Genomic DNA, 144,179 nt, shown 5'->3' with positions numbered 1-144,179 from the left:
TGACAGTTTGGCATTCTTAAAAAAAGAGTGTCTTACATTACCCCACATCATAAATAGGGTGTGAACTGTTAAACTAGAAGCACGAGGTGGTAACATCTTAAATTATAACTCTTTGGAAGAAGTAGTCAAGGAGGTTTAGAAATATGCTAGGTTCAGGGTACACAGACTGAACTGTTTAGGTGTTTAGGCTTGTGGCTGAATCCTGTTTTCCCTGCAGCATCTCCATAGTTCTTAAGAACATCACCCCGGGAAGAAGAAAAGTGATATACAGATGACCTGTGACTGAAAACAGCCTTGTTTTTTTCTGTTTCCAGCTGTTCCTATAGAAGTGACTATTTCTGCAGGACACTGAATTTTTGGGAAATACTTACTGTTAATAGAAGAGGTCAGCATTTTGCCAGATTAAGTCTTTCTTGGTGGAGAATGGAGAAAGAGACCAGACAAATTCTATCAATATCTTTGCTACAGATTACAGAACTCAACTGAAGGAATAATTCCTTTTAGGCAGCAACAGAAACTTCCATGTGCTATTTTCCTAAATTATTGCAGCTCAAATTTCAGTGAGTAAATGCATACCCCTTTAACTTTGTGTGTGAAAGGCCACTTCGCGTCTACTCTTTTGGCCAACAGCATCAAACAGTTCAAAAATGTATTTGTTCTTGGGGCTGTTCACAGGAAGTTGTACTGTTTATAAAACAGTATTACCAATCATAACCGTCTCCAGCTGAATAGCTTTAAAATAGGTAGCATGGATACCAGTAACACACCTGCTAAAGCAGCACAAAACATGCAAACACCTCAGCAGGGTAAGTTACCTTTACCTTATGCTACTGCAATTAAACTGCTTCTTTTAACTTTGTTTTTCATGAGCTTGGGTGTCTAGCAGAATTCAGGGGGTGACTATCAAACTGGCCTCCCCAATTTTCACTCCAAAGAAAGGAGTCAGAAGATATATTTGAAAGTGTATATATACACACATACATACACCTACCTGTAAAAGAGGGATGTCAGGAGAAGCCACAAACTAATAAACATGGAGCAGAGGTAATAGACAAGGCAGATTTTCAGGCTGGAGAAAGTGGATACATAAAAATAAAAAGACCACCATAAGTGGGTAAGGAACTACACAAACAGCTTATTTCCCACCAGGCCTACAATGCTTAATACTCCCAGAATGGAAATACTAAAGCTGGTTGAAGTCATCTGTGGATGATTTTCTTGCAAAAGAGTCAGCCTTACAAGCATCAACTACAGCACACCACTTTTGTTTTTCCTACAGGGAAATTTATAAGAACTTTCAAATGTTATTTCAGAGCAGAATTTTGAATGGTTTCCAGTAAAAGCTACCAGTAGGCTCAGATGCCTATTTCAAAGAAGCCTGTGTATCATTCTAATGCTCTCCACATTGAAGTTCTTGTTTGTCTCATAAGTTGTACAGGGCAATGTGTGCTATCTCCTACATGGACAGATGTACAGTGACTTAGCATCCCAGGCTAATGCCGTGCAAATTCAATTATACATGCTGCTTTTCTGAGAAATGGGGACATATGCTAAACAAATGCAAAACTGGGTTTTAGAGAAGTAGTCACTTGAAGTTTGTTGACAGGAACAGCAAGCAGCATCTCGTGAAGTTTCAGGAGTCCAACTCATACCTCATGGACAACACGTTGACATGGAATCTTCCACAGCTGCTAGCAACCACAGGACACCAACAAACGGCTCCAAGAAGAATGCACACAGATGCTTTCATCCCCAGTCTTTGTAGAAATAGTCTATCAAACCCACAGGCAAGATCACCACAGCATACAATCATCCCAGCATAGCACAGGTCATCCTCTGGTATGTGCTAGTAATAAAGCTAAGCAAGGATCATTATTTTTTTCCTTATCTCACAGTGGTACTGCTTCTTTCTCTGTTGAACTGGTTCTAAGAATTACAGGCATCAGTTCAAAGTACAAACAGAAGAGGTTAACATCTAGTTACAATCTGCATAGGAAGATGAGCAGCCAACAATCTAGAGCAACGAGAACACTGCACACTAACCCTGCAGTGAGTGCGTGCTACCCTCAATATGACACCACCATTGTGAAGGAGGGGTTGCAGTGTTTTCTTCAGCTCCTGCTTCAAAGTGTTATTTGTGGGTCAGCAAAAACACAAGAACAAAGCAGTGTCTCTGATACGGGTGGGGAAATTTTTTCTTACTGATCATTCTCTGAAAAGGCTCAAATAAGGGAAGAAATAAAAAAGAAATCAGGATAAAGCAAGGACCGAAGAACCACCAAAGTTTTAGAAGAGTTCCAAGCAAAAAAAAAATAGAACCCTTTATTAGGAAATGGTGGCCAGCACTACCAGTACTGTACACAAGACACATTTATTACTGTTTTCAAGTAGGAATCTAACCCTGCCTGCAGGCCTGAAAGGAACTCTTGCATCTTGAGTCCTCACAAGCACTCTGTTGTCAAAAAGTCCTTTGATATTTTTGTTTTCTAACATGATACTTATCTAACTTAAAAGACTGTGAGGTAAGTTTATTCCTTGGATACTTGTAGATTACAGACTACTTGAATTTGAAAGGGAGATAGGAATGATAGGAATGCATAATATTTGCAGCATAGAACAAACATTTCTTGCTCATAAAGCATTAACATTACAAAATTCAGCCACTCAGGTCTTCAGTTTGAAGACTAGAACCCTAAAACCAGTAACTGAGATCAGTGACCTACAAAAACCCTACATGCATAAATTGGTAACCACACAAATACAGTTTAATTGTGTACAAAAAGAAACATATCCAATCACCCTAAAAAACTCTGACCAGAACTGCCTGCAAATAATTAGTTCTTGATTTAAATAAGTTACATAAAAATATGGGACTTTACTAGTAGGCTTCGTTACATAGGTACAGACATGAGTGACTAAGCAAGCACTGAAGAAACATTCACAGTGAACCTGTCTCATTTAAGTGCCACTTCGATACTCAAATGCTCATTTGTGGCACACTTATGCCATCTCTTGGCCATTTTGATAACTCAGATACAAACTTCCGTATCTATTACTGAATTTTTTTTTTAAGGGAGAGAGCAGTTCATCTGAGTGCAACAATACTTAGTGCCATTAAATTTTCTCTATTACCAGCTAAAAAAGAATATGCAGCATTGTATGGGAACAAACTCATGCCTGATTAGTATATGACTGTCAAGCTTTTGCATGATTCCCTGAGCTGCCCAAAAAGGTATGCTCAATCCCATCTCCACAAGCTGGCCACATGCTTCAGAGCTTCTTCATTTCCTCCCAGCCTGCTTCATAGCCTCAGGTCAACATCGCAAAGCCCTGAGGGAATAATTCATTATTTGTTCTCAACTACTAGATACTACTGTAAGACCTGAACATGTATTTTATAACCAAAACAGATACATGCTACTCATCCCATGCAGATGTTCGAGCCAATAATTCAGCAGAAGGCTGAAGGCATCCATTTATTCTGAGCCTAGTCTTTGCTGAAGCACCCTTTTCAGAGTTATCACACCCTTCCAGCTTGACACATGGCTCAGAAAACCCTAGAAAACCACAAGTCAGAGTAACTTGAGGTGGAAACCCAAAAATCTGAGTGGTCAGAACACTTGAGTTGAACTGAATTGGCTCAGCAACAGTGTCCCAACAGAACTGTATTCCCTGAGAAGCGGCCCATAATCCCTATATGGATGAGCAGAGACAGGGCCCTGGGGGAAGCCAGTGGGGCCTAGAACTTCAGGGACAGGAAAGAGATAAGAATGAGTGGGCTGATACAAACTTCTAGGGGTTCAACATGGCTCACTAGTGAGTAATAACCCAAACTTATCAGTGTGGCCTAACCAAAGGGGCAAGTATCACACTGCCAGTTTTGAGGAAGGCTAGACAACTAGGACTCTGCATAGAGTCTGCTTCCATGCCACATTACCTCATGCTCACCTACATGAGTGGAGAGGGTACCTGATGACCAGAGGTGTATGAGAATTGCTGGAATAATCAAGCTGACCTTCGCCTTCCTTTCTTCCTGCAGTAGGCCCATGACTCACTACCAAAGAGCATGATGTGGGAACTCTGGAGGGAAACTAAATGCCTCCTGATGATACTGGTCTTCCCACCACCTTCCCAGAGTCTCCTGCTCCAGAGCTTTACTAAGTCTGACACACAGGCTGTCCAAGAACTGCTATCAGGCCTGCTACAAGTTCTAGGTAACCGACCATGGCTGTCTCCGAGGTCTTCCTCCTCTATTCCCTTCTCACTTTTGCCTTAGACCACAGTTGTGAGGAGCACGCCTTCCAGCATGGCCTCCTCTCAGTAACCAACAACCTGAAATTCTTGTGACACAGAAACTTGTCTACCTCATACTAGACTGATGTATATTTGGAATAAAAACATGCCAGCAAGCAGGACAACACATCCTTTTTCTCCTGCCACCCTGGGGGCACTTGGCCCACAACCAATCCATGACCACACACTGCCTACTGAAATAGCAGCTCTGTACCTGACATCCAAGCCTCTGGTCCTGAAATGACCACGCAGTGGTATGAAGCATCCCCTCCAAGGCAAACTTTATGCTGCTCCTCCCAGGGCCTGACTAAGGAAGGGCAGCCATGAAACCTTTCAGGCTTGCTGGAATGTGGAAGGGAAAACACATTACTGCAATGTCAGCAGGTAACTGCCTTTCATTCCAAGTAAACTGACACCTCAACCAATATTTGTCATGGCTACTGTTCACAGGCTTGTGTGTAGTGTCATTAGCTCATACCTTACATCATTTATGGAGGGAGAGAGGCTGTATTGCCTCTTGGAAGTTGAGAAAGGCTACACAAGCATATTATCCTTGCGTGCTTAGCTTGCTTAGTTCCTTGGACAGACCTCACATGCAGGAAATCAGTACTTTTGAGATAGAATTATGGCAGATTTCTCCTGCAGCTCACAGCCATATGGAATTGCTTTTAAAAGGCCTAAAACAGTCCTCCCATACACACTAGCAACTCACTGCCTCTCCACACACTTGGACCCATGTCCTAGTTCCACCTGAAGCCTTTCATGCCTGTCCTCTTTCATGCTAACAACATGTACAGGAAAGCAGTACGTTCACCTGGGTTGACTCTCAGTTGCTAGAAGTGCAGAAGGCTGTATGCTTCCATAGAAATCTCTTCAGTATCATTGTAGTAAGGACACATACTATGACACCTCAAAAATCTGGTTGTTGCCCTGGTCTTCAAAACGACTTCTTCCATCTTCTTGAACCATACACATACCCCAATTGCTGGTCTTCTGGTAGTCAGTGACTATTGAGGTAAACGGCCTCCTCCTGCTGCTGCTAGGCTATCCAGCCAAAGATTTCAGCCTTCTCAATACAGACTGAAAATGAGTATTTCCTTGCAGCCTAAGGTGCCACCATATGGGTAAGCCAAAGAGACCTTGCTACCACTGGATAGAAGAGCAGTCAGAAGAGAGACAAAAAAAATTGGAGCAACAGAAAGAATGGAAACGATACTGAAGAAAATTGTGGGTAGACTGTGGAACAGTAGAGGAACAGACTTCAATGTGACTTTTGACAGACAACATCCAAAGTGCAGATGTCAGTTTTACTTTACACAGCATGGGAAGCACTGCAGTGCCACATGAGCTCTTCACATTTTGATTCCATTCTATCTATCAGTGCAGCCATGTGTCACCCACCATTGCTGGGGAACTTCACAGTGGTGTGGCCCCCTCAGTAGTTTTTGTTTTGTTGACACTATGGGCATACACTAGGAACAAATTTCTTTTGCATGAAACTAAAGCAAAAGATCTAATTTGCATACAATAGCATGAGCTCTGCAATCTAAACCAGTACAGGAGGACAATCTGGGATCCACTTCAAAAAACACAAATTGCTCTGAACTAACACACTAGTGTAGATAAAGCTTTTAAAGAGCTACTCATTGTAGACAACTAGTAGAACCTGGCTAAATAAAGTGATTACCTCAAATCAGGTCTGAACTCTACAAACCTCTTTTCAACAGTATATGCCTGTGATACCAAGCCCACAGGTGGAAGAGAAAAACGGCTTAATTAAAAGCAACCCAAATTAAGTAATATTTGGGTAGATAAGGTACTCAATACCAGCCTTATTCTGACAGCATCCCAAATAGTTTTCCACACCTAAAACAGAAAAAATTATTTTTTTGTGTATATCAGTATATTAAATATACTTTTTTCTCTACATATTTTCCACCAGTCCTCCTCCAGTCACTGGAAATTTATACAAAGAATCCCACCGTACTTGGTTAGACTTGGGAACAGAAGATTCCAGACTGGGGAAGAAACCTGGAAACCTTTGCCTAAGACAAAGCCTAACTTTTCTACGTTTCTAATGGCAGCTCCTTTTTTTTTTTTTTCTTCAGAATCCTCAGGTAACTTTAAGAGGCCTCACAAAGCCTGCCAAATTTAAGGGAAATAAATTTCTCTGTCTAACTGAGGTAAGCCTAGTTTCAATGCTGGAAGTTTGAGTTATTATGAAGCCATGCACAATGGATATGTTTCAGTACTGATCAAGTGATAAGGTGCCCACATCAGACAAGTACAGGATAAACACACATGCAATAAAAATGCCGGTTCTGCAGTAATAGGTTTTCATCCACTGGCCTTCGGCCACTAGATGGCACCTGCACGCTAGACCAATCCCAACGTGAAGAAAACTCTTCCATCAACTGATTGGGTGTTTTTCATCAAGTAATTGTGTTAAATCCTTGTACAGCACTAGTAGAAACAAGACAGACCAAGGAAAAGAGTATGTCTTCCTACTCTACATGGTTAAGGCAAGGCAAAAGCCTTTAAGACTAGCGCGTCAGTTGTTTGTTGTCAGACCTTTATGCAAGACCCTGAAGCAGGAAAGAATTAAGGTGTTTGTTCTCTATCATTGTTTCAACAGAATGGGGCCTTAAGTCTTACAGCTCATCCTCTCAACACAGCCTCCTGGAAACTAGATGCAATTATGGTGCAGTTAAGATGTCCATTAAAATGGAATTCTCATAATATGTTCCCTCTCCCAGCATTTCACAGAAATGATACATGTTCTATGTTTGTGGAAGGTGCACAAAGCCCCTCAGGAATAGCAACCTGAAATATAAAATATTCTGGGTAAAGTAGTGGAAAATTACTGAAATTACTAATTTATACATGCCCTGAAATTCAACAAGGCAATGAGGGGCTCACGCAAGGAACTGCAGAAATGCCGCCAGGAAGTAGCCAGAGGAAACAATGTGAAATACTTGTAACTACTTTCACATTATGACACAATTGTTGGGACTTCCAAAGCAAAGTGACAGAGAAAAACATTACATTGGAATATATTTACTTGCCAATGTTGTCCTCTGCATTCAACAACATTGTGTGCTCCTCTGCTTCACATCATGAGCTGTACCGGTTTGTCTACAATATACCTTTTTTTTCCGGCTAAGCCTTCTCCATAGTTAATTGGATGCATCTACAGCGTTCTCTTGCACAATGAAGATTCAAATCTTTAAAAGCAACATGAATGGGCAGAACCCTACCAAGGGGAAAGAAATCAGTAACTTATTTTACTCTCAGTGTATATAATTTACTATTTTTAATACCAGCTATCTGTAAGAGAGTAGGAAAACTAATTCTGCCTATTTGCTTTACTTCCTCCGTGTAGCAGTAACTGAAGTTAAAACACTGAAACTTAACAACTGGGCACATCTCTAACATTTCAAGAGGATTTCAAGTGGTGATTGTTTCCAGAGCTCTGCCTGGGCACTTTCCTCATCTTTAACATAAAGCTTACATCTCCACCTCAAGATACAGAATAGCTTTTGCTGATCTTGATTAGCAGCTGGATCTAGTTAGCACCTGCATTCTGATATGGATGCTTCTAAGACTGAGTCTGCAGTAGGCTAAACAGGAAACTTGGGCTGCAGATTCTGTTAACTAAGGCAGCAGAACCCAGGAAAGGGGCTGTGCTAGGCCACATGCAGTGCATATACTGTTTAAAGCTCTATCTGGTCAGACTGTTTAGGCAACAATAAGGTTTTCTTGGAAAAGATTACTATAGCCATGTATTGGCAAGGGCTTGCAGCAAAGTTTTGAATTATGTTTTTAAATACTCATTTCTTGGGACATACAGGCGCAGAGATTAATATGAGTTCAAACAGGACACTGGGAAACAGAATGAAATTTTGTCCTTATTAACACATATTAACACATAATTATTTATTTTAACAAGGCACACTAAGATACAGAACAAGTAACCAGACAGCTTTGCTAGTTTCCCAACAACTTGAGGGATCTGTGAGGAAGATGCTCAGGCACAACTAGTTCGAGAAATCCATGGAAGACAAGAACTTGGCGGACACATAACACACAGTACCCAGACTTGTGTCTTGTCTTGGTAATTTATTTATTGTCCCAACACTGACTTACTGTCACATGGTTTTCCAGTGTTCAGTCCAACATGGCCTGAGGTTCCTTCAGCTTTGACCATCTGATACATGCAGTGAGAAGAATGCTTGGTTATAAGCCCATGGGTTGCATGCAGCCACCTGGTTAGATGCTGTCATCAAAACCTTGATCAACCTTTGGAACAAAGCAAGCAAAATCAATGTATGATCCAGGAGAAAAAAGTACACAGCTGTGCTGACAGTGAGCTGGAAAACTGCTACTGCTAATTAGCAAAAGCAAACAGATGACAGAAGAGAAAAAGTATCCAGGGCTATGCCTAAATATCCCAAGCCTGGCATTGAGTTCCTTTTCATTGACAAGAATGACTATACACTTAGCGTGGAATTCTTGTGACAGCCCAGGGCTCTTCACATACACACAAAGAACTGGAATTCCAATATACACCAGAACATGAACTTCATCCAAACTGTTTCATATTAAAACACACACTGCTCTCTACAGTATATTAGCCCATGTGGACTCAGACATTTGACTGTGCTGTAGTCATCTTTACTCCAGCGTAAGACGACATTCTCCCACCCTTGCTTTTTCACCAGTTCATCTGAAGCCACATATCCACATTTATCCCCATGTACATTACAAAGCAGACGGATGCCAATCATGAGTCAAGTTACAACTCAAGCAAGTTCAAAAGCAATACAATATTGACTGTATCACTTTGCCTCTGCTCTTTGCTAAGCTGTAACATTACCTGTCGGGTTTGTATAAAGTGTCTTCATCTCCAACAAACCTGACAGCAAGCTAAGTCCCAGAAACACCAGCTATGGATACAACATTGACAGTTTGCCAGGAAGAAATTCAACACCCAAAGGCTAGGTTTTTACAACTATTATCTACTTCAGCCTCTACAAAGCAGGTAACCTTTTCTTTAAGCCTTGAGCTTTACACCGAAGGCCATGCATGGGATATCTGTGTTTGTCATCTACATATTCTGAAAATTCCAGCTATCCAAAACAGAGTTACTCTCAGGTCACCTTCAGTTCAACCATATTCGATAGCAGCAGTGTCTTTTATATTTCCATTACTACAGAGCCAAAAATATGTTTGCCAACCCCAAACTAACCACATACAGCTCCAGTAATTTAATCTGACAGCTTCCACAGTACAATGGCAATATCCTCTTGGACTTATCAGAAGATAAGCCACAGAGAGAGAACATTTCCTCATATAAAAGATATGTTGCTGCTCATCAACTCCTATCATCTTTTGGCAGAAACACAGCAGAGAGGATCTCTATCTTCAAACCACCTTAAAAACAGGGATGTTGGCTATTAACAATAAAAGCAACTTCCTTCCGCAGATCTGAAGAATTTCCACCAGAGTTTCCCAGGGGAAGTAAGTACACAGCAATCAACTGCACTGGGATACCACAAGCTGTGACATACGTACCTATTAGCTCCTCTTGCAACAGACAGTACAGCGCAAATGCAAACTATCTTCATAACAGGGTCGTGAAGCTTGGTGATACCTAGCAGCAGTACACTTGCTGTTAATCACATTAAGTTAGAAGCAAAAGATCAACTTAGACTTCAGTGGCCACAAGGACTTCTATGTGTCCAGACATAGCAAACTGAATACAATCTACTAGTATAAGACCCATTAGTGTTTGCAGTGAATCTAATTCTACAGGTTTTTTTTTAAATAGATCAGATCAGTACAAGCAAGTCTACCTAAAGAGAAATAGTGTTCAAGGTATTAGAGCAGCACAATAACTGCAACTATATGAAACACTGATTTTCTTCTTCCTTTGAAGCAGCAATTATGAATATTTCACGCACAGAAAACACCGACCACTGTGAGACAAAAAAATTTATGTAAAACAAGAATCTCATATCAATCAACACAAAAGAGACCAAAGAAGCACTCCTTGCAGCAGTATTTTAAATTATATTAAAGCAGGTATTTCTCTAGTGTTGGAGAATCACAAAACGCCTGTCAACCAAAAAGGAACAAGCCAAGGGATTACATGCCATGTTGTACTCTACTATGAAATCAGGACTGGATAGTACTGTCAGATAAAAGGAGGTGGAGGGAGAACATGCAAAAATATCCCTCAAATGGTATAATGTTTTATATGCCTCTTAACAGCTCATTTGAGAATCCTCCTGTTACTTCCCAGCACACTAACACTGTGCTGTTTAGCAGCATTTTAGGCCTGTATGGACAAAATGCTTATGTGGAAAAAATGTATTAGCAATTAGACCACTAGCAATTTTCATGGAAGAAAGAGTTAATTTTACCTGAGTATAATTAGATCCAGGTTCTCTTTGCTACCTCTTCTAGAATGGACAACAGTAAAAAATACTAAATATCTATTAACATTATGAACATAAGCTGAAGTGGTATGGCAAGTTCTGTTATGTATCTGATGCTCCTGGCTTGCTTCCAGTATGGAATATCAATCATATCTGTAGGGGTAGGGTTATTAAATCATGTTTTTTCCCCCCTAATATAGGATGATGAGGGATGTTAGGAGATGTCCTAACTCCTCAGAAGTCAAAACAGCACTCAAATTCTTTGCAAGCAATTGCTGCTATATAGAAATAGCAACTCTTCAGAACACCACCACCAGATCTAGCTTTCTAGTACCATAAAATAAACTAAGAATTTCTTATTTCTTTAGGACATGTAAGAAGGCCTGAAGACTTTATTTTCCTTTTGACATAGCATCTGTAATAGAAGCAAGCATGTTAGGTGCTCACATAACATACAGCTTTACACACCTAGACATTTAATGATACAGAAGACATTGTTCCACAAACTAAGGAAAAAATGGAAAAGTGTAAATCCAGATGTTTGGTAACATGATGCTTCTTATAATAGAGGCTGGCGCTTGGTAAAACCCATCATTTTCAAAAGTTGTAAAACTAAACCTCAACTAAGCAATAACTTCAAGCAGGAAGTTATCCTGTCAAGGCTTACAGAACAGATTTCATCAATTACCTTGTCACAAACTGAAGTTACTCTCACTTACACAGCTCTCATCACTGACTTTCAAGAACAAGTGCTTTTGAGCAATATCAGAATAAATCTATTTCAACATTTGATTCCATGTATTGAAACTCTGGTGCCTGCTTGAAGGTGGGATAAATTAAACCATTGCTCAAAAACAGAGACCAATTCAATATAAAACAATGATATATATGCTTTGAGTTTGGGGGTTTTTTTGTTTCTTTTTTTTTAGAAAAAACCCAAACTCCACACTTCTTGAGTAACAGTAAGGTATGTTAAAATAACCAGTCAGACTTCATCCAAATGAATTAGACAACTTTTACTAAATGAAAAAACCTACATTTAAAATATGCATTTAAAACAAAATGGAATTAGAAAAGAGACTTAAATCCATTTTAAAGAACTTGCTCACTGTGTCAGAAATCAATATAACTCTTGCATTAGATAATGTGCCAGTCATAAAACGCAAGTTACCAGAATCCTCAATTTAACATTTTTCAAAGACAATACTGAAGTCAAGAGTTTTACATCTACTGATGCACATTTAGAATGGTATAAATCTGAAGCCTTCCCCCAAAGAATCTTACAAATTTGACAGTATTCAATAAAAGCTTTTGTATTGATATCCAATAAGTATTGCATCCTAAAGCATCACAAATCTGTGCCTTTCACTTGTCCTACTACGAATTTTGTATCTTCTCTGTATCTTGCCATTTGCCAATGTTAACTCTTAAGAAAGGAGAGAACTGAAAAGAAATACTGCATAACTTTTGATCATGTACAGGAATTATTGCTACTATAGTACACTACAAAGCAGAAGTCTATACAAGAGTATATGACATTTGATCATGAAAATCCAAAGGATATAATCTTTAGTGACATAAGCCTTATAATCATGTTGGACATTCATATAGCAGTGTCAGCTCACCGCTGTCAGGTAGCCTATTGTCCGTTGATGAACATCCATTTAAGCACACCCTCTTATGGAAAAAGAATGTCAGCTTTCAAAGGCTTAGCAATAAGGATCTTCATGTTCTGTGGAACTATGTAACGTGAATTTTGATGCAGGTAGGGAGTTACCTGGAAGCTAAGCATGCCAAAGGTGTTTCATGCTAATAAAACTAAAGCCAAGGTACCACATAATCAAGTTACCAACTAATAGGCAATACCATTTTTGTCCTAAGTTAAATGAAGTGCCATAGCACAGTGTAATGTCAATAATTTAAAAGTGTAGTGCACAAATTCATTGTGTGGCAGTTTAACTTAAAAAGTTGAGACAGGTTTTTCTGTCTCAATTTACGTTGGCTGTCAAGCTGTCCAGTTTGGGCTTTTTGGACTTAGTTTGCCTTTTAATCACTACCTACTATAAACTTTGCATTATAATGGGGAACACATTTGGGCAGCGTTATTATGAACAACAGTGGGCTTGGGGGAGGATAAGAGATCAATGGCTGTCCTAAAAAATCCCCTTCCTTGTTTTGATTTCAAAGAGAGAGCCGGGAAGTAAGACTAGATACCATATTCGCATCATTCTAGCTACAAAAGAACCAAAGTAAAAGCAATCAAGCAACAATAAGACCACATTACACAAATGGAACATCATGCTCTCATCTGGTTTAACTATTACATCAAGTTTTAACTGGGATGTTGGTCAACTTTAAAAACCGTGGTAAATGTGAATATGTAGTTGCAATAGTTTCTTCCTAATACTTTTTTTTACTCTATGCTGGATATTAGAACTCGGAGCTATTCTTGTTACAATACAGTGTCGCACATCTTTCTACTAGAAAAAAATTAATAAAGATCCTTTACCCGTCTCTTAAGTTAAACGTGTGACATCATAAAGGGTGTCAAATGGCTGGATGGTTTTACAGTGCACACTTATTATATACTGTAATATGGAGTTTTGTCCTTGACAGATCTGATGGTGTTTCTACATTATTCCTTTCTTCACCTCTTCTTCGGTGGATTAGCTGTGCGAGGTGGAGTGACTGGACGCCCAGAATTCAGTCCACCATACTGGTACTTGGCTTTCTTTTCAGATGGTTTCAATATCTTAGAGAAAATAAAGAAGTTCTTTTGAGTCAGTGACAGCTAAGAACATTTCAAATACTGTTAAGCCAACCTGAGATCTCATTCAGCAGGAACAAGAGGGGTGTGTTGGTGGGGGGGGATCACATCACAAGCCTACTAATTTATTAATCCTACATACAACAGCAGTACTACTTCAAAATCCTTCTAGTTCTACCACTATGCTGGGGTAGGAAGGGGCAAGAAAAAGTGCTGAAAACATGTCCAAGGAGTAGGGATTAAAATCTGATTAGAGTAACCACACTAAAAGGATCCCAACAGTCAATCTGCATAATTAGGTAATCTGATCCATAGGCATGACTAAAAGGAATTGCCCAATTAAACTTTGAAATGAGCATGTGAATAGAGGGAATAACTTAATATGGAGGAGTTTGGAAACAGCAAATCCCACAGCTCTCCCAGAGAGCAGTGGGTTTGCAGTTCTAATTGTCCACAGACACCAGCCTGCTGTGCAGTCCTTCCTGTAGCTCAGGTATGTTTCCCTAGACTAACCATAAGCATGTCAACAAGCAGACTAACTCAGCACATACAGCCAAACACTTAAAGGAATATTTAATGTACGAATATATCATACCTGAAAGGAACACATCAGAGTTTCATCCACACTCATCATGCCCCCTGCATTGTCAAACTCTCCACAATAATTTGGAGCTGAGAATAGGGTGACCAACTGCCGTTTAGCAAAGAATTCATATCCATCTTCAACCACCTGTCAACATCAGAAAAATCAATACAGCTCATGTGAATTTTCTTTTTTTTTTTTTAAACAAAAAAAGCCAGTCTTGAGGCAAACAGGACTTATATTAAAGAGATTACAAGAACTCATCAAAAAGGTATTTTACGTCTTGGCTTTCAGACAGGACAGGTTCAGTCATTTTGTTTTATTTGGACAGTGAATGCCAAATCAGGTAGTTTAACCTGTCTGACACTTCCAATGTTAAATATGCATCAGATTGACTGTTCAATGTTTTAATAGTTGAAGTCTGATTATGGATTGCCAGTTTAAGGATTCCTGGCATTTTATGATTTATACACAGAATGTGGATGTTTGACCTATCAGTTCAGAGCACACAAGGTCTGGATACCATCTTCATTCAACTATAACTGCTGATTGTACAAACTATAAATGTTGATCATACAAACCTCAAGCGTAGGCCTTTTTATAATTTTGACTGTCTAAAAGCAAAGCAGTTCTGCCATGTTTTCTCTAAGAGCATAATTCACCTTTAAGACAGTGCAAGTAGTATGATGCAACAGCTAAGGATGTTCCCTCTTCCTCAGAACAGAAGCCTCACATTATAACAAAGTGAAATCAGCACACCTACTGCTCATTTTGGTCCAATCACCAATGGTCTTTTAAAAGACATCATGCTTTTATAAAGAACCAAAGTGACTACATGAATACAGGAAATTGGTAGCAGTCCTGATCAGCAGTTAAGGAATCTTAATATCCATTCCACACACTGACTAATATTCTTTCATGTTTTGGCAGTAAAAATGCAAAGGGAATTATTTAAGTGTTCTGATACTATACCTAAGCCTAGCAGCAACAGAATAAAAAGCCTATTTTTGTTTCACAGCAGGACAGAGCTTTTAAAATTGATTAAATAATGAAACTGAAATGTTATACAGGAAATTGAAACCTGATGTCCACTCAGCTAGGACACTTGCTTAAAGTAACTTAATAAAAACTGCAAAAAAGTGTACTTAGAAGATGGATGATGCCAAAAATAACCTTGCTTTCTGCATATTTCAGTAAGTCAATCTATGCTAAAGTACTCTAGATAGCTGAACCAAAATGAAGGCAACGGTGAAAGCTTTTATGTACAGACTTTTTTTGCAGAAACATTCAAAATGCATTCAATACTTCCATGAAGTTAAGCAAATAGTTTAAGCCACAACTACCAGAGACCTGACTACTACTGAAGTGGAATAGCTCTGAAACTTCAGTGTAGATCTCGAATTCAAGTCACTTTGCCACTTTAACCTGGACACTTTACCTCTAGTGTTCATATACAACAGCCTAACAGTAAACAGACAATACAAAAGAAAGAGATCAATGTGGGAATCTAGTGTTAGAAGTTACTTCACTGACATTAGACACCTTTCAATACAATTCAACAGAAGGACACAGCCTTATAGTCCCTTTATTAGAAAGATCTTTTTTCTAAAAGTAACACAATGCAAAGTAAGTTTCAAGTCTATCCTACTGATAAGCAGCACCAAAGAGGCAGAAAATCTAGGAGGGGGGGTTTTAAAGAAGCAACAGCAGCATAATTCATACCTGGTGAGCTCGACAGATCAAATCCAGATCATGACGATTCAGAAATTTACTGACCACATCAGCACCAAAAGTGAAAGAGACCCCACGATCATTTTCACCCCAACCTTGCACATCTTTGTCTGGGTCAGACCACAGCAGGTCACACAGCAAGCCTTTGAAAGATAATACAAGTGAAGATGCTAGTCTTAGGAGGTATCATTCTATAATGTAAAATAGTTTTATTGTAATTACCACAGCAGCTCTCAAACAAGGTAAGCCTTAGCAACAAATACAGCAATACTTAAAACTGCAACTCATACAAAAGATATGGTCTGCAAAAGTCTGAAGATTTTTTTTGCCCTCACCACTGATAGTATGTTAAGATGAAACAAGTCAGAGCCAAACAGTTCTCTGAAATAATCTTTAATTGTAATATTATCACAGAATCACAGGTTGGAAGGGACCTCAGGGATCATCTAGTCCAACCTTTCTGGGAAGAGCACAGTCTAGACAAGATGGCCCAGCACCCTGTTTATTATTCAGCATGTTTACAGTGAGCATTTGAGGAGTTTAAAAATACTGCAGTGGGTGCATTTTAAAAGGCAACTATCATTTCCCAGCTCACCAAGAAAGCTTAGTTTGAAAGCTGCCGTAGATTTAAAAATCCTGTGCAAGGCCAGTCATAAATACAGCAATAAACTTGTACCACAACCTTCTGAATGTGGAACAGCTTTGCTTCTTACCTTTCTTACCAGACGTGAAGAACCTTACATGACTAAATCAAAATTTAACACAGCAAAATTCTGACATACTCTTTCAGGTAGCGCTTTCAGTTTGCTTGGACTACTGTTGACTTTTCAAAAAGCCTCATGCCAACCAGTCTGGAATGTAAATTAGAACCATAAACCTCTCTAGTGTTTTAGTACTGGTCATGATCTTTTTTTTCTGCTGCCAACAAAAGGTCAGCTAAATCTGGAGTTAAAACTGGGTACTAAAAAAATTTCTCTAGATCAACTGCAATGCCTTCATACATAGAACTTTCAAAGCATTTTCACATGAGAAAAAACCAGGCCGATTCAACTACAAACAAAACAAAAAACATTCAAAATATATTTCACAGATCTCCGTGAAATTGTACTTTCTTTACCTGTGATGACTAACCCCATAGCATTTAAATACTTAAGAGCATTGTTTCACAAGCTGAAAGAGATGCCAGCAGGCTCCTTTATCTGGCACTCAGAAGTTTGATTTACAATTACATCTATTTGTTTGCCAAACAAAATACCAAAGACATTGTTTCTTAAATAACAGATCCTTCAAGTTGTAATCAAGCAAAACTAATGTCTGAAGCCTATTGTGCAACTAGATCATTTTGTATGTACATACAGCTAGCATGTGGTCTTTGGTGTCACAGTTCCTCTCTAGCAGAGGCTAAGATTTTATTTGCTTTTAGAAGACAAAGGACAGAGCAAGTACAACTTCATTTTAGATAAAATATCTATCTAGAAATAAATGACTGAATACAGACGGCATATGACAAAAACTTACTTTGGTGAAATTTAGTTCTATATTGAGTAACATGTTTTGAAAAACAGAATAGTTGCGCTGCAATCCCTAATGGATTCTTAGTATGCATTTCCAACAAGTGACAGAAGCTTGCTTGTCTCGGCTGCTTAGGAATTGCTTCCTCTTCTATTCCCTCCCCAAAATCAAATAATCTTTAGGGTTATACACAGCAATAGGCAAAGCTGTCCTATACTTTCTAGCAGTGGTATAACAGAACCCTGCAACAAGTTTGTCTAAACCAAACTATGCTGCCCAAGGAGGTTTATATTTTAACATGCAACGTTTACCACTGCAATAGCTTAGGTTGACCAGGAGTGTACCATAACACAGCTGATACAAGGCAATCAAGATTACACTAAAAAGGGAGTTAGTTTCCTAATAAGCAAATGGTTGGCAATGCTGACCAAAATACATCATTTATACCATGGCCTCACAAAATGCAAACACTTCAATAGTTACCAAAGGCAAGTGATTTAAGCTGGAATACAGAATGAGATTTGAGCAAACAGCTTCCAACCCCATAAAAATGCCACCAAAACAAGAGGTCTTCAAACTGCAGTTAAGGTTGAAAAGGCTTTTTTTTCCCCATCAGGCTAGAAAAAACATAATAATGATCTAATCTCACAGTCCACAAACATCTACCAGGAATTTCTGTATCAACACAGACATTCACCAAGTGACAACCCTCCACAAAATGACAGCTTTTAAGGACTTGTAACTGCCACAGAAATGAGACCACTTCAGTTTATTTTTCCACAAGTTTTATTTCCATTCTGTAATATCGGTTGCCTAAAGTAGGTCCAAAAGGGCAAGACCTTCTATGTCACTGCACCGTATACGCACGTCAATGATGGGACATTTCATTGTACCTCTGCTGGTAAACACCTGGCTATTGCTTCTGAAAGCAAAATTAAGACTGCAAACCACTCCGTAGAGCAAAAGCCTGTTTTAAAAATCTCTATAATTATTTTTAGGAGGTACTAAGAATACATATGATTTCAGCGGAGTGTCCATGGAAACCAGAACTACATTCTGCAAGGGCATTCCTGAAATGGGGGTGGCTCAAGCAGTAGTGTTAGCCTGTTGAATAGGACTACCTTTTCTGAGAGCTCTGATAAATGTAAAAGTTGACTTCTTTGTACTGACATTTATTTGGTTATGCATTGAATGACTTGTAAGTAGCATAAAAGGAAAAACAATATAGTAATTTATACTACAAAACACCCGTTTACCAGTGTAGTAACACTTCTCAGTGTCAAGTGTGTATATACCAGCTTGCAAAGAAATGTTGTTTAAGGAAGAGTAGATATATTAGTCACTGAATTACTCCTATGCATCAGCACTGAAGAACATTACAGGAAGTAAAATTCTTCTATCCCAAGGTTCATCTGTAATTGTAATTTGTGTTTCAGAAAAGGTTTAGATGTGATACCTCCTCTGAAAGTTAATTTCAAACTGCTGTTGGAATTAACACTTCAAAAAATATCCCGTTGTACTGCTTGAGTCTTTTCAATCCACTAGTAACAAAATTTGGAATAAATCGAACACTGGATACTGATTAAACCATTCAAAAGAATGTCATACAGAAAAGCACTGGCAATTTGCATCCAACATCTATATTAAAAAGTATTAGTGTATCAGTAGAAGAAAATTTCAGGACTAGCACGTTGATATAAGCAACTGAAATCCCAACTGTAGCGAGGCCCCAAGTAGAGAGAAGCCCAAATACTTTAAATATGCTCAGCAAGCTTTAAACAGTTATGTTCTTTGATATACTAAAACATTTGGGTGTGCCTAACCAAGGCAAGATAAAAAACAGCTGTTTAGTTTCATTTGATCTTTCATTAGATTTCTAAGACTTGTTTTAAGGCAAACTTGTGGATAATGTATCCTACTCTTATGACAAGCAGTAATAGTGTGGGCAATAGCCTCTAACAGATCAGATAACTGGGCTGTCATGAGGAACAAAGACTCGCACCCAGCAGAGACATCAAAGAATACTGTACTAGAAACAAAGGTTGTGTAAAGTCACTGCATTGCCTGTACAGAAATTGATTAAACCCATTTCCTCATTAAGACCTATTTACAGTAAATTCCGTGTCACTGACCTGTGTCAGGAACATCTGTAGGTCTCATAATTCTCCGGATCTGCTCCATTGACTGGAGATCTGGAGACAGTCCTGTAAGTACAAGAAAACAAGTGACTTGTCTACATATTTTACCTGTAAACAGGGAACACTATCAGAGGCTCAAAGTCATATAGCATCATTTCTGCTGTAATATAGAAAAGACAGTTTGCTGTAAGACAATTAAGTTCCTGAATAGAGGGACATAAGTAAAATTAGCAAGAGGTTTTAATTATTTTCCTACCATCCTTTCAGCCACACAGCACAGAACTCTACCACTAAGTATGTTCTCTTCAACAGCTTACTAGAGGAAACCAGTGAAGGACAGCATTCCCATTACCTAAAACTGGATGGAGATGGCCTTCTTTATAACCACCTTACTTTAAAAAGGCTAAAGAAAAATCCCCTACCCAGGTTTAAAAGACCACAAGCCAAAGGAGCCTGCTGGTATGACTGTAATCATAAGTCACATCATTGTATTTCAGTGTTTTACCACACATCAGCTGAGCAGTAGTCAATGGATGCTGTAAACAAATACTATAATGTGTAACTGCAATAGATAAGGAGCACAGAGGTGGTCATCTACTACAGCTCAGCTGCTTAGTCATTTATAAAGCCATAGTACCTTGACTACTCAAAAAGTAATTAATCAATCACAAAGATACAGCTCTTTTTCTATAGTTTTGCCATATTAACATGTAATTACACCCAAAGCACGGGATTTGAAAGCCACCCTATGAACAATTTACGTACATACTCTAGAGCTTTTCTACTTGAGGCATACAGGCATGAAAGATCCTACCACATGTTCTAGCTTCTTAACATGTTCTTATATTAGGGTCCTAAAGTGACAGATTACTTAGGCCAAGATTACCTAATTAAGAAAGTTGCAAATTTAGCAATAGAGCATGAAGACCTAATTTGTGATTAAACATATTTAATATTAACAAGCCATATCTATTTGACTCAGTCCAGAACTTTAGATATGATAGAAAAAAACCTGTCATTGGCTAGGACTCACTGCATGAAATAATTTCAGCTGATACAAGAGTTCGCACAGTGGCAATATACGTATTACAGGAACAAAGACTCCAATATATTTGGTATAAAGGCTTGAGGAACTTTTCTTCAAGTATTAAGATTTTAAATTATTTTTACTGAAGCAGTCTTATGACAAAAGCCTTCTATCCTCATCAGCTTGTTAAAACTGTCTTCACAGTACTACTACGAGGTTGTCAAGGAGAGCAGAAATCTTACATTAAACAGTGTCAAAGGAGCTTTAGTCAGTTTTACTCATACACCAATACAGGGATGCCAATATAAATTGAAGTAGATAATCAGCTTTAAACTTTGACCAACCTGCCTCTTCCCCTTCCTCAGAACTGACTTGTTTGCATGCAGACTACCTTAGCACAAAGGCATGTGGATTCTACTCTGATTCTACTCAGCACCACACCCAGAGATAGTAATGGACAATCTCAGTAAAATAAACACAACCAGTTTGTGAACTTCTACAAGGTTACAGCTCTCACCATTTCAGGTTGCACTCAAAACGTGAAGTTCTTTAAAAGAAAATAAGTTATTACAAACCACATCTCAACCCTATAGCTGTTAAATTTTGTGCTGATTTACACCACTGTAAAATGGCTAAACCCCTCAAAATTGCCTGCATGTCTGTAGTCCTCTTCGTAACCACCCAAGAGGTCTTCCCAAATCTTCCTAACTCCCTCTGCACAAAAAGAAATAGCTAATGTCTCAAATTCAGATCTACAGACGAAAGTTGTAGATGACCAGCATTAAATAAAAGAAATAAGAGGGCAAACACAGGCTACTAAAGCTCACCATCAAGCTGCTGCCACTACAGTGATCACTGCCAACCTACTGTCTACTGAAAGAAAACTGAAAAGTATACATTTGAATTAAGTTGTCTTGCCACATAATGACAGCTAAGCACAGAAAAAGTATCTTTCAGTATCCTAGTTTCTTGAAGCGTAAGAGCACCCTTCCCTATGGGAAAACAGAAAATGAACTGTCATTACTCCTGGCAGACCCATCAAATCCAGGCTCTAGATTTGAACCACTCCTTGATCAGGTGGAATTGGTAAAATAAGAGTAATGGTTACTTATTTTTATGGTATGATCCAGGAAGCTCCTCAGGTCTCTTTGGATTCTATGTAAGATTATCAAGTAGTCTTCACCTTCAACATACATTTCATTGTCATTAACATCACAAAAACAGAATTCCAGAGCTTGAAAATATCACGCAAGTCCAGTGTTCTACTGAACTAGCATGACTCCCATCTCAGAGCTTAAATCCAATGTGATAAGACCAATGTGTTCCATCAACACAACACTACAACATGGGCTTAATTTGAAGAAACTTGAAAGCAATCATATAAGGTCTCTAAAGATTAGAACTAGAGAGTGATATCGGAGGTAAGAGGACAATACTGTATGGACTACAAAGCAGAGCAAAAGGGAGAAGTCAGGAATGGCTATGGCATAAGCTTTAATGAAGCAAGATAAAGAGCAAAGTCAGAAGTAACTCGAGGACAGCCTTAAGGAAAGGCCAAAATATGACTTGTATGAGCAATGTGGAAAGACAGAGAAGAGAGGGAGGTGATGGGAAGGATACAATGGAAGATCCTTTCAGCAGCATGAACGTTTGGAGACAGGGAAGGTAAGAGAAGTTTGGTATTGTGAGACAGAGAACTCAAACCCGCAGGTGCCCAGAAAAGTCTAGGTAAAAAAAGCTGACTCAGGATTTCAAGCTATTGTAGGCGGGCTACTGGGGTAAGTTAGGTGCCTTTTGTTTTACTATGTTATGCGGTTTTGCAAAGTTTTATTATATATCCCAGAGGACAATATTTTTAAAATAAACTATGCAAAAATGCGCAATATAGTAAAAAAGGCACCTACCTTATATCTACATGCTAGCTTCAACCTCCAGCAGAGTTGAATGGTTTGTGTTGCTGCCTCAGTGTTTATTATAGGAGTAACATCATGAAAAGGCGTTGACAGTCCATGACTTCATGGGATCTGGAATGCAGTTTGGATAGGATTGGAGAACAGCGGAAAAAGGGCAAAACTTATTTATGTGCTGAATGTCCTCTTTCATTTATTAGGAGCACACAGCACATTTAGTAATCTTTTCACTTTATTTCACAGCCGCAGATCAGTTGTGAATGACAGTAATTTCAGCTACAGATGAAGCCTGCACAAGTTTAAGGGACAATTAGCATTCAATAAAGAAGTGGTAAATATTGCTTTTCATAAGAGGGTCCTTAAAGCACACTATGCACAAAATAATTCTTACTTGATTAAACAAGAGGTTAATCTCCACAACACATTTATAATAAAGCTTTAAATTTTTTTTCCTTGAAAAATAGCTTTCTAGGCACAGAACGTAGCATTCTACTCTACCTGCAAAGCTTCCTTGATTACCCTCTACGACCAACCTGAGCTTAACCTTTGCCTGAAACACCACAGCATTTTGTCACCATTCATTCTCTACTGTTTCCCAAAGAAAAGAAAACTCAGAAAAGTATAGTGATAGTAGAAGAATAATTCCTTCGCCAGCTTTTTTGGAAGCAAATTTATTACATGGTCTTAGCCACTAATAATTGGCTACCTCAGTGCAGAAGTGATTTGGTATCTCACATTCTTAAAATTATGAGATCTAGCTCATAAGATAGGTACCAGTTCTTAAAAAAAATAAGCCACCACACAACACAGAATGAGATGAAAAGATGACCTGTGAGAAAACTAGTACTTTCTCTAACATGTCAATACCTCCTGGAGACTGGCCGAGTCAACTGTATCACTGCATTAATTCTGTATTTACAGAGACATGACAATACCTTAGAACATATTCTGTATAAGACACTGATAGCTTATACTAGCAGGCACTAAAGGCAGAAGCTTTCAATACAAGATGCAAGGAGAGCCAGGGTCATTTTTACAGCACACTCCATACAGACAGAGCTCTTGCAGAGATACCTGTAATTAATAAAGGCAGGATGACAGCTACCAATACAACCCCACAAAGTCTGGAAGAGTCTGCTCAGGAATTTTGGGTGCACACTATTTCTAATACCAAATGGAGCTGTTCAAACTAGAGCTTTCTGCAGTGCTCTCACTTCCACTGATCTCTATAATTATTCTCATTGACAATGCAGGTGTGGCACCTACCAGACCATCCCTCCATCACTGAGTGCAAGGCATCAGGTTGCTTATTAATGGAGGTAGTTGCAAAGACAGCTACAAAAAGGCAGGATGGCTCTTACTACATGTAATTTGAAACTGTTATCAATTGTTTAACTCTGCAAGGTCCCAAAAACCTATAAGCATCATTGCTTGTAAAAGCATGGGGAGTCCCCTTCTACCAAAAAGAGTGCCCAAGTAAGTTCCAATATTCAGAGAAGTCACAAACCTCAGATCAAACACTTTTCTCTACCAGAGCAGAGCAGCACTGGGACAGATGCCCCCAGAGCACAGATTTTCCAATAGCAAAGGTTTCATGGAGTCAGAGCAAGCCATGGCTGACCTGCTCTAATGTTATCAAATGTCTTCAAGCAACAGGCTTGACTATGTGACCTCAGAGGTCCCTTCTATCAAGATCTTATGAAACCAGCTAAAGAAGCCAGTACTCCAGAGCTGGGGTTACTTGTGAAAGTTATTCTTTCACTTCGCTGCTAGGGATACCAGTGTTAGCTAAGGCTACACTGATAGACAGTAACAGCAACAAGTCATGTGGCAAATTAGGCAAGCATTCTAGCATTCAGTATTCTTCAGACAGGGACATACTGATGGGAATACTTATAGATGTGCTTGCCTCTCAGGCACAGAGGGCCACACTTATCAGGTAAGAATGACATCTGTCTGCTGCCAGGTGCACAGAAAAGCACAAGGCATAACAGCAGCCTTTATAGACAATATAAGGTTAAATGTCTCCACTAAATATCAGGTATGCACATCCACGCTCCCTTTGGTATAGCATTAATACAAAGATCTGTTAGACACAGCTTTTAAAAGCAGTCATCAGCTTACCTCCATGACAACAGAAGATCTTCTCGTCCACAATGGCTGCAATAGGCAGACAGTTAAAACAGTCTGTGAAGGTCTTCCACAGCTTAATGTTAAACCTCCGCTTGCCTAGAAGAACAGCGAGTGACATTAGGAAGAGAAGGCTGTTTTCTTAAAGCCAACCTGCAATATGTATCACAACCTGACCAAAGAAGTTACAAAACTGTTTTCACAGGGCTTTATTTCTGTTAGCATACTTAGGTTTCAATATGCTGCAACAGCATTTCAAGGACAGCAGAAGAGCAAATAGTTATTCTCTAGAGTGACTTTAACCTTGGTTTGAAATGTACTTCTAGAAATTTTCAAAGCAGGTTCACAGAATATTGAAATCCTTGCAGTACAAGCGTCACTACTAGAACTGCCTCCAAACACAATATTAGTCTGTAACAGTCTTTCAAAAGAAATAGGTTTTGCTTACATTCATCATAGAATCCATAGATCCGATTGATGCTAGCACACTCATGATTTCCTCGTAAGAGAAAGAAGTTTTCCGGGTACTTGATTTTATATGCCAGTAATAGGCAAATTGTTTCCAGAGACTGTTTGCCTCTGTCTACATAATCTCCAAGAAAAAGATAATTGGCTTCCGGTGGGAATCCTCCATATTCAAATAACCGAAGCAAGTCTGTATACTGACCATGAATATCACCTGAATAAGAAAATGTTTACCAAGGATTAGTGCAACAACATAAGGAGTACCCAAATCAAGAACTTAAGTCAGCTAATAATTAATTCCTTAAAAAAAAGCATTAATACTTTCTTTAAAAACAGACTGGCAATAGGCATCAGAAAGGTGAGAACCATGTTAATATTACAAACTGAAATACTCACTAAATGTAAATAACCCACAGTATTTGCAGAACTGCTATGTCAGTTATGAAACCGATCTGAAACCAAAAGCTACAGAAGTCTTTACAATTAAGCTTAAGCTTTTTAAGCAAGCTCTGAATTGTTCAAATTGAAGTCAGAAAGACAAGCTCTAGCTGAACAGTTACATGGCTGGCAAGCCAATATATTAAGAAAAGTTAAGTCACATTATTTACTGCAAAACCAGATCAGTAAAGAATCTAAATAGACTGGAGAGAAACTGAACACTGTGCTGGGAGAGAGAACTTACTTCAAAGGTCAACTGCTTGTCCTCCCATAATATTGTTGTCCTAAGATTCCCATCCCCTAGCATTTAGAGTAACTCCTCCTTTGATGCAATTATTCACATAAAAGCAGTTCATAGACCCACAGACTGATATCCCTTACAAGATATTCAACCCTGCAGGTACATCTTAGGAAAAATAACTGTCACCTAACTCATCCAACTGCCAGGTTTAAAATTAAGCAAGCTTTCCATGAAACAGGTCTGTGTGGCAATTACAACACCACAGCGTAACATATCAGACTCTCCAAAGCTAACTATCTGTAAGCTGCCCATGAAGTCAAAGAAGATACCAAGGCTACTCTACAGTAACTTGTAGAACACGTTATGTATTCCAGCTGACTGTAGAATTCATTACCAAAGTGACTCAATGCAAAAAAGCTACGCAAGAAGCCTTCAGTACAAGCTACACGCTGTTTAAATTTAGTACCTCCTGGTCCCCTTACACTAAGCATTCCACAAGTGCATTTTTACTTTTGCTGCTTGTTCAATGGCAAAATCCTGACTTGGTTAAGCACAGCTATTCTCCAGCAGAGAGCTAGCTACTATGGCCTTAAAAATGCAAAAAACCCCAACACACCTCTCTACAACTTTTTCCATAATCTTAAAAAAGGTTCCCAAACCTACATGCTCTCCAGTTCAATTCTTAAAGCATACAGTGGTAAGAAAAGTACATAGCTATATTGCTCTTTACTCTTCCCATGAGAAATGCAGTACTTCCTCCTCTAGGCAGCATTCTTCCACAACTATTTCTCACTCAGGGAGAAGAATCGCTTCCCAGTTTTCTTCTAATAATGGGGAACATTATCCAATACCCAATTCCAGGCATAATCTGAAATTTCACTAGCTAAAATAATTTTCACAGATGTTTCAACAAGAACTATTCCTGTTCTACTTGATATTTAGAAACCTCCAGGTCACAACTGGAAGAAAACATAGAAGACTCCTCATCAAGTCTATGCTGAGCCTAGTACTCCAGAACTACACTATCAATATACTCCTCAGACTTCACCACCACCAGAATTAACTACCAAGTACACATACTACAGAAAGACTATTAGAATTGTGTTCATTGTCTGGAACTGCTTTCAGTTACTACTTCAGTTACACCCGAGCCAGAGGGATCAAAGCACTTCAGGAACATTTTATAGAAAAAAATTTGTAAGGGGACCAAAGCATTGACTATTCCATTCAAGGCACTTGGCATTTTAAAATACAGCTTCGTATGGGCACAAGTTGAAATCAAGTCTACCAGATACAAAACCTTCCAGTAAAAACTGCACCTATTTTAAAATGAACATTTACATAAGAATATCCTTCATCTTATATTAACAACAGCCCTTCAAGATGTAAAAGCTTGTTTTGAACTGACTTGATTACAAGACAAGACAATCCTATAATGGTTCCCCAGGCATTGCCCAAATACACTAAAATAGTAGTTCAAAGCAGTACAGCTGCATATTTTGCTTTTGGTGAACACCATCATCTTTCTTCCACTTTTATCTAAATGCATCTTTGACAATTGCTCTAATATTAAATTTAGATGCACCTGACACTTCCTGGTGCTATCACTGTGTTTGGAATCCAATTTAAAAATAACAAATGCCTTATTTAACTGTGCCTTTGCTACTCTATTATTGTGCATCTAACAGTCCTTCCAACTGCCTCTATTCAAGGAAATGAAAAACTAACTTTGAAGGAGGCTAATTATACTTTGCAGACCTTGACTTACGCACAATCTTAATATCTGAGTTTTCATTTTTTCTTTATCTAGGAATACGATGAGACTGCTGTAGTCTTTTCAGTGTAGCGTAAGCACAATGTGGTAAAGCTGGATTCTACCTTCAACTTTATGTCATTAGGCAAGCTGGTCCAGTTTTTCCTCCCCACCCTACCAAGCAATTAGTCATTTAAAGATGACTTTGCCATTAGTGCCATTTTTTTTTTCATTGGTAATATCCTCTCTTAATGTAGGAGACATCGCTACATTAGGCCTGCCAGGAAGAAGCTAATCTATCTTTGACCATGTTAGTAGCAACCAGTTCAAAGACTGCTTCAATTTTAATACTATGACACTTCAAGAAGCCTAATTCAAGAAAATTTATGCTAAGACTGGATCTGTTGTTAATAACCTGAAGGATGATTACAAGCCAGTATTTACAATACTTCTGTAGCAGTTTTTAACAAGCTCGCATACCTATTAACAACAGCATACTTTTGAAGTCTAGTATCTTAAAGGCTTAGAGAGGTAAAGAACACACATTTTAGTTTTATCCATATTTGACAGCAATAACCATGCTTGTTAAAACTTTCTGTAAAGCTCAAGGAATTTATTATGAGGTAACTAAGCCTAATTTAACAGTCTGCATCCAGATTTATGTTTTCAACTGAAAGACTAACAATGCTTTCTTCGACACTATTTTTGAAGCATTCCATTTCACAACTTGTAAAGATCTTTGTTTTGCTTATGCTTTAAAAAGAGCAACTACAACATTAAACATTTGCTTTTAAAGCAGCTAACTGCTTTTTGAAATAGTGATTGAAAGAGTAGCAGCTCTGTGCAAGCAGTGCCTACGGAAGTAAAAGGGACAGGTTGCAAAATCTGCACCAGATGATAGTGCAAGCAGCTCTCATTGCCAACGGATCTTGCTTCTACATAGTACAGGGAGCATCAGCAATCTACCAACTGTTAGCTGCCTTTTCTCAACTTAATCCAATCTAAATTTAAAATTACATTTAAGATTATGAAGACCTCACTCTAACCCATATCACCCAAGTCAAGGCCACTTGCCTATCTCAGTACCCTTCCAGCTCACCTAGCGTACAACTAGATCAAAACACCTACATAGAACACATACGTATGAAGTTTACATACCACAAATTTTCAGAGGAGCCTCTAGTTCCAGAAGAATAGGCTGGCTAAGAAATATTTCCCGTGATTTTATGCACAAGCCCCGAACTTCTGCTTCAGTCATCTGAACAATCTTCCCAGGACGACATCCTCGTACTGAAATGAGATGTTTAACAATTGAAGGTAAGTATCACACAGATGCACGGCAATAGGTAAAGGCAGATGAACTGCATTTGAAATCTGTATTTGACAAAAAGCCAGCAGCACACCCCAACATATCTACCAGATGTGTTGGAATTATGTATTCCAACAAATTCTAAAATTGATCTTTGATACTGTGGTAACCCGTGCTAAATCAGGTTAAATCAGGTTCTCAGAAGAGAACAATTTAAGCCTTGCTTTTGTCTGCATTTGGATAAACAGCAACTTCAAAACGTGTTTAACAATCCCATTATGCTAGAATACCCACAATAGGCAAGAAAACCCTTGAGAATGGAAATCCTGAAAACACTTTCACATTAGTATGTAATAGACTTCTGAGTTTGACAGGGCTAGCTAAACAAAGAAAAAAGCCACAGGCACGTTTACACTTTTGGCAGCTGAAACTGCCATATTAGGAACATCACACTAAAAACTATGAAAGTTTGATGACACCTTCCTTCAGACATAATGGCTCCTGAGTTATTGGAACCTTTACATCCAAACAAAAACATTCTAATTAGAACTAAATTGAATTCTTGAACCAGTAAGTCAGGTACTCAGACCTATATTTAGTACTAAGTTTTCAAAAGCATCCACATGTCATTGCGTTCCAACCAACATCCTCTGGCACTTTATCTGCAGCTGCTTCTTTCCACAAATATATATACAATTCCTCTGTCAGAGGCTTTAATGTGTCTTTAATGAGGCAGTAAAATAGAACAAATGCGTCCGCACTTTGGCTGATCCAGTTGTCTTGCATCTCAGCAAAAACCAAACTTCAGAGTCCAAACTATTAAGCCACAATTTATCAGTGTCTACAACAGGCGACAGGCGAACATCCTGTTCTGCCATCTGTTTTAGGTGGAAGCAACATTCAGCATTAAACCACTGCAGTACCTACAAGACAAGGTGGTACGAAACTCCAGCAGTTCAAATCCAAATGCTTTCAAACTCAAACATAAGACATTACTTCATAGAAAATTTTTGCTGCAACTTCAGGAAGTCTAATAAGATTTATTTGCCAAAGTAGCAAAAACTAGTTCTTCACACAAATAAATTCCTGGCTTGCCTGCTTCCCCCTCCAAAAGAGCAGATTAAGCTTGCAACCTTTTCTAAAAAATAATATAACCTTCCTTTTCCTTTTATTTCTACTTAGGTCCTAGAAAACACGCTTTACAGAAGAGATCAGTATCATTACCTATATTGTACAATGGGGGGTGGGGGGGTGGGGGGTGGAAAAGAATGAGGAGCAACAGTTTGTCCTAGGTCACCTAGTACAGTCCAAAGTGTTAAGCTCGAAAAGCTCTGCTCTGGTTATCACTGCATACTCCTCCCAGTGTACCCTCAACATCTGACCATTCCAACACTGTGCTATGAATTTTTATTTTTTTTATTTTTAATAAACACCAGACACACTTGTTAAACTGAGGTTAGGAAGCAGCCACAGTAACATGTGAAATGACAGAAATGAAGAAGGGAAGAGAAGATGTGAAACTAGATCTTAGGACAGCCACTTTGCCAAAATAGCGGGAGGGCTAGTCTATCTGCAGTGAGGATACATTGGAAATACTTTGCTCATTAGAATCCCACAAGAACAAGGCTGTGGCATGCAGGACTCAGTGAAACTCTGAATCAGTACCAGGTGATATTTACTATATGCTAAGTCACATTCCCTTTGCTAATTAAGGTTTCAATGATACTTGAGAAAGCAAACAGCTTTTTAGTAACACTTTATTGTTATTCTTCATGCATTAAGATGTTGGCTTACATGTTAAAAGAATGTAAAGGCAGGCATTAGACACAATCAAGGTGACTCAAAAACAATAAATGCCTACAGGCTTCATTTCACCACATCTCAAACGTCTACTAAATGATGCACTTACAGATACATCTTCAGCCCCATGGAGATTATTAGCAAAAAAAAAAAAATCTCAGGCTTGACAGCTTTGCACAGGACTTGACTATTCAACTTGCTCCAACGATCTCCACCTTTTCAAGTATGGCATTCCAGTAACTTATAATGACCCCTCTTTCGTAGCCCAGAAACTAATTTTGATAGGCACAATAAACTGTCACTATACATTGGAAATCTCCCACCTGAAAAAGCAGGGTCTTAACAAAATGGCTACAATTTTATTGAAGCAATTGTTACATTTTAAACCCATGGTTTATAACGTCAAGGTCATGCCAAAGAAGCATGCAGCACAACTAGCTTTTCAGTCCTATTTTTCCCTCTGCAAACTGTGCAGGTTTTTAACCTGTTTTGATAAGCAAATCTCTCTATTTAACTACTTTCATAATGCTTTGCAACACCAGAATTAAGCCATTTCAGACAGATTAAAACCGCTAATGACTTAACCACACACTTTTTATATCCACTCTAGTTTTGGAAACACTGCACTTTTTACATCTGCTCAAACCCAGGAAAGCCCACCATACACAACATTCATGCTACCGTAAGTAGCACCAGACCAAGCACAGGGTCCAAAATTGAGACAGCAGTTCAAGAAGGGCACTCATAATACTTAAAATAACTTGGATCCAATCATTATTTCTTAGAATGCCAGCCTTTAGCTCCCTTTGAAACTCACACAGAGGTTTAAACTTGGAACAATTGCTTTATAGGATTGAGGCTTTAAGTGCTGCTGGATTTTTGCACTGGGAGACACAGTGAACATGCAGCTTCTCACTTCAAAATTAACTGCCATAGTCAGTGCATCCAGTGACTTGACATTAGGTCTTTACTTTTTAGAGTACAGCCCTGGATGTTGCAAGCCCTTAACAGACAAACCAACAGGCACGGCAGTAACTTATTACCACACTTTGGATTCTCCAGATAAGGGAAGTTTCTACAACTGTAGCAAGTATGTCACTCTCAGAGGAGACAACACACACCTACTGATTGCAGTTACCTCCAGCCCTTGGGAAGGGTACAAATCTGGGCCACTGCACCTTTGCAAAGGCACCCCTGCCTCCATCCTAACAGTCAGCAGCTCCCCATAGCAAACACATAAGCTCAGTTACATTTGAAGAAATACAAAGCCTGGGGTTTCACAAGGAGTAATCATCAATAACAAAGAGAAAAGTTCTCCCACAATCTCCCGATCATCAATAAGGGCGCTACATATTGAAAAATGAGAAGCTACTGTGACCCTGGAAGCCTCAGCCCTTTACTGGATTCACAAAGGTACTGAAAGGTTCACCAAGTAGTCATCCAAAACAGCCGTGCCACAGCTGTAGTACAAGTACACAAGCAAAACTAAGCACATCTTTCGCCAGCTTATACTACAACTAGATCTTTGGTGAAGTTTCCTTGACTCACCTGAACACTGAATGGATTGTAAACAAGAGCATCTCTCACCACATTTAGTTTTTCAAAAGCCAAATTGCCAAGAATAAATTTAAGAGGAGTTTATGAGAATGAGTTCAAGAGTGTGACATTCCTCAGACTCATTTACAAATTACTATAGCTAACCATTCTTAAACCATGCAAGTCATAGCTGCATGCATTGTAAAATTTGTAGCTCACAAAAAGCCTTTAACAGCATTGGAAAAGCCATTATTTTTAATGGCTGTCATTTACCCAGAGCAGAAACAGCATCTCAACATTAATCCTCTTTATTCTAAGATGCAGATGCTGTAAACAAGTTTTGGTTTACATAAAAGCCTTCAGCAGGGACAGCATTTCCTGTTGTAATACACAATCCCACGTGCACAGGTGCTATACCAGGAGAAGCCTTTGCTGCAAGGAGCTTAGTGACACAGCAGGGAATAAAGAGAATTAAAAACAACTATATGCATTGCACTGTCAGGCTATTATTTTAGCACAATAGATATAGTAATCCAAAAGCTTCTCTAATCAATATTATAATGGTCTCTGCATCCACACAACCTTTGATAAGCAATATTAGCAATTCTACTAGCAGCATTTAGTAATCGGAGACATGAGTTGCACTGTAGCAGGAAAGAAAAGCTTCAGCAAAAGTAATTATTATTTTTTTAATCCCTCCAAATTCATGGCAGACAGTAGCAGATTGTGCATGGCAGTACTGGAGAGGAAGAAAATAAATAACACTAAGGAAAGTGGGTCAAGAACCGGCTGTTGGAAGTTCTGCGAGCATCTCTTCTTGCCATACTCTTTTATGACTGGAGAAAATACATTTAACCTATTCTGTCACACTGCTTCTGGTGCACCTCTCACCCCAAGTAACTAAGCTGCTCATTTTGTGGCATCACTAATAGAAGTGTCTTCAATTACTAAATCAGCTGTGGTATGCACAGCTATCCTAAGCATTTACACTGTCTTCTCCAACACGACACATGCCCTGTTTACTGGACAAAACGCTCATGGTTTTAGCATAGCATTAAAACCTAGACAGACTTCTCCTAAGTCTCATTAAAAAAAATCAGGCCAGCATTATCACTAAGAAGCGGCATCCTTTCCCTACACTCTGCTCTTTTGCGGGCGTATGCATTTTTGTGGCCACACAGTGAGCTGCATCAGTGAACTGATCTTTTCTTTCTAGTACAAAGATGGAACAAAAAACAATCTAGGTAGTTCCCCAAGCCAGCGAATACATCCACTGTGAACTTGGGCTAGGACTAGTGAAGGAATAAGCAACTGGTTCTGCTTCTTTTCATAGTAGCTCCAGCCGAACTCATTTCTGAAATTATGGCTTTAGAGATCTATTTTGCCAGAATACATCTTAAAAAAAACCCCAAAACTACAACACAAGACTTCAAGCATGCAATTTTACAAATTGCACACAAGCAATTCCCACAAGCTTACACTACCGCCCTCCCACCCCCACCCAAATTCTGTGGAATGTTTAATGATTGGTGGTTAACAACTATGACATGCAACTATTTATTTCTTGTACTTCAAAGTACTTTGGAGTATTTGATGAATCCTGAACAGCCTCTCAATATTAGGATCAGAATGGATTTGGAAGCCAAAAGTGGCATTACCTATGACTTGGAAAAAACCAAACAGTTCTGACACTGATTTTGGAAACATGTTCTGAAGTTATCTGCTCTCAGCATTTTTTAAATCCAAGTTATACATTTTCATGGTTTTAAGCCAGGAATCCTACATTGGATTTAAAAAGCGCCTTTCATTTTAGAAAGCAAAACTTTCACTCCCTCAAAACATCTTGTTATTTATATTTTTCAGCTGTCATCCAGAAGCAGCCACTCCCTATTTTGCAGCAAAACACTGAGAGTTAAGCCAGCAACACAAGTTTGCAAAGTTTCAGAACTGCTGTAACAGAACTAACCTTAGAATGGCTTTCATTCATGTGTTACACTGGTGGACAACATTAATATAAATGAAGCTCTGTCAGAGCTTTACTCCAGTAAGAAGCATACTGCTGACTATATATCTACTCTGCATGGTGTACACAAAGCCGTGTATCTTTCCTAGGCTACATCATCCAAACTCCCCATTAAAAACAGAAGAATCAGCCCTCTAGGTAGTTTTGTTTTTCCTGAAGAACTGTGCTTTTATATCCAAGCGCTCAAGATTTTAATACATTTGCTCTCACTGGATGCCCTTGTTATTAAGTATTTTGCTGAAGAACAAAGTGATTGCTTCCGAACTCATTTTAGTAGGGCTTATAACATCAAACAAATTCACTGCAGAGTAAGAGACTGCCCAAGCCTTTAATTCCTAACCAGAAAAATAATCAATGAAGTGTTCTTCTACCCAAACTTGAATTTACATTCTTAAAATATACACTGTTCAGCAGAACTAATGCTTATGGAGAAGGAGTTTCGTTAGAAACCAGTACCTAAAGTTGCTTTGGGGATACCCATATAAGCTCATGAAAACACTCAAGTGTCCCTACACCAACCTCCAGTCTTCATATTTGCTTTTCATGGACCACCTGCTTCCTTACACAGAGGTTCCATAAAACTATCTGACAGTCTCAATCATTCTGTATTATGCACAGTTCCAAGAATTACCAAATTCAAGGTTGAAGGACAATCACATTACTTACTCCATTCTGTAAGCAAAATGTATAAACCTATGGTCTGTCTTTACTGTTTGCTTAATTACACTTGAACCTAAAACTCATGCAACCAGCTAAGCATAAAGTAGCAGCCTCTCAGTGTCTCCTGTATCATAAGAAGTAGAGGCAATTCCTGTTCTAGTCCACTTGGAAGGCTAACCTAGCATAAAAATATCATGAAGCAGAATTTCAGCTTGCTTCTTAAAGAGTTTTACTTTCTCTTCCTTTAAAGCAGTGTTAATCAAATTCCTAAAATTTAAAGAAGACAGAGGCAAATTACCAAGTTACTTCACAACTCCTGAGAAGTACCAAGGAGAGAAGTTACTTAAGTTATAACACAAAAAGCTAGGGTTTAACATTACTTCTGCACCTCTTCAATTTCTCAGGTATTTAGCCAATATGGTTATGTGGGATATGCACACAAAAACTTTGTATCAAGCTTGATGTTAAAAAACCAAAAACCATAAAGCACACAACACTGCCGTGAAACTCAGATAACCTAGCCTGTGTACTAAGACAAATCATAAAACAGTAAGAGAATGCAGTGAACAGGTTAATTTCTATGTTCAAATTATGAACCAGATATGTATCACATCAGAAGCACCTCAGGTTGTAGTTAAGAGTAGATCTCCCTATATACATACCCTCTTCACTGAGCACAGTATATGAATTTACAAATAGCCGACTAGAATATGCTTTACTTCAGTGCTGAACCACATTTTGTTTTGTTTCAGGGTTTCTTTTTTAAAAAGGTACATACCTGCATTTGTAGGGGTCACTAATAAGCAGTTAATTGCTAATATCAACTATTAAAAATCCTCTTATCTACATTAAATAAAACCAGTTATTTTTCCCCTCCTTTACTATGATTTAGCTGTACTCTTGAGCAAGACACCAGGTTAAGTAAAAACTGTGCAGCAGAATATCTAAATGAAACAGTTACTGAATCACGTAGGCTTCAAGTGGCAAAACAACCAGCCAGAATAAAGGAATACCAGCACACGTTGCCTGACATTGGGCTCCTGGCCTTCAGTGCAATTTTTCAAGCCAACTATCCCATTCGTCATGCACTCTTAAAGCTAAAGATGAACTGGCTGATATCTGTACTGCCATACAAACCCAGAAACAAACGTCATCCTTCTATCTCTTACCCCTGTTTAATACAATACCGACTCTCCTCAAAACATATGAGAACTTCTTCCTTTCTTTCTCTGAAGACTAAGACTATTTAAAAAAATACATCCTTTGCAAGAAACTCCCGATTAAGTTTTCCTTGTTTATTTCTCCAATAGCAGATTATCCAGTGATTTCACACCAAACCAGGTAATAACCCTTGTTTATTCAAGGTTCACCTCCATGACATTTATATTGTTCTGCAATAGACCTTTAAGGTCTATTTTTCTTCTCCACAACTGCCTCTCTTTTTCAGTAGCAGTTACAGTGCCTGTGGAACTGCAAGCACTACTACTGTATCACACCACACCATCAGGCTGACCAGATACGTTAGTTAAGACACTAACCAAACAAGAGAGACATTATTGACCACAATACATTACCCAACATCTCTACCACATTTAAAACTAATAAGGGAAATCTCAATTATTTCATAAGCATTTAAAATCTAACTTCCATTTAAAAAATTGAACAACATTCAAATTTATCCTGCAAGACCTCTGAAATCAGAAGAAACTGAAGGTTGCAGCTTTCTTAGAAGACATCACATGACAAGGTGAGAACACTGCAACCAGCTTTTATTAAGGCAATCATAAAAGTCACACTAAGCTGAACACTGAAGCAATAACCATTCTCCATGTTTACTGAAGTCTGACAACTCTCTTGGGTATTTCCCAACTTTCTTGGTGGATCATGACTATCAGAACTAGTAGCCCTCCTAGTCTCACCAAAACCAATTTTGTTTTCTAGCAGATCACATTAAGATACATCAAACAAATCCAAGTTGTTAATTTGAAATAGGTTAGCTAGATTTAGGCAAGCAAGGGGTCTCCCCTAAACTAGGTAAATTTGAACAGCTATATAAATAAACCCTCTTCACAGAAATCCAGCTTGTATTTAGGGCTACTCTTACGTCTGGGTTTTCCCACATATATCCTCTCTTCCATACGGTAAACTCCATAGTGCTGACCAAGATAGATACCTACATATTTTGAAGTGCAGAAAGTCCAGTCCAGCTGGGCTACCTCATATCCAGAAATTAAGAGACATTTACAGCACAGAAACAGGAAGCCCATCAAGCAGACAGAAATATGGTAGTCTTACTGAACAACATCCACAGCACCCATCACAGGTAAGGTCACACCTATTCCATCATCCTTGCTTCCATAGTAGATGTAACCTTTCCACACATCAAAGTTTAAATTAGCTTAGAGCCTGGCTTAAATGTAAGTCTGGTGTATCAATTCAGCTCAGCGTTTTTTCCAAATTTCAGGGCATTCCCCACAGAGGGATAGGTGGCGTGCCTAGACAGGATGAGAAGTATATCCCACATCTGCTGTACACATGACAGTCTCGTGTGTGTGCATCCTCTTGTGCTGTCCACAGCTAGAATGGACTGGGAAAAGCTATCCACCAGATGGCATAGCTGGGAAGGTAGGAAGGAAAAAAAAAACAACAAAAAAAGTCAGCACACTGAAGCAAAAACGAGGCTATCATCTTTTTGTGTACCATAGTACAGCTAAGCTTGGCCCATGACTAGAATTCTGAATACCAATGCATGAAGGAAACAGTCTTAAGCTAATTTGGCATATTCACTTTTATGGTCACATATCAGTCCAAAAGCATTTTAGCAAAGCTGTGGAATTTTGTGTTTACATGACCTGTAAATCTTTGCAGATTCACTTACAAGTGATTTCTTGATCAAAAGAAATCTTGTAATAAAGCCTGAAGTATCTCCAAGATCAGTCAGGCACACATGTAAAAGCATTAGCACCTCCCTGTTCTAGTAAAGAAACAGGAGCAGGAGTCTGGAGGTAGAAGTAGTAAGAGAAAGCATTGCTACGTTCAGACTTCATGCATACATTACACACTTTAGTTTTACTTTCCTCCAAAGAGAAGTTATTTATAAGGTATCACTAACTAGTAACCAAGTACTAGACACTCTAGACACAAGTCAATCCAAACCAAGCTCTTACCATTCCTAAATTCACCACTTAACCAATGAGTAAAGAGGATAAAAACTTTGTATATGCAAAAGAACATGCAAATTAAAAGCTACTGTCCTAGACGACTATCACCATGCATAACACTATGGTTCTGTTGAGGCTTTCTGAAAACTACCCCCAATTTAACTCAAGAGTCAATCTGCTTTCAGCACTCAAAAGACCTCTAAAATAATAAACTAAGTACGTATTCAATATAAGCGTGCTTACACACATGTTGAAGGTTGGAAAGATGTTCCTGATGAATTATTCCAAGCAGCATGGGTATAGGCCACCTCATATTGATATCAGAAAAAAAGAAAAACCCAACACGGGGTAAAATTATTTAAGTAGGTAATTCCAATCAAAAGGCAAGTTAATGTGTCATATAACCCAAAAGATGCATACTTAACCAACAATGGTAAGAGCAAGAATTCACGACAGCTAATATCACAGCCTAGAAACAGGCATCACCAAACAGCAACCCAACAGAGAAGTTTTCTGCTGCTGTGGCTTTTGATATGTATTTGCTACCCTTTACAATTTACATGCAGCAGCCACTAAGAGACAAGCGTAGACTGCTATTCAAACCTAAAGCCATCCATTTCACTTTAAGTAACCAAAACGACTAAAAATGTACTGCGTGACAACATTTCATAAAAGAGTCTTTTTATTATTTCAACATGCTTTTCTACAGCTCAGAAGCCATATTTCCTTAGCCTTTCAGTCAAAGTTGAAGTGTGAGTAATGGAGCCAAAAAACTTGCTGTAAACTAATTAATTGCTCCAAAGATAAGAGTCAATAGAAATTTTTCTGTGCAAGCAGCATGGGGAAGGATTCATACTCACTTTACCAGAACAGGTCAGCTAAGCAACAGCATGAGCTCCAGAATGTGAGCTGCCAATTGTACAAAAAAAACTTCATTGTGAAACACTACTATTCAATCCACAGCTTAAAATATTATACGCTAGCAATACAACAAATAAAAGATGTTAAATGGAAGTAAAACTAATTCATACTCAATGCATTCTTTTAATAGTTTGGTTTTGGTTTTTTTTTTTTTTTTGGCCTGCAAGAACCTATTCCCTGCACATGACATTGTACAAGCCACTCCTACCACTGTTAGTAGGTGACAACTAGAGAAAAGCCACCCCATTTCCCTTAAGAATCTTCCTAATCTCTGCTCAGAAGGAGAACGAGACTGGGAAACAAAGATGAAAAATTATAAGCAAAGCTTGGTTCAGAAGTTGCATATTCATATCGCTAAAGTACTATGGAATACAAAGCACAGAGTAGGTTACTCAGACACAAGGCACACAATCATAACCCCAAAAGCTAGAAAGTTGCAATACAAGTATTTATGGTGTATGTACAAGGTATGGAACACATATTTTAAAAGTCTTAGTTATAAAAAAAAAGATAAGCAGGGTACTAGTTAAGAACAATCCAACAAGTTGCATTCCAAAACACTGCAGAATCCCCTCCTCTTAAAGCAATCTATATTTAACTAGCTACACTGCTGAGCAACTAGAAGTACCTTTCAAATATATTTTTGAAGTGTCTCTCAAAAAACCCCACCACCCCACATATAACATGCATTTTGATGTGCCCCCAAAAATCTGCACTTCGAAGTCAATGTTTACTAGGTTAGTATTTGGTTTGTCTTAAAAACCTACCTACTAATCTGGGTTACAACATCCAGAAAAAAAAAGGGAGGTTTATCTGTATTAGTGATCAAAGAAAAACTTCAACTGATGATACCTGAAGGTTTCATCATACTACACTACACACCTTAAATCACAAACATAAGCACAACTGCCCAAAGCCTTTATGTATTTTAACATATCATTTTACTGTTCATAGTTTTCACGTCTAAAAAGAACAGATAACTACTACTAAAAAAATCTTCAAAGCCCTAAAAACTCTTCTTTGTAGTAACTCAGCTGAACAAAACTTTCAGACTTACAAACTTGTTTCATTTCCAGAACTGTACATACTCCAGAAATTCCTTTCTATAAGCCTCCTGTAAAGTGATCCAACTATCCAAGGAGTACAGCAACCAAGTGAAAGCGCATACCCACGCATGTACTCTCATCTCCAACATACCTGGTATTTGTTCAATGTGGAATGAAAGATTAATGGGAGAAGAGGCCTAAGACGACTACACATTCAAGACATAAATAAAGAGAAAATGCTAGGAATAATTCCTCAGCTTCTCCAAAAGCAGGGAGCTAGCCTGTTTCCTCCTTGCTTTAAAGGAAAGACTAACTATTTAATACACAAAAACCTTTCATAGCTTTTATTAGCCATCCGTGAGCATAGCCACTTTTGGAGACTGCCCCATAGGCATGCAGCGGAATGTCAGCGCACTAAATCCCCCTGCTTCCACTGACACTCACGTACGCACCACTCTGCCTCACGCAGCTTATACACATAATTTTACACGCGGAAGACTGCGACTAACCCAACGGGAGGAAGGGATAAGGCCGCCCACAGCTCAGTTAGCAAGGCTTCTCCAGCTCGCCCCTCGGCCAGGCAGCCGCAGCGGGTGGGGGAAAGAAGTAAAGCGATGCTGTTTGCTCCTGTTTTTTTAAATAGGAAGGCAGCTACTTCACCTAGACAGGGAGAACGGACCCCCGCGCACACCAGCGCCAGGAGGACTCTGAAAAGCGCTCCTCTTCCCCCCGCGGGGCTCACCGGGGCTCGGGGCACCGGCGAGGCGCACCAAGACCCCACCCGGCCGCCCCCCGGGCCCGACGCCTCTGGGGAGCCGCTGCCCCGCTCCCCCAGCCGCAGCGCCGGGTAGGTCCGCCCCACCCGCCCCCCTGAGGGAAGGCGGCGGCGCCCTCTCGCCCTCCCGTTCGCGCCCGGGGCGGCTGGGCCGGTGGGGCTGCCCGGCGCCTCACTCACCTTCCAGCAGCCGGGTGATGAGGCTATCCACGTTCAGCTCCCCATCCGCCATTTTGTGGCCACCAGGCTCGGTCCCGGGCGGGGAGAGGGCGGGGTGAAGGGCGCTTCACGGAGAAGGAGGAGGAGCGGGGAGCGGTGGCCGCAGCTACAGTGGCTCCCCCCACCCCCCTCCAACAGTCCCCTGCGACCGCCCGGCTTCTCCCGCCCCGGCAGCCGAAAGCACCGCGGCCGCTCCCTCTCCGCTAAATGGGGGGAAGCGGCCACCCCTCCTCCCTGCACCTCCTCCCCGCCTCAGGAGCCACCAGCGCGCATGCGCCGCCTGCCTCCCGCCTCGCCCGCCGCCGCCGCGGCTCTGCTGCCCCGTGCTGCCAGCACTGCGCAGGCGTGTGGGCTGCTGGCGGGCTCTGGGGCGCATGCGCAGAGTGCCGCCGGCCCTCGGCCCCTGCTGGTTGGTAGGTGGCCGCCCGGGTGTGGGGTGCGGGCGTCGATCGGCGGGACGGTCAGCCAAACAGCGGCCGGCCCCTGCGCCCCGAGCTGGGCTTCCCTGGCCTGCTTTCGGCCCAGCCCGGGCCTCGGGGCTTCCTTGGGGTCAGGCTCTGGGTCAACCCCTGGGTCAGCCCCTTGAGGCGTCCGCAGAGCGCAGGGCGTGGAAGGCTTCCCTGTAGCGGCGCCTGCAGCAGCCGGTCCTGGGGGGTTGGGAAGCTCCACTGGCTGTCTCTGTAACTCGGGGAGCAGCTCTGAGGACTCCTTCATGGATGTGGGAGTACTTGGCGCTTCTCATGGTGCCCCACCTCTTATAACCTGCTACTGCAGCAGAGTGGTGACTTCCTTAAGAAGAGATCAAGTTGGCAGCCATCAGTTATGGACAAAAGGCAAGAAAATGAGTCCCTAGTAGGCTATGTGTAGCCTATGTGTCACCCCTTCTGCTGAAACTGCGCCTGTGAAAGCTCAACAGTTTTTAAAAAAAAAACCTGTCAAAACCAGAATGACAAGTTGTGCTGTCCTCCTGTAAGACGGTTGTCAAAAACCTAACTGATGTGGTTTATGTTTCATTGCAGCTGGACCTGCTCGTAGTACTTTTTTGGTGAGTTCTGAAACTTTTTAAGGTGCACACTAAAGATGTGTTAGTTTACATACCTCTGTCAACAGATGCTTGCCTTGGATGGACAGAGAAGTGCTTTAAAATGTAGGTGTTGAAAATTTATTGTGAACTGGGACAGCAGACAAATACATGTATGTTGAAAAAATAAAGTGCAGATGTTCTAGAAAAAACAGTCCACTTTTTTGTATGACTAAATATAGATGTTGATGTAGAAACTTACCTCTGTGAGCTCGAACTTGAATTTTTCCATCAGGCTGTGCAAGCCAGCAAAATCCTGTGACCTTAAATAATTCCAAAACCTAGTTTTTTATCTCTTGATTAGGAGAAAATGAGTATGAGCAAAACAAAAGCAATTAGGACAAGGTGGGGTGATGATTAGGCGTCAGATGATGCTAGGTGTCCAGATAGTCAGGTAAAAGAGCAGTCTTTTGAAATACCTACACAATGATAATAAAGTTTCACTTGATACACTGAAGGAAGGGGAATATGTTCTGGAAAAGAAAAATTTTTTTGCATCTCCATTTGTAGGCAGCATATATGAAAATGTAATTCCAGCTCACCTGCTGAAAGCTTATACAGCTATCCTTTCCTGTTTTTAAAATTCTGCTAGTAGTGAAAAATTTAAATTTAAAAAAAACCTTAAAATAGTTTTCTTTCATTTTTTGTAAAACTAGGAAAAATAATTATTCAGCTTTTAAAAGGATCTTCCTTATCCCAACTACTTTATTGCTGCCAAAACTAATAGATCTGCAGCCCCTCTTGAGCTTTTAGGAATTGTCCCAGTTTCATTTCACACAACCAAACTGCCCTGAAGGTTATTTTAAGCCATCGCAACATCAGGTTCAGACATAATATTACATTATCACAGAACATTCTGCATTCACAACAAAACGGGGATATGAAATTATCTTTCATAATTTCATGTGGCATAAAGATACAATTAGTCTTCCAAGACTCCAGAAGATATTCGACTTTCAGATAACACTGAGCAAAACATGATTCCATAACAACTGTTTTTACTAGGCACGTCAGGATGTTCCAGAAACAATTCAGCAGCATATCATAATAACAAAATAATGAGTGGAGATGCTATGGAACAGAATGAGCTGCAAAAAATACCTCGCTTCTTTCCTTGTAGATGCTGTGCCAGCGTCTTTATTTTACCGTATCACACCTAAACCTGTATAACTCATGCCTTTACATTATTGAGGATCTCTGGTAAACAGATGAAGCTTGGTTTTTTCTACTCCGTTTTCACTACTTCACTGTTTTCTCAGTTTTCCGGAGGGGCTGATGTATGGCTGGGTGATACGATGAGGAAAGTCTACTGGTGCTGCCCTTGACCTCAGATGTACGACACCTCACAGGACACCTCTCGGTTCCTGTCACGGCTGCAACCCAGCCTGCAGGCCACAGCATGCCTTCCCTCCTTCTCCACCAGCCCATGCAGTGGGAGCGTAGCTGGGGGACAGAGTCACTCCTCAGCTGTACATGCGTTGTCAAATGGGAGGATGGTCACCTCACTGTGCTGCATAACCCTGTAAAGTTTGCACTACCACCACCACCACCTTGCTTCGTAGCTTGAGCAGGAAAATGAGTATGTGAGTTTTTCCCTCGGTAAAACTTGAGAGGTCCCATGGTTTACGTTGATGTAATCCCAGTATGGCAAATAGAATTAAAAGATCAGAGAATGAGGCCTGTTGCCTACTGTGATTCAGAAATAGTTATTGTGGACCAAATAGGTTTTCTTTGCCAGAAATCACTGAACATCTCCCCCTGATCATTCTAGCACACGCAGATAGAGGCCAAGGTGATTTACATAGCAGGTAGAGGAGAACATTGCTGATTGCCTGTGGCAAATTCTCATTAATAATGTTCAACTTTCTAAAGTTCCTTTTAGTTATTTTGAAATTTCCTCTTATGTCCACCAACCTGGCTTTGCTTCTAACTTTCCCCTACCTGGTTTCACTGTATTTTATACTAAATACCCCGTGTGCCAACTTTCTGCTCCTTATCCACATGCCATCTCAAGGTGTCCTTAAATTTGCGCTGCTGTTCTGCTGAATTTAGAAGATTTGAAGGACAGACATTTCCAAAGAAGGTGGCAAAAATTATAGGTTAGTAAGTGTCATTCCCTGAGCTGTGTCTCCCTAGGCATGGGTTCTCACACTGCTGCTGTGAATTTGAGACCGTTGCATCCCCAGCTACAGAGCACTGTCTCAGCATCTCTGATGTTACCTACTCTTTCCTAGTAACCTTAAGTTGGTTGAGCCAATACTTCTGCTTCTCACTGCACTTTAAAGTTATTTACCATACCATTATAACTGCTGCTGCTTTCAAAAACTATGGCCCCAGCTACATTGCCCTCCTAGGTCTGTCATCAGTTACCTGCTAGACAGCACATAGCAGTATTTTACAGCGTTATACTATCACTATAGCTTGTTACTAATGTACTTTATCACCTTTGCCAACTGTAACTCAGGGCTGACTGCAGCTGTTCTGTAGACAGGAGGAGGAAGCCGGGAGGAGCCATGTGGTTAGTTTTCCAGCATGTAATTAGGAGCATATTGTCTCTGGGCAGTGATAGCTGAAGCACTGCTGCCTCCTCAATGGCCGCCTTCAGTTTCAGACTTGAAACAGAAATTAGTGATCCAAGTCAGCAATTTTTTCTTAGGATAGTTTGTTTACAAAATATTCACAGGTCCTGTTTCTTTACTCAGAAATGGCAAGAAACTGTACTGAGATAATCTCAAAATATACAGAGACTGCAGAAAAATTACCACTATTTTGTCCCAAAAGTTTAGATTCAGAGACAGGTGCAGAAAACCAAACAGATCTCACTCCATAGAACTTTATGACCCTTTTTCATTTCTCAGTATTTGCACTGAAGCTGGGTAAACAGTAGGTTTTGTTACATCCTTTTCAGATTTAAAAAACACCCATCAAAATAATGTTTTTCTACACTGAGGTAAAACCAAGGCTTTCTCAACTTGCCTGAGAAATTAGAGAAGGAGGAGGGCAGTACTCAAATAGCCAGTGATTTGGGTTCAGAGGCACATACCTAGGACATGAAAAACTCTTCTCTGAGCTGCAGCACCCAAGGCAGGTCTCTTCGCATCACTGTTTGGAACTGCAACACTTTGTATAAATAATTAAATGTCCCCTGGGGCAGGGGCTTAAGTCTGGACCTGTGTCAGGTGAATGCCCCAATCATTCAGCGATAGAGCTGGTCCATCTCTCTTGATGTAACTATTGTAGTTTGTAGAAACAGTTAAATATAAATCCAACTAAAGAGACAGGCTATTATTAAGTAATACTGTAAATATTCTACATACATTTTACACATATTATTTCCACTTCAAAGAGCTAATAGTAAGTCAGACTCAACCTCCCCAGATTCTTGTCATACATTTGGTCATCATTACCTGGGCAACTTTGGTGAGCTTTCAGTTTTAATTCCCACATTTATAAAGCCAGAATAACAACATCTGTGAACATTTCCAGGGTGTGAAGAGGCATAACTGAAATATTTGAAACATATGATGAGATCTTTGATTGATACACAAATGTGTTTGCTATAATCATCAAAGCTTTAGGAATAGTATTTTCTGAAGAACAAGAATTTTTTTTGTAGATTAATACTGACCGTCAATGCCTGTGAATGTAGTTAATGCCCTCATTGCCTTTTATGCATACTTAAAAGGCAGGGCAGGTCTAGATGTTGCCTTATTTTCTCTGAAATTAAGAAAACAGTTGATGTCAAGGACCAGTGTTGAAACAGTTAAAAAAAAATAGAATAGAAATTTTAATCCAGTACATGTGACTTGAAAGTCTTATTTTGAAAAGAGCAGCCACCCCTGCCCTATCCCGAGAGCTGCCAGCTGGGTCAGAGAGCCTGGGCAAGGTAAGCACTGCCCTGAAGGCAAGAGAGCGAGCCTCTGGGAGCCGCATGCAAAACAAGGACAAGGTGAGGCATACCCAGTGGTACCTATCACAGATTAATTACTCCATCTCTCTGTGTCAGAACTATTTAAAAGTGTAAGGACCTTTATTATTATTATTATTATTATATTTATTAGCATTTGACACAATCTCAGTTCCCCTGGCAGCCTGTCCTACTGGCCACAAGCTATCAGAAACACACAACACCTGCTGTGGCGTTATTCCCCAAACGAGGAAGGGGGAAGGACTTCTGAAGCAAATCAAGGGAAATAATTTGGGCCTGCAGGATCTGCAGTTTGGGGAATGTCAATGAAGCTTACTATTCCTCTGCTTTGGAGCAAAAAATGTTCATCTCTTCCTGTTTCCCAGGAAGGAACAGCTGTGAGAACCGAAAGTGTCTGCATCCATTTTCCTAAGTAAACACGGAAATATTTAGTTTCAGCAAAACCAGATGGTTTATGCCCTGTGAATATGCTGGCATTTGACACTAGCAGCCAGAGTTTCACAAAATGTGTGCAGAGCATTAGAAATAACTCCTTTAAACTTGGGGACACAACACAAGAAATGAAAGCTATGAAGGTAGTAATAATGGACTTAAAAAAACCCAACCAACCTTTATCCAGGGATCGCCAAGTGTTCTCTAAATTTTATTAATCGAACTACATAATATCCCATGAAGTAATTAAATTTTGATACACATTTCTCACAGAGGGTTACACGAAAGATGAGAAAGTGGATGAGTTCCTTCGGGTTATGCAGTGAGTCACGGTCTAGCTCCCTGCGTGCTCTGACCATCCACGTCTCTTTTCTTGCTAATGCCTCTTCAGCGTGCTGTGTCCTCAGCCATATTCCCAGGACACAATTTTAAAATGCGAAACCATTGCTGTTAATAGGACAGGGACAGGATTGCAGTGTATGCAGCATGCATCTCCATAGCTGAGACATCTGAGTGCTCTATGGGGAATTTATAATATGCTAAAGAGATTTGTGAACAGCCCACGAACCTCTTGCTAATGGCGGTTGAAATGGGTGTTAAGTGTCTGAAAAGGCTTAATTATTTGGTGATTTTTATTGATCTGTGTTGTTATTGCTTAACATAATCCTGTAGTAACAAGGCATCTCTTTTCTACCAATCTGAAAGTGGTTTTCAAGCACTCAGTAATTACACTATGCGATTCTCATAGGTACACCATTTTGTTGGACCACTGGGAGGCTGATGCAGTTTGCTCAAGATTCCTCATGGCTTCAAGAGCGAGGCTCAGGCCTCATGGTCACTGATGGCTGCAGCACATGTTCCAGAGCCAAATTCAACCCTGCTGACTCCCTGTCATTTCCTGCTTGTAAAAATAGGCTTGGGAAGGATATCGTTTGACTTGCAATTTCAGAGTGAACCTGCCCACAAAAGCACGACTGTTTCCTGGATCACTTAGTGCAATGCATATTTATTGTGAATCACTAGGTACTGCTTCAAAGTCCTACAGCTGCGAACCATGAAGTGTATCCTGGTTGCAGGACACAGCAGAGGTCTAAAATGTCTCCTTAGGTGTTGGTTTCCTTCAGTTTCTAGGGGAGAAGCTGTGTTGTGCTCTGGTTTATCCCATCATCTGCATGGCAGAGGGTGTGCCGCTGAGCACACCTGCCCTGCAGTTGAGGCAATGCTATAATTTAATATACTTCATGATCAGCATTTTAAGGGTTTGAATTTGCTATTTCTCCATTATGTAATTACATAATAATAATTTATCTAACACAATGTACGTGGAGTTTTGCTGTTGCTTCTTATGTAAATCAGAGATATTTAGCAATATGTTACACCATGGGTACATGTAATTCAGAGTGAGATGTAAGAGGTTACTTTGATTCAGAAAAAATAAAAAGGAGCTGTTGTGAAAACCTACTTTATAAAGAAAGACCTATTTATTTATAAATCTTCATCCTGTGCCTCGTTCACTAACGTGGAAACTGCCGCGCTTCAAGGTGTTCAAACAAAACAAACAAATTAAAACAAACAAAAACAAACCCTACAATATTTTCTTCCTTTTTAGAGAAATTCAGATACTTAATTTAGATTCAAAAACTGAACTGATATACAAGTGAGGAGTTTGAGGCTCAATTTAGATAAAGTAACATGAATCACTAACAAAACATCAAGGAAATAGCTAATCTTTAGGTACAAAAGAACATTTATTTTAGTTGTTAATCTGCTCGTAAGAAGCAGATACTCTCTGTATTTAAAATACACTCCAGAAGCATTAAAAAGAAATTTAAAGTCAAATTTAGATATCAAAACATGTCAGATACCTTAACTTCTACCAAATTGTAACACATGCTGCTCATTCCTATTAACTTATGTGGTGTTTTTATTATCTATCAAGTAATCTAATTTATCCTTGTTGTTCCAAAAATAGTTCACATGCACACAGTATGGCTCAGAAGAGCAGGAGCTGGGAGAGCCTGCATCACTGTGACTAGTAGCAATGGGTTATGCTGACAGATTTAAGCCTGAGGTCAGCAAAACCTACACTTACTCTGAAACCCTGGGTGGGCTTGGCTAAGAGGAGGCCATTAGCTGTCATAAAGGGGGTTTTGGGGGGTGTACACCATGGCCCCCCAAAGGCGTATCCTGGGTCTGTGGAAACACACATGGCCGGGGCTGAGTACACAGCACTTTCTCAGGGGTGGCAATGCTGGCTGAAGGTGGTCTTTCCAAGCTCCCACTGTCCCTCCCCGCTGTGATTTGCCATCCCTGCAGTTGTGCTGGTGTAAGTGTTTGTGGGATTGCACTGCAAGCCAGATGTCCGCAGTGATCCAGATGAAAAACAACTCCCTTCAGCTCTCCAAAAAGCACTAGCTTTAACCCACCTTGCTTTGAGTGATCTGTTGTGCAGCGCATCTCCCAAATGCATTGTCTGAGCCCAGCTGAGAAGACCGAGGATCGTGGTATGAGGGTGAAATGGGCAGTGGCAAACCATGGAGGGGTACTAGCTGAGCATCCTCCCAAAGCGGTGCTGTGGTGTAACTGTACCTGGCAGCTGGCTAGCGGGGAGGCTGCAGCCCTGAGCTGCTGCTCTCACATCCTACTGAGTCATTGCATGACTTAAGATAAGACATGTGCTTCATCGTGCCTCAGCCTGCCACCTGCAAATCAATGATAACAAAATCTAAATAATTCCGAAAAATGTAGCAAGGCTTAATTGAGGTTTGTAATATGTTTTGAACTCCTTACATGCTACAGTAGTGCAGTGTTTAAGGTATCGTTGTTATGGAGCACGTTGCTAGTAGTGCCGTCTTCCTTTAATATTCTTTGCAAACTCGCTGTCTTCCTATTTTCATTATCAGCGCTTGGCTTTGGTGTCATTATGTTGCTTGGACACCTTCTAATTTAAATTTCATATTTTGATTCCTGGGTGATAACTTCAAACACCAATTTTCTTCTGCCATGCTATACAGCCTTTTTCTCATTTTAATGAAACCTAGCAACCATAATGTAAATTGGAAATAACTACAGCCCATTAGACTATTGAAATCCCTGAAGATTTGAATTATTCACTATTAACAGAACTTGTATAATTATAGGTTAAGATATCACTTAGGCATTTAGCATACATCAGCTCCACTGTTAATTTTTAGCTCTTGGTCTGTATTAGTAACCTCAGCTTGCTAAATTAAAGGATATGCCTCCAATTAGCCTAAATTTAACATTCAAGAGCACATCTCTGGTGAGATGGTGCTTATAAGTTTAGAACATCCAGGCAATTTCAGCTGAGCTACTGAGGCTCAATCACAAGTAGAGGAGAAAACATTTTCTCATAAACACTTCCATGAGTTTCACAGGGGCAGAAGTCAAAGGACAAAGCTGCATTTTGCATAAGGCCCAAAGCCAAAAGGATTGCAGGCACTGCGGTGCTCTGCCACTGTAGGGACCCCAAAAAAGACCTGTACCCAGGGCAGAGGCAGTTGGGTCACTGAATGAGACCCCCAGAAACCAAAATACTGAGTCCAGAGCTGTCTGACTCAGGCAACAGGAAAATATTGAGATACATATGGGAGAAAGAGAGAGAGCACTGATATAGTTAACCAAAAATCCCCACCAGAAAGCAACTAAGAAAAAACCAAAAAAGATCTTACTTTCCCTGAAGAACCTTGCCTGTGTTTAACATAGCAGGCCTGGGTAGGACACTTATCTTTGTACGCAGTACGTGTTAGGCACGTACAACAGCGCAGAAAATCAGGGCACCTGTGTGATGCATGGTGCTTTTAGAGTTTGGTGACTTATGAAAAAAGTTCTTCACAAGACAAGTTTGGGACTTGGGCAGTGGAAATCCCTCATTCAAAGCTGAGCTTCTTTTTGGGGCTGTCCCCAGGAATTAAAAAAATTAATTACTTTCTTGAGCATCTTCTTTCTAATTAAATGACCAGATAGTTAAAATTTCATATACTCATCCATTAAAATACGAGCGCTTCCTAATCAGAATGAACTTTAACTGACCAGTTAGTGATCTTGACAACAGGCTTTCAGCAACCACTGGGCAGTCTTAACTCTTTTCTGGGGGTCAGAAATGCTGCTGCAGTACCTTTGAGAAAGACTCAGCATTTGTCTTTTTCTTCTGAAAGCAGCAAGCTGACTTTCTGTCTGCTAAAGTATAAATTAGCTCTTCTGTTTTCTCTCCTGTTCCACTAGGAAGAAAAGATTCCCAGAAATCATCTGGATATTTTTTATACTGTTTGATACCTGCCTTAGATGATTAGCTTACTCTGCATAATACTAAGTAATCCCACTGTCACTTGTGGCAAGCCCTTTTAAAATATGTAGATAGGAAATGGTTTAGGCTTTTGTGCAGGTGATTATAAGTCCATTGCCACATGCTGGTCAGAACTATAAACTTAAAGCTTTTTGGTCTTGGCCAGCACTGAGGAAAGATACAGGTTTTGACAGTGTCCTCTCATATATGCATAAATTCAATGACGTAAATTTCAGAAACATCATTGAGCTTGTTAACGAAGAGAAATGCAGTACATTTGGTAGCCATATAATTGCATCATAAGTATAATTCATAAAACAGTTGCTAATACTGCTGAGTGTCTCCATAGGAAAGCTTTGGGCAGTAAGAAATCCTCTTGCTGGGAAATCTTCTTATAAACTTATAATGGCAACCATTACAGAGAAGGGAGAAAGCACAAAACTGGAAAATGCTATTAAAAAATTGTAGTGGAATCCAAATTATTCAAAGCTTTGTCATGACTCTCATACAGCAAAGTATGTTGTGAAGTATGGATTTTGTTGGAAACAATTGGAATCAAAAGATTACACAACTAATACCTGACTTTGTTGTACCCAGAAAAAATAAAAGAAAAAGGAACATTTTCAGTTCACAGCGCACTGAGGACTTTCCCAGTTTTCTTTCATCGAGGAGCTTGAACTCTATCATATAATACCGTTCGCCATGTAAAGCAGTCACTGTGGCATGTATATCTTTATAGTTAGACCTCCAAAAATATGTAGGTGCCTCAGTCTCAAACAGTTCCTTCTTGTGATGTCAAATTCCAAAACTATGATGCCCATAATTGCCCTATCAGCCTCTGAGTGAAGGCTTTGGTTAGTAAACCTTAGATTTGTTACATCCTCCATGAGCTTGCAGTCCTGTTTCTGAGCATGTCCAGAGATGTTTCAGCACAGGCAGTACTAATACCTCAACATCTCCATTTCATGAGGATCCATGAGCTCATTGTTTCTTTGTCTGTATTGCTTGTCCATGATGCCAGGATTATTTGTGTCCAATATAAAGAAGATACTGTCTAATATAAAATTCTTTAGCAGCTCTGAGAGTAAGGACCAAAGCTTAGGTGCCCTACTGCATGGCAGGTTGCTCTAACCTCTTGTCTAAGCCCCATGACTGCAGCCCAGCTGCCTACAGGTTGGCTTTTCTAGCAGGAGGAAACATTTTCCTTTCTCAGACTGTGCCATAGGTTGGGGATTATAGCATGCCCTGGGCAATGTCATATGCCTTGATTCCAGATCCCGTTTCCTGGCTGCATGCTTTAGCTGATAGGTCATTCTACAATACTGGCCATCACCACCACAGCCTTGTTTCAAAGAGTAAATCCTCCTCCTGCTAAGTATTTAGTGAAGACAAGTAGCCTATAACCAGTGTGCAAAAGGAGCAAGACTCCCAGCCTCCTGAGCAGGACAAGAATTCAGTGAGGTGCCAGGTACCTGATTTAAGCTGGCTCTGTTCTGAGCTGGGGTAGATGAACCCAATGACCCCCAGATCCCATCCAGCCTATGTTGCTCTCTGTATAGCACTACCAACAGACTAATTCAAGGCAGCTCCCTGATTAGCACGTGGGATGTTTTGTCATTCTTTGGAGAATGCTTATTCTACTCCGTAGTTGTAGGGGATGGCTGTATGCCTATCTTAGGTGCTTTGAATCACCCTGCATGGGCAGGGACCTACTTATCAGCCTTTGCAATGCCTCAGTAGAGCTGCATAAGCAAGTGATCTGGCTTCATCCTCTACATTTCCTTGTTTATCTCTGAACCCTTGCAGATTTCTCTTTAAAGCTGTAAAATGTTTGAGTGTGGATTTCTCTCATCTACTCTGGAATTTTACCTTTAATTACTTAGAACAAAGACTTTTCCCACTCTAATTAAACACCTTTTGCCTCAAGTGTTGATTATCTGCGACTTCGCATGATCATTTAAAGATTTTAACAGCATTTTCCCTTGCACACTCCAGATGACTTGCTAGTGACATCAGTCATGCTTTAGCTCTTTTCCCTCATTAAGCCTGTGCATTTCCAAAATATTAATGGAACATGATCTTATTGATTTCTTTTTTTCTTTTTTCCTTGCCTTTTCAACCCAAATACCAGAAAAAGTACAAAATAGGCATTTTCATGTCTGATTTGCATTTTTGTGTGTGTGTGTGTGGAGTAGAAGGGGTAAATGTAGAGCTCATTAAAATAGTGGTGGCAACAGTCAGAAATACAATAGGCAGGTACTGTGCAAGCTCTTATGGCCAGTTACTGTAAACCTTTAAATTTGACCTTCTGCCCACAGTCTTCCTGCGGGCATAAGTTCCTTCCTATGCCTGCACTGTAAATTGGAAGAATGAGCCAAGCTATCAACAACCCAAGCTGGAAATGCATCCTCACACAGCATCACCCAGATACAGTCTAGCTATGCCAGCCTGGCCTCAGATGAGAAAAAAGTTTCCTGTGGCTGGTTACAGCAGCCAGAGCTGGCAGCCGTATTGTGCAAAGGAGAACCTGCTCTGTGCAGGGCACAGCCTGCCTGGTGCCCAGTTAGCATCTCACGCTGTTTTCTTAAATCCCTTTTGTCCCAGCTGCACCCATACACTGATTAATAAGGAGGTTAGAGCTGGCATGAGTTACATGGGGGAGCATGAGAAGTTGTCATATGAATGTGTAAGTACAAGTAGGACAAGGACTAATTTTTTTGCATTTTTTTTGTACTTCCCAGGGCGTTGCTTTTCTTGTTATACCGCCTTCTGCTAGTGGGTGAATCTCATCAGTTCAGTCTTTCTCTAAAGGAACAGGCCTGATTCTCCCTCTCTGATGGGCTGGTGTCCTGCTGCTGACTTCTGAACCAGGTGAGAGTCAGACCCAGTGTGTGGCTGGGGAAGGGGAGGTTTTGGAAAACAAATTACACTTTGTTAAGTGGTTAGAAGACATAGTGACTTAAATAAGCACCTAGCTCCTCTTTACACTTGAAAGTTTTGTCATACTGGTGAAGTTATGGCAGTAAACTCCTACGTAATTAGCGTGCTTTTTGCCTGTAAAATGCATTCTAGTTTGGCAAGCATTGTAAGCCATAACATCAAAACCACTTCCCCCCTGCTCCCCACCCCCGCCACCCCCCCAGTATAACTGTGTGCTAGGGCTTTTGTTGAAGTAGTTATGTCATAAAAATCACCCTACACAACGCAAAGCCCTCAAGTGTAAACCAAAATCTTAAACCTTGTTTACCCAGCCAGATGTTACTGTGCTGCAATACAGTTATGGAAAATCAAGGTAATTTTTTTAGAATGTGCCGGCCACAACTGAATAGTCAGCAAAGTTAAATCCCATTCATCATCATATTAACTAAGTGTGTATCCGTTGTGGTATAATCTAATTTGATTTTTGCATAGCTGTGGTTGAACAGGGACCATTCAATGTGCCTTAAACTATATCACAGATTAGTAGGGCCAGGGTGACATTTTCTTTATTTCAACTTATTTTTCACTAGCTTTACCTACGTATTTCTTCTGACATACATTACTTTGGTTTTCATCTCAATTAAGTGTATTAAGAGTAATTTTTCCTTTTAGGATTTTCATATTCATTTTCCATTTTTTTGATACCATGAGCTGTAAACATATCTAAGATATCAATGAGAAAAAAATGTGTCGCTTTGATGGATACTCCACTTGATCTTTTAATATAGACGCCCTAAGTTTTTTTTAATCTTTTAAACTAAATTATTTGCAATTATTAACATAGATTATCAATACAAATGACATTAATATATCTTCTTAGGTGGGTATCACTTTATAAAGGATGTCATTAGCCACACTTAAATTATTTTTCCCCGGCAGTCTGTAATTCAGTCTTGCGTTTCTAATAGTCTACAGCATTTTAATTATTTTTCGTTCACGAGTGTTGCTAGGTTTCCTCAAAAATGCAAATGCTGCCCTTCAGAAAACAATGACACAAGTTTTTAAAATTGGCAAGGCCGGGACTTAAAGAAGTCACAGAAAGTTACTTATTCACGTAGAAAAACAATGCTATCTTAAATGTACAGTCTGAGTTTCACCTACTGGGAATCCAAAGTCCATCTGCTAGGGAAGGACTGGAACCAGATTTTCCCTGGGATCAGTCACAGTTTGTTACTGAATTCAGAGGCAGTAGCTTTAGGCATATACTAAATCAAGGAGAAACCTCATTTCTCTCTGAGTTGCAACTAATTCTGCAGTGTGATGTGGACCTGTTCAATCAGCTCTGCTTATTTTACAGATTTTGAGAATGTCCATCATCATGCCTTCACTACTAGCTACGAGTGTGATAGCTGGATAGTTTGTTAGCAACAGCCAAAGCAGTAAATGCAGAACACTACATCCTGGTGATACCACTGGCAAATGTGAGTAGACAATATAATTACCCAAACTGAAATTGAATTAGGGCATTATATCTTTATTACAGGAAATATCAGGTATTTTCCTATATGTCCTACTTGTAGAGGTGTGGTTTGTGCCTCATCCCAGGTAGGTACTGTTGCTTGTTATGTGTTTGTACACTGCCTGGCAAAGAGCCTGTCGTGTTACTGTGGCCTCTGTAGAACTTTACATGAAAATAATCCTCTGAGTGATCACCTCCACCTCCATGGAAAACCGCAAAAAGGACAAATATAGGCCAAACCAGGGACCCAATGTGCAGCAGAGCCTTGGAATGTGCTTTCGATCGTGGGATACATGGTAGATGCAGTGTCTGAGGTTTTCAGAGAACCAGGAGGGGTCAGACATTTTGATATATTTCAGTATTGTTTTTGACTGTAAGAACAGTAAAGGACTAGTGGCTACTGTTCCACTTCAGGCCATAGAGCCTCATATGAAAATAATGAAATTCTTGCTTCACTACTGAAGCAAACAGACCCAAAAGCATTTTTCTAAAAGTGAACAAAAGCAATGCAAATGCAATTCTAATGCTGGCACTCAGCCTACATGTGTACTGCACCCATTGCTTTTGCTTTGGTGGCAGGTTGAAATCAGGATATATATAGGCCTCCATAGCTGTTTAAGGTCAATCCTACCAGGCTAACAGTAGGGTTTGCTCTGACCATCTATTTACCATCTATTAGTGTCATCAACATCACCACAGGAGAATATAATCTCCTCTTTGCTCTAAGTGTTTGTTGTTATCCTCTGTAGCACCAATTGATTTCCCGGTAAAGATAATAACACCCACAGCAGTGATATAATGCACCTGCAATTTTCCAAGAGAGGACATAAAGAATGATGCCTGTGAAAAGCAGAAACTTTCTTCTTCAAAGAATAGTGTGTAATTTTGGTAAATAGCCTTAAAAAATATAATTTAGGTGAAGAAGTGGGAACTAGGCAATTCAAAGTATTCATTAGCGGTTACATATCTTTTATCTCCAGGCTACTGCATGAGTCTAGACCAGGTTAGTAGTGACGGAAGGTTGTTCCTACCTAGCAGCCAAGGGGAGAAGAGGTGGTGGTGCTTCCCACTCAGGTTTTTCACAAGCTGCTGACCACAATACAAAGACCCAGGACTGAACAATGTACCCAGGTTAATCAACTCTTTCAACTCTGATCTGGGAATAATCCCTTTTGATTGGAATGGAAGAGCAATGGCCCTGCATGGGAAGCTAGCCTCACTGTTGCCCATTCTGTACCTATCATATGAAACATGAGCTGCAGACCTGCAGCCAGTCCAAATTGTCAGAGTTTGGGTCATTGATTTCAGAGTAATTACCATCACTTATGTTGCAGAGGAGTCAGCCCCAAAGGGTTTATATACATTGATGCCAGCCTGAAGATTTTTATGAGCACTACCTATATTTTTCAAATATGGCTACTGTAGACTAATTGTCCCATCTTTTAAAGTTACAAAATGCACTTCTCAAATGAATTGCATTGGATTTTTTCCACTGTTACTATACCAGATATCAAACTTCCACATTAATTTTACAGCACATAGGTTTAGATTTTTTAGAGCGCTTTATGGCATTTTTTGCTGGAAAAGTACTTCTAAAGGTGGAGGTTTTTTATCTTTTTTTCAGTGCATGCATTCGTTAATCCAGTCTCAAATTCTGATATTTTTGTCCTTCTCAACTTTTGGTAGATATGAGCAGGACGTCCTGCAGTATTCACAGAATTCCCATTTCACTGCAAACTATAATTCACATAACTTGTTCTCTTGCTAGTGTAAGGTGTGTTTCCCCAACAAATGATATACCGAATGCTAATTGTATTAAACTCTAAGACAAAAACCTAAGGAAAAAGTACACCTTTCGTTCCATATCAAAAGACATGGACAAAACACCTTTTTTAGCTGTCTCAAAGGGAGAAGCACGGTTGCAGTCTTCTTGCATAACAACAGCCATTTCACCTGCTCCATGGCACATGAACAGCAACGAACAGACTTCATGATTAACAAAATTAACTAATTAAAACCTTGTCCAACCTGATATGAGTATTTAGTTAGTCAAAGCAGTTGTTTACTTCCCATATGACAAAGCAACAGGGGTTACTACAATTAATTAGAAGTAATAATAAATAATTTGGAGAGTATGGGCTTTACAAATGTTCCTTGAATGTCTGAACAATAGATTAAAAAAACCCAAACTTCTCCAAACATGAATAAAACTCCGTGTTTCCCTGGAGTGGTTATTATGCTCCAGTGGTTCAGGTCTGCTCCAGTGTGGGTGAGAGGAGGGGACGTGAAACCCACGTCACCGGGGCTGCCAGCCAAACTCCCTGCTTGCGGCACACCTCTGAAGCATGCATGCTGGCAGAGGCGCGGGGGTGTTTTCGGTGCTGTAGGGCACCCAAAGACAAGCTGGGGAAAGAGCCTGGGCAAATGGAGGAATTGCATCTCCCCACAGAGAATGTGGAGTGACGACAGAGACCTGATGTGTCCCACAGCTCAAGGCTGGCTCATGGTCCACACTGTGATCGACCTGAACAGCACAAGTCAGCACAGTAAATGGCACCACGTCTGCCTTTTGCTGTCCTTAATCAAGATGATTCAGCATCCCTTTTTCATCTCTGCAAGTGCCATTACTATTTCATATTAATGTGGTGCCACACATCTCTTCACCTGCCTAGACAAAAACGCAAAACATCTCCTCCTAGCCACAGTAGTTAGCAGTTTCTCATCATTTACATGGTATTTTTCCAGCAAAGAAATATTTCTTTGGGTGAGGGGTACAGGGACCTATTGATCTATGTCAAATAATCTGACTGACCACACTTAGCCTCCCAAAAGTTCCTCTATTGCTGACTACCCTACTTTCTCAGTAGCTTAGCAGCCTGGACTCCTGATGGGGGATTTACTCAAGAAACATGCAACTTTTCCAAGTAGCTTTTTCTCTTGCAAACACCCATCTTGACAATGAGAAATTCCATGCTTATTAGCAACTCTGGCTTCACAGTGGACCAAATATATGCTTTGGGTACTTTAAGAAGACATGGTGCTTTTGACTCGAGCTGCGAATAAAGTTGGATGAAACACAAAACTGACTTTTGCTTCAAGGAAAATGACTCAAGGAAAAGTTTGATGATGATAATGCAGGGGAAAGTAAATTTTGCCTGGGCTGAATTTCAGCTTGGAAGAAAGGCAAATCGAAAACATGCATAGGCTTGAAGAATAATTCCATAAACTAAGAAAAGCTACTTTAACAGATAAGCATTTGCATTAATTTTTTATCCAGTCTCATTCAAAAGAAGTTAATTTCTTTGGTGCCAACAGATTGTGTTAAGATTAGTTCTGAGCCCGTGGAGAAAGTTGTTGTGGTTGGCTGTCTCTGTTTCTGAGCCACGACTGAATCCGTAATGAGGAGGACAAAAGAGGGATTTTGAGGCACAACAGCACAGGAGTGAAGAGCCTACAGTTCTCCGAGCGGGCTGAGAGAGGGGCAGGTCCCAGGAGAAGTGAAGGCATCTCCAGTTGCCTGTCAGGTTGTCTGAGGTGGAAGAAGAGCAGCTATTTCTTTCAATGTTTGGTGTGAACAGAAGAGCCTTACAGCCAGCTGGCCAAACGCCTCATCCAGGGAGCTTCTCTTCCAGCAACAGGGTCCTAGCTGTGGCCTTACCATAAAGAATAAGTGAAAAAATAACAGAAGTAGTGGGGAACATAGATGGGGATTAAGGAGGGAGAGCTGTGATACGATTCTGATAAGCCTGTCACTTTATTCTGGTTTTTCCTTTGCTCTTTTCCTGAAAATCTCCACTGTTTTTCCTTCTCCCTCTCTCTCATTCACATTGTGTTTGAGAAAGCATTCCTCACCATGGACTTCCATGGGCTTTGGATCAAACCCTGCAATATATTTGTAGTTCATTAAATTTTGAAACATACTTGCTTCACAATCTTTGTGCCACATTTTACTTGTTCTTATGAAACAATGACAAAATTTGATCATTTGATCTAATTCCAAAAGACTAATACTCTGCCCTTATCAGAACTAGCATGTCAGCTCAGCTTTTTAGTCCTTTAGAAAGCTGCATTCTGCTAAGCACAGGTTTTCGCTGCTGTTATGGGGCCAGATACGCAATATAATAAAGCGCTTGCTCCTAGAGAGAATTGTGATCACAGAAATAGTGAATTCTTTACTTTCTCTGGAAGCTGTCTCTGAAAAAAAAAAAACAATTTATAGAACCTGATGTGACTGAGTTAGTGTTATTTTAGAGGAATATATGGATTCTGCATGATGGCTTACTTCTAAGAATATTTACTTTTTGAATAGTGATCATTATATTACTATCAGTATTAATCTAGGCAAAGGAAGCTTGTGGCTCTCAGTCCTTTGCCCACATGAGTCCTCACCCCCAGTATGTTGAAAGCATTAGCTGCGTTTCAGTTTATGACTCAAAGCACATTTGACTTTCAGTGAGGAAAAGGTTTTTCTCTCCTGATTTAACCTAATAAGTAACCATAAAGAAGCAAAGAAGGAGGAAGAATGGCTCAAAATATGTTTTTCTCCAGCAAACACTCAAAGACTGTTAAGAGACTATGCCAGGATTATTGGTCTGAAAATGAAGTTGGCATAAAGAAACAATATGTATTTCAGTGTGGTGAACAGCGATGTTACAAAAATGCAACAAAGAACCTTACCCATACATTTACAAGGTGGTGGGCTAGTCTAGCCTCAAACCTATGAGTCTGAAAAAGATTTGAGGTTGCAGTGAATAACGAGTCCCTGAGCCGGTGTTTTGGAGAAAAATATTTAATCAACTATTAAGTTAGAAAAATACCCTCCCCCCAATCAGTACTAAAATGCCTTACACACCTTTAGAAACTGAAATTGCCTGAATCTCAGGGAAGGTAACTGCCCACAACTGTAACATCGGCTGTTTCTGTAGCTCTGCCAAGGAAACCTCACCAGCAGGTGTTAGGGAAGGCTCCAGCTCAGTAGTTCTCAAGCTAAGAATATAGTAGATATATGAGGACTTTGATACCCCTTCTTACTTTCCTTCCCAGTTCCTTTTCTTATTGGCCTTGGTATCGAAGACCTCAAGCCCATAAAGCTTATTACCTTGGACTTCAGAATAAAATGCATCCAGCCCCCATGAGCCCCAAGGGAACAGGATTCATTCCCTCCACAGTGACAACACTCTTGAAGTAGGACATTGCCAGAAAAACAAAACCACCCAACAGCAAATATCCTACAAAGGGTGCACTGCCAGTGGGTCAAGTAAGCAGGGGAACACACGTCAGCAATGAACGATTCTCATGCCTGTAACAATTCCTCCTTACTGCATCTGCACATCTGTTGTGCCATCTCTCTCCTTATATTTGCTAGCACCTTTATAAATATCTGGGCTGTTAAGCAGATTTTCCCTTCAAAACATGTGGCCCAAATCCTTAAGAACACATTATGGTCCCTAAAATGACAGAGAGGAGTGTCATGTGTGCATGTGCTTATGTGTTTCTTTAAAAAGCAGAGCTGATCAGCTAAATTATGATGCCTTTGCATAAGAATCAGTGGAAATTTGCCTGAAAAATAGCAAAAGAACCAACAGATTTCTTGTTTTTCTGACCAGTAGCCGTCCTGCATTCAACACACTTCATGTTGGTTAATTCTGGCAAAAGTATGAACAGTACAATTTAGGGGTCATGCCTAGAAGCCAGCAGCTGTCTCCTGCCTCCTGTTACTGAAGCTTTTTAATTATTCAGCCATACAGACGGGAAGAAAATATAGTTAAGTGTCTCTAAGCCCTAGTCTTACACTGGCTGTCAGTTTTCTGAAGAGCATCTTTTCACCTTAGAACATAGTCCAAAATAGTAAGAGACTGCACAGCAGGGTATCATGTACAGGGGCACTTAATGAAACTAACAGCTGATGGTTTTAGAAAGACAAGTTGGGTATTTCACTTTGATCGAGAACATCCTGTGGATGTTCGAGTGGAAGGATTTCTTATGTTGACAGCACAGGCTGCGAGCTCACTCACCCAGTTCTGTTCCCTGACCTTAGCTTGCAATGCCTAGCATCACCCTGAGCAGACTAGTTACCTCCTGGTTACATTTAGGAAAATCAGTTGGATGGCTTTCCAAGTCTTTTTTCTGAGAATGATGTGAAATTATTAAATCAGGATTAATGGTGTTTCTAGAAATACATTCTTCTTCAGTCACAGGTTGTTCAGCCCTACACGGGAATTACCAGTTAAATTATACAAATGCAAGCAGGAGTTCAGTGCAGATAATCACAACAGTCCCTACTGGACTTGATATCCATGAATTAATTCCTGAGAGGGGATAAATGCAGTGGGACAGCTCGTGTGATTACTGATTCCAGCTCCTGCCCGCCTCTTCTCAAAACATCCTGTGAAACAGCTCCCAGTGTGTAGTGGTTTACAGCCGACGTTGCATCCCTAACAGAATACGCCATTGATACATTGCTGCTTGGGTACGGGGCACTGAAAGGCAACAACAGGGTCTAGGTAACTTTACAATTCAAAAATATCTGCCTATTGGACACAAATGAAAGGATAAGCAAATTTTCAAGATGGAAGCTGAAAATCAAGAAGGTGAAAACAGACATTTCCTGTCCCTATACAATAATTATGTGAGTAGCAGACATTTGGGACTTTTTGAGGTTTTTTTTAACCTTTTTTTTTTTGCTTTGAAGTCTCAGACATTCACCATTAGATGAGGTTCAGACAGAAATCTTAAGAGACTAATGGTTCAATCCAGCAAGGCCAACCCTACTTCTTAAAATATGATACATTAGGACAGATGTTTGTCAGCGATGCATAGAGTAGCTGACCTTGTCAAAAGAAATTTTTTTCAGTGTGAGCTTTTAGGGCTCAACTGTCTGTCAAAAATAGATCACCCAGTGCTGACTTAAGGCAGTAGCAAAGCTTCCATGTGACTTCAGTGACCGAACCCATCGACACTGCTCTTATTCCACCCACCTAGCATAATGAGTCAACTGATTGCATTTAGGAATTTGCTGTACGCCTGTAATTTATTATGCTGTCATTTCAGGAAGAAGCATTGTTGAAGAAGAATGACATAGTCCTTCCTTTATAATTTATTGTCGCAATAAAATTAATCACCCAACCCCCAACTCCTATAAAACTCTGCAGGGGAAATCACATTCTAAAGATGATCCACTCTGATCAGTGGCAAATGGAGTAAAAAGTGAATCATTGCACAGACCTTGATGCAAAATACAAATGACCTTGGAGTGGCAATCAAACTTTAAAGATTCATGTTTCACAGAAGACATCAAGATGAGCAGTTGGAAAAGGTTGTATTGATTCAGAAGCACCCCCTTACTTTTAAGTAGTTTTTGTTTTAATGTAGTTTGCAGTTGTTCCAGGATGCCAGGAGGAGTCTACCCAGGGCAGCTGTGATCCAAATAAGGGAGATGCACAGTTGCATGCCAATGACTGCTGTCACATGAGTGACAGTGCAGAAAATCCAATCCACCATTTGCTTTGAGTTCGGCACACATTAAAAAGCCAGCTCCCAAGGAAGAGTATGATACCAAGCCATGATCTTGTATGGAATATGGGGAGAATTCTCCAAAAATCAGAGCATGCAGTTGCCCTGCAAACTCAGGGCATCCCTCCACCACCACAGCTATTGTAAGGAATCAGGTAAAAGCACAAAAGATTATGAAGAGTCTTAGGCTTGTGGGCAGACCCATGAATGAATGCTAGAGTGGTTTGTCCTAAGCCCTCCCATCCAGGAAGCTTGGTGTAGAGGGATAGATTTGCCAGGGCCTGGGAGGCCTGTACTCCCCTTCCCGTGCTTGGTGCGGCACACACACTGTGTGGCTCAACGGGGAAGCAGCGACACCACCAAGCAGCTTCTCCCATCACTCCATCAGCGAATGATGTACTTCACAAACACTGATTGATGTCCAAAGCCCCATAACTCCTTCTCATATGGATTTTACTATTTCAAGAGTGAAGAAAGTGAGACAAGAAAACTCAACAGCCTTAAAATTTTCCAGTGCCTCATGGTTAGTGTCAGAGAGTTTTGAAGAAAAAAAAAGAAAAACAAAATCACTGCCAGAAATTTGAAATCCCACTACTTATTAGATCCAAGTCCACACCAGTGCTATAAGAGAAAGCCAAAGGCTATTCAGCTGAGTGAACAAGGGACACAATTTTCAGGAGTCTTTAGAAGATATGCAGAAATCAATAGCACCATCCTAACTTTGCCACTAATTTGCTATTGTTAGGTCACTTAAACTCTCCATTCTCCCTAATTCCTGCCTGTAAAGTGAAGACAATTCTAATGACTGCTCTTACTACAGAAATACTGGAAGATTTCATGAGCTAATGTATTTCCAACATTGGAAGCGAAGTACTTCACAAGTGCTGAATGTTATCACCAGTGCTGAAGAGCTATAAGTGCTGGCACTCTTGCTAAGGAAGAGATAGGAAAAAGCTGTTTCATCAGAGATGGAACCAAAATTGAAATAGGTTCAATCTTTACAAGGCATTTATGGTATCACAATTGCACATTCCAGCACTTGCTTAAGAACCCAGACATGGTGGAATCGCACAAGCTATTTTCTGCTTTTCACAATGAAGGGAGCAACTCCCTCATCTCCACAAACACATCTCTCTGTTGCTCCTACTGGTTCTTCACATACAACTTGCCATTATGCATTTAAAAATCTCTATGCCAGAGACAATGAATTAGTTCACATGTCTTATGGAGGAGAGATTTACAGACTTAGTAGATAAATGCTATGGTTCAGCCTAGGCTGGTTTTCCTCGGCAGATTAACAGATGAAAGCTACCAAAGTGATTATTAAGTACAGGGTAGGAAACTCAGGTAGTATAAAAGTAACTTCAGTTGGCTTAGGATGACTTTGAGGACCTGGCCATAAATTAAAAGGAAGCTTGCCAACGGAGCTCTTCCTCAGCTACTGTCCATCTTACAGAAGCCAGTGCAATCCCAAGTAATTTCGTCTATTAAATCCCTCTTCCAGCTCAAGAGTTCCTTCCTTTTACAGCAGCACTGGGAAGATGTGCCCAACAGGGTCAGACCCATCTGTAAAATTAATTTAACTATCAAGATCTATGACTGGTATTTCAATTTGTGCACTGTGCTTATCAAGCTTGAGACCCACCTACATTTCATAAGGAACACATTTTTCAAAGCCATCTGAGCTGACACGTTTATCAAAGAACACTATCTGACTCGCTGAAATCAAGATCCTCTTCAGCAATAAAAACCATGGAAAAAATAACCTTTGCATCTCGCCCAGGACATCAGTGGGCTTTGCTCAATGATGAAACACACACTGATCACCAGAAGCCTAAACTTACAGCACAGCAGGTACCAGTAGTTAGTCTTGCCCTTGTAGATATCTTAAATGTGTTCATAATTCTGCTCATTTCATTGATTCTGTTAAGATCAGACTATTCACATCAGTAAACAAATTTGAACGTTTGGTCAAATCAGCTTTTCTGACACTGCACTGAAGTTTGCACTGCTACCACAATGTGCAGCTCTGCAGCCATCAGCTGCTATGTACCTACTCCATTTTACCAGATAACCTTTGCTAATGGTGCTTGCACCTGCGCTCTAGTTTGAATTAGGACTCTGCATCATTAATATCCCTATGGCTGAAATCCCTTATGTGTTTGCAGTGATTTAAAAAACATAAGCATTGGTTGCAGAAAGGTGCAGCTGATCTGTTGGAAGTCTTTCCTTCCCTACGCACACATCTGATGCTTTTTGCCACTGCACCTTGAAGCACACCATTTGCCCGCCCCAACACAAGTCTGCTTTTACCTGTCATATATGCTTATGTTTTTGCATACCCCAGGCCTGGCCTGGCCTCCCCTCCCCGAGCACTTTCCCCACCTGCCTGCCACCTCCTTCACTGGGCCTTCTACCTTCACCCCCAATACATGTGTGCACACAGACATTATCTTTCTTCTTTGTACCCTTATCATAACACACAGGCCCCCAGTAAGGTGGTAAGTGACAGCAACTCTCACAGGAAGGTGCCTGAGACACAGACAGAAATAGATGCTAGTGCTCCTCTGCTGCCAGAATATGGCCCACATTCATGTTTTGGGTCATGGTCACTAAGGAGCCCAGCAGAATAATACTGTTTCTTATTACACACTTCATTGTGGCAATTAATTTAATTAGGTTTATAGCTTTCATAGAAAAACATAGTGCTAAATGTAGATGGAAAAAATGTATAGTACATACAGAAAACATTTCCTACAGGAACAGTTCAGCGTCATTTCCAGGTACCATATTTTCCTGATTATAAAACCCCTCTGTATCCCTGTCTGTGCAGGGTGCCATGACATAAGCCTGACACAGTAACATCAAGGAATTTTTCTGCTTCTATCTTTCCTGCCACCAGCCATATGACAGTAATTTACTTAAAAGCAACTTTGGAATACAAGTATTTTGACCTCAAGTACTTTGAGCCATCTCCAGGCAACCTCCTCACAGGATCAAGCAAGTATAGCCCCATTTCCAGCATGACAAGAGGAATAATGTTATTTGATCTCAGGCTTTTTATCTTTTCTAATGCTTTTGCCTACTCCTTCTGTTACCTGGTGTGCAGTATGCTCCTTAAGAGATCCAGGGTGCATTGTCTCAGGGAAATAGCAATTAATTATTAAACCTGTCTCTATAACAGAATTCCAGGTGTTGAGACAATCTGTAAGCTAAGCACTGATGTTTATCTCTGTAACATGCACTACTGTCTGAAACATGACAGCTAAACTGCTGCACAAGCCTTTTTGTTTTTATTTTTATTTTTTGGAATTGCTTTACAGTGGAAAAGCACTTTATTTTGCAGAAAAAATATAATTGGTCTGTGGTTAAGGCCTCCCTTTTGTCCACTTCTGGGCGGGCATGTGTCACCATGGAAAACCTCACACTGATTTTTAGTACTGCACTTATCACCTTTGCTGTGTAAGCAGTCAGGAGCTGGAAACTTTGAGCCAGGTTTAGATCTGTCTCCTGCCATTTGCAGGCCAGTTGATTTCTTGCAGTTGATTTCTTCCTACATGTTATCTGGCTACTTTAAAGGTTGTCCCTGGAAGGGCAACAGGGTCTGCTGCTGGCAAAACACCCCAAAATGGTGGAGTAAGATTTTGTGGCTGCAGTTGTCAGATGAACCTTTGGTGATTAGATCTCCTGAGATTCACAGACCAGGAGGGTGGGCAGCCTGAGAAGATGGCTTAAACCCAACTGCACTACCTCACTTTGGTAGACCCTGGTAATACAGCACCAGAGTTGCCTTTTGTTCCTAGCAGGAACTATTAAGAAAGCCCAAATGTCCTTCTGAGCCCTACTGTGCCACCATTTGAAATTAAGCAGATGCAAAATTAGCATATAAAGACTGAAAAAGACTTTTACAAGGCTGTAGCAGAGAAAGCTATGGAGAAGTGCCAAAGCCAGCAGGATTACAGAAGGGTGCTGCCCTGAAAATAGCTTCGGGGATGGGAAACATTCATTAATACATTCTGCCTTTATTGCTATTATTTTTTCACAGTCTGTAGTAGCACACTAAAAATCCTTCCCAGGGATGTAGAGCTATTCTCCCAATCACAGTGTAAACAACATAAAAAAAGCAAGTAATTTAACAAGCACTGGAAGAGTCCAGGTTTCTTATGGGTTTATGTCTTGTGGTCATTTGCGGGTACAAACTGACGTGCTTTTTGGCACTTATTAGTGTATCTCCCTTATGAATTGTTTGGTATCTACTAAGATGGAAATTTACCTGCTACCTTTCTCTCTGGCACATGACTTCAGGGTTCCTCTCTGCTCCAGCTAGCTGCTTTCTTGCACAAAACTTGTAGGAATTCAATTAGCTTTGAGCCTGCTCTCCATCAGCCAGGTTAACTGTTGAATACACAGGTTGATTTATCTGAGGACATACAGAGCATGATCACTTAAGCCTCATTTCCTGAGGAAACCAGACTTGCAATCCCTATTTCTAAGAGCTAACCACTTGCAATGGATGCACAAAATAAATGCAAAGATAGGGAGAGAAGAAAATAGCAGAAAGGCTGAAGGTAGGTAATAAGAAACCAAACGTACTATTGTACAAGAAACTGAGTATCAGCCACAATCCAAGGCTGACAGCTGGCACCAGCTTCACAATCTGGCGAGGCATTTAAAGGAAGGGCAGGAAGTCAGGAGGGAGGTAGCAAGGTGGGGTTTTGTCCCAGATCTTCTCATATGTGTAAGGCAGCACGGAGGGAAACTCCACTTGAGGGAAAGCTAACTGGTAGGAGGCGGATGAGCAAAAGTGGTTATGCCAAATAAGCAGGGACCAGCTGCTTACCCACAGATTCAACTGTGCTGATCCAAGGAGACTGACCTGCCTCCAAGCCTTGCACCTGTGGCTTGCAGTTTATCCCTACCCCAGCCTGGGGTCTCATCTTCCAGCTGAGCAGCGCATGCAAACACTCCTGCTTCAGCCAAAGTGGAATAAGGGGAAGCTTTCCATATAAATCCAGCCTGTTCTGACACAAGCAGGTTGAGAGGTGCTCCTGCGGGCAGGTCAAGAGGGGCAGTAACCTTTTTTCACTGCCATAGCTGTTTACAAAGGGGCATCTCTCCATATCCTCCATAGGCCAACTTGTCTTGGGCAGGGTTCAGGTGCCTTCTTTATGAAAGGACAACACTTGGGAGTTTCAGTATGAGGAAGGGGAGGGGAGTCAGCTGTGTGTTGAGAGACAGCATGTTTCTGTCATTGTCTGTGAGATGGGAGACACCTAGGCTCTCACCTTCCCTCTTGGGTGGGTACTGGAGGTTTGGATGGAAAGAAAACCTGAATTTAAAGAAATGTGCTTAGTCTTTTGCATTTTGGCTGATGTGGGTCTAACGAGAAGCAGCAGACTACTGGTGCTGCTGACTGAGTGGTGGGATATGTAGGCTGCAACGACAAAGAAAAGCAGGAGGCAATACACGGGAATACCAGGTTCTGTGGAGGCAGGACTACTCACCAGTTCCATTGTTTCATGCGGCCATAAGGCAATGTCAAGTTTTACATTTGGTCATTTGGAGACAAGTCTGGATAGATAAATGTGAGAATTACTACTGAAGCTGTGATGAATCAGACATATGCTCAGCCTCTGGAAAACCTGCTCTTCTTTCTCTACCTGCATAAAGAGCAGGAGATTGCAGACTTAGCAGCTCTCTCCATTTTCCAGCTTTCTGATGGCAGAGGTACCTTGTTCCAGGAGGTTTTTTTCCACTAGCTAAGCCTGATGCTTTAAGGCCCATGAAGGCTTTAAAGCTACTTATAGATTGCAAAGTGACATTTTTTAGGCTTCAGACTCTGAGACCGACTCATGTGAACTGAGAGACCCTGAATGTAGAGAGCAAATTCTCTTTCATATTTCTCAGCTGTCTCATATTCATTAGTTATAAATAATAAATGTCACATGGCTTGCAAAATATATATCCAACCTATTTAGGAGTACTCAATGCTCGTGATAAGCTTTATATCTTAAAGTATGTTTGGTCTCAACCAATGTTTTCAGCCCTTGAGTGCTGGACTACCTATGGGACAGAAGGAGAAAGGTAAATATTATACTCTTAAACGTGGAGACGAGAGAGGGGGTAAGCCAAAGGAAGACCTTGGACAAGAATGCAGGAGCAATGAGGATAGACTCATGCACACACATTGTGGTTGCAGTGCTTTGCAGGAAGGCTGTGCTTGCTAGCTGCTCCTTGCCAGGCTCTGGGCAGGAATATTCCCTGCAAGCTCCATCCTTACCATCTCGCCAACAGCTCCGCTCCCAGCCCCCAGGAAAGGCAGGGCAGGAGGCAGAGCAGGTCCTTGCTCTTCCCAGCTGAGCCCCACTGCTGTCTGCTGTGCCAGTCTGCAAGGCAGGCACAGGATACGTAGCTTGGCTCCATGTGACTACAACACAATTCCTCTCGCCTCATCAGTTCACTAAACTCGTATTTCCTATGCCTCTGCTAGTGCAGTTCAGGCTGAAAAATCATCTTCGTAATGGCCAAGTTTGTTTGCTTTCTTTGAGGATGTTTATTTAATATCTCTTCACTAATGACTCAGGCTTTTTCTATGATCCACAAGACATCAATATTGCACGTGCTCAGGGACCTGAAGCACGTATACTAAGCACTGTGTTGTTCAAACGGCAAGTGTTTTGTTACCAACAACAATAAACAAGCTAGGGAGCAGCCTGAACTTCTAGAGTCAAAGCGAGATCAAAGCGCATAAAGCTTAATTGGCAAAATGCCACAGGAGCCATTCTGCAGTGGGAATTTATGATTTACAAGCATACCAGTAAAAGACTGCTTTAATTGTTACATTACGCTAAGTATTTGCAAATTTCAATACAGTAAACCACTATTTTCTTCTACTTTAACATCAAAAAAACCTTCCCTTCTTAAATATAGAAACACATATCTGTTTCCTATACAAGACTTTTTCCAATCTCCTCCCCGAAAAAGCATTAATATTATAAATAAGACCACAGATATCTCTGAGAAATAGATGTGGGAGGATTGGGGGGAAGAATTGCCTTTTAATTTTGTTTTCCTCCATCTCCTCATGTTTTGTGCTTCCCATAACTATTTGCTTGGAGCCACTTGCCCCATTTGCCTGTGCTGTCCTCTGGGTTATTTCCTCCTCTTCCTGTGAGGAAACAAGCATTGCCCCATGCTGACCCACAGCTTGGGGACCTGACCACAGAAATCCCCTGATACCCTCCCCAGTGCCCCTGAGACCATCAGTTGCCCAGCATGCTCCTTGAATAACATCTTTGCCAATATGAAAAGGGGTGGTGGTGTTGAGGGAGCCCCCCAACCATGTGTCCCCAGTGCCAAGGATATACCACCCGGAGGGTCCCCCTCACAGCCAGGGGAAGCTGTAGCAGGAGCAAGGCAGCAAGCCTAGCTTGCAGCCTGCTGAAAATGGTATGTTAACTATTCTATTGTGCACTTAAAAGGTATTTATAGACACCATCAATCACACAGGTCCTAGATGCATTAAATCAAGATTCACTTAAAGACTAGTGTTCTTCCAGGCTCCTAAAAAACAGCCCAGAAAAATTAAATCATTATAGCCCTCACCTAAATCTCACGGATTCCCACAGGTCTCTGATGCTCGACAGGGCTTGGTTTACACTCAGTGCCAGCCATTGGTATCTGTCACAGAGATGGACACAGGCAATAGGAAGGAAGCTCAGATTGATCTTTTTGTTACAGTGAGCAGGCCTCATGGTACCCTTACCTTCATAAAATCAAAGTTCAGTGGATGGACATCAGTACAGAGCTAGTGTAGAATAAGCCCCACAACCTGCAGAACTGGTAAAAAAAAAAAATCAGAACACAAGGAAACAAGCCCATCTCCAAGCCAAAGTGAATAATTGACCTCTTGCACCGATTTTAAACACTAACCTCCATGTGTCTCTGACCATGACTGGGCACAGCTGAGCTCCCTTCACTCGCCTCCAGCCAGGAGGAAGTCTGAGGCATGAAACAGAAAACATATGTGAACTACAGACCTTGCTAAATGAGCCACAGGCAGCATTTTTCATTGCTGATGTGGTGGCATTTTAGGCAGCATTAGAGTGTTTGCGGGAGTGCAGTTTCTTGGGCAAATGCTTGCTTTTTTGGTCATCTGAACATCATTTATGCAGCCATAGCAGATGTCCCATAGCCTAGGACATAGGGATAGCAGCAGGCAGTACTGGTATACTAACTGTGTGATAGGCACACTTCCTCAGTAATCAGTGGATATAGGTAGTTATCCAGATTTTGTCTCTTAAGTCTAAAATGAGTTATTTAACCTCTTGAGTCTGGATTTCCCTGGCTACCTATGTTTTTATTTGCATTTACCAATTCATCAGTGATGCTTGCAAAAAAGTAAGGTGGTACTTACAAGCCATTATGAAGAGAAGAAGCATTTTACATTCTGAATTTTACTAAAGCAATGGTGCTAGAAGCAGAAATGAGGCATAAGTTAGTGTGACTTGTTGCAGGAATGCTGGTGCTTATTGCCTGCATAATTAACCTACAAGGGCAGGAGAATATTAAGCGTCATGTAGTGCCCTGATTTGCTTATGCATGTAAAACCTCCACTGCAAATTTTTTAAGCAATGTCTGTACCTATCGTGCAACAGGGTAAGTTGTGATGCCATTTGTTCCTCATCAGTAATTCATTACTGTAATTAGGTTCTATCTTCTTCCCCCACTCCCCCTTTTTTTTGTGTTAACTGTTCTGCAGAAAGTCAAACCACAGGCAGCTTTCTTCTACAAACAAATCCAGTTAGTTAAGATTGTGGACAGATTAAGATCTAAGACTCCATAGAGATGCCTGGACGGAAATCCTTTAGGTTAGTTAGTTCCTATTCAAAAACACACCAACAAGAATGGAGGATATCAGCACATTTAACTTCGGGACTGGTGGGTGGAGACCACCAGATAATTAAAGGTCTCTCCTTTATTATCACCCTCGGAAAAGGGAGGGCCAGATAAGCTAGGATATTACCCACTACTGGCAAGGACAGGTATGTAGGTCACTGTGTCATGTGGAAAGACACAGAGCAGAACCTGAGCAGCAACCTGCATGCAGTGGCCCAGATCAAAGAAACTGGGGCCACCTTTAAAAAGAGCTCTGGCCACAGATCAGGGAACAGTAAGAGGCCCCCAGTCCAAAGGAAAACACTGTTACCAGCTTTCTTCTTCCTCTGGATGGACAGATGGCCATCTTGGCTGCTGTCAGGAGGTAGCTGATAAAAAAACCTTTGATGAATAATTCCTAGGATTTTGTAGGGCCAAAATAGGGAGGGCAAACAGGTGCAGGAGTATGCAGACAGCTGCATGGACAGCATGTGTGACGACTTCTGCTTGGTCTCGCTCTTCCTTGTGTTCTTTCATCCAGAAAAACAGAGTCAACTAAAGGAGAAGGGAACAAAGATTGCTCTCCTAAGGCACAAAACACAAATGAGGCAGACAGCAGGGTGGATGCAAAGGTTTCAGACATTCCTTTCTGGGAACGGGTTAGGAGAGATCTGAATCCAGCTTCAGCGGGGTGAGTCATCAGCTAGTCTGCAGCTCCGGTTGAATAGCTGCTGTAGCTCTTGGAAATAAAAGTTGCCAGCTTATAAATACCAATAAAGTGGGCACAGTAGACTTAGAATGATTGCATGAGATCATCTTGGAGGATCAGCTACCCAGCAGGAGTCAGTAAGGGTCAGAAATGCTGACTGTCCACTTCTCACTGCTCACTTCTGCACTGCTTTCCAGTGATGGCTATTTAGATCCATGTGACTCCAGAAGGCACCATGGTTGTCACCTGTCAGACAGTTTCCTCGATTATATGGTGTCACAGAGCAATAATATACGACTATTTCCCTGGAGCATGAGGTGGGTATTTCAGGACACAGTATTTTAAATAACTGTTTATACAGTAACAGCTTGCTATAATGGAGTCATTAAGTGTTTCTGAGGTTACTTAGTACTGCAGAAAAATAGAACATGAAACCACCTGAGCTCCCTAAACTATGGCCTGGGCACCACAGGGTGCCACAAACCCCATGGAGGTGACAAGGGCTCAGCGTGGCAGTAGGAGCTGCTTTGGGTGCTAGCAGCCCACATTTTGGGAACCTTTGATCTAAACAGCTTGAATATTGGGGGAGAGTCGTAACACTGCAAAAATCTCAATTGTATCAGGTCTTCCACCATCATCCGAGTGGTATTATTGTACCCAGTACTTTTGCCACTACCAGCTCTGAGCAAAATGGTACCGGTTCATCAGGAATATTTGCCACCAACAGGGCTAACTAGAGTCTAAGACCTCTCTTGTGTGAGTGGTGAGTTTGGAGTGTTGTCTCCTTTTCTCACTGGAATAAAATCCAAATGTTGCCAAATCCCCAAAAATAACTTGTTTAGGATTGATCATAATGGAGAAGAATTTTTTCTTAATCTGCCTGTGGAGATTTTATGTTGTTATGAAAACAAACATTTCTCATAGAAAAAGAAAATACTTTATTGCAAAAAGCCTCCAAAGGTGAAAGCAGGACACTTCACCACCATCCAAGATTTGCAAAGCGTGTATTTCTGTGGAACTGTATTTTTTTACTGGCCTTCAGTGACAGTAATTGGTTATTATTTTTCTGTCCAATTCTAATCAGTGTAGCAATATCTGATAAGGGTGTGCTGAAAAATTATAACACATTATATCAGCAAAAATGTATTTGTAGTGACAAAAGAATGAGGTCACTAAATGTAGTTTATTTCACCCAGCAGCTATTGTGGGAGAGTGGCAGAATGTTGGTGGGCACCGTTGGAGCGTGTGTTAGAACAACTGGAGGAAGAGCTATACCACCACATCTCTTGTAGTGGGCAGTGGACCGTAGCAAAACACTAGCTTAGGGGCAGAGTGGTCATTTTGAGCAACTTTGTATTTTAAAATGGCTGGGCAAGCAGGAAGTTGAGAGAGACCAGGAAAACAAAACCAGGGTTCCAATGTTAGCAAGGCAAATTGTGAACTGACGTCAGGAACCCTGTGATGATTATATCATGAATTTCACAATATTTGGTGCTGTTTTCTACAGCCTTTGCTCCTGCAACTCTGTAATTACACGAAAATTGCTATTCTCGTTTTAAAAATGTTTCCAGCCTTGAAAGTTAAAAAACATGAACCAAGCGCTCCAAATGAAAAAGTACATAAAAAGGCACATCAAACTAATTATTAAACCACACCAAACTTGCAGAGTTTTCCAGCAGACAGCTCATAATGCGTGATGGTCTGAATCGAGCTGATAGCTGCTGGCTGCTCAACTAGTGAAAATTTGGTTTTCTTGAGGGAGAGGCAACTAAGAGGGAGTATCTGTTTTTAAAAGATAAGGGAGTAAAATATGGTGGCTCTGGGGTTGGTACGAAGGAATAGCTGTAGTTTTCATGTGTTCTGTTGTGTCTGAGAGATGGAGCTAGGAGAAAGACTAAAAACATATCCTAGCTAAATCTTTAATGACAATCTTTGCACTTGCTCCCTATCTACAGAAGTTTTAAAATATCTGGGACATGCATCACTAACTGGGATATGTAGATACATATACATGTGTCTATATATACACCTATATGTGCGTGTGTGTTTTAAATGCCTGCAAGCCTTTAGCCACCTAAGGCCTTGTAAGAAGCAACAGCCACAACGCACGAGAGTTACAAAGTAAGAATGCAGCTGCCACAAATCCATCTCTAATCCTCCTTTAATTACACGGGCCAGTGAGGCCTTAACGCTGAGACAGCTCCATGCTGCAGTGTGCTCCAGCAAGCACAAAGGAAGCAGCAGCACCTGATCATGCAGGACTGTACAGTACGGAGGGAGAAGTGAAGGCTATAATTAGGAAACCGCTTTATTGTGAAGCAGGCAGTCTAATGAAAGCAGCTGATGGGACCAGCTGACTGTATCTACATTGACAATAGCCTGCTAGCATCGTAGGTATCTTGTAATCTTTTTTTCTCCCCTCTCTGGCACATCTCTGAATGTTTAGAGTCAGGTAATCTCCCTGTACCATAAACACTGAAATCTTTCTTTAAATTGCTCCACTGAGATGTACCCAGACTCATGCATTATGGTGGCCACTATGCCAGGAGGGAGAGTTTCACCTCTGGGCACACCTATGTCAAACAGCCAAGGGAAGGTGGGTGCATCCTACCTTTGCTTCATACACACTCCCCCATGCATGAAGGACGCACAGGAAATACAGAAAATACAACTCGGCAGTAGTAGATGCAGAGGAGTAGACTAGGCTCAATCCCAGCAGAAAGTTAGACAGTAACAAATGCAAGGCATTTACACTGAGCTCTTCTTCACAGAGCTCAAAATGCTCGTACACACTTTAGTGAATTAATCACTCCTGGCTCTTGTGAGAAGGGACGGAAGACCATTTACCTGTTGTCCAGCCGGGAAGACTGGGGTAGAGAAAGAGAGCAAGGTGCTTGTCTGAGGCCTGATACATGAACAGAAAACAAGTCTGCTAATTTTCAGTGCTTAATTCTGAAAAAAATTTTGCTTACATGGCTCAAAAAGGCCTTTGGAGGTCCCTAATCCATCTGCCCCTCATGTCTGGTACCCGATCCTTTTTTCCCCCCAGTATATTTTGTGCAGTTTGGCTTGGAGACGCTAACAACTTCTCTGTGTATGCTGGCTGGGCTAGCCCCTTGCTTTTCAGCTTAGCTGTTAATACAAGTGGAAATACATATAGGAAGAAGCTTGCCCTTTTGCTGCCCTTGACACACCTAGTCTGAGCCTACAGGATTTTGGATCTCCAGGGCTCTCTGTCTAGCATCTTGTAAAAGCATTCCAAATTTACTACTCTTTTAACCAGCAAAGAAAATAAATCTTCCTTGCCATAAATGCTAATGTTGGTGCACTGAGAAATTCAAAGGGAGGCTGCAGAGAGAGAGAAACATTCCCCATGCGATGATTAAAATGCCAGTTCATGAAAGCTGACGTCAGCGCGTGCTTTCAGGGTGGCAGAGCACTTTGCATTTATCCTCTCCTTGTTTGTGCTCCATCTGGATGGGCGCCAGTGGAAAAAAAAAAAAGAGAAAAGGAGAAGCTAATGCCTTTCTAATACATTTCTGAATTCCTTTGGTTTCACACAGGGAGCAGGCTCTGAAGCACCTAACTTTTGCTTGCCCAGTTCAATGAGATAAAAGAAACCAAAGGCAGCTGGTGCTCACGGCCAAACTAAGTTATAATTAGATTGTCATAGCAAACAGTCAGCTGGGGCAGCTCCAAGGAGGACTGAAGGAGAGCACGCTGGTAAATAACATAATCCTGAGATCTGGTAATTTGCAGAAGCAACCCTGTTTCCCATCAAGTGGATTCATTCCAGCTCACAACTGCTTTCATATGAAGTCACAATGGTTCAAAACCCCCAAAAATCTGTGTGAGTAAGCTACAGGTTTCTGCTAAAAATGGTCTGATGGGAAGACAGGATGAAGCCCAGAAGCAGTTCCCTGACTCTGTGGTATTGTTTGCAGGTTAGAGGATAAGCAGGGCCTTTCCTACTAAAGCAGATCTCCCTTCCCTGGGATGGGGCAGCACAGGGAGTGCCGCACTGTCCCCCTTTCCATCACATCTTGTCCCCTTCCGGCAGTGACACTGTGGATTAGGTCAAGGAGAGCAGTTTGCTGAAGGTGTGAGCTGTGAAAATTCTGGAGGAGAAGCTGGCTGCTGGGAGGCAGCCTTCTGTGGAAAAATACCTTTTTTCCTCCTTCTTTATTTTTCCCCCTTTCTTTTTAAGTTCTGGGCTGCTGTTGGCGTCAGTGGGAAAAGCTTATCCAATCAATATGGTCACACACATGCTGCAGCTGCCACAATAATTACATTGCAGGGTTTCTTACTGAAGATGGTTACTGATAATTTGGTTTTAGAGCTACAGACTTCTACTGTCAAGCAGCATGGGTGACGACTGTGCATGACAGTGGTTTTAGTCTGTTGTCACTCTCAGCTGGCATTGGTTACTGGTACAAACAGCTCACGTTGATCAACACAGGAGTTTGCTCTGCAGTGAAGCTGCCTCTCAAGCACTGAACTGGTGATGTGCGTGTCAGTCTCTTCTCCTGGGTAGCAAGTGACAGGAGAGGTTCCAGGGGAGGTTTAGACTGGATATTAAGAATAATTTCTTCACTGCAAGGGTTGTCAAGCACTGGAACAGGCTGCCCAGTGAAATGGTTGAGTCACCATCCCTGGATGTATTTAAAAGACATGTAGATGTGGCACTTAGGGGCGTGGTTTAGTGGTGGACTTGGCAGTGTTAGGTTTTACTGTTGGACTTGATGATCTTATAGGTCTATTCCAACCTAAGTGATTCTATGAAATAACAACTCTGAATTCACTGGAACTATTCAGAAGAAACAACTTTTCTTTCTCCCCAACATGCTGATGGTTTAGACTTAGTTCCCATTTCAAAAATGAGGGTGGCAATATAAAAAAAAGTTAAAAGGTTCCAAATCAGTAATATTTTTCAACTATATGCTTTCAGCTGGAAAATAAGTCAAAATGTAGACATCCTGCATGTCTAAATATTCTGAAACTAAATAGTCTTTGGAATAGCTAAATAGTCTTTGAAATAACATTCTGAAATAAAAGATTTCACTTTAGGTCTACTTTTCCCCCATCATTTCTCTTCCACAAAGTATAAAATGAACAACAAACAGACCAATGATGCAAGAAAAAGGTTTCCATTTCAGCAACACAATTTCTGCTCAATAGGATTTTTTTTTTTAATATTCCAAAAGACATACCTTAACCACATAAACAGATCTGAGATCAGATCCACAAAATACCTGACCCTTCCTACTCTAAGTAATGTGCAAGGATCCTTTCAGAGCTAGGCAAGGAGAGGGTGCAATATCCAGCCTTGCATCTGACGGGCTGGAGGTGGAACCTGGTGAGCTAATTACTGGGTGTGTGTAATGCAAGTGGGAGCACGATGGAAGAGCAGTGAATTTCTCTCTCCTCTCCATTCCCCACCCTGCAATAATCACAGCCTGGGTCTCTGCCAAAGCGCTGCCAGTGCCCCTGTATGGTTATGGAGCATCAGGGCAGACCTGATCCTCAGTGACCTGCACGCCCCAGAGCTTGCTGCTCCCCGCTGCTCTCTCCCCAGTCGCACACTACCAATGTTTTGCTGTATTTGCATTCAAGCTATGGGGCAAAACAGGCGTAAAATTGGCACAGCTACCAATGTAGCTATGTTAGCAATTGAGTGATAAGTTGTATAGTGGTTTCACAACTGGGCTGTGTCTGTAGAACCAGGACTTCTCGGTTTAATTTCCTGCTCAGTCACTGACTCATCACGCAGCCCTGGGCACACCACTTCACCTCTGTGCACATAAATTTCATCATCTTTAGTTGGGAGGTAATAGGGCTATCTCACAGGAATGTTAGGACACACAAATTACCCTCAAAAGTATTTGTAAAATGCTTGAGATGTTGCTTCAACAAAAGCACTGAGTATTTAGTTGGTGAATAAAAAACAGCCAGGGGAACGTCCTAATTGCCAGGCTGGCTTATTTACTTACCTTGCACCAGAGACTTCTGGCAGTAGTACCAAAAAGATGTCTCAGGTAGGGGAAAGGGTGAAGAGGCTGTTTGACTAGTGCAGCAGGAAAAGGTCAGCCCATGCCAGAAAATAAGTACGTGATAGATAAATGTTATGCCAAAGGCTGAGAGGCATTTGCATAATTTTCAGCCCAGATGCACAAAAAGCTTATGTAGATGACACTTACAGTGATGGAATATGGATGTCTAATCCTGTTAAGTATCATCCACAATGTCCCATGCAGTTTCTTCAGAATACATGATCAACTCTGTTTTCAGACTTAAAAAGCATTTAGATACCTGAAGTTCTGCTTCTGCACCTTCCCAGAGGTATTACCTTGCCTACACTGAGCATCTCACTGTCTGTCCTTCACCTGAGGCTGTCTGGGATGCACAGCCTAGGTGTGTCAGCACTTCAGATCCCCCAGGGGTCTGGGAGAAATACTCAGGGATACATGAATCATATAATCATTCCATTTTGCTGTGGGATGTTAAGGAGCTGCCGCACTCCTAGTCCTAGAGGCTGTATTTGCAGACAGATGAGCTTTCTGATGGTCTCAGTGCCTGCACTGAAGTAATACAAGGTGGTTGCTGAGAGAGCTAAGCAGAGAGCAAGTCTTTCAGAAAACGAGATCAAAACTTTCAGAAGATGCACACTTGATTTCTGTTGTCTAATCTACCCCAGCTGTGTCCTCCCCACTTATTCCTAACTCCTGTGTTTTACTTTCATCTGAAAGCTGATTCAGAGGATACCTGTGGGCAGCCTGGCAAGTGCAGGTAAATCCCTGGTGGGTGGACAACTGCTGAACTGACCAGTTCCTGTGACTTTAACAGGAGGTACCGACTGCAAAACTGGCTTGGCGCAAGAACACAGAAAGTACTTTCTGCCTCATCCACCCACTGTGAAGCCGTTACACATATTTTTCTGAAATGCCCAAGGCCCAGCTCCCCTGCTGCTGTTAAACTGAACAGTAGCCCTGGCTGCTGTTTTACTTTGGGGATTATCTCCTATCACAACCTAAGCCCACTGGGGCCCTCGGGCGGTGCTCCAGTCACCTAAGCAACACAAATGGTACCTAAAGGGTTTTCCTTCATGGCTAGTTTTAGTTTTTAACGCTAAAAGGAATTTTTAAAAATCCGTGATGGTTATGATACAGACACTTTAAAGGTATGAGGTCACTTTCCTTCTTCACAGCCATAATCATTTTACCCCGACAAGAAAGCGCTGTTAGATCTTAGGAAGCAGCTGGTTTCTCCAGCTGAAATAACTCACTCCAGGGCCAGGCCGTGGATCAATGGCAGAAATTCCTGACTGCCTCTCACTGAACCATGCCCCTGCAGCACCACTACTCCAAAAGAGCTATTAACTCCTCCTTGTAAGGAAGGAAGAGGCCTGGAGGGTACAAGCACCCTACCACTGAAACATGTTCATGGATCTAATACTCTGTCTGGCAGAGGACATAAGCATGTTTCTATACCTGACTTCTACAAATCCTGCTGAAGGACTGCAATTAGGGAAAATCCACACAATTCAGTGAATGAGGCTTCCTCAGTAAAATCCACATAACTTAATCTAGTTATGACTGTGTTATGAGTGACAATTACATAGGTCACAGAAATGGAAAGACACAAGAGGAGTTCTAGCCAGTGAGTAGTTCCAACCACCCCTTAAATAAGCTCTCCTATGTTTTGTTGGATTTCTTTCTAAAATTGCTCAAGCCATGGGTTCTCTATCTTTTCCCTTGGGCAACTGTTCTCTCTGATGATCAAAACAGAACAATTTTTTCTTTGCACTTTGAGGTTCATCAAAAGCAGCTAAAGTTAATAAGCTTCCCTCCCGCCCATTGGGTGTGTGTTGTTAGTGTTAGGTTTCAAAATGCTTAAGAGAAATCTACTGAACCAAGAAAGGAATTCAATAGGTGAAAGATGGTGTAACATCTGGTGTCCAAAAAAGCTAAGTGGTGGCGAGGACGGTTGCTGACAGTTAAATGGAAGATAATCAGCATATGCTAAATTAACATGTGCCAGCCTCTTTCCCCTCTTTCACCACCCCCTTTTTTGGATACAGACTCTTACAACTAGAAATACTCCTCAGGTCCCTGGATGAGCAAACAGTGAGCTTAGGACAGAAATAGTTTTAACATGATAGTTCTCAGGAGCACCCTTCCCTGTCACACTCAGAGATCTATGATACCCAGAAAACTTGTTTTGTTTAAGTCATTTGTGAGCTGCTTCATGGATAGATTTTGTCTTGCTTTTCCCAAAATCCCAGATACCTTCCTTCTAAAAAAAAGGGTAAAAAAGAGCAAGCATTGCAAAACTGTTGTCCTCCAATAGCAAATTCTTTAAATACCTGAGGGATGTGAATCATGCAAATGCAGAATTGTAAAAATCCCTGGCTTTCTCATACCCCTCTCTTTAGGGTGGCGTTGTTTTGTCTCAACGTTTTAGCTAAATACCCCTCAAAATAACAAATTCTTGCCCAGATATCCCAATCTATAACATACTGACTAGCTGCTAAAAGGGCATCATTTGTAATCAGTACCTGTGTCTCACCATGCAGAAGCTGGTGGGAGGAAACATTTAGCAATCTCCAAAGCCACACAAAATTCTTCTGTGCAGATTTTTTTCTGAATTTTCCCTCTCTTCCCTAAGTTCACTGAGCACCTAAACTGGACTTTGGTGCAAACTGACCCTAGATGAAACTCTTTTGTGCCATTTGACCTTCCAAAGCAAAACACAGAGACTGTACCATGATGAGAGGGGGGTCTATCAGCAGCAACCAAGGAGGCCAGAGCTTGAACTCAACTGCTGCCTAAGCAGCAAATGATTTGCCAACACTAGCCAGGCTCCATCACTTCCCTGTTTGAAGAACAGATTACTTCTCAAGACCAGGCAACAGCGTAACACTTATCCCCAATGCCCTTCACAACAACCTGAGCTGGGCAGCAAGACCAGTACCCACAAAGGTCCTTTGGACAGTGACTGCTCGTGCGGGCTGAGTGGTAGCTCTTCTCAAGAGGAAGAATCCACAAAGCCAGTTTTCTCAGGATGTTAAGAAATCACTTTACACAAAAGTAGTAGTTTTCAGTGGTGGGCAAGATCACCTTTGGCCAAAGAAAAGTCCTGGGCTAAGACAGCATCCATTTCATGCATTTTTCCGTACAAATTTGAAATTCCTCCTAAACCTCTCTTCTTTTGTGCATCAGTAGGCAATCTGGCCTAGTCAGCCGTCCAGTGAGGAAAAATGCTGTGAGGATATTTGAAACCAAGGACACATTATTAAAGAAAAAAGGGAGAATGGACAACTGACAGACAGGATGTACAGATTACTATCTGATTTAATGTGACACTGAATGCAGTCAGACTAAGATCCAGACCTAATAATTTGTCATTCACTCCAGCTTAACATTACCTCCACTTAATGAGCACAGAGGGAATGTGCAGCAGTAATAGCTTCAAGGAAATAATTTTGCTTGTGGAACAGCTGCAAACTCTATGATTCCTGATGGGTTTTTAAATGTCAGTGCAGTTCATCACATACTTCAGTCTAGCCAAGAAAGATGCCAGAAGAAATTTCCATAGACTAAATAAGAAGCTCAGCAGTTCATGCTCCAGCTCTAAGTGCTCCTGCCCTAGTAGTGCAGTAGAGCTACACCACAGCTACAGAAATGAGGGGAAGAGTCTCCTGCTAGAGGAGCAGCCCGGGGCCAATATAATTTAAGCTCAATGGCTTCTCAGTTCCCAAAAGTATAAGTAAAGGTAGTATTGCTTACAAAGCTGAATGCCACAGGTAACTGGGAATATGCAGTCCAAAGTGGAGTCACCCTGGCTCCCACGCAAGAATTATTTACACACTAGCATCCTTCAGGATGCTAAAGGAACTAAGAGCCATCTTTCTCCTCACTTCCCAACTGGCTGCACCTCTTTTCTTTTGACTTTCAGAAGCTCAGAACAAATCTTTTCTAAGTGAGGAAAGGGAAACTCTAGCTATCCTAGCAGGGGGCACCAGCGTGAAACTTAAGATGCACTTGTACCCACCTCCAGGCAGGACAAACCTGATGTGAGAAACTGCAGCATTTTGTATCTCTAACTCATGCTCTAGGACCCCCAGCCCACTTCCTGCATGCACACATAATTTAGAAAGATGAATCAGCACTGAACTACTGTTTTGAGTTTCCTTTGAAATACCTAGTACTGATGAAAGGTTCTGCAGAGAACTACTACTTTTTTTTCCTTCCCAAGCCAAGGGCTGTATGAACAGTGGCTACGCAAACTCCCAGGGGGCAAGAGGACTCTCAGGAACAATAGAATGAAAGAAGATTGTGGCCTTCATGATTTGCTTGGATATTTGCTACAGTTCCTCACTTGTGAAGCTTATATTTTCCAATGTGTCTGAGGTGAAGGGATAGACTACAATACAGTAAATTTTGTCTTCTGCACTGCAGGTTTGAGGCTGTGTTTACTTCCATTTATTGAGCTAAACAAATACCAGCAGTTAACGACCCACAGTGAAGACAGGGACAGGAAGAGCAGCAGAGATGCCTGTGCTGCATTGAAACAAGATGCAGTTGCTTCTGTTTTGCTTTCCAAATATATCCCCACTTGAAGCTGCATGTAGGGCTCCCAGACACACATGTGTGGATAAGATTTAGGCAAATAAAAGTCCTACTAGTAACAGCTCGACCTTTGAGTGCAGATCAAAGGAGAGGTGAATGGAGCTACAGCCCCTGAAACCCAACTATACAACTCATATTTTACCCACCTCTTTTTATCTTAACGAGGACAATGTTAGGACTGAAATGGAAAAAGGAGGAGTCTGAATACCTTCTGTGTGCATAACGAGTAGATTTAGGAAACCCAGAACACTTTCTTCTCTGAAATATTTTAATTTTCTGCTCATTTGCGTTTCTGGAGTAGAAATGTAGTGCACCTCAGAAAAAACTACACCAGTGCAAACCACACTTTTGCTTCAGTAAAATAAAAATATAAAGTATTTTTACTTTACTTTACTTTACTCTCACTTCATGCAAGCAAGTGACATTCTGAGTAATATTCATGAAAACAGAGAACTGCATCCCATGAAAAAAGCTTTAACACTTTGAACTTCATCCTCCACTGACTTATCTGCAGAAGCTAACTCTGTAGCACATTTCTGAGCAAGATTATTTGTCCAAAAAATCTCTGGCTAACCAAGAAGCTTAATTTATATCCACCAGGGTTTTTTTGTTTGGTGGTGTGTGGTGTGTTTTTTTTTGTTTTGTTTTTTTTTTTTTTATTTTTTTATTCTGCTGCTCTCTGCATCACACCAGAGAGCAGCCTCAGCAGACAGAGGTTTGTTCCACTTGCTTTACAGAGATGTCATTTTAATCTTCCTTTCTGTGTTGGTCTCATGTTGGCGCCTCCTGGCTTGTCTTCCTGACAAAAGCCAGATAAGTAAAGAACCCGCCAAGACTCCAGCTACTGCAGCCACAATGACAGCCCAGTAGGGGACTGAAGGTTCAGTTTTCTCCAAGCTGAGATCTGAATTTCTGAATCCACTATTTCTCAGTGTGGCAAGAAAGGGTTTCTCCTACAAAGGGAGAGCAAAGGTTTTACTGACCACAGACCACTCAACAGGCAGCATTCAGACAATATGCCATCACCCCTTCCCAGAGAGGAACTGTCAACCTTTAGGCAGAGGTCAAGCTCTTTCCTGCCCTATTGCCTGAAAGTTCCTATAACATAAAAAGGAGCCATCTCAGAGAGTGATGGCATCATTTTTGAATTTGTTTGCTGCAGACAACCAAATAGAAATATGTAAATTCATTAAAACTGGCTTAAATGAGAGGCTTTCTACTGCAGTGAGGATAATTTTTTTTTTTTTGCATTAAGTTTTAATAGATCTTCCTCTGTGTAACAAAACAGGAGTATAATTTATCTATTTAAAGCCTTCACAAAGATACTCTTTTAAAGAATTTTACCAATAAGAAGAAACGAGAAAAATAAAAGTGGTTAACAGGGAATACAGACATCCTGGCCTTTACTTACTGGGTTTGGACACTTGAGTTTTGATCTGTCATGGGTAAAGTTGTTGTAAGTCTGCTTTTCACCAACTGGCTCCAACTGAAGAAGAGAAAAGCAATAGTAAACATAATGATGATATTTTTTTCCTCCTCAGACTCTCCTGACTTGGGTGGTTACAACATTTTATCCAATCTTTTGGTGCTTGAGCAATGAAGAAATGTGGTAGAAGGTACATCGCAGGAAAGTTTCCAAACATTTTAACACTCATGAACTGAAGACATTGAGAATCTGATGTACTGGCTACAGAACAACTCCTTCAGGAAGCAAGGAACAGGAGAAGCCTTTCCTCCTTTTGCAACTCAGTGGAGGAGAAAATAACTCTGAATAACACATACTTTAAATATTCTGCTAAAACAAAGTGGTTCACTATACACCCAGTTCTCCCACATATACATCTCAAATGACAGTATAAACCACAAAGAAAAAAAAAATCCACACACACACACACAACAGATGCTAGTCATGTTACTTAGCACAGTACTGAAAGAAAGATGCTTAGGTGTTACGGTGATAGAACTGACTTCAGAAATGATGTAGAGTTACAGAGACAGGATGAGACAGTACCATCCTTTGCAGTCTTCACTCAGACAAGATATTCCCTGGGAGTTTTAGCTGAGGCTAAGTTCACAAGATTGCAAGAAGTGAGTTAAATAGAGCTTCTTGCACTATCAGTTGTCACCTAAGATGCAATAGCTGACTATAGGCTCACCCTGAGTCCATTTCCAACTCAAAATATGTCCAGGCTAATGGCATAGCATTCGTGGTTGGCTAGGAGTGCACATACCATTGGTTACCATAGTTAAGCTAACAAGCAGAGGCTTGTTCAGTCATGTTAACTGAAGTGTTTACAACTGTGTATGGACATGCCTGAAGTAATGACTTCAGGATTGGCCTATAGAGAACCACAGAGTTGTCATCCAGCACTTTTGGGAATACAGCAAAAAGGAGTGCTGGTGCTTCTGCTATTGTCTATATACACATTTACTGTCCTCAAATGATTAACGTGTCAGCAGTGTACTGGGAGAAACAATACCACAACAAGCCCAACGCAACAGGGAAAAAACAAATTCTGTTCATAAGATTTCCATATGGAAACACTGGGAATACTTTCTCATATTCAGTTAAAAAAAAAAAAAAAGAGAGAAAAAGAAATAGAGAACTGAAAAATGAAAAAAACAGATGAACCACAGCAAAATGTGACTAGGGAACGGAAGAAAGCTAGTAAGTAGAGAGAAGATGAGAAGCAAAACAGAATGCCAAGTTCTGCTGATTGTTGTGGGATCCTGCTAGACTCATAAGAGTCCTAATCACCTGGCCTGGCCACCAGCTAATGTTGTGAAGACTGAATTTGGTAGTTTTGTTGCATCTTAAAGGGAACAGCTCAAATTCTGATGTGGTTATTTTTAAGATGTGTGCCTCATACCCTGTAGCCTTCTGTCTGAATATGACTGGTTATTTGTAGGTAACTATAATACTCCCCATGCCAGGGCACTTGGTAAGGGGTCTGGCACAGGGCCCAAAGGATGATAAGGTGCAGAATTCTGTAGCCAGTCATGCTTGCTTCACCTCTATGCAGTCTGTTCCTCAGGAGCATTAGCTTCTGAGCTTTGAAGATGACAGTATCCCCATATCCATGGGTGTACAGGGCAACTTCTGGAAGAAACACACAGCTTCTCTAGAGCATGTGGCAAGCATAGAAGCAAAACAAACTAAATACACTGTCTGTGTGCTCTTCTTCTGGTCCAGGGGACTGACGAGGTGGATTTGGGACCAGTGGGGCCCCCTAAAGAGTACAGAGTCCTCTGACTTCAGAGAGCAGGAGCATGCTTTGCTTTGCAGGCAGCAAAAAACCCAAAGAAAGTCATGGTGAGGGAGAGGCTCCTTAAGCCATCTCCATCCCCGCATACCCACGCAGTGGCCAGGCACAGTCTGGCCCTTTATGTGTACTGACAAGAATTCATGTCATTTGGCCATAAGCCTGCAGCCTGCTGAGCTTTTCAGGGAACAGGGAAACAATACGGCCTTACAGGAAGCTTGCACAGCTTTGCCGTACATGGACTGTGAGTGAAAAAGCAGGCATGTGTTACAAGAACTAGATTTAAATAGTAAACAGTAAAATCTTCAGTTGTCATAGATCAACAGATCCCTACAGAAGGGAATAGCTGTGCTTCACTTCAGTAAGAACCTGATCTCCATCACCCTGGTAGAAGGTTTTGTGTTAATATCCTTACATGTGTAGGAAATGAGTGACAGTCTGGACAGAATAAAACTCCAGTGGCATACAGAAAGGACTGATGGCGATTCAGGAACGAGCAATGGCCAATAGGAACACCACATGGCAACAGAAACCGGATTTAAGGCTACCATATGTGCAGGTACTGTCTCTTTTTCTTGTTGAAACCTTCAGCCATACTCAGTTTGAATATTTTCTACATTTGCCTGGGGTTTCTGGGCCACCATCAGCCCCATTCAAGCTACCACACAATGAAGTCTACCAGACTGCTGTCATCTGGAGTCTCAGATAGGAAAGCCTAACAGAAAACAGGCAGATTTGCTGTGCATGCACAAATCAATTACTCTGAGCGTGTGCATGCACTGTACGTCTACTGCTTTCTATAACCCTGAACATACAGCTCATATGCTATCCTGGGCAACTGCACAGATTTCTGCCCTGCATTTCCCAGTCCTTCTACTCAAGTTCATTCTGGAGTACCCTGTAAGTTTCTTATCTTGCTCAAACTTCTACTTAAACTGAAAAGAAATTCCCCTCTGTTTATGCTTGTTTCTTATACATACCAGGATACAGGACTTCTGCTACCACAATGTGTTTGGGTACTGGTGTTTGAGACAAGAGAATGAAATGTCACTGTGGCATAAAAATGCCATATTCTTCCTTCCACCATGGAAAACATCACGGTTCTGAAAACAACTGTGACCTTGGAGTTATCAAGTCCAGCATGTGCCTCTTACACACTCTTCCAGCACTATTCAAAAGCTATAATTTCCCCCAAAATGGCAGAAGGAACGTGACTGCAAGCGGAGGCATCGTAGGTGTGATTTCAGTCCCCCATTAGTTTCAGTGACACTACTAGAACTGCTTCAGATACTGGAGTGCGGTGTACAACATGTCCACACCATTAATGGCGGCAATTCAATTACATGTATGTTCTCCTTATAAATCTAACAGAATTCACTGAAGAAGGGCAAGCTCGTTCAACAGACATTTTCAGGAAACATACAGGACTGAAAGTTTAACTAGGCTGGTTTTTGCTCTAATGCAAGTTATTTACCAAATGAGAAGGGAATTTTTTACTACATAAAAACTCTCAGGATTTCTCATTTCAAACAAGCAAGGACTTAACACTGCTTTATGCAACATGATCACTTTGGATTGTGTTCCTAAGCAATGCAGACTGAGAAAGGTCTCAGAGTTGAGCAGCCCCCCTCTTGCTAGGATATCAATTTTGTTTCTTGCTTACTGTTTTGTTTCAGACAAAACATTGTCTCATTATCTTTTGTAGGAACTGCTACCACAAACACATAGAGATCCAGGTTGTAACCTCTTACCATATTATTCCAGAGAGCCATGGCCATCTCAGCGTAACCTCTTACACTGAAGTGAAAGCAGTCTGCAGCAAAGAAACTCAGATCTGGCTTGCCATTCTATGATAAAAGCAAAAACGTATTTATCAGCACATTTCAACATTTGAGATCTGACATATTATATCTAATAGTGCACTGTACTTGGCATACCCACTTCACAATTCTGGTATCTTCCTAAAGGCAACATGCTTGTGTTTTGGCACTTCAGATAAACTTGGGTACTCCTCAAGATGCAGTAATCAAGCCCACAGTTAGACCTTCTGTGTAATGTAGCCTGCTCGACTTCACACAACAATTTTCATAACAAACCTAAACTTATCAGTAAGCCAACGGTCACAGCTCTTACATGGACACTGCCAGTGACCCATGCCCCACCTTGTACAAAACTGATAGAAAACTGTTTATTCTTGCTTGTTAAACTCCATAACTCAAGGCTTACAACCTTTCAGGTGCTGACATTTGTGCTGAATTTCAGGCAATGTTAAAAATTGTGGGCTTGTCCAGCTGTGGCAAATGTCTGACTGAGGAAGAATTTGCCTCGTCACTACCTGTACGGTGACCATTTTTTGGACTTGAAGGCTGCCAAACAAAACGGGGATGATATATCAAAAGGATTAGTATTGTGCAAAATTGGGTGGTTTTGACCAGGATTCATGCTAAATATTTCTATCCCTAGCTACACAGCATACATGATGCTAAGGATGGAGAAAAGAAGGAGAATCAGTGCTTGGCTTCAAAGGCTGCTTCCTGTTTCCAGGCTGGGAAGAGCCAGGCATGCAAGTGCTGGTTTCTGTCTGAAGGAAACCTGAACATATTCCATAGCCCAGGTCAGAAAAAAATTGTGGTGAATGCCAACAAAGTCCCCAACAAGGGAAGCAACACGCAGTTTAGAGGAAGCCAGAGGATGCTTAGGGTTAATCTGTGCACACTATGAATGTTTTCTAAAGCCATTTTGATTCATCACAGGCAGCAGAGTCTTTCCTGTCTTCTGTCACTCCTATTGCAGGTTCCCCCCTGTACCACTAGACTGTGCAAAGAGAAGGAAGCACAGTCTATGTGGCATGGATCTTACTGACTTAGGGAAAACAAGACAGTCATCCTTGCGTAATGGAGAAGAAAAATAGTACTCACACTGTCTGTGGGCAGCAAGGTGTTTCGGAAAAACGGCTGCACGACAACTGCAAAGTCCTCACGCTCCTCGTACCGACCACTGTTGATCAGCTGTAAGGCTTCAGCCTGTATGGAGTTACATGGTTGGAAATAGAAAAATTACTTACAAGGTTCATCTAGCATTTGTCAGCTATCAAAACATGCATATTACGCTTCTTTCAATGTAGGAAGCCATAGATTATTACTACAAATCCATCTGAATAGTTTAAAGCAGTCCAGAGAACAGCTAAGAAAATAATTTGATTCATGAAGCAATTTTCATGAGGAAAATGCACAGAAGCTAGGATAATGTGAAATGTAAAAGTTGCTTAATTGGTAACACCCCAACCCCCCAAAAAAACCCACAACAACCAAACAAGTAGTTCATACCTTACTTACAGAAATCAGTGCTGCACAATCGCAATGAGATTCAAATTAACAGAGAATTAAAAAAGGCATAAGGCCAAAATTTTTAGAGGTGACAGATGAGTCCAGAAGGCCAACCTGAGACCAAAGTACACTTGATTTTTCAGAAATGTGTGCTTGAAGTAAAATAAAACTTAAGCATTGAAAAAAATCATCTGCCACTTTTGAAAACTATGGCAATAGACATTCATACAGATAATAAAAACATCTCATTGTTACTTGCCATCTTATAAGTCCTAAAGCTCCTGGTCTTATCTCAAAACATTCCCAATCCCACTTCCTTCGTTAGGGAAAACACTCCCTGGAGAGGTTTATACAAGTGTTTTCCAAGATTAATATTTTGAGCATTGTCAGACAACATCCACTGCCAGAGCCAGAATGGAGGACAGGAGAACATAATGTGGACTGATACAGTGATTCCTATATTCATAGGAATAATGATGGAAAAACCTGCTCCAGAAGTTATTTATAGCCTTTGTTAAATTTCATTCAATCTTATGCCTGAGGCTATGAAAAGTTACTCCCAGATAGCAAGCTGACCAGTGGTAATCCATCTGTGTGCATGCTCTCAGCCCATAACAAAAGAAAAGAATATCAGTTCGGTTTAGTTCATTTTCTCTGCTGAGAGTTGCCACAGAACAGCTGATGCAAGGTAATTTGTCACCCTTGCAGCGACATGTTAATTCACTGAGCTATTCGTTGGATTCATAATGGACAAACACATATCAACAAAACAGCCATCACCAGTAACTCCTTTTCAGCTGTTGAAACAACAACTGGAAAAAGAACCAGTTCAATCTGCCTCCAGCTCAGAACTGAGGTCAAATTATAAGGCAGTGTGGAAAGACTTGCACACTGCTGGGTTTAGTTAGGCTGCAGGCAAGCTGTTTCCCAGTCATCCCTCTCTGTCCTGCTGAGGGTATACACGAGAGGAAGAGAAGCGATAAAAAAAGAGACAAGTGAAGATGATCAGTTACAGAATCAAGGCATTACCTGAAAATCTCGGTTAACTCTCTTAATTTCTTGTAGTTCAGGAGAGTTTTCCTCGGGGTTTAAGAAACATGGGCAAACTTTCCTTCAACAAAAGAAATACTAGAATTAAAAGCCAACCTGGAATAACCTACGCAATTCTTCAGCAATGTCTGCCTGCTTCAAGAAGCTCAGGATAGGTGCTCACAGCTCACATGCAGACGGAGGCCCACCTCCTTGTCTTAGAGGTGGACAGATACTTCAGAAAAAAATCGTTATTGACTTAGTTTTCAAAGTGAATACCTGTCACAGCCAGTAAGAGCTGCAGGATCCACAACTCTGAGTCAGACACAGAAGTGTTTAGTATGCCACACATTAGCAGGAAATAACTTGTGTGTTTTCACAGCAATTACGAATTTTAAAAACCCTATATACAGGCTTACAGCAGAGTTTCAGAAATCTGGGGGCTTAAAGACAAATTTGTCATGTAGTCTGACTCCTCAGACCATTGTGTTTTATTCTGTTACCCCCATATCAAGAGATAGTAACTTGTGCTTCACTGAAATGCATCCTCTAAGAATGTGTCTAGAATGAATATGAAGAGATCAAGCAATACAGTCAATTCACTTTTTTCCCTTCTAGTGCATTCCAGTAGTTAATTGCTATTATTAAAAATCTGTGACCAGCTTCATTTGAATTCATTGGGCATCAGCTCCCAACCACTGGTCTTTGTTATACCTTTCTCTACTAGACTAAAGAGCCTTTTCCCATCCATGCTGACTCCTGTAAAGGCACTGTTGCTTTCTAAAACAAGTTCCTCAGTCTTCTTTGAGTTAGGACTTTGGTCTTTTCCCTTAGGTGTGAAAAGCAGTTCCTGGTTGTGCACTCTGCTATATGCAGCCCAGCCTGTACCATAGGTGATGCAGCACTGAATACAAGGAGAGGCGTCAGGGGTGCCAGCCTGTGCTGCTGAGCAGTGAGTGGCTGGGCAAAAAAAGGCTTTGAAGTCCAGTGGTACAGCAATTATATGGTGACTTGTGCTGTGACATGCTGCCTTAGAGCCGAGAAGAGAAGTGACAACTCTGCTATCTACGGGTGCATGCCTTTAGCTCAAGTATTGGAAGAAGCAGTAGAAAGTTGGCAGGAAACTAGTGCATCAAGTAAAGGCAGCAATGAAAGTAGCTTGGAAAGCTCAGCGTGGATATCCTATTGTAGAAGCAATTTAGATTGATCCAAAAAAGTAGCACTTTAAAGGCAAAGACCTGTTTTGCTCACTTACTTTGCTGTCAAAGCGCACCCTGAAGAGCTTGCTGCTATCTGACGCAGTCCAGAAATCTCTAGTATCTCCACCACGTTAACAAAGACTCTTGGGAGCTGCAGGGATTATAATAACCAGACATACCAAATCACAGAACATGATACCACTACAAAGTGAGAAAGAAGTGCCATCCGTGGGTCAGGGAGTCAGCACAAACTGCACTGGCTGCAACCAATGGCATGTGCAGGGATTATGTATAAAGGGAGAGGGAGGGAGACATACAGTGGATGTCAGCCGAAAAATTCCCAGCAGCTAGTACAAGCTAGCTGAAATACTGCTTCACTCCAGGAGGCGTTTCCATTTTCTCCAGGGTAAATGAAACTTTGCCCAGTTGGTTTAGCCATCAAAACTGACAGTAGGATCATGCTACATTTGGTCCACAACAAAAATACTGCGAAACACAGTTTTCCTGAAACTATAGCCCACTTTCCCAGGGCATTATCCGATACAGTTGTTGAAATGCAGCGCTGAGGAGCAGTCTGACTCCAGCTATTTAGAAGATGGCCTTGTATGAAACATAATCACTGACAGTCTATCAGAGGTGAGAAAAACATCAGCGTGCTTGCCAGGAACATAGCTTGCTAGGGTATCTTAAAAGCTTACCTCCTCATAGAAAATATCCAGAGCGTCCTGAAGGTGCGTTACATACTTTTGCACTGAATAGGCTTCCTATGTAATTTAAAATTTAAAAAAAAAAAAGAGAAAATATGAATCGGTCGTCTTTCAGGAACCAAGAAGTTTAACTGTTTTGCCTGAGCAAAGGAGTCCACAGACTCTCTAGTTGCAAGGTGGTCCATGAGCAGATATACTGACTCGATGCTCCCTTTTGCCTTTGTTGGCAGATACATTTTCAGATCAAGAGGTTTATTGCCACATGCACACAGGTTGTATAGTGCTTGTGTTTCTACATCACTAATATATCCTCTTAATCTCTGTAGAAAATCCTGAGGTATATAATAGCCCTTGGCAGAGTCTTTGCCTTATAAATGACTACATAAATCACATCTTTGCATTTCATGTTGTCTTTTATGGGACCCAGAACAGACTAGTTTGCCTTATGAACAGAGCGATACTTTTTTTTTTTTAACTGTCAATCAGGGAACATTGATATGGAGGCAGCCAGGCCCCACAAAACCCGAAGGCAAAATGACTTTGTGACTGAAGTTATAGAGGTGTAGCTGTGGAGGCAAAGGCTCCAGGCAGCAGCAAAACAGAGAACGGTCCTCGGTCATTTCAATCAGCTAGGGTCCACACCCCCAGTGTGTGCCACTAGTACCTTTTCAGAGGGGATGACCACTGATAGCTAGATAAAATGCATCTTTTTCCACTATAAACTGATGTTATTTCTTTTGTCATTCTGAAGCAAGAATCAGGCATCCTCAGTAATTATTGTGTGGAGATGCTTTCCAGAATAAAACCTCACTTGTGTCCCATAACAACATGCCTAAGACACCACACTGTCTTGATTGCTTTGTCTAGTTAAGATAGAAGAGCTCTTCAGTTTATCCTTAGTGTTTTGTTCAGTGTGGGGCAGGTTGCTGGTTCTTAAATAATGCATTACTCCAGAGTCACAATACCCCAATATTAAAAGCTGTGCACTTGTTTCTGATACAATACAGATGAAGGGAACAGGACTTCTAAGTGCTTTTTAAACAAAAAGGTGCTTTGACTCACTGAGAGAGAGAAAGGTTAAGTTTCCAGGCTAGTCGCTTGCCAAGTGCCTGCATGAACATGCCTAATTCAGAGATACAAACCTTGTCCAAACAGTACTGGCATAGGTCGTTGCCTCCAACAAGGACAGTGATCAGCTTCCAATCTTCCTTGAAATTAATTTTCTAGTGGCACATAAAATAAACAGATTGCAGCATCCATTTCTTAGGCATGCAGAGGTAACACTAGCAAATGGGGCTAAATGTAGTACAGATAACATGGCAGAACAGAGAAAGAAGGCATGCTGAGTTAAGGCAGAAGAAGAAGAACATCTGCCCAGGGGGAAAACGCTAGTCTAGCTGCAATTCACCTTGGCTTTCGTAAGGAAATCCCCTTATGAATCCCCTGTCTGCCAAAGCAGACAAGATCTGTCAGGGTAGCTGAGCATAGGAACGTGTCTGTGGCAGCAAGTGTGCCTAAATCAATGTTAGCTTCAGGACAGGGATGGACAGGAGAGATTTGCCAGCTCTGTCTGAACACTGCAGGCAACATGGGGATGAAGAGATGTGGGAGTGGGTGCTGGAGTGACTCATGGAGTTTTGGAACTGGAGCTGCTGGGGATCCCTGCCATCTGGGCATGTATTGCCCCATGGCCAGGAGGGGCGAGGGGTGCCCTAGGGAACAGACAGCTGGATTAAAATAGAAGAGTCCAGGAGGCTGGTGATTTCACTGAGCTCATATAAGGGCAGCTGCAGCATCCACGTCACTGCAAGCTAACAATAGGCCCTGCTAAGAGCTGGATCTCATCAAAACATTTTGTAACGTTCAGTACAAAGAAAGGAATCAAAGGCAACTATTTTTAGTGTGGTGCATTTACATAACAAGCAAAAGGATCCCACAAAGAGATGAAGGGCCTGGGAATCACCCACAGGTCTGAATTCTTCTCCTTACCTAGCACTTTGCTCAGAAGGCCTTTCATGAAGAAGCAAAGTGTGGCAGGGACTTCCCCTGCCCCTCCCCTCCCCCCCGCCCTTTTTAAAGACACATAAAAAGCAGAGCTTTTTATAGAGCTATGTACTATTTTATTGAAGAGCCATGCCAGCTCCCTTCACTCTGCCAAACAATTGGTAATGCAGAGTAACTGACAGTGGGACTAGCATGCAGCATCCTTCAAGAGCACTGGCACAGAAGGACACACGCTTTGACAAATTCTGCTTATTCAGTACCTTCCTCTCACATTCAGCCTGAGCCAAGGAGCACCAGGCACTCCCATTCCCTTACAGTGTGCTCGTCCTGTACCAACAGCTCACACCCAGACAGTCATCCACTCAAATTCAGTCAACACTTGAAGCAGGGCAGCCTTGGTTTTCTCCCAGATTTCATCCCCCACTGCAAACTGCAGCAGCATCCACTGAATTAAATGCCAGTCACCCTTTTGGTGCCCTTTGTAGCCCTCAGTGGAGCTGGTCCACAACACTAGATCCCCTACTAATTCTCTAAAAGTTTGTGGCATGACAGGGATTCACTCAACCCTGAGGTTTTTGACCACTGATCAATCACTTACCTGTTCAGAACCAGAGTTTCAGAGGGCCTAATCTCCTGGGAAGACTTCAGTTGTCCCCCCTCCCAGTACTGCCATTTCCCAGACCTAAGAGTCAACTTTGTGATTCATGTTGGTCACCAGGTGCCTGCTCAAGTGATTTTTACACTCAGGCTTTATAACCTTCACTTTGAATGCTGCTGTTCAACTAAGCAGTCTCGTGATCTCCCCAGAGCCTTCAAATCTCTCCTCTTCCTCACTACTATCATTACAACTCATGGCCACACTGCACCCTACATTAGTCTGTGCCTTGTGCGTTTGCACCTTACCTGCATGGATTTGTATAGGTAAATTATCTCCTAAAGACTAATGCTTGGCACATTAATCTTGGAAAGCACGCCAGAGACAAGGACGCTGACTTTTCTTCCATCAGTAAAGGACTCTTCACTATTCAAACATCCCATTAAAGTCATCTCCCAGAGACCACAGGAGCACTGAGGGGTGGCCCACGTTCCACTTACCGAGCTGCTTCTCATTAGCTCCACCAATTCACGTGCTTGGGCTGACATATTACTGTAGAGAGAACAGAAGCATTTTAGATGCATGCTCTTAAAGCACATAATCTTCTTGACCTCCCACTCCTCGTTTCAGGGCATCTTCAGATCACAGCAGAAATCAGTACAAGTGATACCTCAAAAGGACAAGCAAACATAGAAGGACCAAGATCAGCAGCAGCTGCACAAGTGAATAATCTGATCTGAAAGGGCTTCAGCTAGGATGGTTGCCAAGTGGCAGGCAACTGGGATGAATTCTTCCTATCTCAGAGTTGGCTTAAGTGCATTTTGTTTGGAGAAAACCACTAATGCCCAGATGCACAGAGACATTTAGTTGCATAACTCCCTTTGAAATTTAGCGGAGGAGTTTGGTGCTTACACAGAAGCTGGGCACCTAACCAGCCTTCCTGATCTGGCCTTAAATTCCTACAGCTTGTCTTATGGCTGGAAAGTATTGCTTACATTGTGGAACTGCCAGGCTGGAGAGTCCCGGCCCAGCCCTGGGCAGGACGCAACGTCCACAGAGTGAAGCACAAACCATGCTGAGACACCAGCTGGAAACTCGAGCTCCTGATATACTAGCATGAGACTGTGCTTGAGCTAATAAGCCCTGCATCTCTTCAGCACCTACACAAATGTGCTTACATTATTTGCCCTCCCACAGCCATACTGATCGCCCAGAGTGTTTGCTCAGGGCACCCGTGAAGTATTTAGTAGCTACAAGGGCTTTGCTAGCTATTCTGAAACTCTCTTGCTTTAAATTTAATGACTGTTAAAGGTGTCACAGAAAGTCTTGGAAGCAGATTTCATGAGTAACCGTAGAGCGGGCATAGCATGTGCAATACAAACTCTTACACATTTTGGTTCTTAACAGACTAGTAGAGTTTTTCTCCGGGAGTAGAAAGGAATTAATTCCCAGCTGCTCATTCTGTTCTTTTTCTTTGCACTGCAAACATGGATGGTTTTTAATGTCATTAGGGCAGCCGTGGGCTTCTATTTGTTAGTTTGAGGCATGTTTTCCAGAAATCAAGGAATAAGCGAGAGATGGTTTTGAATTTTTTCTCATTACAGATATGGCCTGACAGTGAATCAGAGACCTGCATACTGAAGGCTGGGCAGAAAAAGATACTGGTAAAATAAGGTGCGTAACTAAGGCATTGGCTCTGGGCAAAATTCTGGGCAGAGCTCAAATCAAGTAAGGAAATTTCTCTCTGTCCCTAATTTAGAAAAAGTTACAAATAAATCCTCAAATATTGAATGTTAAAAAAAATGTAAAAACCCCACAACTAAAAACATGTGATGACAGAAACATGCTCAGTACAAACATGTCATCAGTATTAACTCAACCTTGACATGCGGTTCAAAGATAATCTGCCGGTCCATCAGTAATCACCCCTTTGCCCTTCCTTGGTTGCGACTGTGCTTACCGTGCGGTGGCGCCTCTCTCCGCAACATTGAATCCAGCTGTTTCCTTGGAGCTGCCAGTGGAGAAGCCAAAGAGGTTTGGACTGAATTTTTTCAAGATATCTTAAAAAGAGAAAACACAATGTTTAACCGTCCACAGTACAACGGCAGCATTGCCTCCCACAGAAGCGCAAGCCAATTGGGTGGTGAGACGACGGACCTGGGTTTTCCCTGCGTTCACAGAAGCTATAGCACATCTGCCTTGGAGACTCCAGTTACTGTCCAGACTTCAGCACTGCAGCTACTTCTCTCCATGGCCTTGAGGAGCCAGGGTCTGACAGCCCAGGGGACACACAGGTCCCAGGCAACTCACTAGTCTCGAATTTGAGTGCCAGAGTAATCATGGTTACTTTCCTTCATGTACCAGGAGCAGATGCTCTGAATATGGCCCTCTACCTCCCACTCCTCCAGCTACATATCAATCTAATAATATTTATTACAGATAAGTGAATTTTTTTTCACGTATCTGGATTTCACCAATGCCTTCAGTGGGGAAGCGTGATGTCTGAAAACTATTATTTTTACTGTGTCTGTAGTGCCATCTGAAACCTCTTTATAGAGTCTCATTTATAACACAAATGAAATGCATCTTCTATATTTTTTTCAAATGCAGCAATGCGCGTGTTACAAGAAAACGCATATCACATTTTGTTACCAACAATGTCAGGTATTGTCAAACTGCTCCACAGCATGGATCATGCACAAATAGATTAACCATTGTGAACCAAGTCCCCTCCAATTTATGATCACACTGACCACTTAATGGTTTCTATGGCAACTTCAGGGACTGATTACACAGAACATTAGGACAAGAAATTTATAGTATTTTTAGAATTTTTTTCAGTGCAATGTAGCAACTTGAAATCATCAGGAGGAACCGTAATCTTGTCAACAACCCTCTCTAGATGGAGTGCTAGCTGTTCCATACCCCTTTATTTGCCCACAGCCATTACAGTCAGTCACTGGAAAGCACAACATGAAACAAGGGAGGAGCAGTTCTGCCATGAACTTCTGTCACTTTCAGCACATTTACTCCTAATCATTTCTGTCAAAAGGACAATACAATCACATGCAGGTCCTGTGATGTGGAAGGGCTGAATCAACTTTACAGTTAGTCAGGTCAGCTTGGATTTCAGCTGTGACTCACATGAACTGCTCATATGCACAACAGATTGGCATCCCCCACTATTCACGAGGAAAGCATGGCCATTTCCAGATGTTTCCTAGCATCCACTTAGACTACTTTCAGAAACCTTTTGTTTTTCTCAATTCATTTTCCAGGATACTCACTGGGTAAAGTAGTCTGGGTCTCCAGGGTCCCATCACCTCCAATACTATAAAGGGAATGAACAAAATCACCAAATAGAGTTAATCCTGCAACCATCTGTCTTATTGTCACCATATGTTGCTGTAGCAGCCCAGGAATAAAATAAACCACAAAACCCCCAAAAAACCAAACCAAACAAAAAAACAACCAAAAAACCCCACCAAACCAACCAACCAACAAAAGATTAACCTCAAAACACTGCTAAGGAGGTAAACCACAAGAATTCAGGGAAAGTACTGAAAGGAGATTTCACATTAAATCAAGCAGGGCATCAGCTAAGATAGAGGCTATGCCTCCAGACTGGGAATAGAGCACACTGGGAGAAGTGATTTTTCATGTAGACATGCTGGGATGCCCATCACAGAAAGGCATATTTCCTCACCGAAGTTCCACCATGTGACCTTGCTGAAACTACAGTTGCGTGCAGTTATGCACAGACAAGAGACTGCATTAAATGGCCATTAACCACCTATCTGGGATTCTGCAATGTTGATTGTGAAAATAGCCTCTGCCTCTACCATTCAAAACTTTTCTATGCACATAGCCAATACAGTGTTATACAACTTCTGTCAGCCCCCCTGAATACATCTATGCCTGCAGATACCTACCTACAAGGGGGAAGAAAGGATGAAGAAAAGAACACATACATGCACACACGCTTATCAACCATAATTCCGCCCATATAAAGCAGGCAGTTTCCTTCCACTCTAGCATGGATATTGAGATTCACACCCACTCTGACATGCATTGTCTTTGTCCACTTTGCAATATCAAAGATGTTTGGGACATCTTCATTCAATATGCATGCAATGCCCTCACCATGTTCATACCAATCCACACTCACTCAGGCTCTCTAGCATTAGACACTGGATTAGATAATCACAGCAACAGCAATATTTTGAATAAACTCCAGAGAGACTAGCGGGAGACTGAAAGAATTCACTCATAATAATAATCCAGAACAGTTGAACACACAGGACCACACTTGTAGCAGGCTGGTCTGGTTTAAAAAAAAAGCAACAAAGCCTCCACAAAAATCAAACACCCCGCCCCCCCAAGAATCACTCCCTTTCTCTCCCAGTCCCAACTCCTCCAATCCTTACCCTGCAATACTTGCTTTCAGCATCCTACCCCTGCATTTACATACTTAAGGAGCTACACAACCCCGTGACCCATACTTTTAACTGTGTCTGTGGACAAAAATAGAGAAAGAAAATTGAGCACTTTCACCTCCAGGAAAGTCCCCTCCAGTCTGTTTGTAGGTCAGTTGCTTTGGCTCCTACTGCAGTCTGGAAAGGACGGAAAAAATAATTTATAAAATACTAGAAGAAAAAAGTGCTACAAGTTTAGATAAGACAGACATCATGACTTGAAAGTACTGAAGCGTTTTGGTAACTTTGCTCTGCATCCAGCTAAGCATTTGCAATATCCCAGTTTTAGCATAAATGGTCCATGCCCTTATTCACCACCACACATTGGCATCTGGGCAGCCCTTTATCTCTCATGCTTCAAATTCATGGGCTTCTCCTCATATACAAAAGCAGCTCATCTAGACAGTAGACCATGGAACAGAGGAGATATAGTCCAGCCAGAGGGCATCAGACTGTAAGGGTAAAGACATAAGGCTTTAGAACTACTACGCTAATAATTGTTTTAGCAAGCAACCCAATAAGACCCAGATTAACATCAACAGCATTGTATTTGTTTGGATTTTTCTGGTGGAAAATGCTTCAGCCTGGCATTTCCTGGAGAAAGCTGATTATTAGAGACTTAATCCAGAGGGAAAAAAACACACCAAAAAAAAGACCCAAAAACCACTGATGAAGAATTCCCAGCCAGTTTTAGCTGTAAATAAATCAGTAGAGGATGCTTTTTAATCTGCCAAGAAAACAAATCATTGGTGAAAAATCCACTTTTCCTCTGCTGGACCCAGTCTGCTAGTCTAACACACAGACCCGATGAGGTTTAGGCAGGTGTTTCTTTTTTTGCCAATACAGATAAGCATGTTGGCGTATCTATTGCTTTCACTGGGCACTGGTGCTAAGAAGTCAGACAGATACATTCTAGCCAGTGACATGACTAAATTGCTCAATCTTTCATTAATCTCCAACTGCATCTAGACTGAGAACAGCCTGCCTCCAGTGTGAACTTTAATAGCTTTTTAAAATAAATAAAGCCATCGGAACAGAGACATTTGTGAAGAATTTAAATAGCTCACAGGACTGGGACAGGCCTCTAGCAAGGTCAGCACCCTGACCCGCAATCATGAAAATGGGTTCTTCTGCATCTTTATAGTTTCTTAGTGGTTTCACTTAATCTAGTATTCTTCAAAAAGCCATGGTGTCAATTCAGCCATAAATGCTGACTGCATTCAGGGCTCTTGTGGGAAATACTAGGAGGAAAACCAGTGCCTTAGTGGACCAAGGCAGGTCTTTGTTGTTGCAGTCCCTCTGTGCCAGGGATGGTTAGTGCACAAAGCGTGCACTGCTGCTGGCTGTACTGCACTTTGTGTGTGTGTGTCTGTGTGTGTGTGTGTGTGTGTGCGCGCGTGCTAGTGAGGGTGTCTGCGTACACACACACGAGAAACACTTTGTCATTCCCCCCCTTGCAATAAATCCCCTAATGAAAACCCCAGTCATCTTGCTGTGGCAATGGCAACTAATAGGAACTGCATGAATAATGGCAGTATGAAAACTGTCTTGCTCAGCTCTTGAGACAGGGACCTCAAGCATCAGAGTTTGGCCCTTCTGACTAGGGCTCTCTGAGGCATTTTATGTATTAAAAGAGTTAAAATCTAAAAAAGAAGAGAGGTGTGCTAGTGCACATGTCTAGCACTAGATGTGGGGGAGGAAACAAAGCAATTAATTTTAAGAGTTATCGCAATGAACAGGAGGGAGACTTGCAGGGTTGTTCCTGAGGTCTTCTAAGAAAAGCTCAAAGCTCAGCAGGGGGAAAAAGCCAAGATTACTTCAGGTCAAGCAAAAATCAGTTTCAGAGCTAATGAGGAAGTGAAGACATGCACACCTGCCTATAGATAAGCCTGAGCATTTAAGGGCTTCAGCCCCTTCAACTCCCTCTGAACTCTACAGGAGCTGAAGCTGCTAGAATGAGCACTGGTTCAGCTCAGGAGTTAAAATTCATGGGAACTGTTGACACGAATGTTTGCTTTCATCCCATGCCAGAACAATTCTGTAGTGTTGTGTAATTCTGGAACTGTTCCCTCAGAAAACTTCAGTGCAGACCTGCAGCATTCCCTGCTATACTTTTCTGGGGCCTTTCTATTCTGTGCCTACTCTTTTCAGTTTGTATTTCTTGGTATGCAAAATACATCAGAATTTTAACTGGAATATGCCTAAACCAGGAAGCAACATCTGAAAGCAAAATTCTGAAATACAGAAGTATCAGAATTATCTCAAGCGAGAAGCACTTTGTTCTGCAGTCAACTATTTCCATAGGAATTTTTATCAAGATTTCTCATTGCAATGAAAATGCTAATTCCTTGTTCTTATTTTTTTGTCAGAAAAGACTATTCTTATAAGGCAGATATTTTCTTTTTCAAAAACACTTAAACAAACTGTGTGCAATAGAGAATGTAATCCCATTTCTGTCCTGGCCTGAATTATTCATTACTGGATTACATAATTGCCAGTGTCACTCATATCCCTTCAGGCTATTTCTTTGCAAATGGACATAGGTAGATGAGTTTTACTTTGCCAAGCTAAAGCAATTTGCTTTCTATCTGATGATGCCTGACGTGACCACATCTAGGTAGAAATCAACAACTGCTCTTCTCATTCTAAATGTGGGAACGCAGCAGTACTCACAGTCAGGGAATCACCCAGTGCTCCTATGACTTTGATATCAACAGGTTGTAGCTCATGTACTAAAAAGCAGTAGGAGGAAAAAAAAGCAGAATTATTGATAACTAACACAAAATACTGTTTAACAGAATAAAGATGCAAGTCTTCGGTTCCAACCTGATGGTGTTTTTACAGACTTTTAGTGAGAATGAGCCTTCAGTCCTGTGTGTCAGCTAGGCAAAAGGTGTAACTTCTTGCCTGTGCTTGCAACAGTGTACTCAACTAACAATGAAATAAATGGACCTTAAAACAGCTTAGGAAAAAGAATGAAAATAGATTAGATATGTTTAGGGATGCATACGTTCAATCTCTTTCAACTGATTTTCAGGTTTGGGTCACAGATCAATACTTCCCATTAGCAATCTCCCCATAAAGCCTTGCAACTACACACAGTGCTCCTACTATGCTGCTTATCAGAGCAGTCTCACCAGGTAGGTCAAACTTGCTAAGCCACTAACCTACCTAGACAATTTTAATCTGCCATGTCACTGTATATGATATATTATAAATTATAAACATGATCATATTTATCCACAGAGTACACACCTGCTGTGTTGCAGAACTTGCTGCTTATGGCAAGACAGAATTTCTTCCTTTGCTGCTAAATATATCATAGAATGGTTTAGGTTGGAAGGGTCCTTTAAAGGCCATCTAGTCCAACCCCCCTGCAGTCAGCAGGGACACCTTCGACTAGATCAGGTTGCTCAGAGCCCCATCCAACCTGACCTTGAATGTTTCCAGGGATGGGGCATTTACCACCTCTCTGGGCAAGGTGTTCCAGTGTAAAGTCTCATAGTAAAAAAATTTTTCCTTATATCCAGTCTAAATCTACCCACCTTTAGTTTAAAACCATTACCCCTTGTCCTGTTTTTGTTTGTCAGCTTTTGTTTCCTTTCCACCTAGGGTTTGCAATTTCAAAGTCTTATTATTTTTAAAAACAAAAGGAGAAATCTTTCCTATTTGTGATTTTAGCTTACGAGTTGTTTCTCACCTGATGTTGGGACATGACTGGATGGAGTCTGTTCAGAACATGACAGGTCACTGCCCCAATTCTGAAACGGCAAGTTACAAAATTGGGTCACCTTATGGTTATGTATATGGTTTAATTGTACAGAGAAAGGCAAAGCCAAGTTAAGACATATATCCTAGGTTGGTGCCTATATAGCTCAACAGTCCTTTCTTCCTCTATGTGGAATGCTGTCCAAGCATCAATTCATTTTGGTGACATTTTCCAGCCAAAACATAACATTCTTCCAATGGCAAAATATTTAATCTAGAAATATTGCTTGTATGACAAAGTTCCATAAGGGGGATAATTTTTTCTCTTCCTCTCCATCCTGGACATTATGTCCATGATCTAGAAGGTGGAGTCTTCAGCTTTGAAGTCCAGCTCTGTCTCAAGAGGCATCAGATGTAAAAGCAAACAAAACAAAAATCTACAACAAAAGCCTCTGCAAAGTTCTAATATTATTTTGATTTCCCATGTACCTCACTAGAAACCTATTCTTTTTGTAGAAACTTTCAAAAAAGGTTTGCTTTCTCTGAATATAATATTTTAAAAAATTTTTGAAGCTTCAAAAGTTTCAGTAAAGAGAGCTGTCAGGCTCTAAATCATTAGATTACCATATATTTGAAGAGGATATCGTAGCTATTACGCTTATTCCACCAGTTGAGGAAATTGAGTCAAACACACATCACAGAATATCTTGGTTCACCAGCAGAAGCAGCTGATGAAGGTGTCACCCATGTTCTTGGGTAGTCAGCAACAACATTGGCTGAGAAGGTAGCGAGGGAAAAATTGCAGCTGTTGTAATGGGCAGTCCCTGTAAGAGCAAAGGCATCTCCTTAAGCTGATCTAAGAGCTAGTCCTGCTTGGAGTGGAACGTTGGACTAGGGATGTGCTGAGGCACCTTCCAACACAAATTATTCTAGAATTGCACAATTCCACCATCCAGAGAAAAACTGCATGGATAAGCAGTGTTCAGAAAACATGGTTAGAGCTGAAAAACATCAAGACAAGTTCATCTGTTCTTGTAAAAAAATGGTGTAATAGGCTCTACTATCAGCCAGCTAGTTAAAAGCTAGTTGCAGAGGCTAGAAAGGGCAGCTGGGCTTATTTTTAGATCAGAGAGGAAACTGTTCCTATACTCTCTCTACTGTTTCTTTCCTTTACCCTATAATTTCAAAAGCTATTGCTGTTGAGATTCAGTGGAAGTGCAAGAATTACTCATTAAAAGTATAACTCTAGCTCTACAGATAGAAATCCCATTTCAGTATTGCAAACTATGGTTTGTTGAAACAATATCAGCTGTTGCTCTTTGTAAACCCTCAAGGCACACAGAGATTTTCATAATTTGACTAGGCATGAGGCCCACCCCAGCATGCCAAGCTAGCCCAGCTCATTTTGACTGCTATCTCCAGCCACATTTGTATCACCGAAACAGTGTGCTCTGTGCAGGAAGTCTTCATGCCTGCAGCCATTTGACAAGAGCAAGTTACTGCCTCATTTCTGTGAGTCCTACACCAAATTTGTTTCTGCAGTTTGTTTAATCTACCTTGTGGCAGTTGTTCAGTCATTGTGGAAAGTGAATCCCATTCTTTGTACGTGGGTGCATATGCAATATGTAAGGGCGACTGCCCTCTACAGGTTAAACTTACTGGAGTGCATGGAAGTATAGCGGCTCAAGAAGAGAACATGTAAACCTTCCCCAGATCATTTGGGGGCTCAGAGTTCTAAGTTATCTTCTCCCTGTTGTGAGGAACTTGCTATCTGAATTAATGACGCATCCCAGGTGACTTACTGTTGAGCATAGTTTTGATACAATAGCACCAATTAATACAATTAATTTTCTTTGGCTTTTAAGAAGAGTTTAACGTTTGTTTACACAGGAGAAAGTACCATACAAGGTAGGCTTCCCCTTATGAAAACTGGTAATAGTTTATCTCATCTATAAATTCAGGATCGTGTGTGAAGAGTCACCAGATACCGCTTTGCATAGTTTGCCTAAAATGCAGCAAAAGATGCAACAATTACCTCTGTTGGCTCATTAGTGGGCTCCACAGGTGGATGTGTGTAGTTGGTATTCTTGTACGTTCCCAGGAATGGCTTGTTCTGGAGAAAGAGGAATACAAAAGTAAGAGAAATTAGGCAACAAACACATCGCACAGACCATAGCAAGTTTTGTCAAGACATCATATCGCCAAGAAAGTAATTGCCTAATCTGCAAAATGGGGATCTGGATTTTGAAACCATGCTCGCGCCTTAAAATTCAGAAGTAAGATTTGTGTTTAGCACCTTATGGCAAAAATTACATATGCCAGATCCCAACTGCATTTTAACATTTTCTTCTCCTAACCTTCCACAAATTACTTAGACTTTATTAGAGATTTAGTCCTTTCAAAAGACATGATGTAAATAGCCCAGAGAAACCTGGGCAGATCTTCCTGCGTCAACCAAGGGGACATGAAAGATTCATTACTGAAAGGATCACTCTTCCCCACAAGAGAGGCTATATAATACTGCACGGTTATTTTTGTTCCCTACTAATGCAGCATGCATTCAGGAAGACATGCACATTGCATAAACTAAAAAAGTTTCACTGGGATGCCCACTTATCTCAATTAACAGCAATTTCAGTATCTGCATGAGGAGGTTTTATTAAGCACTAAAATCAGAAGGCATATTTAATTGATTAGAAGACCCACTGTTCTCTTATTTGCAAGGTTTTATCCTACTTTGTGTTATCTCAATATAAATAATTTTCCTTGGCTTGTTGGGCCCTTACAGTCTGGCACACCTGCTATTTTCATGGACGTGGCTACCTGAAGTAGGATTTTAAAACTGTAGTTAGAAATTGTGGGAACAATAAATGGAATCTGTGGGTGTCAGAGTCTGAAATGATTTGCTATTCCCTTTAGTAAGACAGAAGGTGAAATCCCCTGGAAACAGTCTATTTCTTTGTAACACTGGTTCAAAATCTTTAGCTCAGAGCTTTCTGAGCAGGGAAAGCTACTGGCACTTCTATCAATGACTTTTTAAAGCACTGTGGGCTTACCATTTCTGAAAACAATGGCCATATATTACTTGCAAGGGATATAAAACTTTTCTATGCCTACTTCTGAAAAGCAACATCTTTGAATAGGAGTAAATGAAGGGAAAGAAGTACAAAATCCATGTTATTTGCCACTGGTGAAGTAGTTAATTTAAGCCTCTTCGAAAGAAATAGATCCTACTTCATTTTACCTAGAAATAAGTGAATCTGAGAAAGTTTGGAACATGCTGATAAACAACTGAGCAGATCTTCCTTTTCTGACAGGATGGACATGATATTGACAAAATCATCCTGTATGACTTGACTGTCTGTCTCTAGACCTGAGAGAACAACTTAGCTCCCTGATGTGTTCAGTTCTTTGGCCTCTTCATTGAAACTGCTGAAGAAAGGAACCCAATTATTGCTGACTGCAGCAGTCATTTCTACGTGCTGATACCTAGCAACTGTACTGCAAGTTCAGCAGTTTGTTTTATAACAGTAGAAGCAGCTTCCAAAGAGTCCGAAGTATCCCTGTTATGGATCAGGCCAGGAAAACCAACCTGCCACTAATTCAAGAGGTAACAGATACTGGGTTTTTCAGAGCTGCTATAGTGCCCAAACCCCATTGATTCTAACAGGAGCGTTAACACAGCTTATTCTGCTGTTTGCTGCTTGAGCTGCCTCTGTACTTCACAAACATAAGAAAACACAACCTCCGGTACAACTGAAAACACACAAATCAGCATGTTATCAATCAGTATTCATGGCACAGCAGAAGGCCAAGGGACACAGAGCCAGTATATGAGAGCACTTACTCATTCAGAGGTAAGCAGAGAACAAAAGTTATCAGGAAACTTGTTCCAGACATACTGAACCCCTGCTCTCTGTAGCAAGCACAAGCACCTACAGCCTCCTGATACCCAGCTTCCACAACATTGGTATATTTACCTGAGTTGGACAGTCAAGGACGATGTCATCCATGAAATTAAATGAGTCAGCTTTCTGGCCTACAGGCTGTAACTAGAAAGGAAGACAAAACCCCCTATTTTGTAACCATGTTAGCTCATCTTACATTTGTATAACAATTCTAATCCAAAAGAATCTAAACATACCTTTCAAATTTATATAAAGCTGCCTGTATTTACAGACCTTGATTTACCCACAGCTGAAATGCATCTATTTCTGAAAAAACATGGCAACTGCGTAACAAAACAGCAACTCTAGAAAGAAGCTTAAATTGGGAAGTGGAAAGATACACTGGATCAGTTTAAACTCCTGGAGGATTTTGGCAGGCACATGAAGTACCTTGGAATTTTGCCAGAAGGCAAGGTCGTAAACTCTCTTTTCTTGCATAAAAGACAAGACACTAAGAGTCCCTCAATTTTTATAGCTAAGCTGCATGATGGCATCTCCAACAAAAGGCTGTTTATACAAAGAAGATTATACCAAATATAATTAGAGGCACTGCTTGATGATTGCAAGCAATCATGTCAGCTGTTAAGACATTACCCCGAAGCATAAAGAAGTTACCATCCAGGATCTGAGATACCACCTCTGACTGCATGCGTAATCCTACTGCACTGCAATGCTAAGTAAAATGGCTTTGCTTAAGCAATCTTTAATGACACTGTTTTATTGAGCTTCACTCATTTCCAAAGGTAGTAAAACTAAACTGAATTAAAGCCACTTTAATTCCTAATGAAATATTCACAACACATGGATTTAAAACAAACTTCTAAGTAAACCATTTTAAATTGCCATATACAGTTACAGTTCTTTATTTGGAGGCTTCCCACATCAGCTCATAGAAACATCATCCATATTGAATACTGTTCTGCCTTTCATGACAATGGGTGAAGTAGACTTGCAGTTGCTCAGCTGAAATCATGAATGATCAGGTTCATGCACTTACAGCACCCCTCTCCTCCCCACACGCTTTTAGAAGCAAAAGATTCTAGGCTGAGAGCAGCACCAGAAATTTGAGGGTATCTGACTAGTAAAGAAGAAACACACACAAGGTCCAGCATTATCCAGGCCTTCATCGCAAAGTTTGTTACGGAGATTATTTTAATGGTAGTCGGGTCTAGGTAAAGGCAACATTATATGCAGAGCCTGTCACCTTACCACAGCATTCCAGAGAGCCTTGGCAAGCTGAGAATGGCCTTTCTGGCTTGGATGGAAGCAGTCAGGTGAAAAGTAGGAGGTATCTGGGTGCCCATCCTACAGAGGAAAGCATAAAGGACATCTGAGTGCAGAAGAATTCACACAGCTCCAGCTTGGGGTTGCTGAGGCCTAATCAGAGCCAGTAATGAGGTTCATGCTACTTGTTCTTGCTGCTCCAGTGTAGAAAGTCTCATGATCACCTGGTGATACAAAGTGTACTTCAGCAGGATCATGAGCTACCAGAAACACTTAACTAGAGATGCTTATGTACATTCAAGGGTAGATCCACCCAGAAGTAGGAAAACTACAATTTTCCATTACGTGTCTAGTCTCTCTTTGGGTTCTGCAATCAAGATGGGTTCCTCTCCTCGGCGCATCACCGTACCACAGGCACCACTATGCTCTGCAGTACCTTTACATGGTAACAAGCATGTTACGGATGCTTCACCAGAAGGAAGAGAGCTCATCTGCTTTTTCACAGCTGTGTCAGTTCTGCAAGTTCGAAAGGAGCAAGAAGCAAGTGTCTGAGTGAAGGCAGCCAGGCTGACCGAGTACACCAGTACAGTCCCCTTTCTGAGCAAAGCTGTACTTTAATACAGACACTGGTACTTCTGAAGGAAATGGAGTTTGGAAATTTAAATATCTTGGCTTTCATATAAGTATTGAGATGAGAGAAAATTTAGGTCGCAGATAACTGAACATTTTTTTGTCAGAGCAGTCCTTCCTCAAACTTGAGCAGGTTTTGATTCAGTGTGTTTGGGATAACTTATTAGAGGACTACTACCAAAATTTGCATCTGTATCTGATCTTCTGCAAATTCAGAGGCAGAGTTTTCAGTTCAAGAACATCTGAATGTTATGCAAGATAAGAATGAAAAGCAACATCCTGAGCTTTCTTAAGATCTGAACTAATCCTTGTGAGACTATAAAAAAAGTTCACAAATATTTTGCTGCTTCTGTTTTTATTTGTGTTCCCTACCTCAGTACCAAAACCTCTAGTGATAACTTTTCACAGAAACCAGCTTCACAGCACAAGCAGCAAGCAAAACCTTACATAAATTCCCACCCCTCTACTCTCCCCCTCAAAAAAACCAAATCAAAACAAAAAAACCCACCCAAAATTAATGCCTGTTTTTCCTGAGAAGCTTTCAGTCAGTTTTCCAAATTTGTCTGTAGCAGCATCTGAACTTTTCAAACTTATCACTAGCTACTGCCAGTGTTTTCGGGAAACTCCAGTTCAATTATACCAGAGCAATCCCTGCTCAATATTCTGCCCCATCTGCTCTTAGTTCCAGGTGAGATGAGGAAGTGCAGATGCATGTGAAAATTAGTTGCATTTCCAAAGAGGTTTGGATCATTTCCTAGATTTATAGTTTACCATTCAAGGTACTAAAATATAATTGCCAATAACAGGAAAAAGGGCTCACTATGTAAAACTACTACTTCCATCAGGTCATATGTAAACTTCTCTTTCTGTCAGACATAGAAGAATGAGTTACGGGACACGAAGAGGATGTGATGCTGTAGTCTCCAGTGAGCAATGCAGACATGTTGCTTTAAGAACTGTAACTTAATCTCTGTCTTTTATTAATCATGTTATATTTTCAGAAAGAAAAATATTTATGTACCCTTGAGAAAATACACAAACCTCTGCATTCAGGTTTTGATTCATTTTCCAAAACAGGAATTCATACTGACAGCACGGTATGTAAAATAAAACTGCAAACTAGATGAAGAAATCTGATGTACTGTACCAAAAAGGAACAACTTCTAATACGAAAAGCACAGAACAAGCTGAAACTATTTTGCATGTAGTCTCTAAAAGTTAGATACCCACTCTTAGTCCTTTGCATGTAGAAGTCTCTTTGGACCTTACCTGACCAAGAGGAATCTTGGGATTTTGGAGGAAAGGCTGGATGATCACTGTAAAATTTTCATGAGTGTCGTATCTGCCAGACTCCACTAGTCTCTGAATGCCAAGCTGCAAGAAAAAAAAAACAACCCACAACCACCAGTAATCCATCAACATGTCTGTATCATAACTAGTTGGGTTGTCTGGTTTTTATTTTATTTTATTTTGAGAGCCTGAGAATCAGAAGGAAGATTTTACTTCTTTGCTGAAATAGCCACAGATGTTGGCAAAAGGTGAGCCTTGCAAAGTGGCTGAGAAGGCTGGAACACAACACTACAACCATCTGTGGGGGACAGGATTTTGGTGGCTAAACTCCCACCTATTCATCTGTAGTAGAAAACAAAATTTTTCTGAAGAGCTTTGCTGCTGGTTTTAGTCATATGGTGTTTTGGATAGCATCAGATTACCCCCTGCTTAGTTCATAGGGCCCATTTGGGTAAAATATTTATATATGTTATGTTGCTTAGTAACCAAGAGCTCACCTCAGCTGGAAATAAAGTAACTGCACCACTCTTGATAAACATACCTGGTAAGCTCTGGTGGCTTCCCTCACCATCGTTAAATTTGGTGAGTTTTCTTCTCCTGTGAGAACACAACTACACAGATAACTGTGGGAGAGGTTAGAGGAGAAAGCAGGAATAGAAAGAGTTAGAGATCTGAGAATGCAGAAGTCACGCTTTGCCACCCAACACCCTAATGACATGGGAGGAACAAGGAAACCTGTACAGTTGTGTTTCTGCAAAGACATCTTATTGTCCTTCCCATCGTCCATCATTTCAACCCTTAGTCTTATTTTCTGCCTCACATGAATAACACTACCCTAAATCAGTTTGGTTTTACCCCCAGGTATATCAAAGTGATGTACACTGTACTGTGATGGTTTGTCCCATTCATTACACCCTGGCATCCAAAGGCTGCATTACCTCTGAGCTGATACTTTTCCAATCAACAATTCCTTTTACAATCCCAAAACAGAATTTGTCCCTGTCTGGAGGGTCAGCAAACAATGCTAATTACCCATTGCAATAAAGCCTCTGAAAGAGGAGAAATCTCTCTACTCTGCAAATACTTCACATGCTCTCAAAAGGCTTGAAAATCCCAATGCTTGTAGACTTCAACCCCACCTTGAGGAACCCTGTATCAATAACTCTAACCCAAGTTCATTGAGGTATACATTATATATCACAAGAAACCTTACAGTTCTAGACATGGACAACACACAGGTCCTCTGACAACACTTATGTCAAAGCCAAGAGAAGGCAACGCCATCAGGCAGGGTGATGTCAGCACTGCATGGGGTATATGTAGGACTGTAGTGCTACCTTTGAACATCACTTCAAGTGGTGGGAGAAGCATGGAATAAGAACATGCTTTATCATCATGGATAGTAAGCTCAGGTACAAAAGGAAGTCAAACAAGCCTTACTCTGCCATGTAAGTAGGGCAATAAACTTGAGAATCCACAAACAACTGTCTCAGAGGAAGGAGGTCCATCACTTGAACCAGACTCACTAGAGCTTTCGGAACCTGAAAGGTAAGTCAGACTCTAGCTTAGAAGGAACGGTTTATGCAGTCCACAGTGCATTTATTTTACCCCAAAGTCCAGCCATTTGACAGCCCTTCTTCTTCATTGTTTGGAGGGGGGGGAGGGGGGGCAACAAGCCCCCCACCAAACTCTCCAACTCAGCTTTTGATTATTTTCCACACCATGGTCCAATGTTAGTCTGTCATTTCAGACTGCATCTCACTACACTCAGGTAACAAGACCAAAAAAAAAAACAACCAAAAGCTTTTATAGAAGTCAGTGGAATATGTTTGGTACCAGAATGAAAAAAAAAAAAAAAAAGCCCAAAATCAAACAAATAGGAGAACTATCACCAATCAGTCATTACTAATATGAGCTAGCATGCCAGGACAGTTTCACAGCACTTGCCTGCTTGTGCAGAATGTCAAGAGTTTCTTGAATCCTTCTGACAAAATTCACAGCTGAGTAATGATCCTGAGAGAAACAGAAGAGAAGAGATTACTGCTAACCAGCAACACAAGGCATTTTGCTTGGGAGGCTGGAGAATCACATTCATTCACTTCCTTTTCTGCCATACAACATTGTGGTCAGTAGAATGTTCTTTCTTCTTTCTGGAGACTAGGGATTTTAAGCATATCAATTAATCTAAAATGTAGAAAGACTCGGTGAAATTTTGGATTTAAAATAAACCTTGTTGAGTAGCAGTATATTTAACCCAAATCCACTGGGTCCCTCATGTAAAGACGCAGGAAGGAACCCCATGTGAATGCATGCTGAACAGCATAAACTAAGCAGCCATAGACGTGCTCAAAGCCAGCTGATAAGCTCTCATAAAGCTAGGTGAAATCATTGCTAGTCAAGGTCATAACTATAAATAAAGCAATAAAACTTGGCAGCAGCAAAGATGCCTAGCGAGGCTCCTGCAGAAGAAGCAAATTTCTTAAGCACAGGGGGTTGCAGGAGAATTGAAAATGCTCACAAGAAGTTAGCATATTAAAGGAAAGAGAGTAAGAGCTGGCAGAGAAAGGTGGCCTCTCCCTGCCACCTGCCCACTCAACTCCCATGATCTCCTTATGGCAGCCCTAAAGGCTTCTCCACAATCCAGAGAAGCATAAAATTCAAATTATATTGAGCACTGTAGCAACGTCCCTCGTACATACCTCACTTGTTCCTAGCACCTCCCTACACTGTGAGTTATGGGGTGATGGCAATTGTAGGATTGGACTAGTGGTAATTCAAAGCAGTGTAATTCTTTTTTTGGATACCTAAAGAGGCCATGAGCAGCAGAGGGATTACCACATCAGAGGAGTGAAACTTTTCTTCTTTTCCACTTTTTGCTCATAGTCAAAACAGCGCAAAGAGAAATGGTTCTTACCCTGGAGTAAGCCAGAGAGAACACAACCATCCTACTCTGCCACTGGTGTTTTTATATCAGGGCACTACCAGCAGCAACCACCATCAAACATAAAGCAGCACGTATAACTCGTGCTATCTCTGTGAAGGCTCTAAAGGTCCATGGATTTCCCTTGACGTGTTTCTACACTGACATCACAGTCCCAGCTCAGTTTCAGTTAACCAGTTTTACTACTCACAGGATCTTTGCAATAGTTGCACAGATCATTGCCTCCAATATGCACCGTTATGAGCTTCCAGTCAGCACTGAAGTCAATTCTCTGTGCAATAGAAAAGAAAATAACAAGCCTGAATTTCTTTGACTTTGTGATACACAGATGGTATTATTGCAGGTGGGTCTATCATGTGAAGCAACACCTGTTTCTTTTTGTGCTGTAAGATTAAAGGAGTCCCAGACAACTTACAGGATCAGTTTTCATTAGTCTCAGGAGATTCCTTGCTTGGGCTGGTAAGTGCCTGTGAAGGACAACTAGTGAGTAAAAAGAAACACCCTTATGGAGACATCAACATTAATGCTCTTCACACACCTTAAATCAAGTTGTCAGATATCAGAAGGGTTGCATGTGGAGACAGTACAATCCTCACGTTGCCGTGACCAAATTACATGTTCACATCTTTGCAGAAAGTCAACATCAAGTTGAACTTGAATACTGATTTTACTCAAATTCAGTAATTAATCTGGAACCATAAGTTTAGCTTCTATTACAGTACTTAACACCTAAAACAGCTGAAAAGCGAGAGACAGCAACATGTTTGCAAGCAGATGGCCTATTTAGAACTAGACTGCTATCAATCTATTCCTCATGGACTAAAACAACAAGGGAATCCCAAGTCCCAGTATTGAACTGGCCTCTTGAGCAATGCTCATCACCCTGCAAACCTGAAGTGTTTCAGAGTTCACTGTGCACACCTCCACCATTTCTGTAGCTTGCGCCCAGAGTCAATACTTAATTTTCAATTATGTAAAGCAGCTCTGTGCACTCTACCTTTCCAGGGTAATTAAAAACCCAAGAAACTTTCAGGATTACTCAGAGAAGTTAACAGCCTCTCTGTTTTCCAATAGCCAGGTAAGCACTCTCTCTTTTCTGTATATACACATATGTGTATGATGTATATGTGTGTGTATACATGTATGCACATATATGAACGGCTATCAATTTTAAGTTACCTAGGCTGAACACTTCAACCTTGTTTGACTGCCCTGACACGTTGGTTCTCTTTTCTATGCATATTTGAGGATGTGGTTGGAAAGCTTTGGCCTTCCAGGCGTATCTGTGGTATGGTATGAGCTGTCTCTCCCTCCAGGCTCTTGTTAGAAGCACTTTGCTGGCTGTCTATCATTTCTAGAAGCGTATCAGCTGACATTAATAAGCATGACACTTGTTTTGTATAGCAACCCAAGCTTAGCTCTCCTTTGCAATGCTGAGTCTACTTGTAGGAACAGGCGATATCTCTCACCACCCTATTCCAACTGATTACTGATTTATCACTAACATAAGAGTATTTACTGAGGAATGAGCCTTGTCATACATCTACTTGTGACACAGACACTGTATGCATGTAATAGTTCTGTTCACTGTTACCCTTGTCCAATGTCATAACCTACTTATTTACATCCCAAAGCTATCACAAGCCACAAGTGGTCACAATTTCTTGTTCTTACTTTGGAAACCCCTAAGATAGGGCATCGACCTCAATATTGATCCAGAATAAAACACCACTTATTGAACTGATAGTCTGCAACACCTTTGATTTCTCATGCAGTCACTGAAGTGCTGATGCATCCTGAGCCAATGCAGTCAGTAAGTTCTAACATCATCTTGAATGAAGCAGTGCCAGAAATCACCCATCCTTGAGCTGCAATCTCCACCAAATTTAGATCTTGATTAACAGAAACAGTTTGTTAATAGGAAACACAGATATTCACAGTTCCTGTGAGCTGTTCTCTTCTCTAAGCCTTAAATCCTTAGCCTCCATTTTTTCAGGTGAAATCAGAGATGTCAGCCGGGTTTTGCTTCAGATCTATCCTTAATTCCAGTACGTAAGTAAGCACTTTGGCAATGAATGCAGATAAGCTTAGGAACGTTTTGCTGAATGAGGCCTGCATTGCTACACTGCCATCAGGTTCACTAAAGAGCTCTTCAAAGCAGCCATTGATTTCATTTCAAGAAACCCTTACACCTGGTTTCCAAAGCTGGTAAGGGTGCTGAACAACCTGATTTCAGAAAGGTCCCAGGATCTCTGGAAAGCAGTTTCCAGATTAGCACCCAAAAGTGAGACAGGCCAGGAAGTGATTCTGAAATACCAGCATTCGCTGATGGACTCTTTTTGCCCTCTGAATCATGGAAAAATGGATGGTTTTGGTGGATGAAGAATAAATGCTGTATAATTGCATCATCATTCCAGGGCCAAATACAAATACCTAAAGCATGAGAAACACTTTCTTAGGTTGCAATACATTTCAATATTCAACTAGGATATGTTCATCTTCTCAGATGCATCAAAAGCCAGAATGTGACAGAACAGAACCCCAAAAGAAGTATCTCAGGGATATTAGTGTAGTAGTTTACAGGATTTTACTGTTGTGCACCTTTCTACAGAGAGTAACGAGGCAGAGAAACAACAGAAGACTAGCAGAAATCTGGGACAATGGCTGTCTGCATCTCCTTGCTGAATATTTATAAAACATGGTTGCAGAACATAGAGAGCTCCACTTCATCATGTTTATCCAGTCCAGTTGCTTGCATGAGAAGAGAGAAGACTAACTGGTATAGATGAAGGAGACAATTTTTCATTGGACTAACGTCTATCAACCCATTTCATACAACTAACAAATAACTACTTAATAGTAATGCCTCAGTTGCTACTGATATAAACAGCTTTAAGTGACATTGGTGACTTAAGAGGTTGTGTATCCTGTTTCAAGTCCTCCTACCACTCCAAAAAGCCTATTTAGGATTTAATTGATACAAAATACGAGACAGGCACCTATCTCATTCTTTCCTATAACAAGCAAATGCTGAAGCTAATCTATATGCTGCATATAAAAGTGTGTAATAAATTCTCATTAATGGCTGAATCAGAGCCATAATCCTTGCACATGTTTCACTACACATACACAGACATATTCAGCCATCACTAGGAAACAAAATCCCTTCTCTCAGGTATGGGGGGCTGTAGGATGTATCAGGGGACCTAGCAGACTATTTCTTTCTATACTAGATTGCTAGTATGAATCAGAAGTTACTCAAGGCCCACAGGAGACCAATAAAAATATACCTGATAAATCCTAGCAATCTCTGCTTAGATATAGCAAACTCAAGCACCCCACTTGGCTTCTGAACTTCACTTCTAAGACCTCTTTGGGGAGTAAGAGGAATTTTTCTTTAACAAACAAAAAAAGGTCTGGGTAATATTAACTAACAATGTCAAGTCTAGGCATGGTCTGCCAGAACCTGTGCCCAAACTATGACTGAATTCCAGCAGCCATCTGTTTTGTTAATTAAACAGCACTGGCTTTTTCAATAAGAAGCCAGGGATTTCTAGGATAAGCAGCATTGCAAAGCTCAACTCATGCAACCTCCCAGGTGTGACTAAAAGCAACGAGCCAAATTCAGATGATTCCAAGACATTACAATCCCTAGGTCTGCAATGCACCAAAATCCATATATGACCATCAAAAATTATTCTTTCTTCAGATTCCAGACTGTGGCTGCTTTTTAACTCTCAAGCACTCTTGCTTGCTTATCCAGAAGCCTGAGGGCAGAATTATGGAAAATTTCACGTAGTTTTTCTCCTAGTATCTCTTTACCTTACCAATTCACTACACACTCATTCTGAAAACATCCATGCTCTCAGAGATTTTTTTGACAGATAAATACTTAAATGAATAAATGTTGAAGAGGAAGAATAGAAACCACCACTACCAAACAGTTTCTTGTTTGTGGATTTCATAACCAGGACTGTCAGCTTCATTTCAAAGTTCAGCTATGAAATAAGCTGATACATTTAACAGGTTTTGAGCCAATTTTCAATCCTAACTAGACTGGTTTTTCTTGCTGTTCAGAGCAAGTTGTGACAGCACATGAGACAGTTGAAAGGGAATTACATGAAGCATGCATCACCTGCAAATGTAAAACAAAAAGCTACATACTCAGCCTGTGCTCCAGGAACTGCCTGGTTAAGGAATGAATTCGAATCATTCTCACTCCCGGTGCCAGTTGAATAGCCCATGATTGTAACATTAAACTCTCGAAAAATGTCTGAAAAAGAAAGATGGCAATGAAGGGAAAATGCCTACATCCACTGTCTGCCTACAGGGACTAGCCCCACCAGCACTGCCACAGTTTTGCTGTCATAGTACAGCACAGTTGCTGCAGCCTCCACTCAACTAGTTGCATCCACCAAGCCGTGGCGAGAGGGACCACCAGCTGGCAGCAACTCAGGCAGCAGCATTCTTGCTGTGCCCTGCACCATCACTGGCGGATAAGATGAGCAGAATTGAGGACTACTGTGTGCAGTTCTCTCATGTTGTAATGGTTAAAGCCTAAAATAAAATCCTCAGTCACATGATGGTGACTTTGTGAAGCAAACCTGAAGGGGGCTTCAGCCCAGCAGGAGCTTGTTTTCAGCTAGAGGATCTGGGTCTACGTCACAGCTGTGCAAAATCTCATACTACTGACCACTGACTGAAGAAAACCTCAGTTTCATGGCTCTAATGAAATCCCACCATACTCTCCATTACCTCCGTAGTAGCGTCCAAAAGGAAGTTGTCAGAGTAATTTGCAGCTGATAGTGAAAATGATCACACTGTAAACTATAAAAGCTACCTTAATCTCAAAGACTGAATTCAACCACATTTTAATGCAAGCTTTGTCAAATGTAATAGCATCTAGTGAATCGATTAACTGCTTATTCTAATTATATTCTTGTTACATTCTGCCTGTAATAAATGGGCAACACATAGAAGGACAGTTTATTGGCCCTCTTTAAATGGAAGTTTATCATTACAGCTGATCCAAACTGAAACTCCAGTAGCTTTACATTAACAGTAAACTGAGCTACAAGAAGTTACATGTTTCAGTGAGGAGAAAGTTAAAATAATTTCCTTCAGGTCACATGTACAAGTCGTCAGCTTTATTTACCAAAAAGGTCAACTCTATGCGAACATGTCTTTTTGGAAAAAGCTGTGGTGCAATATTTATTAAAAGAAAATGTTAATTGTATAACAAGCATGGACATAGCAAATTCATTTAGAAATTCAAATAACACTCACCAAGGAGTTGAGAAGGGAGAGGGAAAAGAAACAAAGGGAATTTCTAACTGCTTCTCAGCTTCACTCATGAAGCCAACTTTTTATTCATTAGTCCTAGGATATTGTTTCTTTCAAAGGTAGTTCTTGTTAATTACCCTAAACCAACTTTGAGATACTTAAGAGCTCTCTGTAAACATATCAGAAATGAGTCCATTCCCTCTCTCCAATCTTGCCAATTAGATCCAGCAAAGCTTTTACTTACTAGGTAGAGTTGTCACATTCTCTAATGATGCATCTCCTCCAATACTAAAATGAGAAAGAAAAATGCTAGTCATTCATCTCTTAGCTGGACACAGACAATAAGCAAAGTGAAAGCCTACCACATCATGAGAAAAAATGAAGGGTGATTAATTTGGTAACTATCCATCTATCAGATTACATGGAGAGGACAGAAGTGGAAGTGCTACTAGGGAGAATGGATGAGGTTTCAGTGGTAAAGATGCTTGTCAGGAGGATTCAGTGATTTTGCAGCTGTATCAGGGTATAGTCAACCATTATGAAATGGCAGAAAAATGCCTGTGGCAGCTACATACTTGAATAATCGAGGCCTAAAGTACTGCAGATTAGAAGGTCAACTTCGAGTTCCAGCCTCATGAAGCCATTCTAAGGCAGCACCAGCCAGCCTGCCCCTGGGTGACAAGAGATCTGCAGCAGCAGCTCCTCAGTCTCTTTTCCTGCCCCCTGCACAGGGTATGTTCTCTCCAGCTTTTCAATTGGTGGGACACACTGAGGCCACACTCGGGCTTACGGAGAATTGTTAAGACAGCACATAATTGCTTCAGTCAGCATCAACTGAGCAACATCATCACACCAAAAAAATAAAAACCCTAGTATTTACAACTGTGAGCTGCATGTGATAAGAGTTCTGCAGTTAAAGCGTTTTACATGGCGCTACAAAAAGTTCAGAAATAGAAAACTTTGAGAAGTCATCCCAAAAGCACCCAGGTTTGACTTGTTTGTTCCAGGGATTTTTCTCCAATTTTGTAGATTTCCAACTTGCCATCCCACCAATAAAATACAAAGTGTCACAAGCAGCCAAAGATAAAAGCATGAGAGAAGTCAAAAGGCTAGCTTAAAATCAATTGCTGAAAACATTTTCTGCAAAGCCACCTTTATGACAAATCCTGGATCTTGATACATCTTCACAAGAAGTGCTAACAACTTTTTTTTTTATCAGCTGGCAGCTGAAAGTCCCAAACCATGTGGAAGAAATAAAGTTCTTTCCAGAAAAGAATATATATCTCCTCATCATCTTGGCTGAAGACTTACCTCCAAGACAGTCCCCGGTATTCAGTGTCCAAATCCAGGAGATTATCTGAGGCAATTCCTGTACCAGCCTGGATATTATTTTTCATTAACCACATGAAATTAAAGCACAATTATTAATACAATAGTCATTCATACATAGTAATTTTATTTACTTTGAGTGCATTTCTTCAAAAGCATTAGAAGGCATCTAGCTTCTCCCCAACCTTCCTCCTGAAGAATGCATCGATACCTTTGTAATTATTTATAAGCATCAAATTGTATATGATGCACAAAATATATAGAATCATAGGATAGTCTGGGTTGGAAGGGACCTTTACAGCTCTAGTCCAACCCTCCTGCAATGAGCAGGGACATGTTCAACTAAACCAGGTTCTCAGAGCCCTATCCATCATGTTTCCAGGGATGGGGTATCTACCACCTCTCTGGATAACCTGTTCCAATGTTTCACCACCCTCACCGTAAAAAATTTCTTCCTTATATCTAGTCTATATCTACCCTCTTTTAGTTTAAAACCATTCCCCCTTGTCCTGTTGCAATAGGGCCTGCTGAAAAGTTTGTCCCCATCTTTCTTATCAGGCCTTGTTAAGCACTGAAAGGCTGCAATAAGGTCCTCCTGAAGCCTTTTCTTCTCCAGGCTGAATAACACCAACTCTCTCAGCCTTTCTTCATAGAAGTGGTCCATCCTCCAATCATTTTTGTGGCCCTCCTCTGGACCTGCTCCAACAGGTCCATGTCTTTCCTATGCTGAGGAATCCAGAGCTGGACACAGTACTCCATGTGGGGTCTCACCAGAGCAGAGCAGAAGGGCAGAATCATCTCGCTCAACCTGCTGGCCACACTTCTTTTGATGCAGCTGAGTATACAGCTGGCCTTCTGGGCTGCAAGCGCACATTGCCAGCACATGTCCAGCTTTTCATCCAGCAGTAACCCCAAGTCCTTCTGCACTCGGCCTTGTTGAATCTCAAGGTTCACACAGGCCCACTTCTTGAGCTTGTCTAGGTCCCTCTGGATGGCATCCCATCCCTCAGGTGTGTCACCAGCACCACACAGCTTGGTGTCATCTGCAAACTTGCTGAGGGTGCACTCAATCCCACTTTCTATGTCATTGATGAAGACATTAAACAGTACTGGTCCCAGTACAGACCCCTGAGGGACACCACTTGTCACCAATCTCCATTGGACATTGAGCCATTGACCACTACCCTCTGGATGCAACCATCCAACCAATTCCTCAGCCACCGAGCAGTCCATCAGATCCATTTCTCTTCAACTTAGAGAGAAGGATGTTGTGGGGGACCATGTCAAAGGCCTTACAGAAATCCAGATAGACGACATCCGTAGCTCTTCCCTTGTCTACTGATGTAGTCACTCCACCATAGAAGGCCATTAAGTTGGTCAGGCAGGACTTTTGCTTGGTGAAGCCATGCTGGCTGTCTCAAATCTCCTCCCTGTGCCTTACTATAGGTTCTAGGAGGATCTGTTCCATGATCTTCCCAGGCACAGAGGTGAGGCTGACAGATCAGTAATTCCCTGGGTCCTCCTTTGTACCCTTTTAATATTGTGTGCAATGTTTCCCTTTTTCCAGTTCCCAGGGACTTCACCTGACTGCCATGACCTTTCAACATCATGGACAGTGGCTTAGCAACTACATCAGCCAGTTCCCTCAGGACTCTGGGATGCACCTTGTCAGGTCCTGTAGACTTGTGTATGTTCAGGTTCCTCCTGTGGCCACAAACAAGGCTTTCTTCTCAAGGTTCTAGATGAGCTGAATAGCTCATTTACAGTTGCATTACTTAAGAATTATGAAAAAGGTCTCAAACACACACATAAAATTCTTTGACTAATGATAAGAAACACTATATGAACTCAGAGAAAAACGTATCTGAGAAAGAAGCACCATAATACCTTTATGCTGATTTGAAAAGTATCATGCTAATTGGAGAGACTTATACTAGTACTAGAGCAAGGAAGAAAGAACTCTCTACACTTACCCTGAAGAAAGAGGCAAGCTAGCAACTACATCTCTCCTAAAACAACACCAGAATTTGGAAGCAGAGTGCATGTCAGCTGTGATACTATAGTTTCTTGCTAAATTTGGGTATGGGGTAGTACTTCAGCACAGCACAAGACCAGGCAGACTACTTGCTGCTACTTCAGATTAAACCACAACACTGTGTTTTCTTCTGTATATTAGCTTTAGTGAATTAATGGAAGAGCGGTGTTCAGAATAACTATGCACAGGCCAAATGCAGCTCTGAGACAGCAATGCACCACTGCACTTTCTCTGAAAGCAGATTTTATTCTCAGTTTCTACAGACTATACTTAGAAGCAGAAACACCTGCAGGGTCCTGGATATTATAATACAGCAACCACAGCTATATACAGAATATCTTTCATTTTTCAATATTGCAGGTTTGCATTCAAATGCTTCTATTTATTTCAGCGGTCTCCTGTGTGTAGGAACTTTAGCAACATGCCTGCCAGAGAGTTGTAAAGGCTTTGTGGTTTGTATACAAATGTGTTTGTTGTTAAGGCTCAGATTCAGAGAAACCTGTGTTCCAGTTGCATCTTTCTGTCCACTGTTTCCTTTGAGCTGGCTGTAGAACTTCAGCCTTTGACCAGCATGAAAACATTAAGCAGAAAGACATAACTGGAATATAGGACATCTGGATCTTGAGACATATTCCTTCTAGGCTACAAAAGGATCATCTTCAGCAAGAACTACATCTTGATGAAGAAATTAGTTATGAGTTAAAACAGGCACAAGAAAAAAAGATGACCAAATATCTTCTGAAATGGATAAAGTCAGAGGGCGCTCACCCCTGCACAGCCTTATCTCATTAATGCTAAACTGAATAAAATGTTATTATTCAGCATCCCTTAGTCACACTCTGTTCCTGAAAGAACCAAGGCAAAAGAACAGGTTCACCAGTCTGATCTTATTCAGAGAAACTTTGAAAAAACACAGTAACCTAAGGCTTGTGATATTTCCCATTAATTTCAGCAGCATCTAATCTTCTGTCACCAATTCAGCAAACTATTTAAGCACCTCTTCAAAGGATTTGCCTGTGTTTTTGCCCTAGTTCAAAAGCATGTGAATGTGTGCGTGGGGAGAACAGAGCGCTGGAGAACTGACACCTTCTTTCTTGTTCTAGCTGCTAGATCTATTATCATCCATGAATGAATGGATCTTTGCTTCTAGGTACAACAGCTATTTCCCCTCCACTGGTGCAGGCAGATGTTTGTAGTTTTACCAAGAGAACAGTAAAAACACTATCTTCTCACCGTCAAAGAATCCCCCAGGGCTGCTATAATTTTCACATCAGCTGGCTTTAGGGAATGCACTGCAAAGGAAAGAGGTGCAGCTGAGCTTGGATAGGAAGTAGCTATTCATTTTCACCATTGTATATATGAAACAGGTCATTGTGCATTCTGATGCCCAGACACATTTTTTTTGCAATAGCCAGGTGATAAAACAGGAGCTCTCTCCAGCTCATCTCATGTAGTTGTAGCAGCAGCATATGTATATTGTTCAGCATCTCAATGGTTAACATTGCTAGCAAAAAGACAGAAGACCAAGGAGCAAATAACCGTAAGTTGCAAACAATATCCAGCACCAAGATGAAGGTAAAACAATGCAGTATGAGACAAAGCAGGAATGGCATATTAAAGCTTTAAGAAGGCAGAGAAGGACTAAGGAGAAGGCAATATGAAGTTATCTGAAAAACTGAATGCATGAAGCTGAATTTCCAGTTTCCTTCCCCAAGATTTAGGTGGTATCACTTACAGGCTATGTCAGCACACAAATTTGGATTTTATAATGAGATATTAGATACATTAAATAACTCACTGCCAGTGAGTTAAGTGAAGTCACTTAGTCAGAATGTTACCTTGAGTGGCAGTATGGCATTGTATCTATTAAGCAGCTGCTGGAAAACATGACATCTTTTCTAAGCAGTGTTTTTCACAGTCCAGCAGTCATTTCAGCAAAAATAAAAACTCATCTTGAAGGACAGTTGAAAGTAATTCAGCCTCTTAACACAAAACAGGCAAGACTACCTGAAGTTGCAGGCGGGGAGGATGGAGTCCTGTCCGCACATAGCAGCTGGGTTCCATAATTCTAAAGAGAAAAAGAAAGCTGAATACCATTTGACTAAGGAAATACAGTCAGTAGTGACTAGGATCTTCCTCCTAGAGGCCAGGTGGATAAACAAAAGCCTGTTTAGCATGTAATTAACCAGACAGGTCTTGGTTACTCAATTCAATAGTCATATTCAGTTTTGCCCAGAGTAGAGTAGCATCTTGTACTGATAACCATGCTGTCTGAGCATGTTGTTACAGGTGTTTCTGGATGCATTTTGCCTAACTCAGGGAATGCTTTCCTGTTCCCTGCCACACACTCAGCCTCCCAAACCCCTTTGGCCAAAGACTGATTTCACCTGTGGTGCAGAGCATGACTCATCTGGTTACCATACAGGAGCAAATGCAGCAGAGTAGTAGTGGGATGGTGATGATGATACTTACTGAAGTTTGGCTAGGGTATGTGTAATTACTGTTCTTATACGTCCTCAGGAATGGCTCAGCCTACAAAACAAGCCAATCTGAGTCAATGCAAAGGATCAGAAGAATACACAGAGATTTCCATTCCCCAAGCTTCAATTCTCAGAAGTCTATAGACTATTAGCAACTGGATGCAGATGAATCCCAGGGATTAAACATAAATAAATAAATAAAACAAGAAAGAAATAGCACTTTTAAAATCCATGCAGCAACAGTGTAAACCTGGGGCACTATTTTCACACAGCCAGAACTTACAGAATATGCTTGGGACCCCGCTGTGTGTGATTAACAAGAAGCTTGTGGTCCCACTGCAAGGTAATCCTCATGATCTCTGTAGATTTATGCTGACTGGTGCCATTGTTGCTCTGTTTCCCCCACTAAAGCTCTGTCATTCAGTGTGGATACTCGATGGTCTACACTAGGTAGGCCAAACAACCATTCTCTTGTGTTTTGACCAACCATAATGCGTGGCTGTGAGGAAGCTTACTCCTAGGGTGAGCTTACCCCCCCCATCTCATGGCAGGGTGCTCATACTGCTACGGGTGGCAGTGGCACAAACGATGTAGGCAAGAGTCAGAGCCCCCTCACAGAGACAGCACTCCAGGCTCACACAGACTCCCAGCCACCCCCAGCACCTTGTAACTTACCTCACTTGGACATCTGAGAAGAATCTCATCTTCCATTTGTTGATTATCTGTCTTCTCCCCTAAGGGTTCCAGCTGTGGGAAAAAGGGGGCAGCACAGAAGAGAAGTGATTAAGTATCAGAGCCCAATGGGTAATGCTGAAAGCCACCTCTGCAGCACAGCAAGACAACTGCAGTGCACTGCACCCATGCTGGCGGCTGTCTCCAGCTGCTTTGCATGCTGAAGAGGTTAATTCCCATACACCACAAATGTAGTGTGATGATCAATGTAACAGGTAGGATCACCCCCCTGAAACAAGTCCAACACCCCCAGCCTTAACATACTCTGAGATTTACTTCTTTGATATCACTGGTTTAACTGTTAAGGTGACCTTTCTTCACATTATCACTTTTTTCCTTTGTAAACACATTTATTGGTCCAGAAGAGATAGGGCTAGCTGCATAGTAGCTCCCTGAGGTTTGTTTTTTTTGCAGGATGGATGAGATGAGGAGTGGCCAATGAAACCTTTAAAAAAATATTACCATATTGTTCCACAAAGCACGTGCAGCCTGGGAATGAGACTTCTGGCTGAAGTGGAAACAGTCCGGGGCAAAATATGAACTGTCTGGCAACCCTTCCTAGAGAAAAAGACAGATGCTGTCACAGAGGCAGTAAACGTGCAACAAGCTGTGCCTTATCCCCGCTTTCTTCCAATGAGATATTGCAGCTGGCTTCAAAGCAAAGTAGCTGCAAAGGCCTCTGAGGCCAAAAGAATTAAACTGGGCCAGAGAACACTAATAAGTCAGAACTAATAAGCCTTTTAAAGCTTTTTAATGTAGAATTTCCAAAATAATAAGGATTACAGACCACTGTGACTCTGGGTACAGAATACTCGGGCACAGATATCAATTGTATTCTTTATTCCCCTGAGATTCACACTATAGCCTTTTGAAGCACATGGGGTTTCACACTAAAAGTCATTTACCAAAGTACCAGAAGGGACTTTGTGATGCATAGGCGATATAGGGCAAGTGCTCCCTGGTGAAGACTTTGAACTAAGTTATCTACTGCATTGTTGTATGATTGCTGGAGAGTGGACTCAGTGCCCAAAATCATATCTTCAGGGTCTGTATTCCTGTTTCCCATTATCTCCCAGTTATTCCATAACATCCAAAATTGCAGAAAATGTTTAACTGAACATCATAAATGTTAGGCCAGAAAACTGCTGGTCACATTTACAGCCAAGACAATTTTGAAAAGTCAGTGGAATTGCACCAGCATTTAATGTATGGGTGGTTTGGGGTTTGGTTTTTTTTGTTATTTACCTGTGTTTTTGGCATGTTCATATTCATCAAAAATGGCTGCATAACCACTGTGAAATTGTCCGTAGTATCATACCTTCCACTCTCCACTAACTGGCGGGTCCTCTCCTAAAGAGTCAAAAGTAGTCACCATTCCTTTTACATTCAGCTCATTGACTCCCTCTGTTCACCTACATCTCACCCAGGGGTTCCCCCTCCCTATGCAGAAACCCAGGCATGGCCATGGTTTCCAGCTTGCACCAGGTAGCCAACATAGACATCTTTGAGACATGCGTCCCGGGCTGCTTTGCAGAGAGGCGGCCTTGGGACAGCTGCCCGGCTGACATGGGCAAGCAACCTGCTCAGCAATTAGATTTTCTGTCAAAAAGACATTCTTCCAGAACCATCAAAGTGTTTTTGGTCTGGCTGACAGCTGTGCCTGAAGTTTGTTCCTGAGTTATCATGTTTGACTTAATCTGATCTCCAACGAGATAAGTGATCAAGAAACTGCTGGGTCTCTGACGTACACTACTTTCTACGGCTCTAACAATTTTTTTCTTCGTCTGTTTTGTTCTTTTAATGAATCAGAGTTGTAAAGATGTGTAAAGATCTTGACTCTACTCTCATCTCCCCCTCACCTTTTTTTTTTTTTAAAATCACAACTACAAATATGTAATTAAAATGAGTGGAATCTGTCCCCCAATCTCCAAATATTAGACCCTCTGTGGTCCTTTGATCAACAGGAGGATGACATTAAACCTGTAACAAATGCCACGTGCCTTACCTGATACCTTCTGTTAAAGTAGACCAACTTCTTGAACGCGTTGGAATTGTCCTCAGGGTTTACGACACAAGGACACAGGATCCTGTGGGATGAGAGCATGGCACTGAGATCCTCTCCTCTTTTACCCCCCCATTCCCAAGCTAACAAGCTACATGATTAAAGCTTCTCTGAGAGGGATTTCTCTGAAACGCTCTCCTCTGAGTTTCTGCACAGCCCTGATTCTTGAGCAGAAACATTTATTAGTGATAAATTCATGAACATTAAGTGAGGAGAAGGCTCCATGCAAGAAAAAAACCATACTGAGTGTCCATGGCAAGGTTTTAGCAGCAGGAATGACCTCTGTGAGGAGAGTCCAGGGCTGTCTGTGCCAGACACAGCTGGTTCCAGACAGCTTCAATGGACCCACCGCAGAGCACAGCTGAGCCTCTCAGCCAAGATGGTGGTGCCTGTTTAAGAAAGGGCACAAAACACCAGAGAGGTAGAGGAGGAGAGAACAACAGTGGGAATGAGGAGGAGGTACTCCATGGCAGAGCAGACATCCCCTGCAGGGACTGCAGCCTGTGGATGAGCCCACACAGGAGGAGGTACACATCTGAAGAACTCATGCCAGAGCACAGGACAAGAGTGAGAAGAAAGGAGTAGCAGAGAGATGCGGCTATGTCCAGACCCCAACCCCCTGCACCACCCATGTCTCACTGAAGGCACTGAAGGTGTCCTGTGGCAGTAACAAGGCAGGAAGGAGAGGTGCTTGGAGTAAAGTTGAGCCTGGGAATGAGGGAGGATAGGTGCCTTAAGTGTTTAACTTTGTTTCCCAATACCTGAATCCATAACTAAATATTTAGGCTAGTGGACAAATTCAGCTAAGTTCCCCAAGTCAAGTGTGTTTTGCATGCAATGGTACTCAGTAAGTGATTTTCCTGTCTTTATTTTGACTCATGAGTTTTTCCTCCTCATATTCATCATCTTTTCTTCCCCATGCTGCTGGGGTGGGTTGAATAAGAAGCCGCATGGCTGCTTGGCTGGGGCCAACCCACCACAAACACTTCATAAGTACGCCTGTGCAACATGATTTGCTTTAGCAGAACTATGCAAGTATCCTTCAAGACAGAGTAACCACAAATTTGTTCTAATCAACTGAGAGGGTCAAATGCCGCAGGACATTTCACGTGGAGGATGGTAGAGCACCAAAACAGAGGCCAAGATTGATGCTGGAATCTCCATTCTTAGCGAGCCATTGCACCATGAGCTATTTTAAGTTTCTGTGAATTTGTGCTGGCCTCCTTTATACCCCTCCCTGAAATTTTGATCCTTCTAAGCACATGACATTTTTTCATCTGGTGCTCTCCCTTCCTGGGCACACCTCATCATCCCTTGAGAAATCCAAATGAGGAAAAGGACTCCTTTTAAAAATCTAGTCATGTGATCATAATAAAGCATCCCTGAGAGATCTCTTCCAGAAATACCTCCAACAGAGATGCAGTTCATACGTATGAAGTATATACAGACCTCTACCTCCAAACTTCTCTTAATGTAGAGCAACGAACAATACAAGATTTTACTTCTGCAGTACATCTATATGAAAGTCAATACAAATCTAACTTGTATTTTCAGAAGCGTTTCAATAACATAAGCAAGGCAAAATTAGTGGAGACACAATCTCTTCTTAGGTTATTTGGTACTCTCAGGAGTCATCCATGTTGATGGTATCCAGTACCAGCTCCTTGATGCAAGCAGTAGGAGGAGAAATGGCTGCCTACATTCCCAGGGCAAGGTTATTCTGCCTGTCTGTCCAGAAAAGCAGAGATTTGCTTTTCTGCAACCAAGCAAGTGCTCCCAGGAGCAGGTCTGGGGGGCATGTTGGACCCTACCTGAGACACAGACCTGCCACTCAGTGGTGGAGTCACACTGACCTGAGAGGATCGTTGAGCGACAGGGCAATAGGTAGCACAATTAAGCATCCCAGCCATCTTACTTGAGAGACTAACCACTAATAAACAACAATATGATTACAGAGATTGGAAACTACAGAAGAGGGAGAGTTTTAAGACTGCAGAAAGGTAAATCTGTAAATAAAGCTATATTGAAAGTGATCAACTAAAAAAACCTTGTGTCTTAATCTCTCCTCTGTCTTTGCCCAAAGAGTTCACAGCTGAGCTCTTTCTACTCTGGCTCAAGGTCCCTTGCAGCATTAGTGATGAGTCATTAAAACAGCACCTCCACAAAAAGTGGTAACAGCAGGGCTGAGATACAGATACAGTGACAGACAGACAGGTATTTCTAAATGCTGTGTTGAAATCAACATGTGGGTACATGTGCATACACAGGGGAAGGTGTTTGATGCTCTGAAATACTAGAACCTTTTCCTTTTAAGAGAAGTTTTCTGAGAAGACCATGCAGCCTTCTGTCAGCAACAGATCTGTAACACAGATAATCTTCAAACCTCATAATCCTCCTTGGGCAGGTATTGTTTTGTGATGCATGCAGCTCCCGAAGGCCTGGTGTGAAAAGCACTGTCACCAGGTTGACAAATGCCCGTGGAACCTGCCAAGAGAATAAGCAAACCCATAGCCAATGCCCGGAGTAGAGTGCCATCTTTGCACCCTACACAGCCACAGCAGACCTCAGGTGGCAGTCTGCTGATTCAGGCACCTTACATTATTTATAACAGAGGTCTTCAAAGTACTTTCTCAATAATTAATCACACACACATATAATATTAAATTACAGCCCCTGCCTGCACTGCCTAGTCCTATTTTAAATGCTGGTGGCTTGTAATTTGAAAATGACTTCAAAAGGTCTCAGCATGGCTCAGACACCTGATAATTCTTTGAGTGCTCTTATCACCCTCACCCTCATCTGGAATATCAAAATCTTTCTCTCAATGACCACAAAAATGTACTTATTTGCAGCTAGTGAATGAGCATTTTCTAGCCATTGAATACCATATGTTTGTTCAAATTTGTTACAATACTTTTTATGTTACCTGTCCTCAGCACATCAGCTAGAGCCAAGCACATCCGTATTCCTTCAGTAAAATAGTTCTCCAGCCGTTTCTGCCTCTCACAAAGATTTGCCTGCAAGCAAGCACCTCTGCATATAGCAGTGCTCCGCAGATGAAAGCAAGGAACTAAATCCCCAGTCAATAATCAGTGACTGCTTTACAAACAGGACACAATCTCCACTCCCACGTACTAGAAAATTTGTTTTACCTCTCTGTGAAGTATGTCCAAAGCTCTTTGTAGATTGTAGGTGTAGTTTTCAGGAGAATACTGTACCTGTTGAAGCAAGAGGGTTGAATTATTTTGTCAACCAGTTTACTCAAGCAGGCAGAACAGTGACTAGCTGGAGCGTCAAACAGCAGCATTCATGTTTCTAACTCTTAGGGCAAGAGTAAGAGAGTCTTAGGCAAAACTGTCTCTGCTTTTCTTCCTTCCCATCACAGCTGTCTCACTCACAAGATCTAGCAGCCACTGGATAATAGTGAAGGGACAAACTTGGTGGCATTATCAGACATCACAACATCCTCCAGCCCCAGGCTTGCTCAGGCCAGTGTTAAAAGCGTGGCTAACACCTCACTAACAGGGACTGTCTTTGGGAGAGATCAGTTTGTGTAAAATTAAGTTTGTTTCTGCTGTATGGAATATTAGCAACCTGCCTGCCGCATGCTTTTTACTTGCCACAGATAACTGGGAAATCTCAGGCATTTATCTGGGAATGAAATCACTTTACATACTTGCCTCTCAGCGGTGAAATTTCCCAGTTCCGTTTGAGTGGTTTAAAACCTCTAATTTAATTGTCTCAAGTAATCCAATTTATATTTCTTCACTTGTGGAACTATTCGACAGTCAAATAAACTTCCCTATGAGAAATGTCTGTCTTATTTTCAGCCTTAATTCTCTTTAATTTCAAGCAGAAGTTCACTGAGACCCCCACTGGCCCACTCTGCAAAACGAGACAGCTCAGTTCCCTTATTCATTTCCTAAATCACAGCTCACCAAGAGCATTGTAGCCGGCACTATTTGTAGCTGTTCAACATACAGGAAGTATCATTGTGATCTTTGGATGCAGACATGCTATCTCCTTGCCACCCACACTCAGAAGGAACTACCATTTTGTGTCTAGGTCTGAAGCAAAAGGTAGGAGTGGTTAATTTGCTCTTTCCTTGTTTTATAACCATCTTATTGTGCTGCTTTGTGGTTTTTTCCTGATCTGAATTTAAACATGCAGAATTAAAAGTATCTGCTCTGCTGCTTGTAAGTAGGTAAGACTCATCACTATGTGAGGAGTCTGCCACAGCCTTTCACCTCCTCTGTACATACTATATATAGCCTTTGGTATGTGTGAGTACATATATACACACACACTATACACTATAGTATATATAATTGCATCAGCATAAGCTGTGGGTAGAACCATTCCCATGGCACTGAAACTGGTAATGAAGAACCAAGTGAGACTTAGGAGTGTGACTGTGCACAAGGCAAAGGACAGCAAAAACCCTTGACCTTTTATCTACAGATGGTAAAGTGGCTAGATAACAGAAAGTTATCTTAGTTAATGGCAAAACAAAATAGACACAATTATGTAATTTACAAGTGTTCTGAAGATACAACTTTATTTACCATAACATCAGGTTGAACAACCTGAAGGTCTCAGTACAATTACACTCCAGAGCTACACAAATAAGACCTACCCTATTTTGGTCTCACCCACTGAGTTCTGCCCTCTCACCCTCTGCAACGCATAGAGGACCTATGCCCAGGTTGGCCCAGTTCACACTGCAGGCAGCAGGGGACTTACTGGATTGTTGCAGAATTTGCATAGGTCATTTCCTCCTATTAAAAGTGTTATCAGCTTCCAGTCAGTCTGCAAATTTATCCTCTGCATGCAGAAGGAGACGAAATAAGTTATTTATTAAAAAATAAAGGGGGGGGGGGGGGCAGGCGACATACTAAACACAAATTTAACATTTCTCAGGGTACCTGGCTATAGTTCTCTAAGCATCCACAACAAAAATGAATTTGTAGACATGAGTGAAGATGAAGAAACTAGTAAGATCTAAATGAGGTTCACAATATCAGTAGTACCACGCAAAATTATGTGCTTCAGAAAAATATTGCTCAAAATCCATCTGTGTGCTTTTCTTAGTAATATCTTGTGTATACACTGAGTGATGACTCCTGCAGTTTTAGGAATACATCTTCATTGCAAAAATGATGGTATATGTATTACTGTATCATAAATAATGCAGCTATCCTGCTGGAAGACCCCGGAGGGCAATATATTTTGGTCTTGCTGCGAGACAAACGGCAAAGAACAGAGGGGCAATATTAACTAACTAACAATACCGGTAAAAAATTATAACGCTTTCTCCTCTGGAAGCATTTTGCAAGGGGTTAGCTAATGCAAGGTAATTATGCTTCAGTAAACACACACTTTTTTAGCTTTGAGGAAAGGTTCAGATATGCTTAGTACCATGTAGCTGACGTTGTATTGAATATCTTAACACTTCAATTTCCATGCAAAACACCACTAAGAAAAGCGCAATAGTATATCATCTTCAAGTGGTTTAAAAACATCTATCTGCAAAGGTAGAAGGCAACATATCCCAACTGGTAAACATACTGTTCAATAGTTTGACCTCAAAATGTACTTATCCAAATTAAGAGAGGGGAACATTTTCCTCCTGCAATAAAACTGTGTTTTAAAAAGAGAAAAAAAAGGAACTCTTAAATCAAAGATATATGACCTGTATGATATATGAACTTCTTTCTAGTTAGGATGGAGTTTATTAGTTAAATTTAAAAAGTTTCAGTTACATAAAACATATTTATTTGCATTCATTTCTGTTGTGTGATGTTTCCAAACTGATAAATATGAGGGGAATACTTAGAAGCCTTGAATGGTTGGAATGGAAACCATCCAACCACTTCATTGTTAGCTGCTATCCCTTTTAATCTCATTTCAGATACAGCCAGAATGAAAACTTGTTTATGAAAAAGCGAACCAAAAAGAAAGGTACTGCAAATATTTTTGTCAATATGTATTCAGCAGAGTATTTATACTAGACATACACACACAGTTATCTTGAAGGCTTTTTGGCTGCTTTCCAAATGCACAATTGGAAAACCAAAATAATATTGTGTAACTTAGGTCACTGATTGCATAGCACATTTGTCAAATTACAAATAGCAAACATTCAAAGCAGTAGCTGAGGTGAAAAATACGCAAGCAATCCTCTGCCTAATATGTGTTTTACAGATCATTAATCAAGTAATTCTTAACAACAAACATGTAAGTCAAACAACAGTGAAAGGGACTAAATTGTTTTTAAAGAAAACAAGTCCTTTCCTCACTTCACATGTTCACTCCACATGATTCGCCACTTGAAAACTTGCCCTCAATATCCTAGCACGTATCATTACTGCTGGCAAAACCATGTACTTACAAGACAATTACTAGTACTACAGCAAAATCCTGGCAGAGAAGCAGCTCTGCCATCTTACAAAGTGACATAGGTTGGGAGGGGAAGCAACAGCACTGAGTTCTCCCACCACTTGTGCTAAAAATGATAAGGAAATTACAATTATCTGGGTTTGATAGTAACTATCGCATGTTGGTGAAAAATAATTTAAGACAAAGCTATAGATTATTTTGTACTGACTGACACTCTGTGCCAGGGAATATTACATGGTACACTCCTGTACCCATAGCTTTAATGTTTGGCACCTGCTGTTGGCTTGTTAGAAGCGAATACTGCCACATAGTTTCATCTTTCTAAAGATATTACTGACATATCAAACTCACAGTATCATTTTTCATTCGGTCCACTAGTCTTCTAACCTGCGCAGGAACATCCCTAAAAATAATAAAAAAAGAAATAGAAGTAAAATAATGAAAATTAAAAAGGAGACCTGCATAGACAGCAAGGCACAGAGGAAAGCTGATGGAAGGGCATCCCTCACATAATGGCTAAAAACATGTGAAAGTCCAGTTTTCATTGAGTGAGAAGTACGATACCTAAAAAAGGCTGTATTTTGAAACAGTGATGGAGGGGGAAAAAAAAGGAAAACAATTAGCATCCAACAGGCACTTGACCACTTTGCAAATGCTGTGTGGTTACACTTTTACAAACTACACAGAAAATACACTGTGCTACCACAAAACAAATGCACTTTTCTCCTTCCCAACATCAGACAGATGTCATTGATACATGTATGGATGCCTCAGTGATATGTGTATCAATGTTATCACATGGCCTCAAGCCACTGATGCATGTCTCATAAGAAGTGCTCCCAAGAGATAAAGGTACAATGTGAATTTCACTGAAGACTGGGCATAGTGGTCTCCAGGTAATTCCCAGCTCTGCCACAGACTGACCATAAGCAATCCACATGTTTCTCTGTCCTAGTTTCTCTACACAAACTCTCAGTGCTACTGACAAGAGTTTGAATATACCTCCTATAAAACGGGGATATTTTTTCTTTGCCTCACAATACAAGTACTGCTCATAAAGTGCTTTGTGCTTTGAAAACGTTAGAGAAAACATTGCCTTTGCTGCAAATTTATTTGACATAGATTAGAAACATTGCAAAGTCCTCATCACTTTTCTTGGCCTTCACACTAGAGATGAGCTAAAGAAATTTATTTGGGCTTGCCTATCAGCCTTATTGCACTCCTGCCAAAGTCCAGGGTTTGGGCCTTTTTTAGCTAGAACTGAATTTTAAAGAAAAATCAACTTTCCTGTTAAAATTAAAAAAGTTTTCGTCTTACTCTGCATGATTCCCTGCCACAGCTTGGTTAAGTGCAGCATTATCTGTAGTCTCCTTTCCAGTACCAATAGAATACCCTATCAGGGATGGGTTGAACTCACGAAGAATATCTGCAGAAAAAGACAGCACCCTGAAATGTTGCTTACTTCAGCAGATAACAGATGAGTTTATCAAGATTAAACCTCAGTTAAAGACGATTAAAAAGCTTTAAGAGACACCTATCAAGAATTAACCCTTAAGTACAATAAACATGGAGATTTGTCACCATATAACTATTTCCTTCCCTTCAACGTTTCTGAATTTCATGAATTCAGATATCTCATGACCTAATGTGATCATCTTGGCTAGCAAAGTAATTTTGCCTGGTGAGGCTGAGTAACCCTGTGCTCAAGGCAGGAGACACTTGTGCAATCATACTGTAACTGCAGATAGGTTAGAATCAAATCCTTTAACCTGATTTCCTCAGATGTATTAACCCCAAAGACCTTAAGATTCCCTTCTAGATCCTAGGTTAACAAACCAACCTTACAATTACCCCAGATCTAAAATGTCGTGACCTCTAAAAAGCATATAAAATTTGATCTCTTAACACGATTCTGCTCCTGCCTAAAACAACTTTCCCATACAGTCGCCATAGTTTCTTTAGGCTGGGATCCAAGATCTTTCATTCATGTATCCCCAACACATTTGGGGCAGAACTATAACCAACAGAAAAATACTGAAACAACCAAGCCTTTAGGAATTACAAAATACATAGTTGAGTCATGCACAGCAAATTACAGCCTGGTTATTGTGCAACTTTTACTCAGCACTGGACATTGAATACAAAGGGATTGATTCTGTTATGCTACCGGTTGTAAATCTTTCTTCATGTCTTTTTTTTGTAATAACAGCTGTTTTAATAAATAGCTCCAGATATTTATCAAGTTTACAGAAAAAGGTACTTACTTGCTAGTGTTGTGACTGTACTTATGTTTTCATTTCCTCCAACACTGTTAAAAAGAAAGAAGAAAAAGAAATGTTCCGAGATATGATGGACTTGGTAAGGCAGCTCCCCCTTATGGGGTTTCTACACATGTACACAGCATGTTCTTTGGTGATTAAGTCAAAGCAAGCTCTTTGTGTGCATACCAATGGGGTCACAAAATCAGAGACTGTCATAATCATAATAATTATATTAAAAGCCCTGTACCCTAGCTGCCCTTTCAATTCTCTCACGTGTTTTAACATAAGTTCAAACCTAGCTGAAAGAAATTAGAATTTTTAAAAGCTGCCATCTTTGCTGCTGTTGTCCCTGTTAAAATATTTATTACTTCTATATATAGTATATATAATCCTCTATATACACACTACTATAAATTACCAATTTTTTTTTAACATATCCTTTGTATCCATAACAACAAGTTCTAAAAGCTTATGTTTGACAGTAATAAGTATACTCAATACCTTTCCCCTCCATTTCACTGAACTGCACAAATACTACCAGACTGGTAAAATTCACCACATGTCTGTGTGTTCTTTACCCTCCGTCATGCTGTAGAGAATGCTAGCATACTTTTTCCTGCAAATGTCAGCAGAATATTATCAAAGATCAAAATACAAAAAGTTGGACGTACAACACCTGTATAGCATCCCTAATTTGGAACAGAGTATTTTGAAGTGCTTTAGTATCTGTTTAAGCCTCTTACAGAACTGCAGTATTTTCGATGGATAACAAATGATGAACAGAAAATCATCCTGACAGGTTTTCTGTTAAATAATAGAGTCGCAGAATAATAAGTGAACAGGATTGCCTTTCTTCAGAGTGGCTTTTTGACCTGTCTAATAAAATGCTGCATATGTAAAAGACTGTACTGTAATTGATAAACTGTTCTGCATGATGTAAGAAATACTGGGAAGGGATCAAGGACGCAGATACTGTGTATGAAACACCACCAGCAAAAAAGATCCCAAGGTGACATTTTTTTTTAGACCACTGATTTTAAATGAGACTAATGAGTGATGTGGGCCACAGTGGGGAAGAGCAGGGACAGAAACGCAGAATGAGCAAGTGGTACAATGCCACTGGGGTCTAGAAGTCCCCTTTGCAACAGCTACAACCATGAGATGAAAAAGGGACCTTCTTAACAAAGACGCCATTTCATCCATGTATCCAGGCCTATTCCAGCCATGCTACATCGTACTCTAGATAGCCACTACTTTGAATATTTTGTCATGACTGGAAGTAAAATCATGTGCTCCATGCAAAACAAAGTCAAATTCACTCTCCACAAGCCTCCATTTGTTACAAAGAATGAACTATACATAAGAAAACCCAAGAAAATATGTTCCCTCCCATTGGGAGGGAATTATTGGAACTCACCTCCAAGAAACACCACGGTATTGAGTCAGGACATCCAGAATATCATGAGGTTTGGATGCTGCCCCATTACCTGCCTGGAAGCACAAAATAAGAGAAGTTCACCTTCAGAAAATAAGAATTGCTACAATAACTAGTTCTCTGACTGATCCTAGTGAAAACAATTAAAGAGGATGTTAATGAAGCAAGCTACATCATCTTCCCAAAATATAAGAGATCCCTGGCCTCAAGGGGATCAAGGACTGAAGATATTTTAACTCTGCTCCAGTGAATGACCCTCTTCGATCAACTTATTGATTAGATCAAGTGGGGAAAAATTGGTTTAAAATGTTCAAAATATTAATATAATTCTAAATTTACATAAGGAATAAATAAGATAGCAATGGTCCCAAATAAATAATTTTTAATGTGAGGAACATTATAATAAAGTGGTGGTACAGTGATTTTGTGTCTTCCCGCCCCCAGTTTCCCCAAGAAAGGAGACAACAAGAATTTAGTGTGGTAATTAGACAGAACACATAAGAAACATGAATTATGATATGAGCAGTGAAGCAGTCATCACTGATTGGAGAATCACAGCCAGTCCTGGGGTAATGAGTTTACATAGTTCCAGGAATACTGTTAAAAACAAAACAACAACAAAAAACCACCAACACACACACACAAAAAACAACCCAAACCACAAAACTCAATATAAGTTACACTTGACACACCTGATCATCTATTGTAGTTTTACTCAAATATTTAGTTAGTATAAATGGACATGGCTTTATAGGCATTGGTATTATAATAGACATATATCATATATGTACGCACATACACACAATTAGCTGCAGAATTTGTTCTTTCTGTTTATGCTGCTTACTAATAGCTTTGAAAGCCAATGCCTTGGGAACTGCCTAGAATCAATAAAGAAAAGCAACTGTTGTGTCCACTCTAGCAGGCTGGTTTTGCTGCTGTGCAATATGATCTTGCAGCTCTTCCTTTTGTGGCCCTCTCGTGGACTTTAAGTGGGAACTCTGCACTCAGATTAGACTCACGATCTGATCACCAGTCAGTCAAGGTGGAGTATGAAAAAGCATATGTGAAAAATGCGTTTGGCTCAATAGGGCATAACTGTATGTATTCTATTTCTCAGGATAAAAATTCAGAAATGCTTTTTCATTACTTCAACGATGGTTATCTAGTGATCTTTACTTACTGTGAGTGAATCTCCCAGGGCAGCGATCACCCGAATATCCGCCGGTTTCAGATTATGAACTAATAAATAAAAAATAAAGGTAGTGTAAGGGAAAGAGGAAAAAGAAAACTTCAAATTGAGGTGGTTATCAGAAATTTTCCTTAGAATAAGCATAAATCATTGCAAAGACAGTATTTTAATATTCATGACAGCACCAGCTCAGAACAACAGATATCAAATCAGAAGTTATTTTTGATATTATAACTGGGCATTACCTATGGCAGCAAGGGAGGCAGTAAAATTTCAGTCTTGTATCTGTGCTTACTGAGATTCCTTTTAACCAGTGGATATGACTGAAAAGCAGGCACAGCTCTGGTGCCAGCACTGGGTAGAAATCTTGGGACCATTGCAGCTTCTGATGGAAGGCAAAATCCACCCAGCAACAGGATTCCATGTGGCTTTTTGCACTCCAGACTGCACTGACAAGAGCCCGTATTCCATATATACACACCTTTACCACCCCTACAACTGAAGTACCCAGCTACCTCCTGTCTTTTCCACTGTCATGTCTTTGTTTGTACATGAAAGACGCAGTTGCATAAGCTTTCACCATCCTTGAAGGGGAACTTGCATCTTGCTATACAACTACTTACGTTGTTCCAAAAAGGATCTTAAAAGCCACAGCCAATAGAGTGCACTGCTTCAAAGAAAAGCATACCTTTCCTAGCTAGACCCTGTTCCTGTTCGCCTTCTATCATTAAATGAAGAAGCTCTGCAATAAAATTGCATAGGACTGTACCTGAAACTGGAACTGTATCAGAGGGACTCCGGTCAAAACAGGGAATATTTGTTCCATAAATCCTCTCCTGCAAAGACAGGGCAAGACTTCACATCAGACTCACTATACTCTGATCATGATAAAACATTTGTGTCTCAGAGTATTAGATTAACAAATTTCCCACATACTTTGTATACATCTACCCAACCCAGCCTTTCCTCAGGCCATGCCCACGACTGCCCTTTGAAGGCTGACACAAGCTCAGTCTGCCCAAAAGTCGCATGGCCATATTAGTGCAGCATGGCTCTTGCCTAAGACTGGGGCCAGTTATTTCAGACTCTGTGCCATACTACGTTCAGCTATGCAACATTTTGTGCACCCATACTCTGAGCTACGTGAGCTCACATCTTTTTGCAAGAAATTGTTTGAACATCCCTGGAATACCTGAGCATGAAACCATATCTTTGTCAACATGTCATAAGCCTGCCTTTTCCATGTGCAGCCCTCTACATGCAGCCAGAAATTTGCCATCCTGGCTCTTCCAGGTTGCAGCTACTGACAGAAGCACCCCCAAGGTCTACAATTAGTGAAGGCTGACTGTCAGTACACCAGAGCAGACTATCACACAAGACCCAAGGATGTGTGTTCACTCCAAATCTCTCCTCAGAACTCCTTAAGTAGGCTAACTTGCCTAAGGAAGAGATACTTGTGTGTCTTGTCCCATTGCTCCATTTTTTTTTTTTAATTTAAAAAAAACAACCAAACAAGACTACCGCAACAAACATAACACAGTGTTGCTTCTTGTCTCCTACACCATAACTGCCACCAAAATCAGAGTCATAGGTACCATTGCCCCATGCAGAATTCTGTACACCATGAATAACTAAGAAAACAGATGGCATTGTATTAAAATGAGGGGAAAAAGCATCTTATGATTCCAATGAGTATAAGTCATTTAGAGTGTAGATGTGATCTAGACCCTGTGTTCGGGGCATGAAAATGAGCATTATCACTTCTCTCTGTAGCTGCTTGGGAGTACCAAGTTCTGCTCAGAATCACCCATAACTTAAAAAAACAAGAGCACAGCTGTTTGTCTCTGCACATCTAATCTGCAACTACCTCACCCCACCCACCCCCCCCAAAAAAAAAAAAAAAAGAAAATCCCATTGTTCTTCAGTTTTGCTATGGCACAAACAAGATGAAATCAGACCCACACACTGGTGCTATGCTGATGTGATATAGTTTCCCCCATGGTAGGGCTAAATGGCCCAAATTTCACTATGCTGTTATGCCAGAGAAATTAGCATTGTTATCCAGATGTTTAAAAAAAAAGATTCTTAACAGTGAAGGCAAGACTTAATTTAGGCTGGCTGAACACATCTGCCTCAAATCACACTTTACAAAATCCACCAAGGAGAAAATGTGCTATTAAGTGTCTGACTACTTAGTCAAGCATGGAAATAAAGAGCCAGAGCCTTGTATTCAGTTTTCCCAGGTAGCATTGGTTAATTAGGCTACAACAACTCACCCACCTGCCCCACTCCCTGGAATACACTCAGTCCCTATGATGCAAACAGTCCTACTATACCTGAGATGTTTGTTTGGTGTTTGATGTCTCCAGGGAAAACGAGTAGTTACTATTTCTATATGTGAACAAATACGGATTTTCCTGCAGAGACAAGAGAGTATGTTTACCAATGCCAGTGGAAACAGAGTCAGATGATGTTAAAGTCTTCTGGCTAGGTTTTCCAGGAGAAGAAAAATCTTTACAGTATTAATTTTTGAATTAACATTGCACTAGTGAAGTAAACCAGGTCAGACCTGAAAATTAAGCCCTGGTATGCTCTAGGGACAGCACCGCCTCTTGCCTTAAACCAACATCAAACAAAACACATAATTCAATTTCTTTGATGTTTTAATTGTGGTTCAGTGAGCTTTTGGATGCCAGTAATATTTTCTCACAATCAAATTATTGAAGTCAGAGCTTAAATGCAAAACATTCAAGAACCTGTTCTCTGAACCAGAGATGTTCAGACCCTGAAGATACTAACGGGCTATTGACAGCTCCAGGGACTGAAGTAGATAAACCTGACAGCAGACAGAGTTAAATTGCAGAAAAGCTAAATTATATAAAATGCACAGATTCAATTTTATTGCTGATGCAGATTTTACTGCTGATAATAGGCCCCTGATACCCGCACTTAATGCATTCAGATTAGCTAGTTATATTTTGAATAAGAAGTATCTGACACAGTAAGATGATTTAATCAAATTTTGACAAAAGTTCTTGGTTTTGGAGTTTCATCTTTATAAAATAAAGAATCTGTGCCAACGAATTATGAGAATGCTGAATTTCTAACAGTGTGGTATCTTGGGTAACTGCACATTCCCAAGAACTTCAGAAGCCGACAACAGTATTTGAAAACTTGGAAATTCTGCAAAGAGTAAATAAAATCTAACAGTAATAAGGAAACCCTTTTACCTGAGATGGGCACCGGACCTGAAGCATTTTTGTGAAATCATAAGGCTGCTTCCATCCAACTGGCTCCATCTGGAAAGGGGGAGAACAGAGGAGTTGTACACATGCTGTGTGGGGGAGGGAAGGGAGCCTGGCAACAACGCAAAGGCTCTAGTGCCTAGCGTTTTCCATCAGGTCCATACGTATATCTAAAAACTTGTTTTGCTTATGATAAATATTTATCTATGTGTAACATACCACCTGTATACCTACAAAAGCAAGGAACAGAAAACAAGGCCTCTCACATGATCAGACTGTCATCCCATCATCTTTAAAGCAAGCATCCACACATTAACTCTGTACTTGGGAACGCTGACCCTCTAAGTGCTTTTGCCACAGGGCACTGATCTCTTACCACAGTATTCAACTGCTTGCAATCAAGTTGCTATTTATCAGCTCCACCACAGTAAATGTGGAGATGCTCTAGAAGACCTTAGCTTAAACCACCCTCATGATCCATTTTCCCCCCTTATGGTATGCAGTTTAAACTTTGCTGAGATTTGCAAGCCAGTTTTACTCCCAGCTGGACTGAGTATGAAAAGCAAAAGGTGGGTTGCCACAGCTGTGCTGCTAGGTGACAACTCTTTGCAGCAGTCTGTCCATCCTCCCAGGCCTCACCTGCCACATGGTTTTTTGTCTTCTCCCAGGCTGTGAAAACATGCTTACAAACATTTGAGAAAAGGACACACTTGGGAGACCTTTCTTCGGCTTTCTACAGTTTAGAGTTTTCATATAAAATATAACGAAACTAAAGACTCATCTGGGAGGAAAAGAAACTGAGTAGATTGAAACTTCAAAGTAAAAATGGTACTACTGAAACTCTCTGGAAAATGCAGTTTTGACTCAGATTATACACTGAAGGCTTTGGTAAGCCCACATCACTTTATCTCAGAAGCAGAAGGTACAAAAACCCTAATATAAATGGAAAGCTAAAAATCTTCCATTTGATGATACTTCTATGTTGCATTAACTTTTTCCTTCTGTCTTATGAGCACTATATGTACTCTGCTGCAAATTCATTTTGCAGCAAAGTCAGAAACATGGAATAAAACACATTAAGGTCACACCCCAATCCTCTGGTGGCTGTAAGCCCATGCAACTAAAAACTTGTTTCCTTATCTACATTTTTATACGTTAGACAACATGAAAAGGTGCTCTCCAACTGTGCACAGAGGCTTGATAATATTTACATTTGCTGGCCACCTTCTAACAAGATGGAGAGGGGATTGTTGCTAATGAAAAATTATGGAATGATTCAAAACTCAATACTGACAGCACAAAGTGGTAAATACCACAAAGATTCACTTCATTTGTTCAGGCACCTTGCTGGGTGCAAATTAAATTGCAATTGCACCCAATGGAGTTGGCCACTGTTTTAGAATCCTCAGTGAACGTCTGCTCGGTTTGTACCAGCAGCAGCAGCTGCCAGAGGCAGCAGGCTACAGAGATGCAGGGTTGAAGGCACTGAAAAATACAGCAATAACAGACTTGACGTCACTGATACATTCTGGGCAGGAATGTTATATTCTGCTTTGGTTGTTCCATCAATGAAAATAATGGGAAAATTCAGATAAATTTTTGAGAGAGAGAGAGGAATAAAAGGAATGCCCCTGAAACATGCAAAATAATGAAGCTCACAGAAAAGATACATTGGGAACTGGTACTTTCCCATCCCCCTAGGACAAAACAAAGTAGTTATTTAATAACATTCTTAAAAGAAAATATTCTTCTAGCACAGAATGATCCCACAGAACATGGGACAACGGTGGTATTTCTTGGCTAGGAATGAATTTCAAACAAGCATTAAACACTTGTATGCTGTTGGGAGTCGGGTGATGAGAATTAATTTATCTATAAGGCAATTCATTCTAGATGGCTCAGAGGCACTGTTCTCCCAGCAAAGACTGACAGCTCCCACACAGCAGAGCTGCAAGGTCCTGGTCATGAAATTGGGCACCAAGTCTCCATTGTGGTCAGCAAAAACCTCCCCTGAATTCTAGCACATCTGTCACGCGGGCTGGTTAGTGTGCAGGTCTGCTCTGGCACTACAGCAGTTTCAAAGTCAGTATCAAATCCTGAACGCAGAAGAGAGGCACGGGCAGCCTCCTGGGGCGCTGTTCCCATTTGGGTTGTTGCCTGGTTTCAATTTCTCTCTTGGTTGCAGGATAGATTTTTTCTGTGGTCTTTTCTTTTACACAAAATGCCAAACACAAGACCAAGGGCTTCTTGTCTAAGTTCTTTACACACATGAAAGGAGCTTTGCCCTCAAATATATTTCCAGAGGTAAATGTGTAGGCATTTGCCAAAATTAATCAGGCTTTCTGACGTCAAAGCTGTCCAAGTAAACAACCACCTTTCTCAGCTTTTCCTAGCTACCCAATGTCATTTTGCTGACTGTTGTTTGACATACTTAGTGTATGAATCACTGCTCCTAGATAGCTAGAAACATTTTGGTAAAATACCCAGCCATGGCTTAGCATGTGCTAGCTCAGCTTCTTCTCATCCAGATGGAGGTGCAGTCCAGCTACCAACTGCCACTAGATTTTCAAGGTTTTGCCCTTTGGCCAATAAGCAGGAAATC

The 144,179-nt window shown here is 41.0% G+C and overlaps 2 protein-coding genes and 2 long non-coding RNA genes across 5 annotated transcripts in view; 1 reads left to right on the top strand and 3 right to left on the bottom strand.

The window, feature by feature from the left end:
- Positions 1–2,181, top strand: part of LOC135312458 (uncharacterized) — an 11,449-nt gene extending 9,268 nt beyond the window's left edge. Inside the window, exon 4 of the long non-coding RNA XR_010371994.1 lies at positions 218–2,181. This is a non-coding gene — a long non-coding RNA (uncharacterized LOC135312458). The remainder of the gene's footprint in view (positions 1–217) is intronic.
- Positions 2,182–11,734: 9,553 nt separating this feature from the next.
- On the bottom strand, positions 11,735–41,122 carry PPP1CB (protein phosphatase 1 catalytic subunit beta). 2 transcript variants are annotated; one of them, XM_064446052.1, is made up of 8 exons: positions 40,840–41,122; positions 28,587–28,718; positions 24,980–25,210; positions 24,526–24,630; positions 19,459–19,530; positions 15,806–15,957; positions 14,096–14,230; positions 11,735–13,485 (listed from the first exon to the last, which is right to left on the bottom strand). In XM_064446052.1, the coding sequence occupies exons 1-8, from the start codon at positions 40,889–40,891 to the stop codon at positions 13,381–13,383; spliced, it is 984 nt and encodes a 327-aa protein (XP_064302122.1). In that variant the 5' UTR covers positions 40,892–41,122; the 3' UTR covers positions 11,735–13,380. The 2 variants fall into 2 exon arrangements, with proteins under 2 accessions (XP_064302122.1, XP_064302123.1); XM_064446053.1 differs by lacking the exon at positions 40,840–41,122 and adding an exon at positions 40,545–40,626.
- Positions 41,123–83,289: 42,167 nt separating this feature from the next.
- PLB1 (phospholipase B1) lies at positions 83,290–136,499 on the bottom strand. The gene is made up of 40 exons (XM_064445468.1): positions 136,452–136,499; positions 135,712–135,832; positions 134,765–134,873; positions 133,799–133,850; positions 131,792–131,872; positions 130,201–130,266; positions 129,432–129,532; positions 126,992–127,073; positions 126,232–126,336; positions 125,449–125,544; positions 124,930–125,001; positions 124,247–124,306; positions 123,782–123,842; positions 123,008–123,066; positions 119,722–119,789; positions 118,655–118,698; positions 117,292–117,400; positions 113,543–113,594; positions 113,318–113,398; positions 112,134–112,199; positions 111,627–111,727; positions 110,728–110,809; positions 110,166–110,270; positions 108,252–108,347; positions 107,076–107,147; positions 105,131–105,208; positions 103,088–103,148; positions 102,061–102,119; positions 99,467–99,525; positions 98,200–98,243; positions 96,873–96,972; positions 95,413–95,464; positions 93,456–93,536; positions 92,305–92,370; positions 91,663–91,757; positions 90,408–90,489; positions 88,971–89,075; positions 87,804–87,899; positions 84,201–84,275; positions 83,290–83,742 (listed from the first exon to the last, which is right to left on the bottom strand). Exons 1-40 carry the CDS (start codon positions 136,497–136,499, stop codon positions 83,521–83,523), a joined length of 3,264 nt encoding a protein of 1,087 aa, XP_064301538.1. The 3' UTR covers positions 83,290–83,520.
- A 626-nt stretch (positions 136,500–137,125) lies between these two features.
- On the bottom strand, positions 137,126–140,770 carry LOC135312457 (uncharacterized). The gene is made up of 4 exons (XR_010371993.1): positions 140,669–140,770; positions 139,102–139,168; positions 138,324–138,382; positions 137,126–137,199 (listed from the first exon to the last, which is right to left on the bottom strand). It is a non-coding gene; the product is annotated as an uncharacterized LOC135312457 (long non-coding RNA).
- Positions 140,771–144,179: the final 3,409 nt, after the last annotated feature.

The sequence above is a fragment of the Phalacrocorax carbo genome, chromosome 3 (genome assembly GCF_963921805.1).
Source record: "Phalacrocorax carbo chromosome 3, bPhaCar2.1, whole genome shotgun sequence".
Classification (NCBI taxonomy): Eukaryota; Metazoa; Chordata; class Aves; order Suliformes; family Phalacrocoracidae; genus Phalacrocorax; species Phalacrocorax carbo.
Note: the sequence above shows the minus strand (reverse complement) of the source record. Positions and strands in the feature narration are given on the sequence as shown.

Coding starts and splice junctions, on each gene's coding strand:
- PPP1CB (XM_064446052.1), bottom strand. CDS start 40,891: ATGGCGGATGGGGAGCTGAACGTGGATAGCCTCATCACCCGGCTGCTG. Junction 19,531..24,525: donor GATCTTCTGTTGTCATGGAG/GTAAGCTGATGA, acceptor TTGTACTTACAG/GACTGTCTCCAGATCTCCAG. Junction 15,958..19,458: donor TACAGATGTTCCTGACACAG/GTCAGTGACACG, acceptor TATCTTTCAAAG/GCTTGCTGTGTGACCTGCTG.
- PLB1 (XM_064445468.1), bottom strand. CDS start 136,499: ATGATTTTCTGTTCATCATTTGTTATCCATCGAAAATACTGCAGTTCT. Junction 130,267..131,791: donor GCAAATTCTGCAACAATCCA/GTAAGTCCCCTG, acceptor TTGCTTCAACAG/GTACAGTATTCTCCTGAAAA. Junction 87,900..88,970: donor CCTTGCTGCCCACAGACAGT/GTGAGTACTATT, acceptor CTTTTATCATAG/AATGGCAAGCCAGATCTGAG.